The 133,936-nt window shown below is 39.7% G+C and overlaps 1 protein-coding gene across 1 annotated transcript; it reads left to right on the top strand.

Moving 5' to 3' along the window:
• The first annotated feature begins 20,579 nt into the window (after nucleotides 1-20,579).
• Nucleotides 20,580-106,847, top strand: LOC108104750 (DEAD-box helicase Dbp80). Its single transcript, XM_041817713.1, has 7 exons — nucleotides 20,580-20,698; nucleotides 20,757-20,866; nucleotides 55,447-55,578; nucleotides 55,659-55,854; nucleotides 82,427-82,541; nucleotides 82,604-82,781; nucleotides 106,656-106,847. Exons 1-7 carry the CDS (start codon nucleotides 20,651-20,653, stop codon nucleotides 106,792-106,794), a joined length of 918 nt encoding a protein of 305 aa, XP_041673647.1. The 5' UTR covers nucleotides 20,580-20,650; the 3' UTR covers nucleotides 106,795-106,847.
• Nucleotides 106,848-133,936: the final 27,089 nt, after the last annotated feature.

The following is a 133,936-nucleotide window of genomic DNA, read 5'->3' as shown; positions in this document are numbered from 1 at the left end:
TTTCCAAAACAATTTTCGTCACTGCTTGAACGTTTTCATCAGTTGTTGACGTGCTTGGGCGTCCAGAGCGAGGCTGGTCATTGGCATCTTCCCGGCCATCTTGGAAGAGTTTGTACCACTTGTACACATTTTTTTTACTCAGAACAGTTTCACCGTATGCCACTGTCAACATTTCAAGTGTTTCAGAGCACTTAATTTTATTTTTTACACAAAATTTGATGCAAATCCTTTGATCCATATTTTTCGATAGCAAAAATCGCCGAGCTCGCAAAACAACTTGTAACTTTACGCCTCTCACAACCAAACAAAAGAGGATGTTCCATTGAAACTTGGTACAGATGTTAGGGAAGAGTGTACCAATATAACAAAACAAAAAAACGATAATCGAAAATATGTTGCCCGCGAAATTTGAAAAGTCACCTTACTTTTTGAACACACCTCGTACACGTTTTTCAGGATTTTCCATAGTTTCCGATAGACTGAGTTGTTCATTAATTTAAAAAAAGTCTTTTTCAAATTTATTCTTGGTCTTTAGCCAAGGTTTTTGTAGATTTTGTTTGTTGGATCAAAATCTACAAAAATTAGATCCTGCGTTACTACCTGTTTTTATTACAAATTTATCTAGCTTAGAATCAAAGGCACACTTAATATTATATAACAGTCTTATGTCTTAGAGCAGCATCTGCAGATCCAGAGAATTCAGACAAAATGCTTCCCAATTCCTATATTTCGGGTATAGGTGATAGGAGTCCAAGACCATTACATTACGTTCGTAATTCATTCCGTTTTCCCCAAGTGCTCACTACTACCCTAATAATTTTGGTAATTCGGGCTCTCAATATAGAACCTCCCTAAATATTTAGAAACAATTTGGAAAAACACTGGTATAATTTACATAGTCTATACTCCAAGTTACATTTAGATCCCTAGCTCTATCATTTAATAATATTTTTTTCAAATATAACAATTTAATAAATCCTAAAATTCAAACTCGTCTTGAGGAGTCATAATCATAATGATTGGTTTAAAATTGTAGAAGAGAGTCTACAAAATTTGATACTGCGTGACTACTAGTTTTTATAACAATTTTATCTAGCTTAGATTCAAAGGCACACTTAATTTTATATCATAACAGTCTTATGTCTTATAGCAGCATCCGCAGATCCAGAGAATTCAGAATATTGAAAAACACTGGTATAATTTACATAGTCTATACTCCTAGTTACATTTAGAATGAGCTGCACCCCTAAATAAACCTGTTAAATGGCAATGATCCCTAAATCTATCATTTAATAATATTTTTTACAAATATGACAATTTAATGAATCCTGAAATTCAAACTCGTCTTCAGGAGTCATTATGATTGGCTTAAAATTGTACAAGAGAGTTTACAAAATGTGATCCTGCGTTACTACCTGTTTTTATTACAAATTCATCTAGCTTAGAATCAAAGGCACACTTAATATTATATAATAAGCATAAGCTATAGGTATATGAGAGTTTAAATTGAATAATTTTGGGCTTCCTTCAATATTTCTGGGCTCCAGTACACATTCAAAGTCGGCGTACACGACGAACGGAACCTCAAGCTGCTTGCGGTATTGGGTAAGCTCCAGAGTTCGCATGTGTAATTCCGGTAGCTTGGAGACTTTTCCTCTCAGATCCAGAGAATTCAGACAAAATGCTTTCCAATTTCTTTATTTCGGGTATAGGTCATAGGAGTCCAAGATCATTACATTACGTTTGGTGTGTTTGGTGTCATTGGAAAGCATTTTTCAAGCCCTTTCCAATAGTATACGATTGTAAGTTAAAAACTGCAACTTTTCATTAAAACGCTTTAAAATAAATTTCCACACCTCCGCGCACAAGCAGATATCAGCACACACTTGAGGGTTGGGGTGAGTTCGCAGCTCCGCGCACAAGCAGACCTGAGCGCATACTTGAGGGTAGGGGGTAAGTTCCCAGGTGGACTCGCCCAAGAGATAGCAAAGGGTCATGTCTTTCAGAAAACCAATGGAGGGAGGATCTTATAGAATACCTGACTCAGGCGCACACATACATACCGAGTATCCGTGCATATAAGTATTTAAAATTTTAAAATCAATTCAGCTAAACATAAAACTGATGTATTATAATCAGCCTATGTCCTATGTTCTAGCTACTATAAATATCTTAGAAACATGTTCTCAGAAAACAATTACTGCAACGTTACTTGTATCCCTTTTCTCCTTATCTAAAAAATCTGAAATTTGAATAAACAACTTGAAACATTGACTTGACTTGACTATGCACTTTACAATTTTATTATGGTGCGTCCATGAACGTATACCGGCGAGGCGACAAATTTTACGATGAACGTAAGGCAAGTTGGCAGAGGCGTGAAGAAAGCAGATGAGTGGCGAGCTACAGACGAGAGTGTATGTTGCATAGAATTGGTGACGGCAAAAAGTTTACTTTGTGCGTCACATATACATACACACGGAAATTGGCAAATTGTCGACGACGAGTTGGCAAATTGGCGGTTAAGAGTTGACAACGCCGTGGGGAAAACAAAAGTAAAGGAGAGCAGCGAAAGCAGGACAAGGTCACGGACGGTAATTCGATCAGGTGAATGCAGAAAATGTAGGGTAGAATTAAGATAGCTTTAAACTCAATATTCTACTTTGATATCATTTTGATTATTAATTTAATAATTTCACATAACTATCGATTAGGTTTTGTAAAATGGAGCGTACCGAGATGTTGCAGCTGCGTGTAGAAGAGTTAAAAGAAAAGTTGTCAGAGTTGCAGTTGAATACCCAGGGTAATATGGTTATATTACAGGTGTATCAACACCCCTGAAGTATGGCAGAATGTGATCAAGAAATTGTTGACAAATGTGAATGGATGGCTAAATAAAGAAATAATTAAACCAAAAATTTCAGAGTATGCCTCCCCCAGTTTTTTTGGTGGCAAAGAAAAATGTGAAAAAGCGCTTTTGTTGTGATTACCGCAAATTGAACGAAAAGGTGATTTGTGATAATTTCCCTATGTCACACATGAATGTCGTTTTAGAAAAATTTCAGGTTCATACTGATGCAAGTAAATTTGTATTTGGTGGTGTGCTTCTACAGAAAGACCCAAATTATTCATTATGGCATCTAGTCCAGTACATGAGTCGCAAAACAACTGAGGCAGAAGAGAAAAAAAGATTCGTATGAGTATTGGCTGTAATGGAAGCAGTCGTTAAGTGGAAAGTTTAATAGTTGGGTATTGATTTCAAGATTGTTACCGGTTGTAAAGCTTTTGAATAACAATGAAGAAAAAGGAAGTTCCAGTTCGTGTTGCTAGATTATATCATACAACATCGTTGAGGTTCGAAAAACCCACGTAAATGCCCTGACCCGAATAACTTGACTCATCGTTTCTGATAGTGTTGTATATCGGTTAATAGAGGGTCAGAAAAAAGACGACTGGTCAAAAGTCATTCGTAGCATCATTAAGGAGGTTAAGTTATGAGGATTTCTATATTAATAACTGTATTTGGTATAAAAATCCCGATCTCGAGTTGTTGTACCTTGCCACATGGAGGATGAGATTATCCAAGTCGCACACAAGCAAGGTCATTTCTCAGCAAAAAAGACGAAAGATTTGGTAAAAAAGAGTAATAGAAAGGTCGGTAAACGTGAAGGGTTCCTATCGCCAATAGATAAAAGACATCAGCCGTTGTCCACATATCACATTAATCACGTTGGGCTAATGGAAGTAACCGACAGAGGCTATAACCCAAGAGCCAAGCGATATACCGACATCTTCAGCAACTTCTCTGATAGTGATTCGACGATTTTCCAAAACAATTTTCGTCACTGCTTGAACGTTTTCATCAGTTGTTGACGTGCTTGGGCGTCCAGAGCGAGGCTGGTCATTGGCATCTTCCCGGCCATCTTGGAAGAGTTTGTACCACTTGTACACATTTTTTTTACTCAGAACAGTTTCACCGTATGCCACTGTCAACATTTCAAGTGTTTCAGAGCACTTAATTTTATTTTTTACACAAAATTTGATGCAAATCCTTTGATCCATATTTTTCGATAGCAAAAAATCGCCGAGCTCGCAAAACAACTTGTAACTTTACGCCTCTCACAACCAAACAAAAGAGGATGTTCCATTGAAACTTGGTACAGATGTTAGGGAAGAGTGTACCAATATAACAAAACAAAAAAAACGATAATCGAAAATATGTTGCCCGCGAAATTTGAAAAGTCACCTTACTTTTTGAACACACCTCGTACACGTTTTTCAGGATTTTCCATAGTTTCCGATAGACTGAGTTGTTCATTAATTTAAAAAAAGTCTTTTTCAAATTTATTCTTGGTCTTTAGCCAAGGTTTTTGTAGATTTTGTTTGTTGGATCAAAATCTACAAAATTAGATCCTGCGTTACTACCTGTTTTTATTACAAATTTATCTAGCTTAGAATCAAAGGCACACTTAATATTATATAATAACAGTCTTATGTCTTAGAGCAGCATCTGCAGATCCAGAGAATTCAGACAAAATGCTTCCCAATTCCTATATTTCGGGTATAGGTGATAGGAGTCCAAGACCATTACATTACGTTCGTAATTCATTCCGTTTTCCCCAAGTGCTCACTACTACCCTAATAATTTTGGTAATTCGGGCTCTCAATATAGAACCTCCCTAAATATTTAGAAACAATTTGGAAAAACACTGGTATAATTTACATAGTCTATACTCCAAGTTACATTTAGATCCCTAGCTCTATCATTTAATAATATTTTTTTCAAATATAACAATTTAATAAATCCTAAAATTCAAACTCGTCTTGAGGAGTCATAATCATAATGATTGGTTTAAAATTGTAGAAGAGAGTCTACAAAATTTGATACTGCGTGACTACTAGTTTTTATAACAATTTTATCTAGCTTAGATTCAAAGGCACACTTAATTTTATATCATAACAGTCTTATGTCTTATAGCAGCATCCGCAGATCCAGAGAATTCAGAATATTGAAAAACACTGGTATAATTTACATAGTCTATACTCCTAGTTACATTTAGAATGAGCTGCACCCCTAAATAAACCTGTTAAATGGCAATGATCCCTAAATCTATCATTTAATAATATTTTTTACAAATATGACAATTTAATGAATCCTGAAATTCAAACTCGTCTTCAGGAGTCATTATGATTGGCTTAAAATTGTACAAGAGAGTTTACAAAATGTGATCCTGCGTTACTACCTGTTTTTATTACAAATTCATCTAGCTTAGAATCAAAGGCACACTTAATATTATATAATAAGCATAAGCTATAGGTATATGAGAGTTTAAATTGAATAATTTTGGGCTTCCTTCAATATTTCTGGGCTCCAGTACACATTCAAAGTCGGCGTACACGACGAACGGAACCTCAAGCTGCTTGCGGTATTGGGTAAGCTCCAGAGTTCGCATGTGTAATTCCGGTAGCTTGGAGACTTTTCCTCTCAGATCCAGAGAATTCAGACAAAATGCTTTCCAATTTCTTTATTTCGGGTATAGGTCATAGGAGTCCAAGATCATTACATTACGTTTGGTGTGTTTGGTGTCATTGGAAAGCATTTTTCAAGCCCTTTCCAATAGTATACGATTGTAAGTTAAAAACTGCAACTTTTCATTAAAACGCTTTAAAATAAATTTCCACACCTCCGCGCACAAGCAGATATCAGCACACACTTGAGGGTTGGGGTGAGTTCGCAGCTCCGCGCACAAGCAGACCTGAGCGCATACTTGAGGGTAGGGGTAAGTTCCCAGGTGGACTCGCCCAAGAGATAGCAAAGGGTCATGTCTTTCAGAAAACCAATGGAGGGAGGATCTTATAGAATACCTGACTCAGGCGCACACATACATACCGAGTATCCGTGCATATAAGTATTTAAAATTTTAAAATCAATTCAGCTAAACATAAAACTGATGTATTATAATCAGCCTATGTCCTATGTTCTAGCTACTATAAATATCTTAGAAACATGTTCTCAGAAAACAATTACTGCAACGTTACTTGTATCCCTTTTCTCCTTATCTAAAAAATCTGAAATTTGAATAAACAACTTGAAACATTGACTTGACTTGACTATGCACTTTACAATTTTATTATGGTGCGTCCATGAACGTATACCGGCGAGGCGACAAATTTTACGATGAACGTAAGGCAAGTTGGCAGAGGCGTGAAGAAAGCAGATGAGTGGCGAGCTACAGACGAGAGTGTATGTTGCATAGAATTGGTGACGGCAAAAAGTTTACTTTGTGCGTCACATATACATACACACGGAAATTGGCAAATTGTCGACGACGAGTTGGCAAATTGGCGGTTAAGAGTTGACAACGCCGTGGGGAAAACAAAAGTAAAGGAGAGCAGCGAAAGCAGGACAAGGTCACGGACGGTAATTCGATCAGGTGAATGCAGAAAATGTAGGGTAGAATTAAGATAGCTTTAAACTCAATATTCTACTTTGATATCATTTTGATTATTAATTTAATAATTTCACATAACTATCGATTAGGTTTTGTAAAATGGAGCGTACCGAGATGTTGCAGCTGCGTGTAGAAGAGTTAAAAGAAAAGTTGTCAGAGTTGCAGTTGAATACCCAGGGTAATATGGTTATATTACAGGTGTATCAACACCCCTGAAGTATGGCAGAATGTGATCAAGAAATTGTTGACAAATGTGAATGGATGGCTAAATAAAGAAATAATTAAACCAAAAATTTCAGAGTATGCCTCCCCAGTTTTTTTGGTGGCAAAGAAAAATGTGAAAAAGCGCTTTTGTTGTGATTACCGCAAATTGAACGAAAAGGTGATTTGTGATAATTTCCCTATGTCACACATGAATGTCGTTTTAGAAAAATTTCAGGTTCATACTGATGCAAGTAAATTTGTATTTGGTGGTGTGCTTCTACAGAAAGACCCAAATTATTCATTATGGCATCTAGTCCAGTACATGAGTCGCAAAACAACTGAGGCAGAAGAGAAAAAAGATTCGTATGAGTATTGGCTGTAATGGAAGCAGTCGTTAAGTGGAAAGTTTAATAGTTGGGTATTGATTTCAAGATTGTTACCGGTTGTAAAGCTTTTGAATAACAATGAAGAAAAAGGAAGTTCCAGTTCGTGTTGCTAGATTATATCATACAACATCGTTGAGGTTCGAAAAACCCACGTAAATGCCCTGACCCGAATAACTTGACTCATCGTTTCTGATAGTGTTGTATATCGGTTAATAGAGGGTCAGAAAAAAGACGACTGGTCAAAAGTCATTCGTAGCATCATTAAGGAGGTTAAGTTATGAGGATTTCTATATTAATAACTGTATTTGGTATAAAAATCCCGATCTCGAGTTGTTGTACCTTGCCACATGGAGGATGAGATTATCCAAGTCGCACACAAGCAAGGTCATTTCTCAGCAAAAAAGACGAAAGATTTGGTAAAAAAGAGTAATAGAAAGGTCGGTAAACGTGAAGGGTTCCTATCGCCAATAGATAAAAGACATCAGCCGTTGTCCACATATCACATTAATCACGTTGGGCTAATGGAAGTAACCGACAGAGGCTATAACCATATCCTCGTTGTTGTTGACTCATTGGCGAAGTTTATCTGGCTTTATCCGACTCGGAGCACAGGGGTGAATGAGGTCGTAAAATGTTAGGAAAGACAGTAGGCATTGTTAGAATTCCGCTAGAATTCTGTCAGATTTAAAGAAATCTGTGAAAGGGGGAATATAACTCATCTTTTGAAACCTACAGGTGTCCCGCGTGGTAATGGCAAAGTTGAGAGGATGCATAAGATTGTGGTACCTATGTTGTCAAAGTTGAGCCCGGAAAGTCCTGGGAAGTGGTATAAACATCGTGGACGTGTCCAGCAGATGAGGGATAGCCTTGCACCACGAAGTACTAAAGCGTCTTCGTTTCAAATACTCACTGGCTTAGAAATGCAGGTTCCAGGTGACTTAAAATTGAATGAGAATCTTCAAGATTGCATTATAGAGGATATGAATATAGATCGAAATGCATGGCGTTCGAAATGGGCTCAAGCAGTATAGAAATGGGCTCAAGTTAAAGGGGAAGTTTTTTAGACCATACAAGATAGTTAATTAAAAAGTCATGGTAAATATGATGTTTGGTCGAAGGAATTTAGAGTTATCGAGTGGAAAAGAGAATAACAAGACTACTCATAGTGGCAGATTCTTTTAATTTATTGGCCATTGGTTATCGGAACGCAAGCACAGGCCGAACTTCAACGCCGGTAGTGAGAGAAAGTCAGTCGTCATATTGAGAGAGTTGTGAACGGTCGTTGGCTGCAAGATCGCGATGAACGCATTTGTGTTTGTAAATTGAGCAAATTCACTTATCTTTTATATTAGATTGTCCAAAAAGTATTGCGGTATTTTCGCTAGTTGGCGCTCTTGAGTTATAGCGTCGCAATCATAGAGCAAAATAAAGAGAAAATACGGCATATTTTACAGTACTACTACGATAAAGTCAAAAATGCATCTCAAGCCGCCAATAAAATGTGTGCAGTTTATGGACCCGATACAGTTTCCATTTTACCGCACAATGATGGTATCAACGTTTTCGTTCTGGTGTAGAGGTGGTCGAAGATGCGTCACGCTCCGAGTTTTTTGTTAGTAGGGACGCGAGTTTCTATGAGAGGGGCATTATGAAGTTGGCATCTCGTTGGGAACGCGTCATAGAACAAAACGGCGCATATTTGACTTGAATCACATGTGAGGCCTTATAACCTTAATTTCTTCATAAATAGCGAAATAATGTTCCGATATAAAAAATCTTTGGTAAATCGATAGATATTAACAGAGATAAGTTATACAAGGTCAAACAAAGGCATTTATAATACTATTATAGACGCCACAGTTTTCCACGGTTTGTGGGCGTTAGAGTCTCAACTTTGTATCTCTTATAGTTCCTGTGATTTCAGCGTTCATACGGACAGACGGACACGGCTCATTCGTCTTCGCTAATCATCCATATCAAGAATATATATATTTTACAGGGTCGGAAACGCTTCCTTCTACCTGTTACATACTTTTCAACGAATCTAGTATACCCTTTTACTCTACGAGTAACGGGTATAAAAAGCATTCATAATAAAAACAAGAGGAAACGCTATAGTCGAGTGCCGCGACTATAAGATACCCGTTACTGTTTTACACAATTTTAAAATATTAATTTTGCTGGTGGAAATTCACAAGGCGCCACCTGTTGTCAAAGGAAGCATGCTGAGTAACTGGTAGTGGCATCACTGCCCATGTGAGTCCTTAAAACTTAAATTTCTTCATAAATAGCGAAATAAAGTTCCGATTTGAAAAATAATTGCCAAATCGATTCATATTGACCGAAATACCACTAATATTATGATGTTATTTCTGTCGCTAACCGAAGCATTTGCCGGGACTATAAGATACCCGTTACTGTTTTACACAATTTTAAAATACTTATTTTGCTAGTGGAAATTCACAAGGCGCCACCTATTGTCAGAGGAAGCATGTTGAGTAATTGATAGTGACGTCACTGCCAATGTGTGGCCTTATAACATTAATTTCCTCATAAATAGCGAAATAATGTTCCGATGTAAAAAATCTTTGTCAAATCGATAGATATTGACAGGAATAAGTTATACAAGGTCAAACGAAGGGATTCATAGTAATATTATAGACGCCACAGTTTTCCGCGGTTTGTGGGCGTTAGAGTCTCAACTTTGTATCTCTTATAGTTCTTGTGATCTCAGCGTTCAAACGGACAGACGAGTTTATTGTTTCAACTTCAAAAGTCTGTAATTTATTCTGTATTCTAATGCACGCATTTCAAGGATCTTAGTCATGTTTTATAGGTTGTATTATTTACTACTATTTTGCAAAAATAAAAGCCATTTATTATCAGTTAAAGAAAATGACACGCCAAACTGTAAAAAAAAGTCAAATGTTACAGTTTTGCACTCACAATGGCAGCAGTGGTAAGCAGCTTATCTCACGAAACGCTTCTGTAAGTTGGCCACCCAGATTATTTTTTGTGTGTTTATGTAAAATTTTTAGTCGATGAAGACAAGCCGATCATGATTAAAACCTTACAGAATAACATAAAATGCGTGATACGTGGATTACAAGCAGAAATGCTTGAAAAAGTGACGCAAAATTGAAGATTCCGAATGGACCACTTGAAACGGAGCCGCGGACAACATTTACTGAAGCTATATTTAATACATATACGGCAAAGGCTAATTTAGATATTCCAATAAAAATTGTTATTCTTTGATGCAATTTCAAGTGTTTTATTCGATTTAAAAACAAAACAAAAAGAAAGGCTGAAGTCGAGTGCCGCGACTATAAGAAACCCGTTACTGTCTTATACAATTTTAAAATATTTATTTTGCTGGTGGAAATTCACTAAGCATCACCTTTTGTCAGAAGAAATATGTACAGTAACTGATGTAACATCACTGTCCATGTGGGGTCTCATAGCCGACATTTCCTAATAAATGGCGAAATAATGTAAACTGGAAATAGTTTTACGTGGTTTGTAAAAATATACATATTGCTGGAATCATTAGAAACTAGATGCTTTACCCCAACTTTCTATGACTTATAGCTACCTAGATATCACAGTTTCTACAAATAAGCGAAAACGGTCTTACCACAAGAATCTGCTTGCTTAATCTCAACAGACGGACATGGTTCAATAATACATATACTTTATAGGGTTGAAAACGCTTCCTTCTACCTGTTACATACTTTTCAACGAATTTAATATACCCTTTTACTCTACCAGTAACGGGTATAAAAACGTTCAACGCCTAAACCTATAGAGCGGTTTCTACATTGTCAGCAATTCATAAACCATTTAAGCACCTTATTACCTAAGATGTTCATTTCAGAGATTAATAAAAAAAACAAGAGAAAACGCTATAGTCGAGTACCGCGACTATAAGATACCCGTAACTGTTTTACACAATTTTAAAATATTCATTTTGCTAGTGGAAATTAACCAAGCGCCACCTATTGTCGGAGAAAGCATGTTGAGTAACTGATCGTGACGTTAGTGCCCATGTGAGGCCTTATAACCTAACTTTCTTTATAAGTAGCGAAATAATGTTCCGATTTAAAAAATCTTTAATAAATCGATAGATATTAACAGAAATAAGTGATACAAGGTTAAACGAAGGCATTCATAATATTATTATAGACGCCACAGTGTTCAACGGTTTGTGGGCGTTAGAGTGGGCGCGGCCGGATAAAAACTCGTATGAAGTTGCAGTGGCAACCCTAAAATACGTATTCTTAAGCTTTTTTTTCTAGCTCTTTTAGTTCCTGAGATTTTTGCATTTTTGGTTTTTCGGGTTTTGTGGGCGTTAGGATGGGCGTGGCTAGATGACAATTCGCATTTGGGCTATCATAAAAATCTACATGTTTAATCCGAACTTTCTATCATAAAAATGCGAAAACGGCCTTTTGAGCTTGGTGGGCGTATGTCTGGGTGTGGCCAGATAATAGTACCACTTAAAAATGCGCTGGCATCGAAACTCTATACATACTGAATTTCAACTTTCTAGCTGTAATAGTTCCCGAGATTTCAGCGATTTTAGTTTTTCGCGATTTGTGGGCGTTAGAGTGGGGTTCAGGGTGCTGAACTTGCGCTGTCCCGGGACCTCAAGAATCTTCATGTTTAATCTCAACTTTGTATCTGCTATAGTTCCTGAGATCTCAGCGTTCATACGGACGGAAGGACGGACGATCGGACGGACGGACGGACAGACGGACATGGCTCAATCGACTTCGCTACTGATCCTGATCATGAATATATATACTTTATACGGTCGGAAACGCATCCTTCTATCTGTTACATACTTTGCAACGAATCTAGTATACCCTTTTACTCTATGAGTAACAGGTATAAAAATGACTGATGTTATCGAGATTTAAGTAAGGCCCTCGTACACAAAGTTCGCAAATGACTTCCCAGTGGCACTCCAGATGTAACATTTCAGGTTTTGAATACAGTTTTTGGAAACAACCCTATGATGGTTTGAGCAGAAAATAACATAACCGATCACAAGCGACACTAGATCGAAACTGACTATACATTTTCCGTTGGTCAAATAGGTGTCGGTGGCAACAAAAGGGAATTGATACATATTTTGTCACGTGCTTTAAGACAAATTATCTTGTTCCTATGTGGTCTCGACTGACCAAATGCCGTCATACTGTTGGTTCAGGAATAGGTTTCTTCCAGTTTAATGAGGGGAGCAGGACCCAACAAAGCTTTTCGCTCAGGCGAATTAGGTCGCCGTCATCATCTTGTCTTCATCTCTGAATGTAGTTTGAATTGAATAAAGCAGTTGAAATCAAAACTCAAAACATTCATTAATTTAAGTTAATAAAACCTCTTTTTATGTTACTCATGGTAGTCCCGACGTGATTTGTAGTTTTGTTTTCGATATTAATTTCAAAAACAATTAAAAAAATTTACCCAATGTAAGCCTCCGCGTCGGTCAAAATTGCACAGCAGCCATTAGCCAGAAACTGTAAATACGTAGAGCCAAAGAGGGAACTTGCTGAGCGGACCGAAGCGGCTATACAAGTATAGAATGTTTAACGCTTAAAGTTAACCTGTGTCGTTTTTCTAAATCATTACGGCCCATCAATTTCAAGGCAGGGAAAATAATTTATTAAGTATTTTTTACCTTTCTTCAAAAAAATCACAGGACATATTTGCCCCCATTTTCTTTCCTTAATTTGGGACTTTGGATCCCTTGGGACTTTGCATCCCGCGTATATATTCGTTGCTTTTTATACCCGTTACTCGCCGAGTAAAAGGGTATACTGGATTTTTTGAATAGTATGTAACAGATAGAAAGATGCGTTTCCAACCCTAAAAAGTATATATATATTCTTGATCAGGATCAATAACGAAGTAGATAGGAACTATTAGAGCTAGAGAGTTGAAAATTAGTATGTATAATCCTTAGATGCTAGCGCATCTTATGGTGGTACTATTATTCGGCCACACCCAATTTTACGCCCACCAAGCTCAAAAGACGTTTTACGCATTTTCTAGAAAAGCTGATATCTCAGTAATTATAAGTGATAGAAAGTTCGGATTAAGCATGTAGGTTTATAATATGCTCCCAATGCAAATTGATTTTTTGAGATGAAGCCACGTCTGCTCTAACGCCCACAAAACCCGATAAACCAAAAATTCAAACATCTCGGGAGCTATAAGAGCTACAAAGTTGTGATTAAAAGTACGTATTTAAGAGATCCACTGAAACTTTTCACGAGTTTTCACTCCTGATACATGCTCTTCAACGCATTTGATATACCCTGATTGATGCACCTACGAGTATGCCGGAAACCAATCCCAAATAGTAAAGGAGAAAATTCTCCTGGAATTAATTCCGAAAACATTGACCGGGGAACGGCAGCTACAAGTGACACGCCGTATTTTTCGTTATCGGGTTGTTCGAAATATTAACCGGCTTATTCGATGCTAGCGAGAACTCGACGATTCTCTCGATGGAGATGGTTGAGAGATGGATTTCGAGTTGTAGTTGATTTGCGAAACAAGAGTTGATTTGAGAGGCCGAATCGAGTAAAGCGTTACATGGTACGAATACGCCAAAGTGTTTTTGACTTTTGCGGCGACAAGCAACACGTAATCGGTATTATTTAGCGACAGAGCTACAATTTAAGCAAAGGTGCATCCTATATGCTTTTTTGTAGCGCCAAGTTGGAGTCAATCCTAGAAGTTCTGGGCATTTCGTGAAATAATGCTCCTTGGACTCACTTAGTATACACAATGGCAATGTCGAAGGCGAAGCAAAAGTGTGGTGCTATGACTTCTGCTAGCTACATTTCCCACCTCTTTGCTAGGTGTCTACCATAGCTCATTCCAAGTTCTCCATCATGCGGCACCAAAGATCCAAAAATTTGTCCCATTTCGACAGCTTCTTAGCAGGCAACCCCACCTCCCACCTCTTCTAGTTCTGATGGTCCAGCTTAGAAGAGATGAGATGGATGAAAACACCGTAAAGAGTTTGCATCGTAGTTGCCATAGTATTGAGGGCGCGCAAGAGTGAATGTGCCTTGTCGCTCAATTGCGGCAAACTAATAGCTTGAATAATGACCGAACGTGTGCCTGAAAATGTAAGAATTTATTATCGAAGCGTAAAATCAATAGTTCAAGGCCCTGTCATAATTCCTCTCAGTAAGCTCCAGGGATCGAATTGTGTCCAACGCTGCGCCATCCAAGCAAGAATGAAGATGCTGGAATTTTTCCACATTTTATGTATGCTCCACCAAATCGCGGAAGATGAAATTCCTAGCCGTTCGCGGTTAAGTTGAGGTCAGTCAAAGTCGGAATTCATTCTCTCGACTAACTTTAACCGCACCTGCAATTCACTTTCATCGAATTTGGCCAACTGTTCGTCACTTAGGATTGTATTTAACGCCGTAAGTGGACGTGCAACGGAGCTTTACTTTGCCCGACAAACGTATTCGTTATCTGGGGCATGTTGCATAAGTTCTGTTTTATTTCATACCTACATTTCGAATTCGTTTCGGAAAGAGTATGCAACAGTCACTATGCGAACTTTCAAAGCGCTGGACTAACGGCGACAAAAGCGAGAATAGATGTAGCGGGTAGAGAGAACCGAAAAACGAAAAACCTCCGCTTAGCAACCGAAGCGAGGTCTCAGCTTGTCTTACAGATAAAAAAGATAATTCAGCTTACGTGATGCTAAGCAAATTGTAAGCCATTATAATAGTATTAGCTAAAGGACAATTGCAATGGCGATTTCCTTGCTGAAACAGTTTTAAAATTGCACATCGATTATTAGACATCTTCAAACAAATATCAAATTTATGGAAATTTAAAATAAATAAAAATTTGTTTTAGAAAAGTACAAACTATCCATAAATGCATTTCTGTAAAGGCTCCACAATAACACATTTGAAATCGACTGCTTCAAAAATGTTTGGATTATTATATATTAAAAATTAAGTTTTTTTTTTTTTATTGCTGGGTGAGGAGATCTCTTCTCCGGAGTCCGCGCAAGCCTATTTGTATATTTTATTTGGTGGTGGCATTAGTTGCTTGGCCTTAGGGTACTTAACTTAAGACTTTATCAATCCGAAGCTACCGCGGCTACAAGAACGACACCTGCAGCATCTAGCATACCGACCCCATGAGAACACAGATGGAAACACTCATGGTGATGGAACACTCATGGTGATGGAACACTCATTTAGAAGGAGCTCCTACAGGCAAGGGCAAATGAAGGACAGCCGATGGCCGCCAGGAATCCCGTTAGTATCGGGTCACACCTCTCGCACGGGTGCAATGTCAGCGTGAGGAATAGCCAATATCCCAGTGTGCATTCTTGAAGACGACGGCAGCCTATCATTGTACAGCATTGGAGAACAATCAAAGGCTAGTGAAAGCTCTGAAGGGTGAAGCGAGGACGACAGTTAAATAACTGCTCATTCATCCGAAGAACGTACAGGCCGTAATGGAACAGCTACGCTTTCGATATGGATTCAACTGGAGAGCGAGCGAAAACAACAGCAAAATCAGGAGCGCAAGGCAGGATTGTATCGTTCGCCATGAGAGTGAGCAATCCTTCAGCGTTTCTACAGTCAACCGCCAGCGGCGGCCATGTTTGTAGCAGCTTCTTCGCCATGTTCAGCGCAGTACATGAAGACCGTCAACGCGTCAAGGTTCCCGGGCGGTCCTGGCCAAAGATGAGTACCACAACGTGGACGATTACGTAGACAGCTTCTCAGACGAAAATGGAGCTATTACCGTTACAAACCGGGTAATATAAATACATGCAAGCGCCGGATTCGATCTGCGCCGGTTTTCTTCCAGCTCGGCGAGAGTGGTCAGAGCCTTAAATCCGCTAGGCATCAAGGAGAACGTCGATTGGACCGAATCCGAGCAAAAATTGTTGCGCATGTATTGGTATCCGGCCACTGATGACTTCAGATTTAGTGTTAAATACCGTCGGGTTCCCAGGAACGTAATGACCGGGGAGCGCATCCCTACCACGAGAAAGTTCCTCAGCCTAGTAATGTCCACGTTTGATCCGATCGGGTTTTGAGCAGCTACATGGTTACCGCCAAACTACTAATGCAAAAAATTTGGCGGAGAGGAGTCACCTGGGATGAGCCGTTGCCAGGCGGGCTATCCGCAGAGCTGGCGGCAATAGATGAACTATGTTAGAGAGTTCCGGTGTCCGGACAAGTACAAGCACTTCAGTTTCACGTTTTTTTGGACTCCAGCCAGTCGGCGTTCCCTGCGTCGGCGCATTGGCGGGCCACCAACGGAAACGACAATGTCCACGCGAATTTAGATTGTTCCAAAACAAAATTTGCTTCGATGAGGACGATGTCAATCTCGAGACTGGAGCTTCAAGCAAAGGGACACGGCTGATGAACACTGTGAAACAGGAACGCACTATGGAGATTAACGGATGCGTACTTTGGACAGATTCCAAGACCATGCTGCACTGGATAAGCAGCACTCACTGGCGATACAAGCAGATTGTTGGGAACCGGGTGGCAGAGATCCTGGAGTCGTCGGAGGTATCCCAATGGAGATGGGTACCCACTGTTGAAAACGTGGCAGACGACACAACCCGGCCGCAACTCCATGTCGACCTAAGTCAAGGATCACGATGGTTATGCGGACCGGCGTTCCTACGAACCCGGAGAGAATTGGCCAAAGAGTAGATGGATCAGATTAGGGTAGATCGGAACCAGGATGCCACCATAGGCGAGATACCGAAGAAGTTCTGGATAACGAACTTACGGAGGCTACTATGGAAAGTGGCGACTGACTGCTGCATTTGCAAGCCAACAGATGGCCATTCAAGTACATTGGCTTGGATTATTTTGGACCGTTCCACGTGACGATTGGACGCCGCATCGAGAACAGGTGGGTCGCATTGTTCACCTGTTTAACCACAAGGGCCATCCACTTGGAGATGGCTCATGATTTATCTACAGATTCCTGCATCATCGCTATGAGGAACTTCATGAGCCGGGGAGGACAGGTGGTCAAGATGAGGAGCAGTAATGGGAAAAACTTCGTTGGAGCCAATCGAGAGGCCCGGACATTCTTTGATGTTTTCGAGCCATAGAAGTTCCAGGGCGAGCTATAGTCGAAAGGAGTCGAATGGATCTTCAACTGTCCGACGAACCCAGCTGAGAGTGGCGCTTTGGAAAGGATGGTCCAGTGCGTCAAGAAAGTGCTAGCCCATACGATGAGGGAACTGGCCCCCAAGAAAGATGTTTGGAGAACCTGTTGATCGAGGCGGGGAACATAATATATTCCCGCCCACTAACGCACTTGCCAGTCACAGTGGATCAGGAAGTCCCACTGACTCCCAACGTCTTGTTGAAAGGAGTACCGAATCTGCCGGATCTACCCGGAGATAATGGAAAGCCTTTGGAGAGGTGCGCGACGAAAAGGCAGTGGCGACTGGCCAGAATGATGAGAGACCGCTTCTGGAAGGGATGGGAGCACGAGTATTTGCCTACTCTTGTGCGCAGGGAGAAATGGTGTGAGCAGCTCGAGCCCCTGCGTCGAGGAAACTGGGTGTTCATCTGCGATCCGGTCATACCATGAAGAAACGAGGCATCGTGGAGGTTGTGTTCACTGGAGTAGATGGAGTGCCCAGAGGAGCGGCAGTACGGACTGACGACCGAGCAAGGATGATTCGTCCCGGTTCGAAGCTAGCTGTTCTGGATGTCTTGAATGCGGCTGCTTCACGGGGGTGGGGATGTCGCGGAACGGATGAGGTAGTTTGATAAGTGCCGATAGTAAATCGGTCAGTTTGAATTGTATTCGCGGCTTACACTTTGTTTATATCTGGCCACACTGATTGTGGTCTAGAACTACGTTAAGTTTGGTGCCACAGACACTACATAGAAATAAGGAGCAGATACTGCGGTAGGTCAAATATATATTAAGTTGAGGTTATTTCTAAGTTTTATTTCCCAAACAGATTTAAACATTCATGTACACACTCTTTGTCTAGTGTAGGTTACGCTACAAGAAAAAAATTATCAAAAAAGATATTATATATTGATAGGTTCAAATAAAACATATACCTTGATATCGACTTCAGATTTTCAGGCAATACAGGAAAAGAATTTGTTGCCTCCTTCAAGAGAGGTCATTGCGATTCCAACGCAATTCAACAAGATCAAGTTTTCACAAGAGAAGGCTTTAAGGCTTTGCTTAAATGCTTTACTAAAGTGAAAATTACGGATTATTTATGATAGTTTATGGATTCCTTCCATATAGTGGGAAACATGGACATTTCAAAAGAAAAGCTAAATAATTTTAGAAGAGGTTTGCATTACCTAAGCACGCAGTCCGGTACACCGTTTGATACTGGCGAAAAATCCTGCTTCGTATTCTAAAGATCCTTTACTGCCGATGTTTTCACACGACTAAGCATGGCCACAACTAATGCTTCTGTCTTTTTTGTTCCCGACTGACTTTGTGCTATCATATTTTGTGATGGATCCACAAGAAGAGTTGGCACAGCTGTTTCTTGAATTTTCTATGGCGTATTAAATCCAATTGCATATATTCCTTTTAAAAGAAACGCCTTTCTATAACATTTTAATTAAAGAAAAATAATTATTAAATCTTTATTTCAGTGTGTATAGGCGATTATTAATTTTCATTCTTACAGGTGTAAAGCCTCAAAGGTTTTAATAGAATGTAATGGCGAATCCGGATTTTTCTGTTGAATTTCGAGAGATACCTTCGTATTTAATAGAACCTTCCCTAATATTTTAATAATGAGACTGGTTTCAGCAGGACTCAAAAATAAATAATATTAATACAAAATAGTTCTCCAAAAGAGATATTCTCTTTTTCTCTTTATTTAGGGTTAAAACGTAATGGACCTGACTTAGACAAATTTTAGGTTTGTCACTTGCCGAGAACAGGAATAGACTCGTACTTACACCCGTTATTCGTAAAGTGAAACCGTACATTATATTTGTGGATATACGTATAAGGAAGAGTTTCCATCCCTATAAAGTATATACAGTGGGGAGCAAAAGTGATTCCATGTTTAGAATATGCATGTTCAACCGCTCATAAAACGTAAACCAATGAACCAAATGAAACAAACTTTTTTTTTCTCGATTACTTATTCAATTTATAAGAAATAGACTTAAATACTACAATAATACAAGAAGAAATGTAAGAGATAGAAAACAAAAACAAAAATAAGAGGCATGTACTCAGTTTTGCACCTTCCGTTATTCGCACTTGTTTTTGCTCTCCCTATTTCTTTTTCTCACCAAAATACTTGCAGATTTACTGTTTTATGTCTTTTTCATGCATTATTCGTTGTTATAATTCAGAAAGTCGCACATTTCTTATAGTTCAAAGTAAATTTTAATGAATTAAGAAATTAGTCGCCAACTTATATTTGTAAAATGAAGAAGCTATCAGCAGATACCGAAAATAGTATTGTTTTCATGACTAAAAGTGGCTGTTCGACACGCACAATTGCTGAAAAGCTGAAAATTAGTCAGTCAGTGGTGGTCAAGGTGAAAAAAAGACAAAATTTTAATTCCGAAAGTGTGTTGAATGGTCGCCCCCGTCTTCTAACGGACTCTGACGCTCGACTTATGATGTCCAACATGAGGAAGGATAAGCATTTATCACCAAAAAATGCTTCTACGGAGTTAAATAAAACCGTAAGTCGATGGACAGCTAGAAGAGCACTAGCTAGAATTGGATATGTCGCCTCTGTTAAAAAAAATAAACCAGCTCTATCAGAGAAAAATGTTAAGGCTCGGTTGCGATTTGCAAAGAAACACAAAAACTGGACTATAGAAGACTGGAAACGTGTTATCTGGTCGGACGAATCCAAGTTTAACCGTTTCCAGTCGGATGGCAAGCAATATTATTGGCATAGGCCCGGTGACAAGCTTCAGAGACATCATGTAAAGCAAATCGTAAAGCATGGAGGAGGAAATGTAATGGCTTGGGGGTGCTTCACATGGTGGCACGTTGTGCCGTTGCACAAAATTGATGGAATAATGAGAAAAGAGGACTATTTAAACATTTTAAAGACCCATCTTCACAATTTTCTCGATAAGTGTGCCTATCCTGAAGGAGATATCACTTTCCAACAGGATGGAGATCCTAAGCACACTGCAAAAATAGTTAAAGAATGGTTGGCAAAACAAAATTTTAAGGTCATGGAGTGGCCAGCTCAAAGTCCCGACCTCAATCCAATTGAAAACTTATGTAACGCAAAAGAAATAATAATAGAATAGTAGAAGAATAAGCCTAAAAATAATATTATTTACTTTATTTTTAAATTAAGCTTAATTTAAAGAAGAGTAAATCTTATTGATGAATTTCAATCCTTAAACTAAACTCCAGAAAGAAAGTGTACTGCAGATTTCAGTTAGTTATCGCTAGTGTGTGTGCCCTATTATGGCAGTGGATGTATACATTTATTTGATTTCTCCGTTTATAGTTTGTTTCGGAATGACATTTTGGTCACACTTGGATCAGCGAGTTTTGGAAGAAGTGATTTTCATTAAGATTTCTTATTTTTAAACGGACATGTGTGATTGGGTTAAGAAAGCAGAGGACCAGGAAGTGTCTAAGCTGGTACCTATATATTTGACATGAATTTTAGTATATTATTTAAAATTTTTGAGTATTTTAGGTCGACCAACTGAACATAGAATCCGGTATTGCTCTAGATCAGAAAGAGAAACGGGGAAATAATAAAAAGGCGGGCACAATTGTTGATGAGAACGAGATCGATTTCGCTGAGTAAGTTCGTCAATACGAGTTTACAACGTATTGAACACATAAAAAATGATAACAAAAATGACTTTTTGGATATCATGGAACCTAATAATTTCTATGTATGGACGCGTTAAAATCTGCTTTGTACCAATGTAAACAAGTGTTGAATAGCTATCTTATATTAAGGGAGGCAGAAACTTTTATATACATATGTAAATAGCTAGAAACATTAACGTAGTTAATGTACAGTGGCTCCAAGCTTATTTCGTGCAAGAAAAAATCGAATTTTTAATTTGATAGTGCTACTAAACCAGCAGAGGTATCAAAAAAATTTAAACGCAGTAATGTTAAGAATGTCGCATATTATTAAAATAATAACAAAAGTTTTTACTAATTTAAAAAACAAAAGAATTTTTCATACAAAAACTAAAAAATAGGGCAGCTCCGACGCACAAGCTTATTTCGTGCAAGCACTTTAAGGGTTAATAACTCTAAACTAGGACTTTTAAATCCATTTTTTTTTCTTAATACTAGTAAAACTATATTAACAAAAGCATATTTATAAGTTTTCGAGGCTGGGGGCACCCAAAAATTACGGATTAACGAGGATTTTCAAACTATGGCGCCACGAATAATAGTCAATAGTTTGTTGAGCAAAGCGAATTAGTCCTTAAACATTTTAAGGATGGGAAAACCCAGGAAATGGTTGCCTCAAGCCCTAGTACAAACCCATACATAACCCAAACGCTTTTTTACGAAAATCGGGGGGCAGAAAGGGGCGGTAATGCACCGAACAAAATTTTTAATGACCAGGAGGAGAGACGTATTGTCCCAAAAGTGAAGGAAAACCCCAAGCTTTGTACCAAATTTTCTTTCAAAATAGTTGAATATTTATTGGCATCCATGATTCCGTCAATAAAAACCAAATTTCCGGCGCCGGACACAGTAATACATGCCCAAACTATAGCATGACCACCGCCGTGCTTAGCCGCTGATTTTTTGTTTTTTGAATGTTGCTCTGTATTGGGACGCCGCCAAACATATTTCCTCCTCTGGGACCCAAATATATTACATTAGGACATTCGTCCTCAAACATAACGTCGTTCCAGACCAAAATCGGACTAGTTTCAAGTTCCCTGGCGAATTTGACGCGCGCCAACTTATTTTTAGCACTTATAAAGGGCTTTTTTCTAGGAACTCGACCATTAAAGTTATGGTTCTGTAAAATGTTCCGAACTGTACCTGGGCAACAATTTTTGCCCATTTCGTTCTCGATCTCCTCAACTATTTTTGGAGCCGATAGCTTGGGGTTTTCCTTCACTTTTGGGACAATACGTCTCTCCTCCTGGTCATTAAAAATTTTGTTCGGTGCATTACCGCCCCTTTCTGCCCCCCGATTTTCGTAAAAAAGCGTTTGGGTTATGTATGGGTTTGTACTAGGGCTTGAGGCAACCATTTCCTGGGTTTTCCCATCCTTAAAATGTTTAAGGACTAATTCGCTTTGCTCAACAAACTATTGACTATTATTCGTGGCGCCATAGTTTGAAAATCCTCGTTAATCCGTAATTTTTGGGTGCCCCCAGCCTCGAAAACTTATAAATATGCTTTTGTTAATATAGTTTTACTAGTATTAAGAAAAAAAAATGGATTTAAAAGTCCTAGTTTAGAGTTATTAACCCTTAAAGTGCTTGCACGAAATAAGCTTGTGCGTCGGAGCTGCCCTATTTTTTAGTTTTTGTATGAAAAATTCTTTTGTTTTTTAAATTAGTAAAAACTTTTGTTATTATTTTAATAATATGCGACATTCTTAACATTACTGCGTTTAAATTTTTTTGATACCTCTGCTGGTTTAGTAGCACTATCAAATTAAAAATTCGATTTTTTCTTGCACGAAATAAGCTTGGAGCCACTGTATGTTGCGTGGCTTATTGTGTGTTCTTATACAGCGGATTGGAACACATTTCGTGCAGTTATAAAATACAATTAAAATTTAAGTGGCGTTTTGATTTAAATGATTTGAGTTTGAACAGAAATCTTAAATTTAAAGCATTATAACTTTTTTAATTATGTAAATAAAACGACTGCGGCGAAAACTTGTGCTCAAACGTTAAAAATACGTAATCTATCATTTAGAAAAATCAACATTTAGAAGTCCAGACGAGTGCAGATAATGTCTCCGGTGTTGCACTATCATAATTTTAATACATACGAGGTGTGTTCAAAAAGTAAGGTGACTCTTCAAATTTCGCGAATTTCAAATTTTTCGATTATCGAAACCTTTTAGAAGTTATACGAGGTGTGTTCAAAAAGTAAGGTGACTTTTCAAATTTCAAATTTTTCAAATTTTTCGATTATCTTCAGTTTTGGGAACAAGAAAAAGTCACATGGGGCCAAATCCGGTGAATATGGTGGCTGAGGCATTATTGTGGTGTTGTTTTTGGCCAAAAAATCCAAATCCTTTGATCCATATTTTTCGATAGCAAAAAATCGCCGAGCTCGCAAAACAACTTGTAACTTTACGCCTCTCACAACCAAACAAAAGAGGATGTTCCATTGAAACTTGGTACAGATGTTAGGGAAGAGTGTACCAATATAACAAAACAAAAAAATCGATAATCGAAAAATTTGAAATTCGCGAAATTTGAAGAGTCACCTTACTTTTTGAACACACCTCGTATACAGTCGGCACATAATTTATACGTATACCCATGAGTATCAAGTTTATTCCTTAATATCTCGAGAAATACGTAACTGAAATTAAAATGTAATATCTCAAATGAAAGATATACATTTCAAGCATATATTTTAAACATAAAATTAACAAGCTTTAACTTAAATACTTTATAATTTCCTTAATAACACGAAAACGTAATTTTTACGCACAAAAATTGTTTAATGATGCTCCCAATGCGAATGGTTTTTTGTCCCATCCAACCACGCCTACAAAACCCGGAAAACCAAAAACGATAAAATTTTGGGAACTATTAGAGCTAGAAAGTTGTGAAACTGTGGCGTCCATAATATTATAGTGTATGTTTTCTTTTGACCTTGTATAACATATTTATGTCAATATCGATTTAACAATTATTAAAAAAATCGGAACAATATTTCCAACACTCGGCAGCGTCACACTCGGCTGAGACGACACTCTCTCTTATTCTCAATCCTCGCTCTCAGCAATTATGCAAGTAAAAGGAACCACAAATAACTTGTTGCTTAGTTTCTTTATACACGATACACGCTTTACAGTTTAATTTACATTTACTCTCAACATCATTATTATCAGAACAAATAGTATTCACACACAACTTCACAAACTACGTCATCAAATGTCGATTTCGCAGGCTATCTTGCTTTCCCACATCATTCAGGAAGACAAACTTACCATACCCGTCAACCGCGCCAAACGCCATGACAGAACACTTCTGGTTCTACACTTGTGCTTACGACTTGACCTGGTATAAATCTCTCAGTAGCTCGAACTCTTCTGCGCAAACCCGCCCATTTGGCTATCTTCGTTATCAAACCACAGTTACAGGCTCTTGCCTACTTGCACCTGTTGCTATAAAATGTAATTCTATTTGGTGCATTGAACTCACGAAACTTCCGACAGGCGAAACTCCTACCTTGATCTACTATAATACGGTTAGGTACCTCAAAAAGTGATATTGTTGGTTTTACAGCCTTAATACCTTAATGCCTTAAATACATAGTATGATAAAAGTGAACAAATTTAGTAAATCCGTCTACTTGTACTATGACATATTCTTTGGTATCATTTTTACCACTCAGCTTTCCACTAATATCAATATGCACAGTATGCCAAGGTATTTCAACTTTCGGAATTGGATGCAATTCTATTTGAATTTTCCCTGTTTAAGGCTTTGCTAGTCGGCATGTTATGCAGTTCTCTACGAATTTTCGTACATACTTGGACATGTGCTCGAACCAATACTGTTCGTAAACCTGTTCTAACGTTTTCTGCCACCCCAAATGCATGATTGCTTCTTGGGCGTGATTTATTACAGACCACCTAAAGGCTCTTGGGATTACAGGTAAACAGCGTGTCTTTCCATTTCTCTGAATTTTCCGATATAGAATTCAGGCCCTTAACTCATACGTCTTCGCTAAACTCTCCTGCATCTCTCCATCATTCAACTGGGCTATAATTTCCCTTAAGCACGAATCACGCTGCTGCTCAGCTACAAGCCAGTTGTCTGTCACCTCTGTCAAATCGATGCGAACTTCGGGTATCCTATTCATTGTCTCACATTCAGTGACAATCGGATTTCTGGATAAAAAATCCACGTGCGCCATGCTGTTTCCTTTGCGCTACTCTACAGTGAAGTCAAATGATTGTAAATATGCCCAGCGTTGCAGCCTTGTATACGCTGACAAGCACTCGCCTCTAGTTCGTAAGAATGATACTTCGATTCTGAGGGCGATGTACATTTGCTAAAAAATTCAATCACTCTAGTCTTGCCGTCTATTTTGTACGACGCTAAACCTATAAATTGTCTCAATTGTGAAATATTCTTAGGTTGAGATAGTCCAGCCAGAGCTTGTATTTTTCGCGGATTTGGTTCAATACTACCGTTCTTGACCATGTAGCCAAGATATTCTATTTCGGTTTTCAGAAAAGAACATTTTTTTTATATATTAAATGAAAATCCTGCTTCCGATAGCGCCCCTAGCACGACTGTCAATCTTTCAAATGCTTCCTCTTTTGCTCTCGCTACTATTACTACATCATCAATATAAACAATTGCATAGGAATACGAATAGGAATAGGAACAAGGCACCTAGTGCTCGCGCTATAGCTCGCTAAAAAATCGAAGAGGCATTCTTCAGCCCAAATGGCATAGATAAAAACTCATACTGGCCCTCAGGGGTTACAAAAGCTCTATGGATCCTGCATCCTGAATCCACTAGCCATATCTAAGCAAGAGAAGTATTTACCCCCCACCGAGTCTGTTCACTTGATCTGATATTAGAGGCAACGGATATTTGTTTGATTTTATCTCTTACTAATTCTTTTCAATCTTACGCTTACGATATGGGCGTCTCTGCACAGTCTTGTTGGCATCCAATAAACGTATTTCTAATTCTCCAGTCGTGACACGTCTGCTCGTCATTCCAATAATAAAATGTTCAGTGTATGGACCAATAATGTTCTTCAATTTTAACTTAACTTTTAAGTGATAGTGCACTTAAATCATAATTTTTATCAAATAGCTCATTATAATATATAATAGTAGTGTTTAATGCACAAAGCGTCTTTTGTGCTGCATAAGATATCAGGTTGGGGGGTGCATAAACTAATTGCAATCTAAAAACTCAGGCGAGAAAAAGAACCGTTTTCCAAGATCTAACATCAGCAACTGCCTTTTATTAGCAGCGGCAAAATAACATAATGTTCTAACAGAGTAATTTACAGAGATTGGTTAATACATGTTAATGAGCTTTGTTTACATTTGTATAGGCAAAGAGAAACAGTATGTAAGACGAAAAATATTGTGAGTTTGACCGAACATCCCGGCCGCCTTGAAAGTATCATCTTTCAACAAGATTGAGAATCCGTGGGTAATACTGCCAGCTTATGCACTGGTCGGCAGCACACCCCAGTGCTGATTCGAATGTGGGCCACTCGAACTAGCCCATCCTTTCCGGGAACAACGGTCTCGACGCGCCCGATCTTCCATCGCTGAGGAGGCAGATTGTCGTCGTGGATGATGACCATGGTGTTAGCCCTGATGTTGGCCGATGGTGTTGTCCATTTGGTGCGCGAGCGTAGTTCCTGTAGGTACTCAAGCGACCACCTTCGCCAAAACTGTTGTTTGCTCGCGGTCACGGCGTCGAATCGTTCCAGGCTGGACGCATGTGTTGATGACACAGTCCGTTCTGGAAGGGCACGAAGAGATTTCCCCACCAGGAAGTGGCCCGGAGTAAGTGCCCCAAAGTCGTTGGGATCTGGAGACAGCGGAGACAATGGGCGCGAGTTGAGAATCGCTTCGACTTCAGTGGTTATGGTGCAGAGCTCCTCGAAGGTGAATCTTGAATTCATCAGTGTTCTGTAGAGTAGACTCTTGGCGCTTTTTACCGCCGCCTCCCAAAGGCCTCCAAAGTGAGCAGCTCTAGGAGGGATGAAATGGAAAGTTATGAAATCAGTTGACAAATAAGACGAAATGACTTCTTGTGTGGCTTTGTCTTGAAAGAACGCTCGTAGTTCTTGAAGATGGTTGGCAGCTCCGACGAAATTGGTTCCGTTGTCGCAGAAGATGTCGGTTGGAATTGACCGTCTGGCGATCATCCGTTTAAGTGCTGCAAGAAATGCCTTGGTTGACAAATCCGAGACGACTTCTATATGGACGGCCTTGGATGCCAAACAAATGAAGACGGCGAGGTAGGACTTTGTTGGACCCTTTCCTCTAATGCGAAGATATGTGTTAAACGATCCGCAGAAGTCGACGCCACACCTTTGGAACGGCTGTTGCGGTAGCACTCGTTCTAGTGGTAGCGATCCCATGAGTTGGTTCTCCAGTTTGGGTCTGAACCGAACGCAGGCGATACAGGAACGCACCACTCGACGAGCCAGGTCCCTGGCGTTGATGATCCAGTATTCCAGACGGATTAGCGCGACTAGAGCTTTCGGGCCTGCATGACAATTCCTCAGATGCAAGTGTCGTACATAAATCCACGCAAAGTGCGATTTGCTAGGCAGTAGCAGCGGATGCCTTTCAGATTCAGGGATGTCGGCGTTCTGTAATCGTCCTCCAACCCTTATAAGAGCATGTCCTGATGAGCTGTCGAGAAAAGGCGTTAAATACTTTAGGTGACTTGTAAGCGGCTTAGCTTTCTGCAGCGAGTGAAAATCTTCAAGGAACGACTGTTGCTGAATATTGTAGACGATGCTGAACAATGCGCGGCGAAGTTCTTCCGATGTAAGCGATGGATTGACAATTTTGACTCCTCTTGATAAGTTGGCGAAGCGAAAGACGTATGCGATGGTTCGAATGCAGTGAGTGTATGAGCTGATGTGAGTCAGCTGTTGGAGAACATGATTGCTGATCACAGCCGTGGTAAATGTGCTCCTTCGTTGCTCTGCTTTGACAATAGTTGGATCGATATCGATGATTTGCGGGGTGGTTGGCCACTGGGACGATGGTTGGGTCAAGAACTGTGGACCTGTGAACCACAGCGATGCTGCCAGCTCAGTTGTAGCAGCTCCGCGCGAAACTATGTCCGCCGGATTGCTCTCACCTGGTACAAATTTCCACTGGCCATCTGCGGTCCATTCTTGAATTTCGGAGATTCGGTTTCCAACGAATGCTGACAGTGTGACTGAGTGCTGTTTTAGCCAGTGAAGCACAATCTGCGAGTCCGTCCAGAAATAGACCGAGAATTTTCTGTCCGCTAATAGAGGCTTCAATTTCGCATACAGTTGGCCCAGCAAATGCGCTCCACACAATTCCAGTTTTGGAAGGGATTTTTTCTTCACAGGAGCCACTCTCGATTTGCCAGTCAATAGCTGCACTGCGACATCTCCCGTCGACGTTTCCGAGCGTAGATACACGCAGCAGCCGTAAGCCCTGATTGATGCGTCACAAAATCCATGAAGTTGAAGTGATCGCATCTTGTGTTGGAGGCAATAGCGGGGAATCGATAAAATTGAGACTGTTTGGAATGATTCTAGGCATTTGCTCCAGGCCGTGTGTATGTTTTCTGGAACGCTCTCGTCCCATTGCAGGCCAGCGAGCCAAAGTTCTTGCAGAAGTATTTTTGCGACAACAACAAGCGGTGAGAGCAAACCAAGCGGGTCGAACAAGGCGGATGCGGTGGACAAAATACTTCTTTTGGTGATACGTGTTGCGTGGTTCCTTGGTATGAACTTGAAGAACAGTGTATCCTTGTGCTGGTTCCAGTTCACTCCAAGAGCGCTGGCTAGTCCCTCGCCACAGGAACTGAGCTTCTTGGATGCATGATCTTCCATGAATCCAACGTAGTTGGAATGCCATTTGGTGAGTGGAAAATGCCCTCGACGAAGAATTTCTGTGACTTGATCCTTGATAATGCGAAGCGTCTCTAAGTCGTCTGCACCCGTGAGTAGGTCATCAACATAGAAAGACGACTTTATGATAGCGGCGCCGATTGGACAGTCAGCTTGATGAACATCAGCGAGGTGGTTGAGGCTACGTGTTGCCAAAAATGGGGCGGCTGCAGTGCCGTAGGTTACCGCATTCAATTGATACGTGCGCAGCGTGTCTTCTGGAAATGCTCTCCAAAGAATGTACTGGTATTTGCGATCAATAATGTCGAGATTTACTTGCCTATACATCTTGGTCACATCTGCAGTGATGGCGTAACGATGAAGCCTGAACTTTAGAAGCTGCAGGTACCAGTCCTCCTGGAGTGTTGGGCCAACTCATAGCAAGTCGTTGAGTGATAATTGATTTGACGTCCGGCAAGAGGCGTCAAACACCACCCTAAGCTTAGTAGACTCACTGCTGGGTTTAAGGACGCAGTGATGCGGGATGTAGTAGTGCGGCTCGTGCAGTTTAGGATGAATAACTGGGGACATGTGCCCCAATTTCTCATACTCCTCCATGAAGTCGCAGTATTGTTGACGAAGTGCTGGAGATTTCGATTGAATGACCGAATGACAGTTTGACGACAATCCTACCAGTGCTGTCGAGACAAGTGGTCTTCTCGTACTGTTCCTCGCAAATAGCATGCTCCGGCTTCTGCAGAGGTGGCGAGTCGACTGCTTCCAGTTCCCACAGACGTTTGAGGTTGACATCAATTGAACTTGCGTTTAAAGCCATGCAAGTGGAAACTTCTATTGGCGCGGTTTGCTGCAGTCGGCCGGTTACGACCCAGCCAAACTGAGTTTTCTGCAGCAGCGGGCCTTGAGGTCCCAGCCTTATTTTCCCTACAGTTAAGGCGTCGAAAAAGGCTTCGGTTCCCAGTAGCAGATCGACGTGGCGTGATTGGTAGAATCTTTCATCAGCGAGCAGCGTATTTTCTGGCAGCTTCCAAGTCGAAACGTCGATGGCCAGATCGGGCTGGTATGAGATTTGTGGAATAATACAGAGATCTGCGGAGAGTACGAAAGATGAAATGCGAGATTTGACAGATACAGTTGTGCAATATTTAATATCTGTTTGCGAATGGCCGATGCTTCGAATTTGGACTGCATGTCTTTCCCTCCGTAAGCGAAGCCGTTGTGCGAAGTCTTCCGTCACGAAGTTCACTTGAGAGCAGGAGTCGAGAAGAGCTCTTCCAGGCCAGTAGGTTCCAAACGCATCCTTGACGAGAACCATAGCAGTGGCAAGCAACACCTGAGACTTCTGGCCAGAATGCGAGTGCGAGTGTGTTGCAGCTTCCAATGGCGGGGCGGTTGGATACGGTTGGTGCGAGCGAGATGAATCTAGCGAATGGTTGTTGTGCAACAGGGTATGATGTGCCTTGTTGCAGGTGCGACAGCGATTTCTCGATGGGCAGCTCGACAGTTGGTGACCTCTACACAGACAGTTAAAACACAGACGGTGTGTTTTAACGACATCAAATCGCGCGGTTGGATTAAGGTCCTTAAACTTGTCACATCCGAGCAATTTGTGTGAGGGTGCGAGGCAGTATACACATGGTGCGTTGGTCAGCGAAAACGACGAATTGTGAGATCTTGCGGGGGGACGAGTCGGTCTTGGCCGCTCCGATCCATGGGATTGCTCGTCAGACAGAAGAAACTGGCAGTGGCGCTCAAGTATCTGCGTGCATTGGCTCCAGGATGGCAGAGTGAGATAATCCAGTGATTCGTTCCATTTTGTTTTGGTCTGCTGATCGCACTTCTCCATGACCACGTAAATGAGCATCGCCTCAGAAATTTGAGCGTCCGAGCCTAGCGATGAAAGGGCACTATATAACGCGGATGCGTTGTCGATTAGGCTGCGGAGCTGTTGAGCACTTGCCGCAGCAGCCGGCGGCAGTTTAAAAATCGAGGCTATCGTTTCGACAAAGATTAGGGCAGGCTTGTCATACCGGTCCTTCAGCCGTTCCAGCGCCTTCGCATAATTTTCTCCAGTGACCGGGAAGGCTGCGACAGCTTCCAGTGCAGGTCCCTTTAAACAATTACGGAGATGATTAAATTTGTCTATATTAGATATTTGCTCACGATTGACCAGTGGCAGAAACGACGAGATGAAGTTCTTGTAATCCTTATGATTTCCATCAAAGCTAGGTAGTGCCAATCTTGGCAGTCGAGACGGCGCGCTGTAGCTTGGTGCAGAGATGTGATCGAAAACTGTGTTGTGCAGATCCTCTCCAAGAAGTTGCTGAATTGCCAACTTCGTAGTTATTTAACTGTCCTCCAGGTCTGCACGTCCACTATCTGTGGATTCCATGGTCTCAATTTCTGATTGTACCGAAAGGGCTTGCTTAAAATATGACTCTAAGATTCCCAAACGGCACTGAAGTTCAGCCGGCGATTTCTGCTCTTCTTCTTCCTTGACATCGACCATTCCTCTTATGCGCGTAATGTTGCGCTTAATATTCGAGCGTTGCCGTTTGAGAGTCTCCAATATAGTCGTTTCCATTGCTGCGACGAAGAATGCGAATGCGAGAACGAGAGTAAAGTTGCGGCAACAACAACGCGGAGCGACGAATGTGGCAATGCCGTGAAGTTAGTTCAAAGCGAAAGCGACTAGAACTCAAAAACTGTACCAGCGACTGCAGTTGGCGATGTAAACAAAACAACAACACTTTGCTGGCGGAATAACGGAGCAAAGGAGAATGAGCGATCGACGCCGAGCTTATAGAGCGGGCGGGCACACACACACAAGCGAAGAGATGTGCGAAGAAGAGCGCGAATAGTTCCGTTATACGAACGACACGTTGCCCTTAGAATTTTCGTGAATAGTTAATAACTTTATTTGTTTATTTATTATTCACTTTCGATGAATGCACTAGGGTTGAATGTTCACCTTTGTATGCGGTTATGACAATGTTGAGTTGCGATGAGCGGGTCGAGCGAATAATTGTTGCGGGCGATACTTCGACAATTGTTTATGAATTAATAAATTGTTAATAATTTGTTTAAACACTGCCCCACGTTGGGCGCCAAAATGTTTAATGCACAAAGCGTCTTTTGTGCTGCAGGTTGGGGGGTGCATAAACTAATTGCAATCTAAAAACTCAGGCGAGAAAAAGACAACCGTTTTCCAAGATCTAACATCAGCAACTGCCTGCGACGTGTGTGCCAGCACGAATGAATCAGCTATCTCCTCGATTTCCATCGACTTCCATTTCGTCAGAAGAGACGTCACCCGCCTGTTTTCGGGCGTCCGTTGAGAATATTTAACAAGATGGCGGCCGGCGTCTCACAGTCGTCGTAGCGAATATACTTCTTAAAATTTTGACCAGGTTATGCCAGGATAGCTGATCTGAACCAGACATTGGGATGCGCTCCCTTCTAGTGCTCCGCTCAGCGACATAACTAGCGCACTGCCCTCCAGGGGAGGCACGCTGCTGCATTGTTTTTAGTATTTCGATAAATCGTAGATTTTGTGCTTCTAACAAAGATCGCCATTCACTATCACGCTGGGCTTGAGCCGATCCCACTCTTGATGTTAGGGGCTGACACATTTGCTGTTCTTCTTCTTGCATTTTAATACTGATACGCAGTGAGTCGCGGTCAACTACGAGCACTTGCCCGTCTTCGAATTCAGAGCCAACTGAACTTTGCTTCCCTTTTTCCATTACCCATGCACGCGCATGACTGGCAAACTTATTACCGTTTACTGAAGATGCTTACAAGAATAAAGGTCATAAGTCACTCGTACTGCGAGTAGCAGGTATATGGCTTGATAACGACACGGAAAATCATAAAAATATTGGAACTTTCGTAAGGGGCTATATTTATGTATGTGCTTGTTGAAGTTACAGATTGGTTTGTATCTGCGTATTTTTTTATTAGTACCTGTTCTCAATTTTAGGTAATGTTTTTTTTCTGCTGCAAAAGGCTGGTCCATATTTATACGGTGTCTAAAACGGTTATTTTTTATGATGGTACAGATCGAAAAACGTATTTTTACTGGAATTCATTTGGTTTTTGTGTCTTTTGGTTATTATAGTTTACAAGAAATATTTTATATCCCAAAGCAGTTCAATAAATGTTAAATCAAAACCTACTTCTTGCATTCGGCGTGGTTTTGTTGCTGAGTTGGTTTGGTTTTGATTTGAACTTGCCACGGTTTATTTATTCTATAGCAATTAAAAACTTTTCGTTGCTCAACATTTTGGTGACCCCGACGTAACCGTGCACTTAAACTATATAATGGAGTCTGGAGCTTAAGCTACTGGATCTGCTGCTGCAAGCAGGGAGAGGATGCTGCGGAGACGAGCAGAGGTGACCTGTAAAGAAATGGAGGCTCTGCATCAGAAAGTCAAGGCTGCGATGCGGACCGAGGACTCAACCGTTATGACCCTCGAGACAAAGGAGAACCGTCTACGTTATTGATTTGCCACGCTTCAGGAAGAGTTGGAGGAGCTTAATTATATCGAAATCGGAAGTGATTTGTATTGGAAATTCTCTCAGCTAGCCATGGACGTGCTCGTCGACATCCAGGTGGAAGTTGCCAAGCGCTCCAGTACAGTTGCTGCGCACTCTACGCTATTGGATGGTGCCAGTGGTGCTGGAATTTCACCCACTCAGTACACGCCTGCTCCCTCATTGTCCCCGTTGCCGATGCCAACATTCAGCGGTGGCTATGCGGAGTGGCCGGATTCCTTTGCCATGTCATCGGCAGTCAGCTTTGGAGACTGTGAGAGATTACTGACGCGAATTATGATGTTGCCCTCTTTTGCGCAGCCGTTTCAGTAATCGACGATTAATATTTCAGGCTCACATCAAAGAGATTCTGCAGCTTAGGGGCAGTCGAGCTGGGATCCGTTGCAACTTTTCGGGAGTTATCCGACCGACGGGACGGCAGACGAAATTCATGGATGTCTCCTCAACCAGATCATCTTTCAAAAGCTGGACCCTGCCACAAAGGCGAAGTGGAAAGACTCTCTCGAAGAAAAAACTGATGACAGCCTGCCAACTTGAGAATCTATGTGTCGGTTTTTGAATCAAAGAAGCCGTACACTTGAGACTGTGGATTTGGTCTTAGCTCCGCATCTGCCAGCGGATCAAGTGAGCCGACGTAGGCCGTTGAATAATCGTTCGTTCATGCTGTTCCTTCTTGCCCAAGTTTTCAAGCCTTGACAGTTGAGGAACGACACGATGAAGTCCAGCGTCTTGCCCTCTGCTTAATTTGCCCCAAGTCTGGACACTTAGTCCGTGGATGCTCATCCGTCCGTGCCCAACGTGTAATCGCCGACATCATGCTCTGTTACATCCTTGCATGGATCCTGCCAATGATGCTGGTGTTGCGACCTCTCGGGCTCCGCCAGCTAACGCGTTTGCGACCCAGTACAGCCACGCTGAAGCAGTGTTCTTGCCAACCGCCAACATTCTCGTTCGTGGCCGATCAAGAGACTTCCTCTTCTGTCGAGCATTTGGTCAGTTAACTTCAGTTAACTTAGTGTTTGCCTGAAGTCTCGCCGATCCACGTATACGGTATACATTGAGGCAGTTGTGCGTCTCTCATCGCAGAGCGTCAACCTGGTCAGAACATTAATATTTCCAACTGGAAGGTTCCAATGTGGTTCTGGCAGATCCCAACTTCCACAAAGCGCAGCGTGTGGTTTTGCTGATTGGAGCCAGCCTGTTTTTTTTTTCGCGACTCCCGTGGCTTGACGTGCAACCCACCTCCCGCCCAACCGACCGAAGGGCGCTGCCGTCTGACGTACGGCTCGAAACACGGGGCTAGATCTGAGTGGATTAGTAAAGATACGAGGAAAGTTAGTTTTGTGCTAAATGGATTAGTATCGAAACTTTCAAAGTGTTAGGAGAAGAGTTAGAAGTAATGTTATAAAGATCATTGTAGTTTGAACATAGTACCCGAATTGCTTCATTTTGGGCAAAGTTCGAACTACAATGCTCTAAGGATAGAGGAATATAGTTTCTATTAATCCTAAGGGGTACATGGTCATTCAAGCGGCCTAGAAGGGCCTGGCTATCAATTTCACTCTTAAGAAGATTATGGATAAAGACGACACCAAGCATCGTCCTACGATTAGCGAGGGATGGCAAATTGACTAGTAAGAGTCTACTTTTATAAGAGGGAAGGTGTATGTTTGCATCCCAGTTGAGACCGCGGTAAGCAAATATTAAAAAATTCTTTTGGATGGATTCAATAAGGCACTGGTGAACCCCATACTGGGGGTCCCAGATACATGATCCATATTCCAGAATCGGACGAACTAAAGAAATAAAAAGTGTTTTGGTAACATAGGGGTCGTTAAATTCCTTCGACCACCTTTTAATGAAACCAATAACTCCTCTAGCTTTATTAACCATAGAGGAAATATGGTCGGAAAACTTAAGTTTTGAATCGAGTAGGATGCCAAGATCTTCAACTGCATTAATTCTTTCCGGAGCTACACCATGCAGAGTATAAGTGGCCACTTTAGGTCTTAGGCGACAGAAGGTCATTGCTTTCCACATAGAACCATTAAGATTTAATAAGTTTGCAGAGCACCAGTTTTGAAAATTATATAAATTAAATTAAATTATTATATATTTAGCTTTGCTTTTATTTATTGAATCTACTCTTAATTTTGAGACTAACAATAAGTTGTCGAATCTTAACATTAAAATTTAACTAACAGTATACTAAGACTGCATTATGGTTGTGCGTCCCTCAGGTCGGTCGTTGGGTGGGTAGGTCATTGGGACGAAGGCGTGATTGGTTGCTCAACCTTGTTAGACCTCTCGCCAGGTGGTTAGGGTGCACCGATAGCTTAGTGAAGTACTTTACCTTCTGTTCTGCGATCACTTCTTTGACTGGTAGAATGTTTAAGTCGCGGTGTATGTTTTCGTTGGGAACGTTCCACGGTGCCCCGGTGATTGTTCTCAAGATCTTCGATTTAACTCACTGAACAATGTCAATGTTGCTATTGCTGGCGTTCTCCCATAACTGGGAGACGTACATCCATATAGGTTTTAGTACCGAGTTGCACAGCAGGATTTTATATTCAAGGCTAAGAGGTGACCTAGTGTTGATAAGCCAATGAAGGCTGCTGGCTTTTAGCTTTAGGTGTGTTCTTTTGGCTTCAATGTGCCGGCGCCATGTGAGTCTTCTGTCGAGATGTACTCCTAGGTAAGTTACTTCGTTTGCTTGTGGGAGTAGAGTGTTGTTTAACGTAATCGGCGGGCAGTTTTGCCTGTTCAGAGTGAACGTAACGTGTTTGCATTTTAGTTCGTTCACTTTAATTCGCCAATCTGCCATTTTTCAACATCGACCATATGACGAGCTAGCTGCGCAGTTGCTTGAATCGGGCATTTAGAACGGCTAAGAATAGCTATGTCATCGGCAAACGTAGATAATGTTAGTCATGTGCTTGTCGGGATGTCTGCTGTGTAGAGGACATATAATGTTGGCTCTAGCACGCTACCTTGAGGAACTCCAGCTCCAACAGTGTAATCATCAGAAATAGCAGCGTTGCACCTTACAAAAAATTTTCTGTCGTGAAGGTAAGACTCTAAAATCTTGTGGGTGCTGTAGGGGAGCATTGTCTTGAACTTGTACATTAGACCTTCTAGCCAGACTCTATCAAATGCTTGAGAGACATCTACAAATATGGCAGTTCAGTACCCTTGTTTTTCGAAAGCGTTCCGAAATTGTGATGTTATCCGGTTGACCTCTTCAATTGTTTCATGCTTTTCACGAAACCCGAATTGGTGTGACGGGATTCCTTCCTGGATTCTCAGGTATGTGTTTATCCGAGTCATTAGGCATTTTTCAAAGAGTTTAGATAGGCAAAAGAGTAGGCTTATAGGTCTATATGACGTGGGGATAGTGTGGTCTTTCCCCGGCTTTGCTATCATTATTATAATTGACTTTTTCCATCTCACTGGAAAGTGGCCAAGTTTTGCGATGGCATTAAAGAGCTGGGTGAGAGTGCAAACGGCGCAGTATGGGAGCTCAATGATCATTTTGGGAGTTATGAGGTCGCAACCCGGTTATTTTTTCGGATTCAGTTGTCTTTTGATGATGTTTACGATTTCGTTTGGGCGAAACTCAATTGGCTCATGTTGAGGCTGGGGCTTATATGATAGAGTCGGCAGCGTAAACGCATTAGTGGCAGGATTTGGTTGGAAGACATTTTAAAGGTGGTTGGCAAACGTGCTGGCTCTTTCTGCGTCACTGCGCGGGTGCAGTATACGGCGGCTAGAGTTAATTGCTTGCCAGTATTTAGGTGTATATTTATTTATGTATGTGGCCTGTAGGTAGTCTTTAGCAAATTTCGTATGATAATGGTACTTAATACGGCTTCTGATTAAAATTCCAGTCCCTGTGTGTTGTTGTGTGTTTCTGAAAGCAGCATTACGTCGATTTTATTGTCTAGTAGGAATTGCGCTAACTCGAGTTTATGCTGCGAAACGCCGTTTGCGTTTCACGTTTATATTCGTAGGGAAGTCATTATTTGGATTGTTGTGAAACCAGCATTTGTATTAATAAATTTTGGTTTCGCATCAGATCTTGCATAGTTGTACGCATAAGCGACATAAACTCCTTCAAAGTTACTTTTTGGCTGCTCCGGCGGTTGATGCTGCTGAGCCGTGTTCGGTTCTTGGTATGCTGAATGCGGCAATGAGCTTTTTGAGGCTGGGGTAGCCAGTCCTGATTTTAAAGCACTTGCGTATGTAACATTTTTGGCAGAGATTATGAGTCCTAGTGAGGATCTGGCTGCAGTCGAGAAGAACACTTCAGGGTTGGACCTGGAGGCTATCAACTGTTTATTTTAGGTGCAGGATTTGACTTTTCAGCTCCTTATAAACTGGGCAACCTCTATAGTTAACAGTGTGATTTCCACCGCAGTTGCCGCACTTTTTCGAGTTGTGGTCATCTTTGCTCGCTGGGCAGTGTGCGGAGTCATAAAGCTCACCACAAACTACACACACCGGGCGCAGTTTACAGTAAGACCTTGTATGGCCAAATTCTTGGCAGTTCGTACATTGCACCGGGCCATTGCGTTTGTGCGGCTCCTCAACCGTAATTCTGCGGTGCAGCAGGAGCTGCAGATTGTATATAGGGTGCGCTTCGTATTTCTTTAGGAACTTAATTTCTGGTTCGAGCTCAACCTTAAAGAGTGGCTGAGGCTTTCTATCCCTGTTAAGGATATTGAAGACTGTCTTAGCGCTAAATCCCTTCTTTTGTAGCGCCTTTGTTATCTCTGCAGGCGATACTTCGGACTCTATGCCCTTAAGTACGGCTTGCAGGCCCTTGCTGCTTTTTAGCTAATACGTGTAAAAGTTCTTTTTTGTCGGTGAGATATTTTGATAATACTCTGTAATTATCTTCAGACTTCGTTTGAACTTTTGTTTCCTGGATGTTGCCCTTTACGAGTGGTATTATGTGGAAGTTGTCCTTGCCAATAAGTTCTATAATTTTGTTGACCACACGTTGGAACTTTTTCTCGTATATAAATAGGCGGGGGCGTAGGCTTCCTTTTTTCGACTTCAGTAGATTCGGCATCATTCTCATAGTCTGCCAAGATTTTAAAACGGTTTGACTTGGTTAGCGTTTCTATTGCAGCAATGTTAGCATTGCCACGGCTTCCTTTTGATTTGGATGTAGATTTGGATCCATACTAGTCTTTCTTTTTCGGACAGCGCTGCGGCTGAAGTACCTTTTGGAAGGGTAGTATCTGGATAAGGTTGCACCCAAGCGGTCTCTAGCCCCTGAGCTTCACCTGCCAAACAAACAGTGAACTAAACGTTACAAGAGAGTTGGAGTTGAGGAATAGCAGTGTAAGCGACAGAGAAAGAAAGAGAGCGAGAATGTGTATGTTTTCGAGATCAAGCCGGTGGGACATGCACAAAAGAGACCGCAGCTGTTATGCCGAAGAGATAGGCGAGAGAGATAGCCACAAGGGCTTTACTTAAATCCGTATAACATCAGTCTACACTTTTTATTAATCTCTTAATTTGTTTTAAGGCCTTTAAATGACTTCAAAATTGCTGAAAATTATATTTTTTGGGCATCAACTTGTCACAGTTTTTTTCAATAATAACAATTTGTTATAAAAATGATCCCTAAGTTGTTATTTTACCCGCTATTCCTAGAGTGAAGGGATTAATTGAAAAGTATTTGACTGGTACAAGGAATCGTTTCCGATCCTATATAGTATAGTATAGTTCGGAATTTGCCTCCGTATATCTTGTTGGTTTCATCAGCAACCGGTTATGTCCACCAAACGCGAAAAATGACTTCGAAACTGCTGAAAATTATATTTTTTGGGCATTAAACTTATCACAGTTTTTTCAATAATAAGTTGTTATTTTACTCGCTATTCCTAGAGTGAAAGGTATTAATTGAAAAGTATTTGACTGGTACAAGGAAGTGTTTCCGATCCTATATAGTTGTTGGTTTCATCAGCAACCGGTAATGTCCAGCAAACGCGAAAAACAATAACTAAGCATATTATAGAGATGACATCACATTTCAAGGTTGTTGTAATTGCATTGGAAACATAGGTCAGAAGGCCTCACATGTTCAGTGCTTTTACCGTTGATAAATTTGCATTACATGGTTCTTGTAGTAACTAATGCCAAAATGATTATTCAAAATTGCTTACCAGAGTAACGAATATCTGTTAATCGTGGCACTTGACTATAGCGCTTCTTCTGTTTTTTATTTCAATTGTTCCTTCTATATTAGGAGTAATATTTGCATAGAGGGCGTTTTGAGATATACACCATTAATTTTTTTACACTAAGCCGACTGAAAAAAAATTTATTATGTATATTTATTTATATATATATTTAAAAAAAATTAAAACAAGAGTGAATGCTTAAATTTAGGGTTGCAAATATAAGATACTCGTTAAAGTCTTATCCAATTTAAAAATAACCATCACCACAACCATATCCACAAAAGGTGGCGCTGTACCTTTTGTCATAAAAAAATGTTTAATAACTGATGGTGACGTCCGTGTGACCAAAATTTCTTAATAAATCGAAAATAATGTTCCGATTTGAAATTTTTTGGTAAATTATAAATTTTAATATTATGGACGCTACAGATTTCGGTTTATGGGCTTTAGAGTGAGCGTTGCCCGGTCAAAAACCACCTCGGTCTGCGGTTTCTAGAAATACGTGATTAATCCTAAATTTCTACCCAATATAGTACCGAGATTTAAGTGTTTTTTGTTTTCCAGGTTTTGTGGGCGTTTGTGTGGGCGTGGTAAAAAAATAATACGCATTGAGACATAATTAGAAACTACATCCTTAATGGCGTATAGTAACCGATATGTCAGCGTTCTTACAAAGCGGGGTTGGTGGTCGTAAGAGTGGGCGTGGCTAGATAATGGTACAACGTTGAGATGCTCTTGCATTTTAAGAATATACAAGTTAATTTAGTGTAACCTTTATTGTATTATTTCTTTCTTTCACTCAAGCCCATTGGGGCAAGGATCCATTTATAAGAGATTGGGTTTATTAAGTTTCTTTTATTTATTTCACCTAAACCTGTTAAGGTAAAGGATAATATAAACAATGTGTTACAATTATTTATAACACAGCTACGGCTGCGGAGTATGATTTAAAACTGAACTAAATGTCCGATCCGGCTGCAGCTAGAAGTCTTCGTCCGGTCGAAGCGCTGTCGCCAAAGTGCCGGATCAGCAATTTTATCCAGGTGCTTACGATCACTCGCTGCGCGAGAGTTCTGGCCGGGAACCGTGGGATTGACTCCAGAGTGCGGAGTCGACGATTTCTTTAATGCGCGTGTTGCCCACTTCTGATCGGGCTCTGGGTGGTGGTTCCAAGTCATCGTTAATTCTTGGGTTGGCGTAGACTTTGTTCTTCAGGTGGTGGAACGGAAGGCTCAGCCGAGCTTGGTGGATCGTGATTGCTGAGCACAGGTGTTATTTTGGAGCTCCCTGCAGAAGGTGGCGCCAACTGTCGTCTTGCAGTACCCGATGTTGAGGTTTCGTCCCGGGCACTCAGCGACTAGGTTTCCGTTTTCGAAGTCTAGGATCTTGTTGAGGATAGACTGTTGTCTTCTTACAAACAAGCTTAGGGTTAGGAAATTTAATGAGAAAATGAATGATATCGGAATTTTGAAAAACACTTATACTAGATACTTCTAAAATTTCTATTAAGCTTATGTTAATAGGCTGTTTGTCTTTAAATTCGCCAATGTCGGAGCTATCTAGAATGTCCGGACTTACGATGTTTAATTTTGCTAGGGTTAAGCCAATTAGCCAATCTTTAATTGTCTCGAATTTTTGAATAGCACTCGAAAGTTCTTGGAATTTGATATTTAATTCTGTTTTTATTAGTTGCTCTTGTTTGAATTTTACTCCATATCATTAAAGTCTAGTATACCTGCAACAACTTTTAAGGCTTGCCCTAATTAAGTTTATATTCCTAGTGGATGGATTTTTAGGGTAGCTACCAACTTGCGAATTTGTCTGATGTCCGTCTCTATAACTGGTAGTCTGTGGTTGTCGGTAAATGTTCTCGTTAGCGTATCCGTCTGGTCAGCAAAGTCCTCGTGGGTCGTCACGTTCGTTGCACATTGTAGGTATCCGAAAGATTTCAATGTCACTGTCCTTTGTGGGGAATAGTCCGTGTTCGTATAGTCATTCAGTTTCACCGTCGCGTCCGTCTTAACAGCCATTAGTGCTCATATTATAATGTAGAAGAATATAGATGAATATAAAAAATATAAAAAAATAAAAATTATAAAAAGGTTGTCGGTAGTCTTCCGATGGATGGTTAGCGTAGGTTGTCTTTTTGGACCACCCTCCCTCTAATTAAGACTGTTGTCCCCAGGTCAGCTTCTATTGTTTCCTCTGAACATAGCGGTGAGAGCTTGTTACCTAGTCTTTTATTTGCTTTTAGAAAAACTTTTTCGCCTACCCGATAGTCCTTAAATGGTCCAGCGTCTTCTCCTGTGCCTGTTGAATTTTCTTACTAAGTTTATGTCGAATTCCATGGGCTTTGTGTGAACTATTTCTGATGGTTTTTTGTTTGTTTCTGAGTGGATTGAGTTATTGTATTTGTTGGTTGCTAAGAGGATTAGTTCTATGGTATCGTTTAGTTTGCATCCAAGTTTCAAGCATCTGGCTATTTCAGCAAGAGTGCTATGAAATCTCTCTACTTGGCCATTTGATGTGCTGTGTAGAGGTGGAGCGTTGGAAATGGTGATATTGAAATGATTTAACAAGATTGTTTTAATAGTCTCGGAGTTTAATGATCTTTCGTTATCGCAGTAGATTGTTTTGGTATTCGGAAAGGAATTTATTATTTGAAGTAAAGGTGCTTTTATATCTACTATGGCCCTAGATGCGATGGTTTGCACTATGACGAATTTTGAGAATTTGTCGACGCATGTAAGGAAAAGGGTTCCATCTGTTGAGAAAATATCTATGTGTAGAATTTCCCCAACGAATGAAGGTATAGGAGTTTCTGCGACCCTTTGTTTTGATGTGTGGTGTTTGTATTTTGCCATGGAACAGGTTTTGCAGTTTGATGTTATTTCTGTCGCTAACCGAAGCATTTTTGGGAAGAAATAGTCCCTAAGGATTTGTTTTACATTTTCCTGTGCCGCTCGGTGAGCCCTGTTGTCTTCGGTTATGACAATGTCTTTCTGTTAGGTTGAGTCCGTTATGTCCTGTACGAAGTTTTTCGTGTGCTTAAAAGTAGTGCTAGGGAAGGACTCCACTAGTCGGTGTTGGATAAACGCTAAGGTTGGTAGGGAACAATGTATCGCGTTTACTACCTCTGCGTTTTCAACATCTTGTAATGCTTCCATCAGATTTTCCCGGTTGGGGTTTTGATTATGTGTCTGACTTTGCTTTAAAAACAAGATGAATGTATCCACCGAGAAACTATTTCCGTCCTCAATTATTATTTGGTTTCGGAAGCAGTTTAATGGATTGTAGGTTGTCTCGATGGAGTATGTTAGGGACTCTTCACTATGGATAGTGACTAAGTCCGATTGTTGTCCGTCTTCTTGGGTATTAATGTTCTGCCCATGGTTTTGCACCATGGTCGTCAATAATCCCTTTCCAACGCTTCAGCTTTGCATTGGGATTTTTTTCTGAGACGGCAAAGGTGAGTGGTTGATGATCGGTAAAGATCTGCAACCCTTTTGCTCCGTATAAGTAATTCCGGAGGTTTTAAGAGCCCACACAATGGCAAGGATCTCTCGCTCATTGGTTGCGTAGTTTTTTCGTTATCACGTAGTAGCGCGTGATATCATTGTAATTGGGCGACCATCGTGAGATAGAACTGCCCCTAGTCCGAAGCCTGACGCGTCCGTAGTTAAGTCGAATGGCCTCTTAAAATCTGGATATGAGAGCAAAACGTCTTCTGATGTCTAGATTTCTCTCAGTCTGTCGAACGTTTCTTTTTGTTCTTTGGTCATGTTAATATCAATCTTTCTCGATTGATATTTACTAACCTTCCCATTTTCTCCCTTTAGGATGCTTGTTAGGGGTCTTGCGATTGTCGCGAAGTTTTCAATGAAACACCTGTAGTAGCTAGCTAGCCCCAGAAAAGATCTAAGGTCAAAAAGTGTTTTTGGTGGGGTTAATTCCTTAATAGCTTTTACCTTTTCAGGTGAAGTTTGGAGTCCCCCTTGTGTCACTATAAAACCCAGGTACTCGACGCTTTTTTTAAAGAACTTCGATTTCTCTTGGGATACTCTCATACCTCATGCTTCCAAGAGTTTGGCTAAAACCCAGTCCACGTCCCTGACGTGGTCCTCTTTTGTTTTTGAAAATATGCTCACGTCATCAACGTAATCGTAGCATATTTTTGAGATTCCCTTTAAGGACTTCATCAATATCCCTTTGGAAGATGCTTGGGGCGTTTTTAAGTGCAAATGGCATTCTGCGAAATTCGTATTTGCCATTGTTTACGGAGAAGGCTTTTTTTCCCTGTCCTTTTCCGCCAGCTCTATCTGGTGGAAGCCTGATTTGAGGTCGAGTGTAGTGAAATACTGCGACTCGCCCATATTCGACAGTATTGTCGGAATTCTGAAGTCGATAACTAATCGCTTCTTCCTAACCCCATTCTGGTCTATGCCTTTTTTATCTACAACCCACATAGGGTTGTTATATGGGGATCTGGATGGCCGTATTACGCCGTCCGCTAGAAGTTGTTTAACCTCTGCATTGACGAATTCGGTTACACCCATGGGGTGCGGTTCCCACCGGTTCCCCATCAGTTTTTATTGTTGATATAGTGTTAATGTTAAATGGAAGTGCTTCGTCTGGGTCAGCGAAGGCTTTTTGATTTTTAAGAATCATTTTATCAAAGGTGGCCTTAATATCCCTAGTAAATCGGATTTTTTCATCTCCGTTGTTTGTGTGAATAATGTTTCCAGTAAAATCGAGTTTCGCATTCGCTTGTTTAAGCAAGTCGACACCGATAATACCGTCGAATTCTTTAAGGTTATTTAGAATAAAAAAGGGGTTTTTTTATTTTAAACACCGAAACTAGGCACTTTTTATCTATTTTGGTGAAGCCATGGATTGACTTCACTGTAAAGGGTTTCTCCGCTGACACGATGCCTTTCAGCCCCGGAATTGGAGTAATGTAATTTTTGAGGTTTTATTTCTCTTTCTGCTACCGAACGTGTAATGTAGGGGAGCAGGGGATTTAAATCTAAATAAATACACGAATCTTCTTCATCAAGATCGTCTTCTATTTCAGTGGCACAGGCTTGAGCAACGGTGTCATAATCTTCGTTGTCAGATTTCTCTTCTGGAATGAAGTTTATCTTTTGTTTAGTTGACTGCCTAGCTACCTACCTTCTAGAGAACCTCCATTGTCGACCTCCATTGGCTCTGGTGCTGGTTGACCCTGATTAGTTCCCGAGTTTGTGTGGGGTCTCTGTTTAAAGGAACCACTCTGATTGTTGGCCCCTTTTTGGGTTCTAATAAGGTTAGGAGTTTTCTTAACTGCTCCCGAATTTTCATACTGCGTCTGGGGATTTTTCCAACCTCCTTGTCGCTGGTTGTTCTGCTTGTGTGTTTTCTCCTCATTATGTCCGGCGAAAGTGGCCGCAAAAGCACTTCTTTCGTTGCTCGATTCAGCTTCCTGTGCTAATGCTAAAGCTGATGGCAATTCCCGAGGTTGTGCCGGAAAAACGGCTATTTTTAGGGATTTTTTTAACCCAGATATGAACGCACGTAAAGCGTCATTTCTGTGCTGCTCATTTAAGATGGCAGCTGCGGTTGCGTCATGGGTCATTATTGTGTTGTTTGTTAGAAGCGTTAGCTTCCGTTCTATTTCATCATAGAATTTGAGCAGTGGTAGCTCTCCCTGTCTATACAGACTTAATTCTTGGTTGATAACGTGCGTCGGAGTTTTGTCCGCGTACGTGAAATCTAGCTGTGCCAGTATGGCATGAAAATTTAATACTGTATTGAAGGAGGAGAGCACTGCGGCTGCTGATCCTCTCACTTTATTTTTAGAATACCGACGGCTTGGTAGTGTCGACTACTACCGTCGCATTGTTCATATATCTTATAGGCTGCGGTGGCAGCTTGCCTCAGGAGATATAATTTTCCTGGCTACCATCAAATTCTGGAACCGACTTGACCATATCAAGGGGTTCGTTGCACTGTATCTCAGGTTTCAATTCGATTTCCTGATAAGTTTGAATTTGTGGGGTGCTATCTTTTGTTTTGAGTGATTTTAACTCCCCTATAACTGCAGCTAATTTTTTATCAAATAGTTCCTGTTGTTTTTGGAGTGCGCTAGTTATAGCGGCCTCAATGCTTGCAATCTGTTCTGGCTGCATTGTAAGCGGATGTGGGCTTGTAGTGTTAAAAATACTAGGTCGAATAAATGCCCCCTTGCTAGTGGATGGCTGGTAAGAAGTCTCAGTTTCTTGTTCTTGGTGAGTTTTCTGAAGTTGCATTTTTGTGTCCAAAAGTTTCCTATACTCTGCAATAACCTCGTCGTCTGACTCGGGTTCTTTATGGTTTCGGTACATGGGGCCGTTACTTAATTTTTTTTTTTAAAAATTAGTCCATGGGCAGTCGGAAATTTTATTTATAAATTTACTAAATAAATATATTTATGTTTAATATGTTTTCTTTGGAACTCCCAGAAAAATTCAAGTAAGAGCTTTTACTTTATTTAAATATTGTTGAAATAAAATTTAATTTTTAAAAAGTTTTTATTTTCGAGAGAAATAAAATTTTTTTAATTTAATTCGTAGGTTTTTACTTTCGAGAAAGAGAAATTTTACTCGAAATTGCAAAGAGAGGGAATTCTTATTGTTCCCACAGTTAGATGTCGCGGATTTATTTTATTTATTTGGCGATAATTCCAGACAAAAAGCCTACTCACATTTCGTATGGTTTGGTTGTTGTTGTGGCCGTCGCTGCCGCCGTCGCTGCTGCTGCCGTCGTCGTTGCCGCCGCCGTCGTCGCTGCCGCTGTTATCGCCGCCGATGCTGTCGCTGCCGCTGTTGTCACTGTCGCTGTCTTTGCTTTGTTTTTATTTTTGTAAGGTTCGCAAGTTTTTGGTTTTTTTTTTTGTTGAAGGGTGGGGAATTTTTGATGTTCCCTGTTGTTTTTTCTTTTGATGTATGTTTTCTTTGGCGTATTTTTTCTGCCACTTTGAGCACTGTACTTTCGTAAGTTCGTAACTTTTTCGTTATTTTTTTGTTGAAGGGTGGGGAATTTTTGGTGTTCCCCGATATTTTTTCTTTGGCGTATTTTTTCTGCCAATTTGAGCACTGCACTTTTGTGTGTTCTTTTTTTTATTATTACTTAATTGTTTAATTAATTATCACTACCGATTGCAATTACTTGTGTAAATGCATTAAACTTCGTATCGCGTGAGTCGGTTACGTTGGGCGCCAGTTAATTTAGTGTAACCTCTATTGTATTATTTCTTACTTTCACTCAAGCCCGTTGGGGCAAAGATTCATTTATAAGAGATTGGGTTTATTAAGTTTCTTTTATTTATTTCACCTAAACCTGTTAAGGTAAAGGATAATATAAACAATGTGTTACAATTATTTATAACACAGCTACGGCTGCGGAGTATGATTTAAAACTGAACTAAATGTCCGATCCGGCTGCAGCTAGAAGTCTTCGTCCGGTCGAAGCGCTGTCGCCAAAGTGCCGGATCAGCAATTTTATCCAGGTGCTTACGATCACTCGCTGCGCGAGAGTTCTGGCCGGGAACCGTGGGATTGACTCCAGAGTGCGGAGTCGACGATTTCTTTAATGCGCGTGTTGGCCACTTCTGATCGGGCTCTGGGTGGTGGTTCCAAGTCATCGTTAATTCTTGGGTTGGCGTAGACTTTGTTCTTCAGGTGGTGGAACGGAAGGCTCAGCCGAGCTTGGTGGATCGTGATTGCTGAGCACAGGTGTTATTTTGGAGCTCCCTGCAGAAGGTGGCGCCAACTGTCGTCTTGCAGTACCCGATGTTGAGGTTTCGTCCCGGGCACTCAGCGACTAGGTTTCCGTTTTCGAAGTCTAGGATCTTGTTGAGGATAGACTGTTGTCTTCTTACAAACAAGCTTAGGGTTAGGAAATTTAATGAGAAAATGAATGATATCGGAATTTTGAAAAACACTTATACTAGATACTTCTAAAATTTCTATTAAGCTTATGTTAATAGGCTGTTTGTCTTTAAATTCGCCAATGTCGGAGCTATCTAGAATGTCCGGACTTACGATGTTTAATTTTGCTAGGGTTAAGCCAATTAGCCAATCTTTAATTGTCTCGAATTTTTGAATAGCACTCGAAAGTTCTTGGAATTTGATATTTAATTCTGTTTTTATTAGTTGCTCTTGTTTGAATTTTACTCCATATCATTAAAGTCTAGTATACCTGCAACAACTTTTAAGGCTTGCCCTAATTAAGTTTATATTCCTAGTGGATGGATTTTTAGGGTAGCTACCAACTTGCGAATTTGTCTGATGTCCGTCTCTATAACTGGTAGTCTGTGGTTGTCGGTAAATGTTCTCGTTAGCGTATCCGTCTGGTCAGCAAAGTCCTCGTGGGTCGTCACGTTCGTTGCACATTGTAGGTATCCGAAAGATTTCAATGTCACTGTCCTTTGTGGGGAATAGTCCGTGTTCGTATAGTCATTCAGTTTCACCGTCGCGTCCGTCTTAACAGCCATTAGTGCTCATATTATAATGTAGAAGAATATAGATGAATATAAAAAATATAAAAAAATAAAAATTATAAAAAGGTTGTCGGTAGTCTTCCGATGGATGGTTAGCGTAGGTTGTCTTTTTTGGACCACCCTCCCTCTAATTAAGACTGTTGTCCCCAGGTCAGCTTCTATTGTTTCCTCTGAACATAGCGGTGAGAGCTTGTTACCTAGTCTTTTATTTGCTTTTAGAAAAACTTTTTCGCCTACCCGATAGTCCTTAAATGGTCCAGCGTCTTCTCCTGTGCCTGTTGAATTTTCTTACTAAGTTTATGTCGAATTCCATGGGCTTTGTGTGAACTATTTCTGATGGTTTTTTGTTTGTTTCTGAGTGGATTGAGTTATTGTATTTGTTGGTTGCTAAGAGGATTAGTTCTATGGTATCGTTTAGTTTGCATCCAAGTTTCAAGCATCTGGCTATTTCAGCAAGAGTGCTATGAAATCTCTCTACTTGGCCATTTGATGTGCTGTGTAGAGGTGGAGCGTTGGAAATGGTGATATTGAAATGATTTAACAAGATTGTTTTAATAGTCTCGGAGTTTAATGATCTTTCGTTATCGCAGTAGATTGTTTTGGTATTCGGAAAGGAATTTATTATTTGAAGTAAAGGTGCTTTTATATCTACTATGGCCCTAGATGCGATGGTTTGCACTATGACGAATTTTGAGAATTTGTCGACGCATGTAAGGAAAAGGGTTCCATCTGTTGAGAAAATATCTATGTGTAGAATTTCCCCAACGAATGAAGGTATAGGAGTTTCTGCGACCCTTTGTTTTGATGTGTGGTGTTTGTATTTTGCCATGGAACAGGTTTTGCAGTTTGATGTTATTTCTGTCGCTAACCGAAGCATTTTTGGGAAGAAATAGTCCCTAAGGATTTGTTTTACATTTTCCTGTGCCGCTCGGTGAGCCCTGTTGTCTTCGGTTATGACAATGTCTTTCTGTTAGGTTGAGTCCGTTATGTCCTGTACGAAGTTTTTCGTGTGCTTAAAAGTAGTGCTAGGGAAGGACTCCACTAGTCGGTGTTGGATAAACGCTAAGGTTGGTAGGGAACAATGTATCGCGTTTACTACCTCTGCGTTTTCAACATCTTGTAATGCTTCCATCAGATTTTCCCGGTTGGGGGTTTTGATTATGTGTCTGACTTTGCTTTAAAAACAAGATGAATGTATCCACCGAGAAACTATTTCCGTCCTCAATTATTATTTGGTTTCGGAAGCAGTTTAATGGATTGTAGGTTGTCTCGATGGAGTATGTTAGGGACTCTTCACTATGGATAGTGACTAAGTCCGATTGTTGTCCGTCTTCTTGGGTATTAATGTTCTGCCCATGGTTTTGCACCATGGTCGTCAATAATCCCTTTCCAACGCTTCAGCTTTGCATTGGGATTTTTTTCTGAGACGGCAAAGGTGAGTGGTTGATGATCGGTAAAGATCTGCAACCCTTTTGCTCCGTATAAGTAATTCCGGAGGTTTTTAAGAGCCCACACAATGGCAAGGATCTCTCGCTCATTGGTTGCGTAGTTTTTTTCGTTATCACGTAGTGCGCGTGATATCATTGTAATTGGGCGACCATCGTGAGATAGAACTGCCCCTAGTCCGAAGCCTGACGCGTCCGTAGTTAAGTCGAATGGCCTCTTAAAATCTGGATATGAGAGCAAAACGTCTTCTGATGTCTAGATTTCTCTCAGTCTGTCGAACGTTTCTTTTTGTTCTTTGGTCATGTTAATATCAATCTTTCTCGATTGATATTTACTAACCTTCCCATTTTCTCCCTTTAGGATGCTTGTTAGGGGTCTTGCGATTGTCGCGAAGTTTTCAATGAAACACCTGTAGTAGCTAGCTAGCCCCAGAAAAGATCTAAGGTCAAAAAGTGTTTTTGGTGGGGTTAATTCCTTAATAGCTTTTACCTTTTCAGGTGAAGTTTGGAGTCCCCCTTGTGTCACTATAAAACCCAGGTACTCGACGCTTTTTTTAAAGAACTTCGATTTCTCTTGGGATACTCTCATACCTCATGCTTCCAAGAGTTTGGCTAAAACCCAGTCCACGTCCCTGACGTGGTCCTCTTTTGTTTTTGAAAATATGCTCACGTCATCAACGTAATCGTAGCATATTTTTGAGATTCCCTCTTTAAGGACTTCATCAATATCCCTTTGGAAGATGCTTGGGGCGTTTTTAAGTGCAAATGGCATTCTGCGAAATTCGTATTTGCCATTGTTTACGGAGAAGGCTTTTTTTCCCTGTCCTTTTCCGCCAGCTCTATCTGGTGGAAGCCTGATTTGAGGTCGAGTGTAGTGAAATACTGCGACTCGCCCATATTCGACAGTATTGTCGGAATTCTGAAGTCGATAACTAATCGCTTCTTCCTAACCCCATTCTGGTCTATGCCTTTTTTATCTACAACCCACATAGGGTTGTTATATGGGGATCTGGATGGCCGTATTACGCCGTCCGCTAGAAGTTGTTTAACCTCTGCATTGACGAATTCGGTTACACCCATGGGGTGCGGTTCCCACCGGTTCCCCATCAGTTTTTATTGTTGATATAGTGTTAATGTTAAATGGAAGTGCTTCGTCTGGGTCAGCGAAGGCTTTTTGATTTTTAAGAATCATTTTATCAAAGGTGGCCTTAATATCCCTAGTAAATCGGATTTTTTCATCTCCGTTGTTTGTGTGAATAATGTTTCCAGTAAAATCGAGTTTCGCATTCGCTTGTTTAAGCAAGTCGACACCGATAATACCGTCGAATTCTTTAAGGTTATTTAGAATAAAAAAGGGGTTTTTTTATTTTAAACACCGAAACTAGGCACTTTTTATCTATTTTGGTGAAGCCATGGATTGACTTCACTGTAAAGGGTTTCTCCGCTGACACGATGCCTTTCAGCCCCGGAATTGGAGTAATGTAATTTTTGAGGTTTTATTTCTCTTTCTGCTACCGAACGTGTAATGTAGGGGAGCAGGGATTTAAATCTAAATAAATACACGAATCTTCTTCATCAAGATCGTCTTCTATTTCAGTGGCACAGGCTTGAGCAACGGTGTCATAATCTTCGTTGTCAGATTTCTCTTCTGGAATGAAGTTTATCTTTTGTTTAGTTGACTGCCTAGCTACCTACCTTCTAGAGAACCTCCATTGTCGACCTCCTTTGGCTCTGGTGCTGGTTGACCCTGATAAGTTCCCGAGTTTGTGTGGGGTCTCTGTTTAAAGGAACCACTCTGATTGTTGGCCCCTTTTTGGGTTCTAATAAAGTGAGGAGTTTTCTTAACTGCTCCCGAATTTTCATACTGCGTCTGGGGATTTTTCCAACCTGCTTGTCGTTGGTTGTTCTGCTTATGTGTTTTCTCCTCATGATGTCGGGCGAAAGTGGCCGCAAAAGCACTTCTTTCGTTGCTCGATTCAGCTTCCTGTGCTAATGCTAAAGCTGATGGCAATTCCCGAGGTTGTGCCGGAAAAACGGCTATTTTTAGGGATTTTTTTAACCCAGATATGAACGCACGTAAAGCGTCATTTCTGTGCTGCTCATTTAAGATGGCAGCTGCGGTTGCGTCATGGGTCATTATTGTGTTGTTTGTTAGAAGCGTTAGCTTCCGTTCTATTTCATCATAGAATTTGAGCAGTGGTAGCTCTCCCTGTCTTGACAGACTTAATTCTTGGTTGATAACGTGCGTCGCAGTTTTGTCCGCGTACGTGAAATCTAGCTGTGCCAGTATGGCATGAAAATTTAATACTGTATTGAAGGAGGAGAGCACTGCGGCTGCTGATCCTCTCACTTTATTTTTTAGAATACCGACGGCTTGGTAGTGTCGACTACTACCGTCGCATTGTTCATATATCTTATAGGCTGCGGTGGCAGCTTGCCTCCAGGAGATATAATTTTCCTGGCTACCATCAAATTCTGGAACCGACTTGACCATATCAAGGGGTTCGTTGCACTGTATCTCAGGTTTCAATTCGATTTCCTGATAAGTTTGAATTTGTGGGGTGCTATCTTTTGTTTTGAGTGATTTTAACTCCCCTATAACTGCAGCTAATTTTTTATCAAATAGTTCCTGTTGTTTTTGGAGTGCGCTAGTTATAGCGGCCTCAATGCTTGCAATCTGTTCTGGCTGCATTGTAAGCGGATGTGGGCTTGTAGTGTTAAAAATACTAGGTCGAATAAATGCCCCCTTGCTAGTGGATGGCTGGTAAGAAGTCTCAGTTTCTTGTTCTTGGTGAGTTTTCTGAAGTTGCATTTTTGTGTCCAAAAGTTTCCTATACTCTGCAATAACCTCGTCGTCTGACTCGGGTTCTTTATGGTTTCGGTACATGGGGCCGTTACTTAATTTTTTTTTTTAAAAATTAGTCCATGGGCAGTCGGAAATTTTATTTATAAATTTACTAAATAAATATATTTATGTTTAATATGTTTTCTTTGGAACTCCCAGAAAAATTCAAGTAAGAGCTTTTTACTTTATTTAAATATTGTTGAAATAAAATTTAATTTTTAAAAGTTTTTATTTTCGAGAGAAATAAAATTTTTTTAATTTAATTCGTAGGTTTTTACTTTCGAGAAAGAGAAATTTTACTCGAAATTGCAAAGAGAGGGAATTCTTATTGTTCCCACAGTTAGATGTCGCGGATTTATTTTATTTATTTGGCGATAATTCCAGACAAAAAGCCTACTCACATTTCGTATGGTTTGGTTGTTGTTGTGGCCGTCGCTGCCGCCGTCGCTGCTGCTGCCGTCGTCGTTGCCGCCGCCGTCGTCGCTGCCGCTGTTATCGCCGCCGATGCTGTCGCTGCCGCTGTTGTCACTGTCGCTGTCTTTGCTTTGTTTTTATTTTTGTAAGGTTCGCAAGTTTTTGGTTTTTTTTTTGTTGAAGGGTGGGGAATTTTTGATGTTCCCTGTTGTTTTTTCTTTTGATGTATGTTTTCTTTGGCGTATTTTTTCTGCCACTTTGAGCACTGTACTTTCGTAAGTTCGTAACTTTTTCGTTATTTTTTTGTTGAAGGGTGGGGAATTTTTGGTGTTCCCCGATATTTTTTCTTTGGCGTATTTTTTCTGCCAATTTGAGCACTGCACTTTTGTGTGTTCTTTTTTTTATTATTACTTAATTGTTTAATTAATTATCACTACCGATTGCAATTACTTGTGTAAATGCATTAAACTTCGTATCGCGTGAGTCGGTTACGTTGGGCGCCAGTTAATTTAGTGTAACCTCTATTGTATTATTTCTTACTTTCACTCAAGCCCGTTGGGGCAAAGATTCATTTATAAGAGATTGGGTTTATTAAGTTTCTTTCATTTATTTCACCTAAACCTGTTAAGGTAAAGGATAATATAAACAATGTGTTACAATTATTTATTACACAGCTACGGCTGCGGAGTATGATTTAAAACTGAACTAAATGTCCGATCCGGCTGCAGCTAGAAGTCTTCGTCCGGTCGAAGCGCTGTCGCCAAAGTGCCGGATCAGCAATTTTATCCAGGTGCTTACGATCACTCGCTGCGCGAGAGATCTGGCCGGGAACCGTGGGATTGCCCCCATAGTGCAGAGTCGGCGGTTTCTTCGTTACGCATGTTGACCACTTCCCGGTGATTGTCCCCGGAGTGCAGAGTCGGCAGTTTCCCTATTCCGTGTGTTGGCCACCGGATGTGGCCCGCAACTCGGCAGTTTCCCAATTTGGGAACTGGGTGTGTTAACTTACATGCTTAGTATCGATATTCAAGCTCTTCTTTTTCTTAAGATGTCAGTGGTTTTTGCCGTGTTTCAGCACCTTGAGGAAGTGCAGTCACCGTTTATTGGTATAATAATATAGACGAATAGAAGATCTAGTTTTTTGATAGCAATATGTCCAAGATGATTGTGGAGAGCCAAATATAGAGGGGGTAAAGTATGGTTGCGGTCTTGGTTGCGATTTGAGCATCTATTACGGCCTCTGATCCGTCGAGACCACACAGCAACAAGATAATTTGTCTTAAAAGCAGTTGACAAAATATGTATCATGTTTCGTTGACACCAAGGATTAATAATAGTCAGTTTCGATCTAGCGTCGCTTTTTATCGGTTATATTTATTTTCTGCTCTGTAGTAAAAGTACCAGTGTTTCTATTTTAGCAAATCTTGCCCTACTATCTTGCTTGCTTATATTCATTTATTTTTCTGAATTATGTTTTTTGTTTATATTTTTAAATAGTGTAATTCATTTTTATGTAACTCTAAATTATTGCAGTTTTCCTCTCTCCCAATATTTCTAAAGAGGATTTAACTGTTTTTATGTTCTAAAAGCAATGTTTAGTGATCTCCTGCGCTCATATATTTGCAACTGTTGAACTGGTTTATTGTCTCTGTTATACACGCCACGCTGAAACCATCATAGGAAAGAATATACCCTTTTACTCTAGAAGTAACGGGTATTCATTAAAAAGTATGTAATTTATTTTGTAAAAGTGGTAGAGGGGGTCCCTCTCTGCCGGGGTTTCTCGAACGATGTACCTTCGATTTATCTAAACCTTTAAACATATATGCATTGTCGGGAAACCGACTTCGCTTCCACGAAGAGCCTCGACAAATGCAAGTACGCACAGTTTTATCAGGTGAATCAAGAATCACCAAGGAAAATAAGATTGTTACTCCTTAACTTATATTCTCATATATATATATATATAAATAACCGAGTTGTTTTTTCCTTGTTCTATACGTATGATCTCAAACGTCCAAGAATGTCCACTATAACGGCCGCATAACAACACATAACTAAAAACCAATAACTTAGCATATAGTAAAGATGTCATCACATCTTAGGGTTGTTTTATTCCGGCATCCTAAAGCTTATTATTTTAAAATGTAATGGATACTCAGGTTATAAGGCCTTCCACAGCCAAGAATGTCACCGTTAATAAATATACGTTACATGATTCTATTAATCACAGCTCTTTTTGAAAACCATATGCTTAATCCGAAATATCAATCACTTATAGTTATCGAGATCTCAGCGTTCTGAAAGAAAAGGAAAAAGAGGAAACTGTTTTTCGAGCTTGGGAGGCGTTAGAGTGGCCTTAACCGAATAATGGTACCACCATTAGATACGCTGGCATCTAAAGATGCTTATTCCCAACGTACCAGCTCTTATTAAGCTGGGATAAAATCTTTGATTTAAGAGGTCTGTCTCCTGAGGTCTAGTCTCGGCGTCCTTGGCTCTTGATCCTTATCAAGATTATATATACTTTATATGGATTGAAACATTTCCTAACCCTAATTATATTATCTTTTGGGGACTTATTTTGTATTAATAGTTTGTTTTTAAAACTAATTTATTTTTTCAGTCCAGCCGAAACCAGTCTCCTTATTAAAATATTAGGAAAGGGTCTGGTAAATACGAAGTTATCGCTCGACATTCAACAAAAAAATCCGAATTCGCCATTACATTCTGTTAAAACCTTTGAGGCTTTACACCTGTAAGTAAGAAAATAAATAATCGCCTATACAAACTAAAATAAATTTTTAATAATTATTTATTTTAATTAAAATGTTATAGAAAATCGTCTCTTTTAAAAGGAATATACGCAATGGGATTTAATACGCCATCGAAAATTCAAGAAACAGCCTTGCCAACTCTTCTTGCGGATCCACCACAAAATATGATAGCACAAAGTCAGTCGGGAACAGGAAAAACAGCAGCATTTGTTTTGGCCATGCTTAGTCGTGTGAACGTTAGCTTAAATCATCCTCAGGTATATAGCTTTGTAAAAACATAGATATCGGTAAAACTATAGTTAAATAAATGGCACTGCAGCTTAGGTTTGTCATAATTATCTTGAGCTAAGAAGGCACCCCCAGAATCTGAATACTTCAAGTTTTTAAGATTTCGGCGTTTCTTTGTTTTCCGCGGTTTGTGGGCGTTAGATGCGCTGACATTTTAAATACAACAATACAACATTCTAGCTCTAATATTCAGCGATTTTAGTTATCCGTGATTTGTGGGCGTTTGATTGGGCGAGGCTGGATCTTGAGATAAACTTGTGCTGCTTTTAGACCTCCATACTCTCCATCGAATGTAATATACCATTTTACTCTTCGAGTAACGGGTATAAAAACGTTATTGTCGAGAGCGACTATAAGATACCCGTTACTGTTTTATAAATTTTTCCGGGTTTTCCGGAAAAAAGCGTAAGGGCGTGGCCGGATAATGGTACCACCATAATATGCGCTGGCATCTCAAGATTATACTTACCTAATCCCAACATTAAACATCTAATAGTTTCTGAGACTTCAGCGGTTTCAGATTTTAGTGATTTATGGGCGTTAGAGTAGAGAGCATGCCAATGTTCTACCATTATCTGGCAACCCTTACTAGAAAGTTGGGATTAAGCGTGTAGTTTCTAATGATGCCTCAAACGCCCCGTCTACTGTAACGCCCATAAAACCCAAAAACTCTACAATCTCGAAAATTATACGAGCAAGAAAACAGGAACTGGCATATGTTATATAATATAATCATTTCGCATTTTTCGCGATTTATTAAGGAATGTATGATACAGGGCAGTGACTTCACCATCAGGTAGTAATCATGCTTTTTCTGCTTTTTTTTTATAAAAAAAAATATTTTCAAACAAGATGTTATAGGCTGAGGTAGGAGGTGTTCACTGGATTAGATGGAGTGCCCAGAGGAGCGGCAGTGTGGACGGACGATCGAGCAAGGATGATGCGGCTGCTTCACGGGAGTGGGGATGTTGCGGGACGGATGAGGTAGTCTGATAAGTGCCGATAGTCAATCGGTCAGTTTGAATTGTATTCGCGGCTTACACTTTGTTTATATCTGGCCTCACTAATTGTGGTCTAAAACTACGTTAAGTTTGGTACCAGACACTCCATAGAAATAAGGAGCAGATACTTCGGTAGGTCAAATATATATTAAGTTGAGGGTATTTCTAAGTTATTTTTCCCAAACAGAATTAAACATTCATGTACACACGATTTGTCTAGTGTTGGTTACAAGATCTGGTATTGCTTGTTTTGGTGAAGTGCCAAGTGTTAGAGGCAACTCTTGGGATTTAAATCGGCGTCACTGACAATAGATGGCGGTTTGTAATTTCTACTAGCAAAATGAATATTTTAAAATTGTGTAAAACAGTAACGTGTATTTTATAGTTGGGGCTCTCGACTATAGCGTTTCTTCTTGCCTTAAATCGGAACATTATTTCTCTATTTATTAAGAAATGTAGCATGCAAGGATTTAAATGGGCAGTGACTTCACCCTCACGCACTAATCATGCTATTCCTGACAAAAGCTGGCGCTTTGTCATCGACTATAGCGTTTCTGCTTATTTTATAAAAAAAAATTATCAAAAAAGATATTATACATATATAATGGAACCGCAATAAGATGCACTGGTATTTTAAAAATATGCATGATTAATTCTAACTTTTAGTTTCCGAGATCTGAATGTTTTTTATTATTATACCCGTTACTCGTAGAGTAAAAGGGTATACTAGATTCGTTGAAAAGTATGTAATAGATAGAAGGAAGCTTTTGCGACCCTATAAAGTATATATATTCTTGATCAGGATCAATAGCGAAGTCGATTGAGCCATGTCCGTCTGTCCGTCCGTCCATCCGTCCGTCCGTCCGTCCGTCCGTCCATCCGTCCGTCCGTCCGTCCGTCCGTCCGTCCGTCCGTATGAACGCTGAGATCTCAGGAACTATAGCAGATACAAAGCTGAGATTAGGCATGAAGATTCTTGAGGTCCCGGGACAGCGCAAGTTTATTACAGCATCCTGCCACGCCCACTCTGACGCCCACAAATCGCAAAAAACTAAAATTGCTGAAATCTCAGGAACTATTGCAGATAGAAAGTTGAAATTCAGAAAGTATAATCTTTAGATGACAGCGCATCTTATAGTGGTACTACTATCCGGCCACACCCACCCATACGCCCACAAGGCTCAAAAGACGGTTTTCGGATTTTCTAGAAAAGCTGATATCTCGGTAACTATAAGAGATAGAAAGATAGAAAGTTGAAATTCAGAAAGTATAATCTTTAGATGACAGCGCATCTTATAGTGGTACTACTATCCGGCCACACCCACCCATACGCCCACAAGGCTCAAAAGACGGTTTTCGGATTTTCTAGAAAAGCTGATATCTCGGTAACTATAAGAGATAGAAAGTTCGGATCAAGCATGTATGTTTCTATGATGCTCCCAATGCGAATTGATTTTTTCCGATAACGCCACGCCCACTCTAACGCCCACAAAACCCGAAAAACCAAAAATGCAAAAATCTCGAAAACTATAAAAGCTACACAATTTTGCTTAGGAATACGTATTTAGGAGTTGCCTCTGCAACTTGCCACGAAGTTTCATCCGGCCACGCCCACTCTAACGCCCACAAACCGCGGAAAACTGTGGAGTCTATAATATTATTATGAATGCTTTCGTTTGACCTTGTGTAACTTATTTCTGTTAATATCTATCGATTTACAAAAGATTTTTCAAATCGGAACATTATTTCGCTATTTATGAAGAAATTAAGGTTATAAGGCTCCACATGGGCAGTGACGTCACTATAAGCATACTCAACATACTTCCTCTGACAATAGGTGGCGCCTTGTGAATTTCCACTAGCAAAATTAATATTTTAAAATTGTGTAAAACAGTAACGGGTATCTTATAGTCGCGGCACTCGACTATAGCGTTTCCTCTTGTTTGGTATTGTGGACGTTCGACTAGACGTGGCCGCCTTTCTATTCCTTTTATTTCCTGAGTTCGCCATTCACACTGGCAGATAGATAGACTTACATGGCAAAAAAAAATTTATATTTTTAAATTTGGAATATATTTAAATAAAAACGCGATTATTATTTTAATATTCAGCGGAGTTCTTTCTTCGCGCGACTCCCGTTGCTTGAACCGATCTCCCGCCGAACCGACCGAGCAGCGCAGAATTCTGACGTACAGCGCGGAACACGGGGATAGGTCCGAGTGAATAGGGAAAAAAAGTTCGTTTTGTGCTATAGATTAGTAAGGGAACTTTCAAGGTAGTGGGGGAAGAGTTCGAACTACAATGCTCTAAATACAGGGGAATATACTTTCAAGTGAGCCTAAGGGGTATGTGGATATTTAGACGACCTGAAAGTTCCTTGCTATTAACCTCACCCTTAAGAAGTCTATGGATAAAGACGACACCAAGAATCGTCCTACGATTAGTAAGGGATTACAAATTTATTAGTAAGAGTCTACTTTTATAATAGGAAAGGTGTAGTTTTGTATCCCAGTTTAGGCCACGGAGAGCAAATATTAAGAAATTCTTTTGGATAGATTCAATGAGACACTGGTGAACCCCATACTTGGGATCCCAGAGGGTCATCGAATGAATTAAAGAAACGAAAAGTGTTTTTGTGTCATTAGGGGTCATTGAATTCCTTTGACCACCTTTTAATGAAACCAAGCACACCTCCAGTTTTATTAACTATAGAGAATATGTGGTCGGAATACTTAAGTTTTGCATCGAGTAAGATGCTAAGATGATTCGACTGCCTTAATTCTTTCCAGAGCTACACCGTCCAGGGTATAAGTGTCAAGCTGAGGATTAAGGCGACAAAACGTCATAGCTTTGCACTTAGAGCCGTGAAGTATTAATAAAATTGTTCAGATCGGAGTGTAGTTTCACCTGCTAAGAGGCATCGGTATATTTGCGGACAAAGTTTAACATCATCTACCTATATAAGCACTAAAGATTCATTAATAGTCAGAGATGGTCATAAATGAATAATGTGAAAAGTTACGGAACAAAAAGCCTATACCAAAGCTGACACGGCATTTTTAAAAAGAATTTGTTTTCTCCTTCAAGAGAGGTCATTTAATCCAACGCAATTCAACAAGATCAAGTTTTCACAAGAGAAGGGAATGATTTAACACCTCCTTAATGCTTTACTAAAGTCAGTGTAATGACGTTCGTCTGAAGTTTTTATAAACCAGAGGAAACGCTATAGTCGATTATAAGATACCCTTTACTGTTTACTGCACAATTTTACAATATTCATTTTGATAGTTGAAATCCGCAAGCACCACCTATTGTCGGAGAAATCATGGTGAGTAACTGATAGTGACGTCACTGTCCATGTGAGGCCTTATAACTTAAATTTCTTCATAAATAGCGAAATAATGTTCCGATTTGAAAAATCTTTAATAAGCCGCGGAAAACTATGGCGTCTATAATATTATTATGAATGCCTTCGTTTGACCTTGTATTACTTATTTGTGTCAATATCTATCGATTTATTAGATTCTCCGTTTTCCCTGGTTTTGGTATCATCGTTATTACAGCACACTTCCATTGGGAGGGGAAGTGGTGGATACGTAACATTGAGTTGAAAAGGAGCATAGGGAACAAGACCCCCTTTATAAGCAAAGCCTTAGCACTTTCTTAAGTTCATCTTCAGCAAGTCAATAAGCTCTTTTGTCAACTGGATCCTGGGACCTCATATATCTTCGACGAAGTGATCTTTTTAGCCTCCATAACCTTAGGTTTTAAAAGAGTCTAAGGTGGATTGGAAGGGTTTAAGGCAGTGTTGCCAATTATTCTGCTCGTAAAATAGCTTAAGTAACATACATATGAAAAACGCAAGAAACCGCCAGAAAATTAGAATGATAGCCAAAATATAGGAAAACAATATTTTTATTAATTTTATTTATATCAAGCTACGTTAGGAAAACAATATTTTTATTAATTTTATTTATTTATTAAGTATTTTTGAGAAGTTCTGAAATTTGAAAAGTTATTGACGAAGTTTTGTGCCTATTTGTCTTGTCATGCGCGTGGAAATCAGACAGTTTTGCATTAATGCTGGATTTGCAATATTTGCAAAAACATTTTTGATCATCCGCTGCATCCAAAGTTAGCCAATCCTTAAAAGCGGGGTCTTGTAAAATACCCACATGGTAATGGTATAAAACTAGTAAAAATCGATAAAAATGTATCTTTTGGCGTATCGATGTTTTTTACCATTGCAATGCATAAATACTGCAAGGTTTTAAAGTGTGCCATCGTAAAAAATAAAAATACACAAAGGCACCAGATGTTTTTAAAAAACTAAAGTTTTGTCATTTTTTTTGAAAGTAGCTATGATTCCCGCTACCCGCTAGTTTCCAATTTATCCCGCATTTTGCTTTTGAAAGCCGTAAGATCTAGCGGAGAAATAGCTAAATTGGTAACGCTGGTTTGAGGCTTGATGATTTAGCAGCAATATGGATGTTCCGAATAAATGTTTCAATAGCATCGTTAATACCTTTAGGCATGTTCAACACCATATTGAGATTAATAAGTCTGTTAATTACTGCTTGATTGTTTTCTTGCGCTTAGGCAACTGATTTAAATTTGTAGGTTATTGAACTGAGTGTGCAGCGCAAAAAACTGCGTTAGCTTTACAGGCCAAACTCATTTTTAGTTTGCCGCAAGAATTTCCCTCAGGGCCTCACATCAGTCTCAGTGGCTGACTTGAACCCTGCACTGAAGTGCGCAATGTAATCAAACAGCCAACGGTGGTTAATCACTTGACTCTATTTTGTTGCATTTGTCAGCACAACACATAATATCGGACATTTTGATAAGTATAATATTTATTTGTATATAGGCTACTGTGCCAAAAGAAGATTATTGGAAGTAGGAGTTTAAAAGAAACAATAAGAGCGAGACTGAGTTTTAGTGCAAGCTAAAGTATTAATTTAATTAGTGGAAATTCACCAAGCGCCTCTTTTTGTCAGAAAAGGCATGTTTACTAAATGATGATAACGTCACTGTCCATGTGAGGCCTTAACCTACATTTCTTAATAAATATAGAAATAAATCGACAGATATAACATAAACTATAAATATTATACACAGTCAAACGAAGACATACATTTTAATATTATCAGTGCCACAGTAGGCGTGGCTGCGTGAAAATAACACTTCGAACTGCGATGTCAACGCACTCTCTACCTCTTATAGTTACCGAGATTAAATTGTTTATGGTTTTCCGAATTTTGTGGGAGTGGTCAGATGGTTAAAAAATAATATATATTGGGGGAATCATTAGAAACATACTTAATTACAACTTTCTATTACTAATAATTACCGAGATCTCAGCGTTTCTACAAAAAGCAAAAAATAAGAAAATTATACATACTTTATCCCACCTTATTAGCTTTTTGTGGGAATTAAAGTGGGCGTGGCTCAATACTGAAGTAAACGTGCTCTGCGTAAGGATCTTAAGAATCGGCCTGATTAGTCTAATCTTTGTATCTCTTATGGTTCCTAAGATCTCAGCGTGCATACGGACAGATGTCTTCAGATGTCAATCGTCTTCGCTATTCATCCTGATCAAGAATATATATACTTTATAGGGTCGGAAACGCTTCCTTCTACCTGTTACTAACTTTTTAACGAATCCAATATACCCTCTTGCTCTAGTAACGGGTATAAATATCAAATTTAGTATTCATAAAAAATACCTAGGAACTGGCAGCAATCACAGTTACGCGCATTATATGTTGGCTAGGTCTAACTCATAATACATAATACATAATAATGCATAATACTCAGTGTTATAAGAAGCGTATAAACCTCAAACCTTTCCGACTATGCTAACGTTTGAAAAATCTACAACAAATACGGATCAAGACATTGATCCTTTTGCTCAGTTTTTTCAAACCTCTTACTCACCTTTGGTAACTACTACTACGCCTCCGGTCCAATCTTATCTCCCGACCCAACTTGTCGGAATGTGGAGTTTTAAAGCTCAGGGGTGCTCAAAATCGTCTTATGGCAAAGCATTTACTAACAGAAATACGAGAAAGCGTGCACATATTTAGTGGCGCTTTTGTGTTGGTTTGCTTCTGTGCACTGAGAGAAAGAAAAACTTTTTCCAATTCCACTGCGAAATAAACTCAAAATTGCAAACAGAAGTCACAAAGAAAGAATCCCAGTGCAGGTGCTCGCAGATGTTCGCAGATGTTCTCAGAAAAATAAAGTACAAAATACATTGGAGTTAAAAAATTGTTAGTGTGAAATCGCCGCAGGCGCTCGAAGCTTATGGGCGAGCAAGTCCCTATGCTCCGAGCATTTAGAAAAACTAATGAGCACTCAGAGCATAGGCGTTGAGCACCTCTGGTTTAAAGGATGTTTAGAATGTAAAGCATGTGTTTTTGGCAGGGCCAAACGGTGTACCTGTCTGCATGCTTAGGTCCTGAAAACCTCTTCTAAAATTATTTAATATTAGGTTGTCAAAAAGTCTTGCGGTATTTTCGCTAGTTGGCGCTAAAAGCGCGTAGTTCTTGTTTTATTCGTCGCATCACGTGTTTGATTGAAGGTCTCATCTTTAAAGTCGTTCGTGAGTTATAGCGTCGCAATCATGAAGCAAAATATAGAGAAAATACGACATATTTTACAGTACTACTACGATAAAGGCAAAAATGCATCTCACGGCGCCAATAAAATTTGTGCAGTTTTTGGACCCGATATAGTTTCCATTCCCACCGCACAACGATGGTATCAAGTTTTTCGTTCTGGTGTAGAGGTGGTCGAAAATTCGCCAAGCTTCGGAAGGCCTGTCGTCGAAAATTGCGATAAAATCGCTGAATTGGTCGAAAGAGATCGGCATAGTAGCAGCCGTAGCATCGGTCAAGAGCTGGGCATGAGTCATTAAACAGTTATAAACCATTTGAAGAAGCTTGGAGTCTCTAAGAAGCTCGATGTATGGGTGCCACACGAATTGAAGCAAACAAACATCTTAGACCGTATCGACGCATGCGAATCGCTTCTAAATCGCAACAAAATCGACCCGTTTTTGAAGAGTATTGGTGACTGGCGATGAAAAGTGGGTCACTTACGATAATGTAAGGCGCAAACGGTCGTGGTCGAAAAGCGGTGAAGCGGCCCAGACGGTTGCCAAGCCTGGATTGACGGCCAGGAAGGTTCTTCTGTGTGTGTGGCGGGATTGGCAGGGAATAATCCACTATGAGCTGCTCCCCTATGGCCAAACGCTCAATTCGGACCTGCATTGCCAACAACTGGACCGCTTGAAGACAGCACTCATGCAGAAGAGGCCATCTTTGATCAGCAGAGGCCGAATCGTCTTCCTCCAGGAGAACGCCAGGCCACACACATCTTTAGTGATGCGCCAGAAGCTCCGGGAGCTCTGATGGGAGGTTCTTTTGCATTCACCGTATAGACAATTGAAAATTCAATAAAAATACCGCAAGACTTATTTGACAACCTAATATTTGCAAAATAATTAATGGATATTGGATATGAGCGAATGAAAATTGATGAATCTACGCAATCTATCACGTTGCCAACAAACTTCTGTAAGATCATAAGAAGCTTAAACGAATTGTTGCTAAAAGTTCTCCTTCGAAATATAATATAAATCCACCTCGACTTGGCAATGGAACTAGGTTTCGTTAAGGAACTGATGAAAAATTTTATCGAAACGACAATGTTGACTGGAAAATTCAAAGATAAAGACGTAATGTTGCCATGATTCCGACGGACATGCCATTCGAATTCAAAAGTTTGCAGTTCCCGGTGCGACTTTCCTTCGCAATGACTATCAACAAAGAATGAAGACAATCATTGCAAGTGTGTAGACTAAATTTGGAGAATCAATGCTTCTCACATGGGCAGCTCTATGTGGCATGCTCGCGCGTAGGAAAATCTTCTGAATTATTTGCTTACGCATGGTACATATGCCTTAGAAGACTATGTCAAGCTTGAGAAGCATAGCGCGCAGCGCGACGTCCACCTTTTTAATGATATATTAGTAGTAGTTAGTTTTCGTTGGTTCTGGCACAGATTTATGGGCTATTAAGCTGTCACATTAGTGATAAAAACCTGGTTTCCCCCAACCCGAAACCCATTATCCGTCGTCTCCTGTGATAAGGATTCCCCCTCACCCTTTTAGTCAGTATGGATTCTGGCACAAAAATCATAAACCCAAAAATTTATTTTTTAAAATCAGTGCACGTGTTCAAAAAAGTGATAAAATGTGACGATTGTGTCATGATTAGTTTTCCGACCCCCCTATCCGGTTATCCCTTATACTGGGTTTGGCCGAATGAATATGACACTTCGAACTGGCGTAATACGCTTCAGTAGCATTATTGAAAACTGCATGGTTAATCCCGACTTTCTATCACTTATATGCTGAAAATATTAAAATATTAATTTTGCTATTAGAAATGGTCAAAGCGACACCTTTCTTCGGAAAAAGCAAATATAAAAACTGATGGTGACGACACTAGCAATTTGTGGCCATAGATCAATAGATATTATCTCAAAATGTTATACATGTTCAACGGAAAATATACAATTTAATATTATGAACGACACAGTTTTCCGGGCAGGGCGGCTTAAAAAGTATCTCGGCCTGTGGTGGCATCTTTATAATACGTAAGCATACGTCCACTTTTTGTCAAAAAAAGTATATTTAATGACTGATGATTACGTCTTTGGCCATGTTATTTAAATTTTTAATATCGAAAGATAATGACAAAAAAATTTTTTCAAGGCCTAATGAAAAATGGAAACATGCATTTTAGTACTGTACAATTCAAAGTTTTTCCTGGTTTCTGGGCAAAATAACATTGAGCTGCAGTAGCATCTTATACGTATATTAATATATATATATATGCATATTAATATATGTATGTCTAGGCTACCGTTTTTCCCTGTTGAGGGCCGTAAGAGCGGGCGTTGTTAGATAACGGTACCGCCTTGAGATGGCATCAATGACACGCTTAATGCAACATTTCTAGCTCTCATAAATACTGAGATCTCGACGATTTTTTTTTTATCTTTTGTCAGCGATATAGTGAGTATTGCCTAATGAAAATGAAACTTCGTGCTGGGGTGGCAATTTGGTTTTCTTTGGTTTTCGTCGTTTTATGGGCGTAATACGCTTTAGTATCATTATTGAAAACTGCATGGTTAAACCGACATTCTATCACTTATGTATATTGAAATCTTAGTGTTTCTACAAAAAGCGCTAAAAGCTTTTCGCGCATGGTGCGCCTAACAATGGTAGTGGATAATTGTAGCCCCGTTAAGATGGGCCGCCACTTCATGATTATACTTGGCTAATCCTAACTTTCTAGCTATAATAGTTCCACAGAATTCAATTTTTTTACGATTTTAGTTCGTGATTTAAAAGCGTTTGAATGGGCAGAATACATATATTTTAATATTATGAATGCCACAGTCTTTCGGGGTTTGTGGGCGTTATAGTAGGCGTGGCTGCATGAAAATACCACTTCGAGCTGCAATGTCACCGCACTTCCTACCTCTTATAGTTACCGAGATTAAAGCGTTTTTGGTTTTCCGAATTTTGTGTTAGGGAGAGATGGTTAAAAAGATAATAGATATTGGGGGAATTATTAGAAGCTACATACTTAATCACAACTTTCTATTAATAATAATTACCGAGATCTCAGCGTTTCTACACACACTGTTAAAAGAAAATTGCGCTGCGTAGGGACCTCAAGAATCTTCATGGTTTATCTCAACCTTGTATTTCTTATAGTTCCTGATTTAACAGCGTTCATATGAACTGACGGAAAAGAATTGTTCATGCTAATTTTTGTTGAACGTATTGGCTCTAGAACTAGTACAATCATAAGGCCCATAAACAAGGTATAGACGTTTTTTTTTTTTTTTTTCGCGACTCCCGTTGCTTAACGTGCAACCCACCTCCCGCCCAACCGACCGAGGGGCGCTGCCGTCTATCGTACGGCTCGGAACACGGGGATAGTACCGAGTGGAATATTAAATAAATAAATTAATTAAATATGAGCTAAGTGGTTTAGTAAGACGATTTTTATGTTAGTAGGTGAAGTATTGGATATAATGTTGTAGAGGGTATTGTAACTCGAACATAACACCCTAAATGGTTCATGAAGGGCAAAAATCGAGCTGCAATGTCTCAAGGATAAGGGAATATAGTTTCTAGTGGGTCTAGCGGGCACATTGATGTTTAAGCGACCTATTAGGGCTTGACTATCAATGTCCCCACTAATAAGATTGTTAATAAAAACAACGCCAAGCATTGTCCTACGGTTAGCAAGGGTAGGTAAGTTTATTTGTAATATTCTGCTTTTATAGGAGGGAAGATGTAAGTTTGCATCCCAATTTTGGCCACGAAGAGCAAATAAGAGAAAGCTTTTTTGAATTGATTCTATACGGTCTTGGTGGACCGCGTACTGGGGGTTCCAGACGCAAGATCCATACTCTAAGATCGGACGAACGAGAGAGACAAATAAAGTTTTGGTTACGTAAGGGTCATTAAATTCTTTCGACCATCTTTTTATAAAACCTAACACACCTCTGGCTTTGTTAACCATGGAAAAAATGTGGTCGGAAAATGTAAGTTTGGCATCCAATAGGACACCTAAGTCGTCTACTAGCTTAATTCTATCTAGGGTTACACCACAAAGTGTATAAGTGGATATTAACGGCTTAGAGCGACTGAAGGTCATTACTTTACACTTAGAGCCGTTAAGATTTAGTAAGTTTGCAGAGCACCAAAATTGAAAGTTGTTAAGGTCAGATTGTAGTTTTCTCTGGTAGCACGCATCATTATATTGAATACAAAGTTTCACATCATCTGCGTACATTAAAATAAAAGAATTTGTTAAAGCGATTGGAAGGTCATTTATGAATAATGTGACAAATAGCGGACCTAAATGGCTTCCCTGAGGGACACCGGATGAAGCATAAATCGGACCAGACAAGACATCTTTAAATAAAACACGTTGCGTTCTACCAGTCAGATAACTTTCAACCCACTTAAGAAGATCGCAAGGGAATCCGATTAAGTCAAGTTTATGAACTAAAAGTGAGTGATTTGCAGAGTCAAATGCTTTACTAAAGTCAGTGTAGATGACATCTGTTTGAAGACTTTTTCGGAACCCAGTAATGACATAAGATGTAAATTCAAGCAAGTTTGTAGTTGTAGACCGTAGAGCCATAAAACCATGTTGATATGGAGATATTATTGATCTACTATGGTGTTGCAAATGGGGCACAATAATTTTCTCAAAGAGTTTAGGAATTGCTGATAATTTAGAGATACCTCTATAATTACCAGCATCCGAAGTTTTCCCTTTCTTGTGTAAAGGAATGATGAAAGATTCCTTCCAAATAGGGGGAAACGTAGTCGTTTCAAGCGAGAGGTTAAACAGTTTGAGAAGAGGACTGCAAATGGAAGACGCGCAGTACCTAAGCACACAGCCGGGAACGCCGTCGGGGCCCGGAGAGTAGGTCGGCTTAATACTCTGAAGATCCTTAAGAATACCACTCTTAAATAGAAAAGGTCGCGTGACGAGGTTCGATTGTGGAACACCGTAGACATAAGGCTGCCTAGCGGTTGTCGAAGGTGAATATGTGGTTTGAAAAAACTTGGCGAACATATCGGCTATTGCCTGATCAGTTCTCGCCGTTGAGTTTTCGTTAGTGCTGAAGGAAACGTTTTAGGTCTACGCTTAGTCTTAACGAAATTATAAAACTGTTTCGGATCCTGTGTAAATTGGGTCCTACAACGAGCTAAATAATTTTTATAACACTGAGCGTTAAGCACGGTAAAATTTGACCGAGCAATTAAGTATTGAGAGTAACTAAGCGGAGTTCTAGTTTTTAAGTATTTCTTCTGAAGCCTGAACTTTATATTTTTTAAGGTGCTTAAGCCCTTGGTATACCAAGGAGGGTTATCCGTTCTGGACGGGTACCTCATCGGAACACATATATCAAAAATTAGGTTTAATGCATGGTAGAATATATTTAAAGCTGAAGTAATATCATTGCATGCGTAGAGATCGGACCAGTCAAAATCAGAGATAAGAATATTAAGTTTAAGAAAGTCTGACATGCTAAAACATCGAACCTTTTTGACAGCCCTAGTAGGCTCAGTCGTTTGGAGTGGTCCAACATCGATCGCCAGCTCCAGAGTGGGATGATAAAGATCTTCAGGGCGTGTAAGTGGTGGAACCCTCGATATATATACGGAGTCCGAATCTGAGATAAAGCATAGATCGAGTAACCGACCTAAAGAGTTTTTAACATGGTTAATTTGTTCCAGGGTCATGTCTAACATACCTGCAATAAAATCATTATGTGAGGAAGGTGTTAAAGCTAAACTATTTTCATTTTTTGACCAGTTAATTTGTGGTATGTTAAAATCACCCAGAACCACTAACTGATCTACATCTGATAATAACGTAAAAACGGACTGTATGGCCGCTAGGTGCAACTCATACGTGAATGGGTCGGACTTGGGAGGGATGTAAGAACATGTAATAAATAAAAACCTACCAGGAAGCGCAAGTTTAACACAAATGAATTCGATATCGCCGAATTGAAGGTTAATCTCCTCGGATACAAGTTTAGAGTCGACAGAAATTAACACTCCACCCCCAGATCCGAGGGATCGATCAAGCCTGTATAATACATACATACTCGGAAAAATTTCAGAGCTAAGAATTTCCGAAACCAGCCATGTTTCGGTAAAAACAATTATTTGGGATGCAAAAGAAAAGCTCTCAGAAAACAAAGTAGGAAGCTTAGTACGCAACCCCCTTGTGTTCTGATAGGAAAGTATGAGAGACGATGTTAGTTTTTTGCGAGGGTTTACTCAATGGCTTTTGGTTTGAGGGAGTTTTACCGCCGCAGGTCGATTAATTTTCTTTTTTTTATGTCCCGGTCGATGTTCTTGGACGAAAATGTGTTCCGGCCAGAACTTGGTTGAGCACATTTTGTCAAATTCCACCGAGGGGACGCGAATCTTAAATGATGATACTATTCCGTTATAATGATATTTAAATTTAGTTATGTTATCCACCCTTATGTCGGCTTTCGTTCTGGCTTGTATGTATCCCAATACGTCTGACTCAGACGTATCCTCGGAAAGCCGGGAAACAAATATATGTTTCTCAGGTGGGATTACCTTTAGGAGCTTTGGTGTAGCAGGTTCTGATCCTGCACCGCCAGTGCACGGCGGTAGTCCGGGCACGAAATTCCCCTGCAGTGTGTCGGGTGGGTTGATGTTAATGGAGATTGGCTCTGTAGGAGCCAGGGGCCTTGAAGCAGACAAACTATCTAACGATTTCCTACCATCATGTCCAGAAAATTCGGATGCCGAATTTTTCGTACTCACCGGAGTGTTGGCCGAAGGCGTTCCAAACAGCTGCGGCGACACGTCAGTGTTCTGAAGGTAAGAAGTGGGAGAACTAGTGATCTGCGGCACACAAGAGTTTGATTTTTAACGCTTTGGAGACTCATTTAACAATTGGACATTATTAAATTAGGTGTCCAGCGCCGTGAGCAAATCGCTGGCTTTACGAAAAGCGCCGAGCACCTCACGAAAACCATTTTTTGTCTGCCGCATAAAAGATCTCATTTCCCTTTGAGTCCCCCGACAACTTTCACAGCAATAATGTAAGCCGGAATCGCCTCGGGCCAAAACATCCGATACGGTGGCACGGAAATTGGCACATTTGGCATGAACCATATTATCACAAAGCCAACACAAAACGCTCGGCTGGTTAGTTGTAATTATTTTGTTACAAGATTTTAAGTAGCAGACAATTTCAGACATAATGATTTATAATTATTATTTTTAAGCCCTATTTAATCGAAAAAAGCCCACTGTGCGAGAACAGAAAAAGAAGAATATAAACAAGATAAGTTTTAGATATGCACACTATGAGAAGTGTGAGGGAGCGGGGGAATAGATTGAAATCAAGATAAGGTATAGATAAACAACACGAGAGAGGCGCGAGCGGGAGAGGAACCGTTTATCGCAAAAGACGAGAAATAGGAGAATGTGAAAATAATTTAAGTAAATTGAGAGTTTAAACAAAAGAAACAAAAGCTACACAGTTTAGTTCACTGCTGAAGGTTTTATTTATAGAAAGAAATTCGTATCGGTTTAAGCGTATATTCGTAAATAGCCAACAAAGTTAACGAGAGTAGAAAATAACACGTCCGTTCGCTTCGGAAGAGAATCTCTTGTTTTGACGTTGAATCACTAATAAGATGAAAGAGGTTATTATAATTATTCCAATGGGCACAAAAGGGTTCATGCTAGCTAAAATAAGATACACATCTAGGCAAATTAATAGGTATAAAATTACGTGTATTAAGATTTAGTTAGTTAGTAAAATTTACTGAGTCCATCTCATCCCGAAAAAGATTAGACATATCAAGAAGAAACCCCATAGTCGAGTGCCGCGACTATATGATCCGGTTACTGCTTTACACAATTTTCAAATATTCATTTTGCTAGTGGAAATGGACAAAGCGCAACCTTTTGTCAAAAAAACATGTCACATGTCACGTCACTGTCCATGTAAGGCCTTACAACCTACATTTCTTCATAAGTAGCGAAATAATGTTTTGATTTGAAAAATCTTTGTTAAATCTATAGATTTATACAAGATCAAACGAAGATATACACTATAATATTATGGAGTCCACAGTTTTCCGCGGTTTGTGGGCGTTATAATGGGTGTAGCAGAGTGCTGAAATAAACTTGGGCTGCGTATGGACCTCAAGAATCTGCCTACGTAATCTCAACTGTATATCCTATAGTTCCTGAGATCTCCGCTTTTCGAACTAACAGAGTTGGTAGACTGAATAGTGTACTTCTTAGTATTTTATTTGTCGATCTTTGCTTATAGTTGGATATTCTATGCATTTTGATGATAAGGGCTTTTATAACTTTTAGGTGTTTGTGGTTTTGACTTGGTTCGTCCACTGATAAATACATAGCGCCGTATTGTATTGTACTTGGCATTGTAGATTGATGGCTTCACTGTTGTTAAATTTTTCTGAATCACTTGGTACTCGTACTGTGCCCAGTGCAGACGTCTTTTTCTCGGCGCTTCCGCTTCTACAGCTATTACTTCAGTTACAAAGGCAACACAAAAACTACGTCATCTAACCAAAACCAAAACAAAACTCAGCAAGCGGGTTCGGCCATACAGACCTGACTTGATCGGTACATTCATATCAAGCGTAAGGTCAGCCCGCAGAATAACGCCGTATGTAACAAGTCAAAAATAAACCGTGTCCAAACTGAAAATAAAATACCCGAGAATTCTAACAGCAATAGATTTACGCTCCTAGCAAAAAATGAACCAGAACGGGCTCAGGAGACCCAACCGAAACCTAAGCCCCCACCAATTTACATTAGGGAGAAAATTACGAACGCCCTGGTAAACAAAATTGTTGCGCTGTCTGGGGACGGAAACTTTCATGTTGTTCCGGTCACAAAAGGGGATATCCATGAAACCAAGCTTCAGAACAAATCTGAAGAACAGTTCCGAGCTGTTTCCAAATACCTGGAGGAAGCTAGGAAAAGCTATTACACGTACCAACTAACCGAAGAAGTCCGGTTTCTGTCGCCCCGACTCCTAACTCCAAGCAGCAATGCCGTTACTCATTTTTAGAGCTTAAAATGCGCTTCCCCCCCTCCCAGATCGATTCACTGACGGCAGCTTGGGCAATCTTATCTACGGTGTCATTGGTAACTACCGTTTCTGCAAATACAACAACAAATGCGGCTACGATGTCGTCTGCTCTTCAGCCAATTCTATTATCGCAAACTGAGCCAACAACAACCACAGCTACTGCTATTACTTCAGTTACAAATGCAACAAAAACTACGTCATCTAACCAAAACCAAAACAAAACTCAGCAAGCGGGTTCGGCCATACAGACCGGACTTGATCGGTACATTCATATCAAGCGTAAGCTCAGCCCCTAGAATAACGCCGTATGCAACAAGTCAAAAATAAACCGTGTCCAAACTGAAAATAAAATACCCGGGAATTCGAACAGCAATAGATTTACGCTCCTAGCAGAAAATGAACCAGAACGGGCTCAGGAGACCCAACCGAAACCTAAGCCCCCACCAATTTATATTAGGCAGAAAATTAAGAACGCCCTGGTAAACAAAATTGTTGCGCTGACTGGGGCCGGAAACTTTCTTGTTGTTCCGGTTACAAAAGGTGATATATGAAGAACAGTTCCGAGCTGTTTCCAAATACCTGTAGGAAGCTAGGAAAAGCTACTACACGTACCAACTTAAAAGCAGCAAGGCCTTCCAAGTGGTAATAAAAGGTAATAATCGAGACCGACGTAACCGCCACGGAAGTTGTCGATGCTCCCAAGGAAAAATGGTTCTCTGCAAAAAACGTTAGTAATATCGTGAACAGGAAAAAAGAGTCGGAACCACTCGTCAGGCTCGAGGCTGACAGCAAAGTCCTGAAGAGAAATGAAGTGCATCCCATTTGTAATCTGCAATACTTATTTTTTTTTTTTTTTTTTTTTACTTTGCTATTTATTTTATTGAATCTTCTCCCTATGGAGACTAACAATAAGTGTATCAAATCTTAAACCTAATTACTCTAACTAACTGTCATATGACAGTTAGGGGGCCAGAAAGTTATTGCTGGCTGTGCAGGTCGTTGCTTTGTAGACGGGATCGGCTGGGAACCAGGCTTCTTGCGAGGAGATTGGGGTGCATAGAGAGTTTTTCATTGTAGGACGCTTTTTGTTTGTCTATTTCATCTTTTACGGTAAGAATGCCTAGGTCCCTGTGGATGTTTAGATTGCGAATGTACCATGGTGCCCCAGTAATAATTCGGAGGGTTTTTGACTGGACGCGCTGTATAATGTCTATATTCGTTCTGCTGGCGTGCCCCCATAGCTGGGAGCCATATGTCCAGATGGGCTTGAGGGTAGAGTTGTAGAGCAAGACCTTGTATTCCAGACGCAGGGGTGAACGGGCATTAAGAATCCAGTGGAGGCTGTTGGCTTTCAGTTTTAGGTGTTCTTTTTTGCATTGGATGTGTCTTCTCCAGGTTAGTCGTCTGTCAAGGTGGACGCCGAGGTACGTTACATCGTTAACTTGGGGAATCTGCGTGTTATTTAATGATAGTGGAGGGCAAGTTTGTCTGTTGAGGGTAAACGTTATGTGTTTACATTTCTGTTCATTTATTTTAATCCGCCAATCAGATAGCCATCTCTCTACTACGAGCAGGTGATTTGCTAGCTGTGTGGTGGCTCTGCCTGGGCACCCCGAGCGACTTAGAATTGCGGTGTCGTCAGCGAACGTAGATGTTGTTAGGTGCTCATTTGTGGGTCTATCCGATGTGTATAGTAGGAACAGAGTAGGCCCTATCGCGCTTCCTTGCGGGACTCCAGCTTTGATAATGTAGTCTCCGGATGTTGCTGTGTTGCACCTTACTGCGAAGGTTCTGTTGTATAAATACGACTCAAGAAGCTTATGAGTGTATCCAGGCAAGTGTGTTTTAATTTTGTGCATGAGACCATCTAGCCATACTCTATCAAAGGCTTGACATACGTCGAGGAATATTGCGCTACAGTATTCCCGATGCTGAAAGGCTGTGCGAATTTCTGATGTTATTCTGTTTACTTGTTCGATTGTTCCATGGTTTTGACGGAAGCCAAATTGATGGGCAGGGATAACATTGTGTGCTTCTAGATATGGTATTATGCGGGTTAGAAGACATTTTTCGAACAACTTAGACAAACACGATAATAGACTGATTGGTCTGTAGGATGACGAAATTGTACGGTCTTTTCCGGGCTTCGGTATCATAATGACAATAGATTTTTTCCATTTTTTTGGGTAGTAGCCGAGTGTCATGATCCCATTGAAGAGCTTACAAATAACCTCAACGGCAGAGTTTGGAAGATCGGTTATCATTTTTGGGGTTATTTGGTCACCGCCAGGGGCCTTTTTCTGTTTCAGTTCCCCAATGACTTTCGCGATCTCCTTCGGCTGAAACAATGGTGGCAAGGAAATAGATTCAGATTCTATTTGTGGTAGTACAAATGAACCAGTGTCTGGGTTCGGCTGGAAGACGTTTCTGAGATGTAAAGCAAAAGATTCGGCTCTATCCGCGTCGCTGCGTACGCAGCTGCCAGATGAATTTCTTATCGGCGTGACTGTTTCGACAGGGGAGCTCAGATTTGGATGAGCCCTCCACAGAGGATGTTTTGTACTCGTTGGCGAAAGTTTTTTAATATACCGCAGTTGTGCCTTTTCTGCTTCTTGCTTTAGAGCTCGATTTAGTAAGCGAGTGGCTTTAATAAGATGTTGTTTTGATGATGGCGATCTGTTTGTTTGCCAGGCCCGTCGCAGGCTCCTCTTTTCTAGTACTAGCCGTTCAATTTGCAGATTAGTTTTAAGGTGATTGGTTGCATTGTGGTATTGCGATAGTGGCTGCCTTCACGAATACTTCTTCAAGAGCATCGGTAGAGCCGTCGATGTCAGCTGCGGGGTTAAATTGAGGGCTTAGTTCGATGTGTGAGCTTACATACTTTTTGTATTTTAACCAGTTAGTTCTGTGCGACGTCAACCTGTGGGGGTCATCTGTAATTTTTGTGCATTGAAGGAGAGTTATTTGCACTGGAGAATGGTCTGACGACAGGTCCGAAAGTGCTCTGGCGCTTATTAAATTTCGTGGAATATTTTTTGTCACCGCAAAGTCTATTAGGTCTGGGACTTTCCGGGGGTCTGTTGGGTAGTATGTGGGGCTGCCGGGGGAGACGTAGTCTAATTTGTTGTTTGGTTTTATGATTGCATTGTATAATTGCCTTCCTTTGGGAGTCACAAGGCGCAATCCGCAGTGCGTGTGTTTGGCATTATAGTCCCCTGCGGCTATAAAACGATCCCCAAACAGTTTGTAGAAGTCCATGAATTGTCCTTCAGAAATTGTAAAACGAGGTGGGCAGTAAACAGCGGCTATGGTGAGGTGTCCGTTGCCTGACTGCACTTGAATAGACGTGGCTTGCATATAATTAGTTGCAAAACTTCGGTGAAAGTGGTGCCTGATGCGTTCCCTGATTAAGATGCCGGCTCCGCCGTGGGCTTTACCATCCGGATGATCTGTGCGGTAGAACGCCATTGGCGTTCCACATCGTTATTCGTAGATTTGCCATCTGTTATTTGGACTGCTTAGCTACAAGTAGCTGTAGCACCATGTTCTGGTTATGAACCAGTGCTTGCATGGTCGTTTTCATGAATGACATGAATTCCATCATACTTTGTTGCATGGTGATCATCATAGATTCCAGAGTGCCTTGCGATTGAAGTTGGGTCTGTTGAGCGTGTCCTAGATTAGGCTGGGGTGGGTTTTCCGTCCCTGATCGAAGGGCATCGGCGTATGAGCAGCCCTTCTGGGTATTTAGTTGACCCAGTGAGGATCTAGCACCCGTGTCGGAGAAAACTTCCGGCGTCGTACGCGGGTAATTGTACACATTTAGGGTATTCTGATGACGCGTTGCTGTCACTTTACGCATTCGGTCCTTTATCTCCTTGTAGATCGGGCAGCCTCTGTAGTTTGCCGTGTGGTTACCTTGGCAGTTGACGCATTTTTTCTTTTTGGGGTCTTCTTTGTTGGCAGGGCAGTTGGCCGAGTTGTGGAAGTCTCCACAAGCTACACAGACTGTTCGAAGTGAACAGTAGGCCCTGGTGAGTCCATACTCCTGACAATTTGTGCATTGCACTGGGCCGTTTCTTTTATGTGGCTCTTCCACGGTAATTCTTCGGTGCAATAAGTATTTCAGATTATAGATGGGATGCACTTCATTTTTCTTCATGACTTTGCTATCTGGCTCGAGCTCGACCCTGAAGAGTGGTCGCGGCTCTTTTTTTCTGTTCACGATATTACTAACGTTTTTTGCAGAGAACCATTTTTCCTTGGGAGCATCGATAACTTCCTTGGCGGTTACGTCTGGCTCTATACCTTTTATTACCACTTGTAAGCCCTTTCTGCTTTTAAGTTGGTACGTGTAGTAGCTTTTCCTAGCTTCCTCCAGGTATTTAGAAACAGCTCGGTAATGTTCTTCAGATTTGGTCTGAAGCTTGGTTTCATGGATATCCCCTTTTGTGACCGGAACAACATGAAAGTTTCCGTCCCCAGTCAGCGCAACAATTTTGTTTACCAGGGCGGTCGTAATTTTCTCCCTAATGTAAATTGGTGGGGGCTTAGGTTTCGGTTGGGTCTCCTGAGCCCGTTCTGGTTCATTTACTGCTAGGAGCGCAAATTTATTGCTGTTCGAATTCCCAGGTATTTTATTTTCAGTTTGGACACGGTTTATTTTTGACTTGTTACATACGGCGTTATTCTGCGGGCTGAGCTTACGCTTGATATGAATGTACCGATCAAGTCCGGTCTGTTTGGCTGAACCCGCTTGCTGAGTTTTGTTTTGGTCTTGGTTAGTTGTAGTTTTTGTTGCCTTTGTAACTGAAGTAAAGGCAGTAGCTGTGGTTGTTGTTGGTTCAGCTTGCGATGAGAGAATTGGCTGGAGAGCCGACGACATCGTAGACGCAGTTGTTGTTGTATTTGCAGAAACGGTAGTTACCGATGACTCCGTAGAAGAGATTGCCCAAACTGCCGGCAGTGCATCGATCGAGGAAAGGGGGGAAGGGCATTGTGAGCTCCAAGACTGAGTAACGGCAACGCTGCTTGGGGTTAGGAGTCGGGGCGACAGAGAGCGGACGTCTTCGGTTGCGGTCAACGACATTGCACTACTTTTTGGCTCCGGAGAGACATACGAAAAGTACGCGTTGTTTTGAGCACCAGAGAGTCGGCGCTCGTCTTGTTGCTGTTGTTGTCTTTCGCGGCTTTGAGTCGTTTGTTTTCCGGGTGCGCTAGTTATTGGCTTGGTTGCTGGCATTTGTTGTTATTTCTTATTATTTGTTTTTTTTGTGGTTTAGATGTTAAGATTGCAGGGAATCAAAACCCTTGCTATTTGGCATTGCTGCCAGCGTCCTTTCGCTTTTATTTTAATATTTTTTTTCCGTTTGTTACTACGCTTACCAGCACACTGTGAGAGCGCTGAAGAAAACACGTCTGCACTGGGCAAAGTACACACTTACTTCCAATACTTATTGCAATACTTATTGCACCGAAGAATTACCGTGGAAGAGCCACATAAAAGAAACGGCCCAGTGCAATGCACAAATTGTCAGGAGTATGGACTCACCAGGGCTTACTGTTCACTTCGAACAGTCTGAGTAGCTTGTGGAGACTTCCACAATTCGGCCAACTGCCCTGCCAACAAAGAAGACCCAAAAAAAAAAAAAATGCGTCAACTGCCAAGGTAACCACACGGCAAATTACAGAGGCTGCCCAATCTACAAGGAGATAAAGGACCCAATGCCTAAAAGTGACAGCAACGCGTCATCAGAATAGCCAAAATGTGTACAATTACCCGCGTACGACGCCGGAAGTATTTTCCGACACGGCTGCAAGATCGTCACTGGGTCAACTAAATACCCAGAAGGGCTTCTCATACGCCGATGCCCTTCGATCAGGGACGGAAAACCCACCCCAGCCTAATCTAGGAAACGCTCAACAGACCCAACTTCAATCGCAAGGCACTCTGGAATCTATGATGATCACCATGCAACAAAGTATGATGGAATTCATGTCATTCATGAAAACGACCATGCAAGCACTGGTTCATAACCAGAACATGGTGCTACAGCTACAGTTAAGCAGTCCAAATAACAGATGGCAAATCTACGAATAACGATGTGGAACGCCAATGGCGTTTCACGGCACAACCATGAAGTAACACAGTTTTTGAATGATAATCGACATTATGATACTGGCAGAGGCGCACCTAACGAACAAATACAACTTGCAAGTAAGAGGATACACTCTACCGCACAGATCATCCAGATGGTAAAGCCAACGCGGAGCCGGCATCCTAATCAGGGAACGCATCAGGCATCACTTTCATCGAAGTTTTGCAACTAATTATTTGCAAGCCATGCCTATTCAAGTTCAGTCAGGAAACGGACACCTCACCATAGCCGCTGTCTACTGCGCACCTCGCTTTACAATTTCTGAAGGACAATTAATGGACTTCTACAACCTGCTTGGGGATCGTTTTATAGCCGCAGGGGACTATAATGCTAAACACACGCATTGGGGATCACGCCTTGTGACTCCCAAAGGAAGGCAATTATACAATGCAATCATAAAACCAAACAACAAATTAGACTACGTCTCCCCCGGCAGCCCCCACATACTGGCCAACAGACCCCCGGAAAGTCCCAGACCTAATAGACTTTGCGGTGACAAAAAATATTCCACGAAATTTAATAAGCGCCAGAGCACTTTCGGACCTGTCATCAGACCATTCTCCAGTGCAAATAACTCTCCTTCAAAGCACAAAAATTACAGATGACCCCCACAGGTCGACGACGTCGCACAGAACCAACTGGTTAAAATACATAAAGTATGTAAGCTCATCAAATTAAACCCTCAATTTATCCTCGCAGCGGACATCGACGGCTCTACCGATACTCTTGAAGAAGTATTCGTGCTGCTATAGTAGCACCACAAGGCAGAGAGATGCACACCAACCACCTCAAAACTAATCTGCAAATTGACGGCCAGTCTTAGAAAAGAGAAGCCTGTGACGTGCCTGGCAAACCAAAAGATCGCCGTCATCAAAACAACATCTTAATAAAGCCACTTGCACACTCAAGGCTCTAAGGCAAGAAGCGGAAAAGGCACACATGCGGTATATTAAAAAACTTTCGCCAACCAGTACAAAACATCCTCTGTGGAGGGCTCATCCAAATCTGAGCTCCCCTATCGAAACAGTCAAGCCGATAAGAGATAGAGCCGAAACTTTTGCTTTACATCTCAGAAATGTCTTGCAGCCGAACCCTGCCACTGATTCATTTGTACTACTACAAATCGAATCTGAATTTATTTCCTTGCCACCATTCTTTCAGCCGAAGGAGATCGCGAAAGTCATTGGGGAACTGAAACAGAAAAAGGCTCCTGGCGGTGACCAAATAACCCCAAAAATGATAACCGATCTTCCAAACTCTGCCATTGAGGTTATTTGTAAGCTCTTCAATGGGATCATGACACTCGGCTACTATCCAAAAAAAATGGAAAAAATCTATTGTCATTGTGATACCGAAACCCGGAAAAGACCATAAAATTTCGTCATCCTACAGACTAATCAGGCTATTATCGTGTTTGTCTAAGTTGTTCGAAAAATGTGTTCTAACCCGCATACCATACCAATACCATATATAGAAGCACACAATCTTATCCCTGCTCATCAATTTGGCTTCCGTCAAAACCATGGAACAATTGAACAAGTAAACAGAATAACATCAGAAATTCGCACAGCCTTTGAGCATCGGGAATACTGCAGCGCAAGCCTTTGATCGAGTATGGCTAGATGGTCTCAAGCACAAAATTAAAACACATTTGCCAGGATACATTCATAAGCTTCTTGAGCCGTATCTATACAAAAGAACCTTCGCAGTAAAGTGGAAGACAGCAACATCCAGGCAAACTTGCCCTACACTATCATTGAATAACACGCAGATTCCCCAAGTTAACGATGTAACGTACCTCGGCGTCCTCTATCGGCGATGACTATCCTGGAGAAGACATATCCAATGCAAAAAAGAACATCTAGAACTGAAAGCCAACAGCCTCCACTGGATTCTTAACGCCCGTTCACCCCTGCGTCTGAAATATATTGCTCTACAACTCTACCCTCAAGCCCATCTGGACATATGGCTCCCATCTGGACATATGGCTCCCTATAACGCCAGCAGAACAAAAATAGACATTATACAGTCGAGTGCCGCGACTATAAGATACCCGTTATTGTTTTACACAATTTTAAAATATTAATTTTACTAGTTGAAATTCCCCAAGTTTCACCTATTGTCGGAGAAAGCATATTGAGTAACTGATAGTGACGTCACTGCCGATGTGAGGCCTTAAAACTTAAATTTCTTTATAAATAGCGAAATAGTGTAATTTGTAATACAAGGTCAAACAAAAACATTCACTATAATGTTATGGACGCCACAGTTTTCCCCGATTTGTGACCGTTATAGTGGGCGTGAATGAAAACTAGGGGCAAGTTACAGTGGCATCTTTTAAATACGTATTCTTAAGCACAACTTTCTAGCTCTTATAGTTCCCGAGATTTTTGCATTTTTGGTTTCTCGGGTTTTGTCGACGTTAGAGTGAGCGTGGTTTAATCGGAAAAAAACAATTCGCATGCTTAATCCGAACTTTCTATCACCGAGATATCAGCTTTTCTAGAAAATGCGAAAAACTTTTTTGCGCTTGGTGGGTGTGGCCGGATATTGATACCACCATAAGATGTGCTGGCATACCAAGAATATACATACTGAATTTCAACTTTCTAGCTCTTATAGTTACTGATATTTTAGCAAATTTGCGATGTCCAGGGACCTCTAGAATCTTCATGCTTAATCTCAACTTTGTATCTGTTTTAGTTCCTGAAATCTCACGTTCGGACAGACGGATAGACGTACATGGCTCAATCGTTTTCGCTATTGATAGCATTTTTGGTTTTTCGGGTTTTGTGGGCGTTAGAGTGGGCGTGGATTGGTCGGAAAAACAATTCGCATTGGGAGCATCATAAAACCTACATGCTTAATCAGAACTTTCTATCTCTTATAGTTACCGAGATATCAGCTTTTCTAGAAAATGCGAAAACCGTCTTTGGAGCCTTGTGGGCGTATAGGTGGGTGTGGCAAGATAGTACTACTATAAGATGTGCTGGCATCTAAAGATTATACTTTTTGAATTTCAACTTTCTAGCTCCAATAGTTCCTGAGATTTCAGCAATTTTACCGAGATATCAGCTTTTCTAGAAAATCCGAAAACCGTCTTTGGAGCCTTATGGGCGTATAGGTGGGTGTGGCCGGATAGTACTACTATAAGATGTGCTGGTATCTAAAGATTATACTTTTTGAATATCAACTTTCTAGCTCCAATAGTTCCTGAGATATTAGCAATTTTAGTTTTTTGCGATTTGTGGGCGTTAGAGTGGGCGTGACAGGATGCTGTAATAAACTTGCGCTGCGTAGGGACCTCAAGAATCTTCATGGCTAATCTCAATTTTGTATCTCTTATAGTTCCTGAGATCTCAACGTTCATACGGACAGACAGACAGACAGACAGACAGACGAACATGGCTCATTCGTCTTCGCTATTCATCCTGATCAAGAATATATATACTTTATAGGGTCGGAAAAAATTCCTTCTTTCTGTTACGTACTTTTCAACGAATCTAGTATACCCTTTTAATCTACGAGTAACGGGTATAAACACACCCATTTCACACTGAAAAAATTATTAAATAAGTATATATAAAAAATTAATTTTTAATTGTCCCGCCGTTTACATATAAAAAATGTGGAATACTATTTTAGGTTCTTTGCTTATCCCCTACATACGAGTTGGCTATTCAAACTGGTGAAGTCGCAGCACGGATGGGACAATTTTGTCCGGATATTAAACTAAGATTTGCAGTCCGAGGTGAAGAAGGTATGTAAATTCTGTTTTTTGAAATTATTCTTACGAACTCATTTTTTCAATTTTATTTTAAGTTAATCGCAGTAAAAAAATTGAGGAACATATTCTTATTGGAACCCCCGGAAAACTTTTAGACTGGGGCTTAAAATTTCGTCTATTCGAGATGAAAAAAATAACCGTTTTTGTGTTAGATGAAGCAGATGTCATGATAGCCACCCAGGGTCATCATGATCAATGTATTAGAATACACAAGTACGTAAAAAATATATTTTTCACCAACGAACTAATAACCTTTGTATATATAATATATATAAATATGGTTAACCTATTTACTAGAATAAAAAAAAAAACTAAAACCACTGAGATCTTTCAAAATACTTTATAAGAGCTAGAATACCGATACAAAGCAGGTATATTCTTAAAATGCAAGAGCATCTCAAGGTTGTACCATTATCTAGCCCCGCCCACTCTTACGACCACCAACCGCAAGAATAGGTCGCAGCATTCTCAAAGAACGCTGAAATATCGGTAAATATTGTATAAGTCATAGAAAATTTATTCTTTATTTATTTATTTATTATTTTTTCCGCATCTTCCAACGCTGATGCTAACGCCCATAAAAGCCGGAAAACAAAAATGGCTAAAACTATAAAATCTAGAAAGTTAGGATCAACCATACACGGATTCTTCTTAATAAAAAGTGCAGGAGGAAACGCTATAGTCGAGGGCCGCGACTTTAAGATCCCGTTACTGTATTACACAATTTAAAAATATTCATTTTGCTAGTGGAAATTCCCCAAGTGCCACGTATTGTCAGAGAAAGCATGTTGAGTAACTGATAGTGACGTTACTACCCATGTGAGGTTTTATAACCTTAATTTTTTGATAAATATCGAAATAATATTCCGATTTGAAAAATCTTTGGTAAATCGATTGATATGGACAAAAATATGTTATACAAGGTCAAACGAAAACATACTCTAAAATATTATGGACGCCACAGCTTTCCGCGGTTTGTGGGCGTTAGAGCTCGTTTTCTAGCTCTTATAGTTTCCGAGATTTTCGAATTTTTGATTTTCGGCATCCAAAGATTATACATACTGAATTTATACTATTTAGCTCTCACAGTTTCCGAGATTTCAGCTGTTTTAGTTTTTCGTGTTTTGTGGGCGTTAGAGTGGGCGAGGCAGGATTCTGAAATAAACTTACACTGTCCAGGGACGTCAAGAATCTTTATGTTTAATCCCAACTTTGTATCTGTTACAGTTCCTGAGATCTCAGCGTTTATACGGACGGACGGATCAAGAATATATATACTTTATCCAATCCATGTTATTAAATTGTTCGGTAACCCGAAATTACTACACATATTTTTTTTTACCATTTAGCTTTTAGCATATATGTGCATCAAATGATAGCCTGTATGAGCCGTTTCGTATTATTTGTTTTAATTCATTGTCATTTTTCGTTCTCGTTCAGTTAAAATTCTTTGTTTTTTTTTCCCGAACAATGCTCAGATTACTTAATGTACTTCAAAATTTAAACTGATTCGCTTCCGCGTCATTCAAAGCATTATTGTTATTCGTTAGCATTTTGGTCTGTATTTTTCCCTATTTTATTTTGTTTGTCCCGCCTATCTCTCCGGCATAACAGCTGTGGTCTCTTTTGTGCATGTCCCACCGGCTTGTAGATCTCGAAAACATACACACTCTCGCTCTCTCTCTCTCTGTCGCTTACACTGCTATTCCTCAACTCCTACTCTCTTGTAACGTTTTGTTGCTCTCGCTAACACTCTCTCTCTCTCTCTCTCTCGCACTTGCTGTTTCTCTCAAGTCCGATGGCTTGACGTGTGAGCTGCATCTAACAGCCATTGAATCTGTATTCTCAATGCTATCTGATATGACTCAGGTGGTGGTGTTGGGTGACTTCAACGTACCCCAGGTGGCATGGGCCATTAATGATAACACTATACCTTTAACCCCTACGTCACACCATTATTTTACCGCTGGCATGTTTGACGTATCACAGGGTTAAATAAATAATATGGGTAATTCGATTGCTCGATCTGTGCTTTCTCTCAGATACGGACGCCCCATATATCTAGAGCGCCACCTCTCGCACACCTTGAAGAACCTTATCATCCTACATTAGATCTAGTGATCGAAACGTGACTATTTATTAAGCATAAGAGCAATTAAACTGATTTGAAATTTCGATTTTTTCGTAAGGCCGATTTTTTAAAAACTTTTAAATGTATTTTTCATCTTAACTCATCCGATTTTTATTCACGTACCTCAGCTATGGTGGATAAATCCCCTTGGTATACAAAGGTACCTCACTAACCTAAAGAACATCAAGTTAGCACTTTATTAAAAATACAGAACAGGTAGAAATAACAATTATAACAGTTCCGAACAAACACTTAGTGCTATAAGGATATAAAACAGATCCATAGTTTTGTTAACACTAAGCGAATCTACTGAAAGTCCGGAATAGGAAATTGTCACTATCTGAAAGAATCATTTATTGTTGCCCTTCACAAGAGGGGACAAGTCGGATCCTAAAAATTAGAGAGGTGTTTTTAAACTACGAGGTGTGTTCAAAAAGTAAGGTGACTTTTCAAATTTCGCGGGCAACATATTTTCGATTATCGTTTTTTTTGTTTTGTTATATTGGTACACTCTTCCCTAACATCTGTACCAAGTTTCAATGGAACATCCTCTTTTGTTTGGTTGTGAGAGGCGTAAAGTTACAAGTTGTTTTGCGAGCTCGGCGATTTTTTGCTATCGAAAAATATGGATCAAAGGATTTGCATCAAATTTTGTGTAAAAAATAAAATTAAGTGCTCTGAAACACTTGAAATGTTGACAGTGGCATACGGTGAAACTGTTCTGAGTAAAAAAAATGTGTACAAGTGGTACAAACTCTTCCAAGATGGCCGGGAAGATGCCAATGACCAGCGTCGCTCTGGACGCCCAAGCACGTCAACAACTGATGAAAACGTTCAAGCAGTGACGAAAATTGTTTTGGAAAATCGTCGAATCACTATCAGAGAAGTTGCTGAAGATGTCGGTATATCGCTTGGCTCGTGCCATGAAATTTTTTCAAACGTTTTGGGTATGAGTCGTGTGTCAGCGAAGTTTGTTCCGAAATTGCTGAATTTTGAGCAAAAGAACCGTCGCATGAGCATCGCTCAAGAGCTGTTGAATGACGTCAACGACGACCCAGATTTACTCAAAAGGGTCATAACTGGTGACGAATCATGGGTATATGGTTATGATATCGAAACCAAAGCCCAATCGTCCCAATGGAAGAGCCCAGACGAGCCAAGACCGAAAAAAGCAAAAAATCGCCGAGCTCGCAAAATAACTTGTAACTTTACGCCTCTCACAACCAAACAAAAGAGGATGTTCCATTGAAACTTGGTACAGATGTTAGGGAAGAGTGTACCAATATAACAAAACAAAAAAAACGATAATCGAAAATATGTTGCCCGCGAAATTTGAAAAGTCACCTTACTTTTTGAACACACCTCGTATAACCAATTCCGAAACTTTTCGAAAACATTATAGTTCTGTACTTGTAGCACCAGAGTAGATTTGTCATATCTTCATGCCAGCATGGATTTATGGAATTTATGGACGGTCTACTAACCTTCTGGAACTCACATCTTCCGTGATAACTGGTTTGCAAAAAAACTTTCGATGTCATTTATACTGACTTCAGTAAAGCATTTGACTCCGTAAATCACAGCCTCTCTATTAGTATATTATTATTTGATGCCTAACTGATCCTCTGCGTTGGATTCACAGTTGCAGAAGACTCTTACTAATTTGCCATCCATTACTAATCGAACTTCTTAAGGGTGAAGTTGATAGCCAGGCCCTTTTAGGTCATCATATTTAGGAATATCCCTATAATCGGAATTAGAGCATTGTATTTCGAACTTTGCCTTTCATGAACCCTTTGTTTGAACTATAATAATCGTTATAACATAACCTCTAACTCTTCTCCTAACACGTTAAAAGTTTCATTACTATTAAGTATAACTGATCCTCTGCGTTGGATTCACAGTTGCAGAAGACTCTTACTAATTTGCCATCCATTACTAATCGAACTTCTTAAGGGTGAAGTTGATAGCCAGGCCCTTTGAGGTCATCATATTTAGGAATATCCCTATAATCGGAATTAAAGCATTGTATTTCGAACTTTGCCTTTTATGAACCCTTTGTTTGAACTACAATAATCGTTATAACATAACCTCTAACTCTTCTCCTAATACGTTAAAAGTTTCTTTACTATTAAGTATAATATAAATAAAACTCCACAATTTGGTGCATTGTCCCGGAAAAGTTTCCGTGAAAAAATTTTATTTGAAACGTCGAAAGTAAGGCATAACATTTTCCTGTGGCATTGCATAACTTCGTTTCGTTTGGGCAGAAACAACCGAATACGACTACGCGAGCTTAGTGGATTTAAATACGACGAAGACGACGCAACGCACAGAGCCAAATGTGTATACGTAAAAGTGAACATAACCGAGCGTTATTTAATTTCAATATGTATAGTTTTGGGAATGATCGACAAAGTGGGGAACATAAGCTGCATATTTTTCGCAACTTGCGTTTTGGACAGCTTCTTACAAACGCCGAAAAGAAAGGCCAAGATAGCGAAAAATCCGATGAAGAGACGGAAGTCGAAGAAGATTCAGAAAGCTAAGAAAACCGAAGTGTCAACGAAGCTGAGAAAGAGAGAGCGAAAGACGGACGTCCACCACTCTCTATAAGCACATCCGATGATGCAGCGCAAACTCCAAAAGCTGGAGCGCGATCGCCAGAAGCTGGAACGAGAGAAAATTGAGCTAGAGCGATAACATATGGAATCTCGAGATAATTTTGGTAAGTATGGGTAAGGTATTGCACTGACGACCAATGCGGAGGCATAACCGATCTTAGGCGTCCTGCTATATGGGATGCTCCTCCACCACCAAGAATCGACTCAAATCAATTTAGCCCACGGCACACGTATGAATAATATATATACATGAATATACATGCTTAGTATCGATATTCTAGCTCTTATATTTCGTAAGATCTCAGTGGTTTTAGTTTTTTGTGTTTTGTGGGAGTTGTAGTTGGCGTATGAAAAACCCCCTTTGAGGAAGTGCAGTCACAATGTCCCCGGTGTGTACTAACATAACCGAAGCTCAACAATACGGAAAGAAATAGGAAATATATTCTTCACTCGAACTTCCTCTGAGATGATGTCGCCTTTGCAGACGAATAGAAGATCTAATTTTTTAATAGCGATATGTCCAAAATGATTGGAGGAGGGCGTAAAAAAAACCTTAACAGCTTCTGTAGAGCATGGTTGCGGTAATGTATTGGTTTGAGCTTGTGTGACGGCCTTTTATCAGTCGAGGCCAAATAGCAACAAGCCAATTTTTCTTTCTTGACAAAATATGTATCAATTCCCTTACATTAACACCGAGGACTAATATTAGGACACCACACCTATTTGACCATCAGAAAATAAAAGGTCGGCTTCGATCTAGCGTCGCTTGTGATCGGTTATGTTTATTTTCTGCTCTGTAGTAGAGGTACCAGTTTTTTTTATTTTGGCAAATCTGGTCATCATGCTTGCTTATATTAATTTGTTTTTCTTAATACGGTTTTTATTTTTAAATAGTTTAACTCATTTGTTTGTGTAACTCTAAAATATTGCAGTTTTCCTCTCTGCCAATATGTAGTTAACTGTTTATCTGTTTGGATGCTTGTGTTATACAAACAATGTTTAGTGAAATAAACAAATAAGTTTTATCACGCTCTTCTGCGCTATTTTACTTGCAACGCTCAAACCCTTATAGGGTTGTTTCCAGAAACTCTATATTCAAAACCATAAATGTTACTTCTGGAGTGTCACTGGGAAGTCATTTGCGAACTTTGTGTACAAGGCCTTGATTAAATCCCTATAACATCAGTCTGCACTTTTGTAATAAACTCTTAAATGCAGATGACAGGTAATAAGGCACTTAAATGGTTTGAGAATTGCTGACAATTTAGAAACCACTCTATAGGTTTGGACGTCGAACTTGTCACCGTTTATATAGATGTATTCTTTATGGTGGTACCATTATCCGGCCACGACCACTCTTACGCCCCCAAGCTCGAAAGATGGTTTTCGCTTTTTGTAGAAAAAAGCTGATATCTCGGTAACTATAAGTGATAGAAATGTGGGATTACGCATGTAGTTTTTTACTACATCAATGCGAATTGGCGGGCTTAGTGTAACAAGAAGTAATGGTGCATATCTCAGACAGCTCTCTATCAAATTTAAATAAAACAAGAAGAAAGACTTTAAGGAACGCATTAAAAAGTATCCCGAGATTTTTGCATTTTTGATTTTCCAGGTTTTGTGGGCGTGGCTAGATGGAAAAAAACAATTCGCAGTTGGGGCATCATAAAAATCTACATGCTTAATCCAAACTTTCTATCACTTATAGTTACTGAGATATCAAATTTTCTGGAAAATGCGAAAACCGTTTTTTGAGCTTGGTGTAATAGTGATGTAATAATAGTACCACTAAAAGATGCTCTGGCACCCAAAGTTTATACATACTGAATTTCAAATTCCTAGCTCTAATAGTTTTCAGCGATTTTAGTTTTTCGCGATTTGTGGGCGTTAGAATGGGTGTGGCAGGATGCTGCAATAAACTTGCGCTGTCCCGGGACCTCAAGAATCTTAATGCTTAATCTCAACTTTGTATCTGCTATAGTTCCTGAGATCTCAGCGTTCATACGGACGGACGTACGGACAGACGGACATGGCTCAATCGACTTCGCTATTGATCCGGATAAAGAATATATATTATAGGGTCGGAAACGCTTCCTTCTATCTGTTACATACTTTTCAACGAATCTAGTATACCCTTTTACTCTACGAGTAACGGGTATAAAAAGAATCAGTTGCCTAAGCGCTAAAAAATGAACTGTTTGCCGTCGACCAGAAATCTCATGCATTGGCATCTCCAAAATATTTATTTAGTTAGTCTAACTTTCTAGCTCATATAGTTTCTGAGATTTTCTCATTTTTGGTTTCCCGGGTGTTGTGGGCGTCAGAGTGGGCGTGGCTAGATGGAAAAAAAAACAATTCGAATTGGGAGCATCATAAAAACCAACGTGCTTAATCCTAGCTTTCTATAACTTTAAGCTTTTTATAGAATCTGTTCTACAAAATGGGAAAACTGTCTTTCGAGCTTGGTGGGCGTAAGTTGCGGCCGGATAAGCTGTCATTTCAAGATTATACATACTTAATTTCAAAATTCTAGCTCTAATAGTTCCTGCGATTTCAAAAAATTTAGTTTTTCGTGATTTGTAGGCGTTAGAGTAGGCGTGGTAGGATACGTAGGAACCTCAAGAATCTTCATACTTAATTTCAACTTTGTATCAATTTGATTGGAAGGCCCTGACTGTGCCTAAAGCGTCGCCAGACAGACACGATATTAAATTATTGAATTTTTCAATATCGTGCTGAGTGTCATCTTTGTCGACAAATGATTTGAAAAGGCTTATAACATGTTTAAATTCGGAGTGCTTTCCGCTGAAGGTTGAAAGAGCAACGTTCGGCAAACGGCATTGGGAAGTGTGCTTCACCTGCGGAGCAGCTTCATCGGCCCTCACCCGCCTCCCGTTGCTTATTAGCGAAATCAGAAATGATTTTGCCATCATGGCCAGTTCCTCGCGGAACAAATTCTCTGCGTCATTTACTTCAATATGATTCCGAATCAAAGAAGTATTTTCAATGTTCGAATTTAAAATTTATAATTGACATTCTAATTAAATTTAGAGATAGTATTCGGGATATAATCCTCATTATTCCATCTCGTTTATATTTTTACGATATGTTGATAATTAAGACCCAATTAAATTAAACACTAAATGCGGTTCACTTTGTGCTAAAATGAAAACTCGTGCCAAGTTGCAGTGGCATTTCTTAAATACGTATTCTTAAGCAGAACTTTCTAGCTCGTACAGTTACCGAGATTTTTGCATTTTTGGTTTTTGGGTTTTGTGGGCGTTAGAGTGGGCGTGGCTGGTTTGGAAAAAAACAATTCGCATTGGGAGCATCATAAAATCCGGATAATAGTACCACTATAAGATGCGCTAGCATACATACTGAATTTTAACTTTCTAGATCTAGATCTGAGATTTCACCGATCTTAGTTTTTTGCGATTTGTGGGCGTATATATATATAGTGGTATATATAAAGATTTTTTTTTGGATAGCCTCAACATTGCGGTTTATGTATGAAACACCACTTCGCTGATATGGTTGCATCGGCTGGCTTAACAGTAGCCCATTCTGTCGACCCAATTTATAAACACATATTCGATGGTATGGCCCTCAATTGCCCTGATATCGACTTCAATCTCGTGCTCCAGGTCGTCAATAGTCTCTGTGTGGTTGGCGTAACACTTATCCTTGACGGCAACTCACAAAAAATACTCCAACGGTGTCAAATCGCAGATGCGAGGCGGCCAGTTGACATCGCCGTTTCGGCAGATTATGCGATATTCAATCGTACCGCGTAAAAAATCGATGGGACGTTGGCTGTGTGGCACGAACAGCCGTTCTGCTGGAACCATATGTCGTATATGTCTTCCTCTTCCATTCGGGGCAAGTAAAAGTCTTCCAGCATGCGCCGATAGCAGTCACCACTAATGGTTAAGGCGGTTCCTTTCTCGTTTTCAAAGAAAAACGGCCCAATGATGCATTGGCTTCTCCAAGAAGACGTGTGGATTTTCAGAACCCCAAATGGGACAGCTTTGCTTATCAATATAACAGGTGGAAATTTTCCTGATCAGAAAACACGAGTTTTTGGCAAAAATGGTCATCTTCGACCAAGCGCTCCTGAGCCCATTCCGCGAACCGAAAACGTGTTGTTTTATCCATCAACGATCCAGTCTCACACACACGCTTCACAAAACTACCCATAAACTGCCAGGAAGGCCGACATTTGATCGCAATTTTCTTGCAGCTTCGCTTGAAGACTCTCCACTTTGGAAAAGAGTTTTCAATATTTCGAGCGTAAACTTAACCATTTCGTAAAAATTGACAATGACATTCGAAATGTCAAAGTCAAAATTATCGATAGTTCCAACGCTACATGGGCCATATAGTTTTTAATGATGCCCAAATGCGTATTATTTTTTCACCATCTGGCCACGCCCGTCGAACGGCCACAAAACCACAACCTGGTGTAAGTTGAAGTCACACTGAAAGACAACCTTTATGGCCGGTATATGCCGCTTCTATGTCAATGCACCGGACTTAAGCGGAATATATGAACAACTAATAAACATATTTCTACTAGGGAATGTATTTATTACGCGAATAAATTCTATGTCACCAGTTGGAAGATTAACCACCTCGTAAAGTTTAGAGGCCACAGAAATTAGGACTCCATCCCTTTTTCCGAGATAACGGTCAAGCCTATACGTTGTGCACCTACTTAGTGGAATTACAATCAGAGGCTTTGGCGGGGTGGGTGACTTTCCAACGCTACCAGTTGGTGTTGGTAATCTGGACCCTGAATTCTTCTGTTGAGTTTAAGGTCAATCATTTAAAACTAGAACATTTGAAACGGGAGGGGCCACCGCGGACTGTTCATCGCACAAATGCAGTGCAATATGTTCAGGATCTGAATTACGATATGTCACCGGCGTCGTCGCGATTGGAATACCGTACTGAGTGTGCAACGCCAAAAGCTTTGCGGACCGCATGAACGATTTCATTTCCATCAGGGCCTCACGTCAGCCTCAGTTACTGACTTGAACTCTGCACACTTGAAGTGCACAATGTAATCACACAGCCAACAGTGAATAATTGGTTGATCACTCGACACGATTTTATTGTCATTTTTAACGCAGCACACATTTTGCTAGTGGAAATTCATAAAGCGCCACTTTTTGTCAGAAAAAGCATGTTTACTAATTGATGATGACGGCACTGTCCATGTGATGTAGTAGTACCTAAAATTCTTATTATATTACATAATTTATATTATCTTAAAAACGAGCCACTTTTTATTAATTTAAATATATATATTTGTTAGTTCATAATAAACATGTGAGCTTTTTAGTGGAAGCCTCGAAGTCTCCTTTATAACGGGACTTTTTCGTGTTGCTTACATGCATCATGCATTCGCGCAAAATTGGTTGTGTGATTCGTATTGTATTTTTGCTAATTAATAAAAATGAAATATCTTCAAAATCAGCCAAATAAAAATTTTTGTTCTTGAAGGTAAGATATTATATTATCCAAATCAAGTTGTATATATGCAAATTTATAAAAAATAGTGCGTTGCAGCGGTGAAATTGTGATAAGTGCCTTGAAGCACTGTTGGGACACCACGCTACTTTAACAAACACCGCATTTCGCAGCTGCATGCAATTTTTGTGTTTGTTTCTGTTTATTAAATGGTTTCTCTTTGAAGACACACTGAATGAAGAAGATTGAAATGGCAGGTCGTTTTAAATTATCCGAGTTGACCGATGAACAGTTGCTGGATTTGTTTAATGATGTTGAAACGGACGAGGAACTCTTGGGTAGCTCTAATGATGACGGTGAAGACAGCGTGTATTTGGTAGAGGATGCCGAAACTATTTCATTTATAGACAATACCGTTGATAATTTCAAAGAAAACGTAGAACAGCTAGAAAATACCCAAAATCCTGTAAAGAGACCTTGTTCACCACTGCCGACCATTGAGTATTCAGTGTGTACATTTGAACCTTCTTCTGGTGGTTTTTCAAAAATCTAAGCTGTAGAATGGTACTTAAATAAGTAATTAATTTATGAACAGGTGTTGAATTAATAAAGAAGGTGACAACTTAGGTAACATGGCGTCAAAAAATACTTCTCACTGCGGGATGAGAGCGAATCAAGAAAGGTGAGCCAGGATACGATTCACTGTATCGCACGCGTACGTTTTTAGATCACCTTAACCAGAGGTTTGACTCCGTGCCAAAGGAAGCACGACTCTGTGTCGATGAACAAATGTGCAGCACAAAAATGAGACATCACCTTCGGTAGTATATGCTAAATAAGCCTCATAAGTGGGGTATTAAGTTGTTCGTGTTGTGCGCTTCCTGTGGTTATGCCTACCGGCTTGAAATTTTTAGTGGTGCAGGAGACAACGTTATCTTGCCTGCTCTTCCAGATCTTGGAGCTTTGTTGGAACATTGTTCCACGCCTGACAAATACGGTAGAAAGTTTTAAAAACCACTTAATTTGTTCTGACAACTTCTATACTTTTTCACCGTTGACGGTTTATAAAGGATATATAGCCTAGGAACAGTGCTTCCGAATGACATCACGATCAGGAAACAGCCGAGAGGTTTTTCGACTGACTATTCGTCATATGGCATCGATATAACAAATGCATTACGGAAAGACAATAAAGCCGTTTGCTTGCTATCTACTTATGTTGGTGCTAAGCCATTTTTGAAATTAAATGCAAATGAAGGAATAGCAAAGATAGCTCGTTATGATAAGAAGTCCCCAAATTATTCTGGAATATAATGCCCACATGGGCGGTATTGGCCCCATGGATGGACTTCTGGGTCGTTATCATATTCGAGCAAAAACACAAGATGCCATGACACGAATTTTTTACAATTTGGCTGATTAAAAAGGAAAAAAAGAGCAAATTGTTTGAACTTCCAGAGTTTCGGGAATCAATTTCTTCTGGTTTAGTGACATATCAAAACAAGCTCAAACGCGGTCGCAAATTTCGTTATTATGATCGGAGATTTCCGCCACCATCATTCCAGCAAACTACAATATCAGGTTGGACAATGCCAAAGCCATTGCTCAAAGTTGGTGATAAATCAAAACATCCAGTTTCGCATATACGGTTTGATTAAGTCAACCATTTTCCTGTTTGGATGAGTCGAGCAACTGGCAAAAGATGGTGCAAGCACTGCAAGAAATCTCAAACACAATGTATGTGCACAAAATGTAATTTGCACTTATGCTATACGGCAAAAAAATGGTTTCTTTGAGTGCCATAACAAAAAATAAGAATAAAATCATTTATGTAAAAATTGACTTAAAGCCCCAAGAGTGCCTTGAGGCACTTATTTACCTTTGTTTGATTTACAGGTAAACTAAAATTAGTACACACTTCTTGAGGTCATATTTGAAATTAAAAGCTACCACTTACCCCAAAAAATATAATTCAACAAATTTGTTTTTAATAATTCTACTCTTGGGGCTTAGAGGGTTAATAAATAGCGAATTAATGTTTTAATTTGATAATTATTTGGTAAATTCAAAGATTCTATTTTATAGAAATGTTATGCAAAGTCATCGAGGACAATTTAATATTATGGACGCGAATTGTCAATGTCTACGAAATGGTTAAGATTACACTCAAAGAAAAATGGGAAATATTGAAAACATTCTTCCAAAGTGAAGAGTCTTCAAACTGAAAGAAAATTGCGGTCAAATTTCGGAAAAATTGTTTTGTGTTTGGCCGTGAGAGGTGTAAAGTTCTAGTTGTTTCGCATTATGCTGCATACTAAACAAGACCAACCTGGGGACGAAAAATAGGTTTTTGGTAATAATATCGAAACCAAATCCCAGTCGTCTCAATGGAACAGCGCAGGTGAGCATTCAACAGTTACAACTTGTAAAAGGGGTCATTGTAAGAGGGGTTCCCAGGAAAAGCAAACACAAACTTGATAAAGTCACAAAACGTTTATTATAATTATTGTAACGCCCACAAATTGTGGCGTCCATAATAATTCCGTCCATAATATTGTAGAGTATGTCTTCGTTTGACCTTAATACTTTTTTGTCAACATCTATCGATTTACCAAAGATTATTCAAATTGGAACCATATTTCACTAATTATGAAGAAATTATTATAAAACCTCACATAGACAGTGACGTCATTATCAGTTAGTAAACATGCTTTTTCTGACAAAAATTGCCGCTTTGTGAATTTCCACTAGCAAAATGAATATTTTAAAATTATATAGGACAGTAACGGGTATCTTATAGTCCCACAGCACTCGACTATAGCCTTTCTCCTTGCTTTCCTTACTATTTGGTAGCCCCATATACTCGTATATAATTTAACAATGCAACGGCGATCTGATCTGAGAACACGACGACGGACGGCACGCGAAGTCTTACGATGGATGCTGGCCGACGGCCGTGATCTGTGCGTGTTAGGGTTACGATTGAGCTCTCTATCTCTTATGCTAATGAGTTCTGAGCTGACAGCCAAACAATAAAGGCACGTCTTCTAAATCAAGTGTTTCATTTTTGTCAATCACTGTAATAGTAATAGTTGGAGCCACGACCACCAGGTCTTCATCAGTACTCTGCAGCGCCACCCTACTGTAGAGACGCCTACCGAGTGACCAACCGTTGTGGGCAGCAACTTGCCGCAACGGTACATCAGAACCAACAGATTCATGAACAGCACGGCGTAACTACCAGTAAGACCTGTGCAGGCGGAGAATATTGTGGCCAAACAGGCCGTGTTAAATTTTTTCTACTAAAACTAAACTTTCTGAAGTGATTAATCTTCCAACTGGTGACATAGAATTTATTCGCGTAAAAATTACATTCCCTAGTAGAAATATGTTCATTACTTGTTCATATATTCCGCTTAAGTCCGGCCACTTCTGGAGTGTGGAGTCGGCAGTTTTCCTATTCCGGGTGTTGGCCACCGGATGTGGCCCGCAACTCGGCAGTCTAGCAATACCCGATGTTGAGGTTTCCCGGGCACTCAGCGAAGTTTTCGAAGTCTAGGATCTTGTTGTGGTGCTGAACCGGAAAGACTGTTATCTTCTTACAAACAAGCTTAGGATTAGGGAACTAATGAGAAAATGAATGATATCGGAATTTTAAAAAAACACTTATGCTAGATACTTCCAAAATTTCTATTAAGCTAATGTTAATAGGCTGTTTGTCTTTTCCCCGATGTCGGAGCTATCTAGAATTGCAGGACTTACAATATTTAATTTTGCTAGGGCTAAGCCCATTAGAATGTTTTCTAAATCTGTGATGACGATGACAAAATTATTTCTAAAAGATGTGTCTCTCTATTTTCGAATTTTTAATTTGATTCATTGCACTTGAAATTTTATTTAAAAGTTTGTTCAGTTTGTCCTTCATCCTTGTCCTTTTATTTATCGCTCTTGGTTGAATTTTACTTGTTCCCAATTATTAACAACCTGCAACAACTTTTAAGGTTGTTTCGATAAAGTTTATACTCCTAGCGGCTCTATGATGGATTTTTAGGGTGGCTACCAACTTGCGAATGTGTCTGATGTCCGTCGCTATAACCGGCAGTCTGGGGTCTTCGGTAAATGTTCTCGGTAGCGCTTCCGTCTGGTCTGGTATGGGGATATAGTCCGCGTTCGTGTAGTCATTCAGTTTCACCGTCGCGTCCGTCCTAAAAGTCTTTAGTGCCCATATTATAATATATATGTATTTTGTATAATGTATTTAATATAGATGAATATAAGAGAAAACTTTAAAGAAGGGTCGGGAGTCTAGCGACTCTCCCTCCCCCCTCCCCCTCTATGGCCCTTGATGCGATGGTTTGCCTTATGGCGAATTTTGAGAATTTTTCGACGCATGTAAGAAAGGGGCTCCATCTGTTAAGAAAATATCGATGTGTAGAATTTCCACACGAATGAAGGTATAGGAGTTTCTGCATTTCATTTCATTTCATTTGTTTTGATGGATGGCGGTTGTATTTTGCCACGGAACAGGTTTTGCAGTTTGATGTTATTTCTGTTGCTAACCGATGCTTTTTTGGGAAAAAATAGTCCCTAAGAATTTGGATTCTGATTATGTGCCTGACCTTGCTCTTAAACAAGATGAATGTATCCACCGAGAAACTATTTCCGACCTCGATTATTATTTGGTTTCGGAAGCAGTTTACTGGGTTTGTCGGTTTTCTCGATGGTGTATGTCAGGGACTCTTCGCTATGAATGGTGGTTACGTCCGATTCTTATACGTCTTCTAAGGTTTTAGTGTTTTGGCGATGAGCTCTCGCTCATTGGTTGCGTAACTTTTCGTTGTCACGTAGGGCACGTGATATCATTGTGATTAGGCGTCCATATTGAGATAGTACTGCCCCTAGTCCGAAGCCTGATGCGTCCGTAGTCTTCGCTATGAATGGTGGTTACGTCCGATTCTTATACGTCTTCTAAGGTTTTAGTGTTTTGGCGATGAGCTCTCGGTCATTGGTTGCGTAATTTTTCGTTGTCACGTAGGGCGCGTGATATCATTGTGATTAGGCGGCCATCTTGAGATAGTACTGCCCCTAGTTCGAAGCCTGATGTGTCCGTAGTTAAATCGAATGGCCTCTTAATGTCTGGATACGAGAGCAAAACCTCCTCGGATGCAAAGATTTTCCTTAGTCTGTCAATCGTTTCTCTCTGTTTCTTGGTCATGTTGATATCAATCTTTCTTGATTTATATTTATTAACTTTCATATTTTCTTCCTTTAGGATGCTTGTTAGGGGTCTCGCGATGGTCGCGAAGTTTTTTATGAAGCACCTTTAGTAGCTTGCTAGCCCTAGAAAAGATCTGAGGTCAAAAAGTGTTTTTGGTGGGGGAAATTCCTTAATAGACTTTACCTTTTCAGGTGAAGTTTGCAGTCCTATGACACTATGAAGCCCAAGTACTCGACGCTCTTTTTAAAGAACTTCGATTTCTCTTGGGATGCTCTTATACCTGCTTCTGGGAGCTTGGTTTAAACCCAGTCCACGTCCTTGACGTGTCCTTCTTTTGTTTTTGAGAATATAAAAACGTCGTATACATAAACGTAGCATATTTTAGAGATTCCCTCTCTTACGACGTCATCGATAGCCCTTTGGAAGATGCTTGGGGCGTTTTTAAGTCTAAGCATTCAACAAAATTCGTATTGGCCATTATTTATGGAAAAAGCGTTTTTTCCCTGTCACCTTCTGCCACCTCTATCTGGTGGAAGCCTGACTTGAGGCCGAGTGCAGTGAAATACCGCGACTTGCCCATATTCGACAGTATTTTCGAAATTGTTGGGATAGGATATCTATCATCTACTGTTATCTGATTTAATTTCCTGTAGTCGATAACTAATCGCTTCTTCTTAACCCCATTTTGGTCTATACCTTTCTTATCCACAACCCAGGTAGGGATGTTATATGAGGACCTGGATGGCCTTATCACGCCGTCCGCTAAAAGTTGTTTTACCTCTGCATTGACGAATTTGTTGATAATGAAGTTGGAAGTGTTGATAATGAAATGATTTAACAAAGTTTTTTTAATAGTCTCGGAATTTAGCGATCTTTTATTATCGCAGTAGATTGTTGTTGTTTTCGGAAAGAAATTTATTATGTGTAATAAAGGCGTTTTTATGTCTACTATGGCCCTTGAAGCGATGTTTTGCACTATGGCGAATTTCGATAATTTATCGACGCATGTAAGGAAAAGGGCTCCATTGGTTAAGAAAATATCAATGTGTAGAATTCTCCGACGAATGAGGGTATAAGAGTTTCTGCAACCATTTGCTTTGATGGGTGATGGAACAGGTTTTTCAATTTGATGTTATTTCTGTTGCTAACCGAAACATTTTTGGGAATAAATAGTCCCTAAGAATTTGTTTTACATTTTCTTGTGCTGCTTGGTGAGTCCTGTTGTGTTCTGTTATGGCAATTTCTTTCTGTTCGGTTGAGTCCGTTATGTCCTGTACGAAGTTTTTCGTCTGTTTGAAAGAAGTGCTAGGGAAGCACTCTACTAGTCGGTGCTATTGCGTGTGTATTGCTTGTTTCCATCAGATTTTCCCGGTTGGGGTTCTGTTTATGTGCCTCACCTTGCTCTTAAACAAGATGAATGTATCCACCGAGAAACTATTTCCGACCTCGATTATTATTTGGTTTCGGAAGCAGTTTACTGGGTTTGTCGGTTTTCTCGATGGTGTATGTCAGGGACTCTTCGCTATGAATAATGGCTACGTCCGATTCCTGTCCGTCCTCTAGGGTGTTAATGATTTGGCAAGATAATGCGTCTACCACGAAATTTTATTTTCCTGGTATGTAAACCAGTTTTGCACCATGATCGTCAATAATCCCTTTCCAACGCTTCAGGTTTGCCTTGGAATTTTCTGAGACGGCAAGGGTAAGTGGTTGATGAAAGATCTGCGACTCTTTTGCTCCGTATAAGTAATTCCGGAGGTTTTAAGTGCCCAAACAATGGCAAGGATCTCTCGCTCATTGGTTGCGTAATTTTTCTCGCTGTCACGTAGGGCGCGTGATATCATTGTAATTGGGCGGCCATCTTGAGATACTTCCACCCCTTCTCCGAAGCCTGATGCGTCCGTAGTTAAGTCGAATGGCCTCTTAAAGTCTGGATATGAGAGCAAATCGTCTTCTGATGCCAAGATTTCCCTTAGTCTGTCAAACGTTTCTCTCTGATCGTTGGTCACGTTGATATCAATCTTTCTCGACTTATATTTATTAACCTTCCCATTTTCTCTCTTTAGGATGCTCGCTTCTTCTCCTTCTTCCCCATTCTGGCCTGTACCCATACCCACGTAGGGTTGTTATATGGGGACCTGGTTGGCCTTATTACGCCGTCCGCTAGAAGTTGTTTAACCTCTGCATCGACGAATTCGGTTACACGCATGGGGTGAGGGTACGACTTGGTGTACACCGGTTCCCCATCAGTTTTTATTGTTGCTATAGTGTTTATATTAAATGGAAGTGCTTCGTCTGGATCAGGGAAGGCTTTATGATTTTTAACAATCATTTTATCAAAGGTGGCTTTAATTACCACGGGGACATCTTCGTCATCAATTTTAATAAAGTTGACGTTTTGTGCGCTATTGAAGCGGATTTTTTCATCTCCGTTGTTTGTGTGAAGAACATTCCCGGTAAAATCGAGTTTCGCATTCGGTTGTTTAAGCAAGTTGAGGCCAATAATACATTCGACGTCTTTAAAGTTATTTAGAATAAATGTGTGTTTTTATGTTAAAAACCGAAACTAAGCATTTTTTATTTATTTTGGTAAAGCCATAGATTGACTTCACCGTAAATGGTTTCTCCGCTGCCACGATGCCTTTCAGCCCCGGGATTGGAGTAATGTAATTTTCTGAGGTGCCTGCGTCTAAAAGTAATTTTATTTCTCTTCCTGCTACCTTTCGTGTAATGTAGGGGAGCAATGATTTTATTCTAAAAAATTACAGGAATCTTCATCATCAAGATTGTCTTCTATTTTAGTGGCACAGGCTTGAGCAACGGTGTCATAATCTTCGTCGTCAGACTTTTGTCTTGCCTAGTTGACTGCCCTTTTTACCATGCTGTGGGCCGAGTAAATAGCCTTCTAGAGGAAGGGTCGACCTCCATTGGCTCTGGTGCTGGTTGACCCTGATAAATTTCTGTGTTTGTTTGACGTTTATACACTTTCTCCTCATTGTATTGAGCGAAAGTGGCCGTAAAAACGCCCCATTACTTGATACAGCTTCTTGTGCTCAAGCTAATGCTGATGGCAAGTCCCGTGATTGTGCCGGAAAACGGCGATATTTAGAGATTTGTTTAAACCATATGTGAACGTATTGGTTACGTCATGTGTCATAATTGTCTTGTAAGCTAAAAGCGTTAGCTTCCGTTCTATTTCGTCATAGTAGTTGAGCAGTGGTAGCTCCGCCTGTCTTGACAAGCAGAACTTGCGGTGGCGGCTTGCCTCCAAGAGATATAATTTTCCTGCCTACGGTCGAATTCTGGAACCGATTTGATCATACCAAGGGGTTCGTTGCACTTTATTTCTGGTTTTAATTCAATTTCCTGAAATGTCTGAATTTGAGGGTTTTTATCACTGGTTTTCTGTCTTTCTACTTTTGTTTCTAAAAGTTTTCTATACTCTGCAATAACTTCGTCGTCTGACTCGGCTTCTTTGTTAGTTCGGTACATGGGGTCGTTACTTAATTTAATAAAATTTATTTAGAAGTCTTCTAAATAATTATTAATTATTTTTAATATTTTTTCAAAACACCAAGAAAATTTGTTGAATTTGCAAATTCAAATAAGAGCTTGTTGGCTTTCTTTAAATATCAATAATATAAAATTTATTCATAAGGTTTTTTCGAGAGAAATAAATAATGATATTTACTTAAAATTGCGTAAAAGGGAATTCGTAATGTTCCCACGGTTAAATAGCGCGGATTTATTTTCTTTATTTGGCGAGGAAGTCAGACAAATAGCCTACTCACATTTCGTATATTTAATTGTTGTTGTTGCTGCTGTTGCTGTCGCCGTCGCTGCCGCCGCTATTTTTCTTGAAGGCGTGAGGGGAATTTCTATCGTTCCCGTTGTTGGTTTTATTTGCTTGTATTTTTACTTGTGAAGCTCGTGAACTTTTCTTCTCTTCCCTTGAAGGGATGAGCGGAATTTCTACCGTTCCCGTTGTTGGTTTTATTTGGTTTTATTTTCACTTGCGAAGCTCGTGAATTTTTTTCAGCGTGTTATATCTTGCCAATCGGTGCACTGCACATTTTGTATAATTGTTTTTATATTATTTTATTGTTTACCGATTGCAATTATTTTTGTAAATGCATTAGAACTGCGTATCGCGTGAGTCGGTTCCGTTGGGCTGCAGTTATTTTGCCCAATGGCTGGTTGAATTTGCTGACTTGTAGGGCGAAGTGGCCTGGAAGAGTGGTGATGGCCTCTTTATAGCAATGCCTAGCTAACCGCTCCCATGCGCTGTGGAGATGGGGATTACGAGCAAGGGAGAGTTGGAAGTTGGAAGACTTGCAGGCTGGTGAGCGGGAAGTTGGAGAGCTGAAGTACTAAGATAGGGAAGAGGGGAAACCGTGGCCTGAATAGTAATTGTAAAGCTGTGACTCCTTGTACTCGAACTAAAAAGGGGTTCCCAAGAAAACAAACACAAACATGATAAATTCACAAAGCGTTTATTTAAGTTATCCGATAGGGGTTAATGTTTATAAAGTTAACTTAGCATGCCGCCCGCCAATTCTATAACTAGCATGAGACACCTTCGTTTTTCCGGTCCATCCTGGTTGTGAGTAGGGTGGAATATCGAGTATGGAATGTATGGAAACAAGTTTAATATCAATGAGCTGTGTAAGTGAGGGCGCTTAAGAACGGATTGACAGTCGTCTTTGTGACAGCGGAAATCGGTCGTCCCTGATGATGACGAGTTCGTTAGCTGGAGAACTTCAGCCTAACGGCAACACTTGGGCCTCTGCTGTAGATGTGCTAGCCAGTCCCGACTCCAAGCCGTCCAGAAATGGCGTACCCTTGATTGCATGATAAGAAAGTGGGTTGCAAAGGACTTGGGCTGTGGTCGTTTTTTTCTTGGCTTTGTTTTGTTGACTTTCTTTTGACTGGTTCTAATCGGTAAAAGCTATGTTGCAGAATTTTCTGTGTCGCATCTCTGCACCTCAAGAGCTCTCCCTATATTTGGGGTGCCAACGAATCGGATAAATAACCAATGAATTTCAGCCTTTCTTAAATGAGCACACTACCACGCATTCCTGGTTTAACAGTACTTTGGTCTTGATGCCCGCCTTACCGATCAGATTTGCGGAAAGTTCATAGCTTGATGCTATTGTGCACTTTCCATCTTCTTGTTACTGGAACATCTTTGGAATGGTCGATCCAATAATTAATTGCCTGGTGCTTGGTTGCGCAAGGCTAAAATATAAAGTTTAGACCCAGTCATTGGAAGTTGTTAGACACTTCCCATGTCAGAAGAATTCTGGAATATATTTGTGCTTTTTGGAGTCCCCAGCAACGGATAGAGCCAGTGCAGCAGAAATGTATTAGTTTTTCCTTACGTGGTTTGAACTGGGACTTGCCGTCTTATCATAGACTTCTATTCTATACTTAATATGCCTACCCTCTCAAATCGTAGGTCTATGCCTGATATTATATTATTCGTACAGTAAAAGGGTATATTAGATTCTTTGAAAACTATGTAACAGGTAGAAGGAAGCGTTTACTGCTCTTTAAAGTCGATTGAGCCATGTCCATCTGTACGTCCGTCTGTCCGTCCGTCCGTCCGTCTGTCCATTCGTCCGTCCGTCTGTCCGACCGTCTGTCCGACCGTCTGTCCGACCGTCTGTCCGTCCGTCTGTTTGTCTGTCCGTATAGACGCGGAGATCTCAGGAACTATAAGAGATCCATTCGCAGGGCAAGTACAATTCAGCATTCTGCCACGCCCATTACAACGACCACAAACTGTGGCTTCCATAATTTTATAGTGTATGTCTTTGTTTGATCTTGTATAAATCTATAGATTTACCAGAGATTTTTCAAATCAGAACTTTATTTCGCTTACTATGAAGAAATGTAGATTATAAGGCCTCACATGGACAGTGACGTCACCATCAGTTAGTAAACATGCTTTTTTGACAATAGGTAGTATTTGTCTATTTCCACTAGCAAAATGAATATTTTAAAATTGGGTTAATTGTGGTATCATATATATGTCTAATCTTATTCGAGGTGAGGTGGACTCAGTTAATTTTACTAACTAACTAAATTTGTATGCTCCTTTTAGGCCTAAACGTAATTTTATACCTATTAATAAGGGCCCCGCGCGTAACAAGGACGTGCTTGGTGTCGTTAAGCCATTTGATAATAAGAGTGCTATTACGTTCAGCAAAAATTAACGTGAACAATTCATGTTCGTAAGCCCGTATGAACGCTGTTATCTCAGGTACTATAAGAGATACAAAGTTGAGATTAAGCATGCAGATTCTTGAGGTCCCTACGCAGTGCACGTGTCTCTTAACATTCTGCTGCGCCTATTCGAACGACTTTGAATCACGAAAAACTAAAATTGAAGAATTCTATGGAACTATTATGGCTAGAAAGTTAGATAAGCCAAGTATAATTATGAAATGGCGGCGTATCTTAACGTATCACTACCATTGTAAGGCACACCATGCGCGAAAAACTTTCAGCATTTTTTGTAGAATCATTAAGATTTCAATAAACATTATTGATAGAAAGTCGGGATTAACCATGCAGTTTTTAATAATGCCACTGAAGCGTATTACGCCCAATAAAACGGCGAAAACCAAAGAAAACAAAACTGCCACCCCAGCTCGAGATAAATTGAAAGATCTCAGGAGCTAGAAAAGTTTTATTAAGCGTGTCATTGATGCCACCGCATCAAGGCGGTACCGTTATCTAACAACGACCGCTTACGGCCCTCAACAGTGTAATACGGTAGCCGCATTCTCTAAGAAAGCCGATATATTGCCAGTTATGCGTGCTATAAAACAGTAAGCATGTTGTTTTCATGCTAAGCATGTCGTTTTCAATGAAAACAAAGCGCGGAAAACAAAAGCGCTAAAATCTCTATTACTGCCACTGCAGTTTAAACTATCAGAGCTACAAAGTTAGGCTTAGGCGTACAACATATTAAGAGATGCCACTGAAGCTCAGCGTGTTTTTTCATATTGCCACGCCCACTTTAAAGCCACTTTAAAACCCTGGATAACTGTGGCGCTTAAATTATTAAAATGTATATTTTCCGCTGACCTTGTATATTATCTATTGATTTGCCACACATGGCCAGTGACGTCACCATCAGTGCTAAAAATGTGTAATTAGGCATGTAGGTTTTTTACCCGTTACCCGTAAAGTAAAAGTGTATATTAGATTCGATGAAAAGTATAACAGGTAGAAGGAAGTGTTTCCGACTCTACAAAGTATATATATTTTTTGTCAGTATCAATAGCGAAGTCGATTATGCGATGTCCGTCTGTCCGTCCGTTCGCCCGTATGTCCGCATGAACGCTGAGATCTCTATATAACACACAGAGTTGAGATTTAGCAGGGAAATTGCAGTGCAAGTTCAAAAAGCTGGGAAGTTGGGATTGAGTAAGTATAATCTTGAGATGCCAGCGCATCTTATGGTGGTACCATATACGGCCACGCTCTCTCTTACGCCCACCAAGCTCGAAAGGATTTCGCTATTTGTAGAAAAGCTTATATCTCTGTAACTATAAGTGATAGAGACAATCTGTCCATGCCCATTCCAAGGTTTTAATAACGCGGAACCAAAGAACTATAAAAGATAGAAAGTTAGGCTTAAGAATTTTTATTTACGAGACGCCACTACATCTCGACGTGAGTTCCATCCATAATATTATAATGTATGTCATCATTTGACCTTGTATAAGATATATTTTTCAATATGTATGGATTTACCAAAAAATTTTCAAGTTGGAAAAAAATTTCGCTATTTATGAAGAAACTTAGTTTATAAGGCCATTGACGTCACAATGATTTAGTGAACATGCTTTTTTGACAGAAGGTGGCGCTTTGTCCATTTCAATTAGCAAAATAAATATTTTACAATTGTGTAAAACAGTAACGGGTATAATATAGTCGCAGCACTCGACTATGGTGTTTCTTCTTGTTTTATATAATCCGGTGCAAAATTAAATTTTCAGTCACCTTAAGCAGTTTAAAAATAGTCTTATGCAAAACGAAAGTACTAAGCATCGTTTCATTTATAAAAACTTTAAGCGACTGTTTTTTGTTGGGGTGTATTATTTTCAATTATTGGTTTTTTGTTATATTGGTACACTTGTCACAAAAAATTGTACCATGTTTCACGTGTACAGTATTTTGTGTTTGGCGTGAGAGAGGTGTATTGGCTCTAGTTGTTTTGCATACTGGGCGATTTTTTGTTTGGCTTTTCCAGTTTTAACCAATAAAGACCAAACTGGGGACGAATAATAGGTTTTTGGTTATGATATCGAAACCAAAGCCCAGTCGTCTCAATGGAACAGCGCAGGTGAGCTAACATTCAACAGTTATGCCTCCTATAACAAAAAAAAGAAAAGAAATGAATCGTCTAAAATACACTTTCCGAGAACACTCCTATTAATTTTTATCACACCTCGTAAAGTAACTTTTTTTTAGATATGAATTTAGTTTCGATTTTCGTTTTTCTTCGGTGTATTTTACATCGATTTTCTTCTACCAGTTACACACTTTTAATCGAATGAAATGTAACCTTTTATTGAAGACATGACGGTATAATTTTTTGATTATATTTATTTTTCACATTACAGAATGCTGAATCCAAAGTGCCAAATGTTGTTTTTCTCCGCGACATATGATAAGGAAGTAATGGACTTTGCTCGTCTGATTGTTGCAGATCCTACTGTAATAAGGTATTTTTACATCGCACTATTTAGAATTATATTTTAAACGAGAAAGAAGAACCGATATTCAGTTTTGAATAAAGCCACGATTTATGTAAACTGATCGACTGTTCAACATAACATTGATATTAACATTTTTATCTAAATATTTTTAAGTACATTTTTGAAACATCTTCACGGAAAAAAAACAAAATCGATTTTTTTTTCACAAGGTGAGAACCTGCCCTAAAGAGATACAAAGTTGGAGATAGAAGTTGGGATTAAGCGTGCAGATTGATGATGATGTCAACAAGGCGTATTATTTTTTCCGTAGCATACATATTCAAGAGATGTCATCGCAGCTCAATGTGTAGATTATAAGGCCCCGCTTGGGCAGTGACGACACCTTCTGTTTTTATACCCGTTACTAGTAAAGTAAAAGGGTATATTAGATTCGTTGAAAAGTATTCAACAGGTAGAAGGAAGATTTTTCGACCCTGCATCCTGCCATGCCCATTCTAACGCCCACAAATCGCGAAAAACTAAAATAGCTAAAATCTCAGGAACTATTATAGCTGGAAAGCTTCAGTATGTATAATCTTTAGATGCCAGCGCATCTTATAGTGGTACTATGATCCGGCCACACCCACCCTTACGCCCAAAAGGCTTAAAAGACGGTTTTCGCATTTTCTAAAAATGCTGATATCTCGGTAACTATGAGAGATAGAAAGTTCGGATTAACCATGTGGGTTTTTATGATGCCCCAAATGCATTGTTTTTCCCATCTAGCGACGCCCACCCTAACGCCCACCCTAACGCCCACGAAACCCAAAAAAAACAAAAAAAATCTCGGGAACTATAAGAGCTACAAAATTTTGCTTAAGAATACGTATTTAAGAGATGCTTCTGCAACTTTCCACGAAGTTGCATCCGGCACGCCCATTCTTACGCCCACAAACCGGAACAAAAATCTCCGGACCTATAAAAGCTAGAAAGTAAGGCCTAAGAACACGTATTTTAGAGATGCCACTGCAACTTTTCACGAGTTTTCATCCGGCCACACCCACTCTAACGGCCGCGAATAACTGTGGCGTCCATAATATTAATATAAATGCCTTCGTTTGACCTTGTATGACTTTTTTCTGTCAATATCTATCGATTTACCAAAGCTTTTTCAAATTGCAACATTATTGCGCTATTTATGAAAATATTATGGCTATAAGGCCTCACTTGGCTTGTGACGTCACTATCAGTTACTCAACATGCTTACTCTGACAATAGGTGGCGCTTTGTGAATTTCCACTAGCAAAATGAATATTTTAAAATTGTATAAAGCAGTAACGGGTGTCTTATATTCGCGGCACTCGACTACAGCGTTAACTCTTGTTAAACATACTTTTTCTGACAAAAGCTGTCGCTTTATCAATATCGGCTGGCTTATAGTCGCGGCACCCGACTATAGCGTTAACTCTTGTTTTATTTTGTATACTTTAAAATCGTCATGATTAGCTTTACCTGCTATCCATTTCCATAGTTCATAATTCATTAATTCCTGTCTTGCTTGGCAATATAATCCTGATAAATCTATGGTAATCTTACATTCTACACCGGTTTTTAATGATTTATTTAAAAACTTAGTTTTTATGCTAAGCAAATTACATAAATCAGTTACGTTATTCGTAACCATTTCATCTCTCTAAAAGAGGTATTCGTAGCCTATGTTATCAATCATTTCTTATTTAGATAAAATAATACGCTGTAGTATAAACATTACTCTGCAAAAATGAATGAAAGTTATATTTATAATTATAAAATTGTTTATATATTTCTATTTTTGACTATGGTATGTTTTCCTTAACCACTTTTTGTTATATCTAGTTTTAAGAAATTTTCGTACCCGATGATTATTTTCATAGAAACTGGTTCTACATGATATTTATACCCGTTGTTAATCGTAGAGTAAAAGGGTATATTGAAATTGTAGAAGAGTATGTAACAGGTAGAATAAAGCGTTTCCTATAATGTATATATATACTTGATCATGATCAATAGCAGAGTAACTCTGAAATCTAAGGAACTATAAGAGATACAAAGTTGAGATTATTTCATCATCCTACCACGCAACACTTTAACTACCATAAATCACAAAAAACTAAAATCGCTGAAATCTCAGAAACTATTAGAGCTAGAAAGTTTATATTAAGTATGTATGCATAATCTTGAGATGCCAGTGCATCCTACGGTGAAGCCACGCGCATAAAGCTTGAAAGATGATTCTTGCTTTTTGTCTCATTTCTCATTTTGTCTGGATCTTAGTAACTATAAGTGATAGATTAAGGATGTAGTTTCTAATAGTGCCCCCAATGCGTATTATTTTTTCACCATCTGGCCATGCCCACTCTAACGCGCAAAAATGCGGAAAACCAAAAACGCTTTAATCTCTGTAACTAAGTGCTAGGGAGTTCGAACAGACATTCATATTCTTGAGATTATACCGCAGCTTCATGTGCTATTTTTATGCAGCCCATTGTAATATCCACAAACCGCCGAACACTTTGGCATCCATAATATAATATTAAAATTTATGTCTTTCTTTGACTTTGTATAATAATATTTCTATAAAATAGAATCTTCCGATTTATCAAAAAATTATGAATTCAGAACATTAATTCGCTATTTATTAAGAAATGTAGGTTATAAGGCCTCACATGGACAGTGACGTCATCATCACTTAGTAAACATGCTTTTTCTGACAAAAAGTGGCGCTTTGTGAGTTTCCACTAGCAAAATGAATTTTTTTAAATTGTATTAATCGGGTATTTAGTATACCGTTGCGTTGTGTTTTTCATTTATGTTTCATATGTATTTTTAGCCCTATTTCTTGTGTGTTTTTTTTTCAAATTTATAAACCTTACTGTGCTTAATATTATTATAAGGAATATGCGTTTTAGTTCGTTTGGAAATATTCACGGTTTTGGTGGAAATGGCTGGATGAATTTACTGACTTGTAGGGCGAAGTGGCCTGGAAGCGTGGTTGTAGATGGGCTCTTCATAGCAATGCCTAGCTAACCGCTCCGTGCGCTGTGTAGATAGGGATAACGTTCAACGGAGAGTTGGAAATTGGAAGACTTGCAGGCTGGTGGGCGGGAAGTTGGGAGCTGGAATACTAAGAGCGGGAAGAGGAGTGGACGGCCTGGAATTCGGTATTTTTTACCGTGGCCTGAACAGTAATTGTAAAGCTGTGTCCCCTTGTATTACTAGAACTAAAAAGGGGCCATTGTAAGAGGTGTTCCCAAGAAAAAAAACACAAACATGATAAATTCCCAAAGCGTATATTTAAGTAGCCCGATAGTGGTTAATGTATATAAAGTAAACTTAGCATGCCGCCCGCCAATTCTAGATCTAGTATGAGACATCTTCGGCTGTCCGGTCCATCCTGGTCGTGAGTGAGATACAATATGGAGCATGGGAAAGTGAAAGAAGACGTGTGCACCAAAAACAAGTTTTATATCGATTAGCGGTGTAAGTTAGGGCGCTTAAGAACGGATTGACAGTCACCATTGTGACGGCGGAAATCGGTCGTCCTAGATGATGCTACCCAGTCCCGACTCCAAGCCTTCCACAAATGGCGTGCCCTTGATTGCATGTTTTGTTGAGTTTCCTTAGACTGGTTCAAATCCCAAAAAGCTATGTTGCAGAAATCTCCATGTCTATCACGTGCGCAAGGCGGAAATCTTGGAATATGTAGTTTAGACCCAGTCATTGGAAGTTGGGTCGATGCCCTTGCACATCACGTAAATATTTTCTTCAAATCGAGTATTCGGAAATGGGTGCAGAGGTTTCCTGACGCGCTTCATCTTTGCTACTTCGTCCAGATAGCTTTCAACCATTGCTCGCCCGGCAGCACGATCCTGGTGTCCGGCGACATGATTGCGCCAATATATCCACTCCCAATATAAGATCGACTTGCTTCGAACGGGAGAAGTTTGGATCCGCCAGTGGGAGCCCTCTTATATGGTCCCAAAGCAGTGGCATGAAGCCCAGACTCGGAAAACATGAAGTAACCGAATTGAGAACATATGCCGAATCAACTTATTCTAAAAAACAGGACCCATCCCAAAAATAGATTCTAGGCTGCTAGACCGTTTTAGATGCAGGGACTGTACTACTCGTTCCGATGTACGTTAATACAAGCAGTGGCGAGAAGAACATTTTTCATATGGGTCTCGGAAATTGGTTATGAGCCAGCACTTGGAAAAGCAACTGATGGTGCTGTCTTCAAACTTGAAAGCCTTCATTGCTAGTGCAACGCGGAAGAGCATGCGACTTACTCAATTAATTGATATTATACATTTTTAAGCCCTGCTTACTATATCCTTCCTCTGGTGGCAGTCTGGGGCCAAAAAGGTTGTGCAACCACGCAGGATATGGTCGCCTTCACAGTAATAGCAGGCATGGGTAGATCGTCGACTTTATTTACAGATAAGGATGCATAGAGGATCTATCCGGTATTGGGTTTCTGTTTTATTATACCCGTTACTCGTATGGTAAAGGGTATACTAGATTCTTTGAAAAGTATATAACAGGTAGAAGGAAGCGTTTCCGACCCTATATAGTATATATATTCTAGATCAGGATGAATAGTGAAGCCGATTGAGCCATGCTCGTCCGTCTGTCCGTCTGTCCGTATGAATGCTGAGATCTCAGGAACTATAAGGGATATAAAATTGAGATTAGCCGTGAAGATTCTTGAGGACCCTGCGCAGCGCAAATCACAGAAAACTAAAGTCGCTAAAATCTCTGAAACTATTAGAGTTAGAAAAATGAAATTCACAATATATAATCTTTAGATGCCATCGCATCTTATAATGGCCACGATCACCCATACGCCCACAAGCCTCAAAAGACGGTTTTCGCATTTTCTAGAAAAGCTGATATTTCGTTAACCATAAGAGATAGAAAGTTCGAATTAACCATGTAGGTTTTTATGATGCTTCAAATGCAAATTAATTGTATCCAACATAGCTACGCCTACCCTAACGCCCACAAAACATGGAAAACCAAAAATTCAAAAGTCTCGGAAACTATAAGAGCTACAAAGTTTTGCTTAAGAATACGTATTTAAGAGATCCCTTCGTTTGACCTTGTATAACCTTATTCCTGTCAATATCTATCGATTTGCCAAAGATTTTTTAAATCGGAACATTATTTCGCTATTTATGAGGAAATTAATGTTATAAGGCCTCACATTGGCAGTGACGTCACTATCAATTACTCAATATGTTTCCTCTGACAATAGGTGGCGCCTTGTAAATTTCCACTAGCAAAATTAATATTTTAAAATTGCGTAAAACATTAATGGGTATCTTATAGTCGCGACACTCGACTATAGCGTTTCCTCTTGTTTTTTTAGTCTATTGCTTATCTATTTTTCTTGTCACCGTTTTAGGAACCACCAACACTGGTTAATTATAACGACTTCTTCTAGTCTTATATTTCTTTACGCATTCTATTGATTTGGTTATTATCAAAATCTGAAAATTATAGAGCGTAAGCGTATTTTCTACTATAAATTGCCATGTCATAGTATTTTTGGATGATATCTAAGATAGATTGAGTTGAATGGGAATTTGAATCATGACCTTTATAGCTTATCCAAATGCATTTGTGAGAAAATTTCCCTTCTATGTTATTACATTTTATTTTCTGTACTAATGCCTTTGAATTAGGCACTTCGATTAGAATACCAGTTATCATTATTCTTAAGGCGCTCTGTTATTAATCTGTTATTAATGTCTATCGTTAAACAAGTCAAATGTTTAGTATCCTTCTCGTTAACGAATTTTTTGTGTTCTTCCTTAAATTCTGGTTCGGATTTTATATTTTTAAAAAAATTATTCCCATTTTATAATATGAGCAACTTCCACAGTATAATTTCCACAGTGATTGGTTTAATTGCGCAAGAGATATGTAGTTTATAATTAGATGACCGGATCTGTACTTCTGTGACCAAAAAAGGGGCACGCAAAAGCCGACGGCATTTTGATCGCTCTGCTTACAAAACTAGAAGAATATAAGAGAAAAGTTAGCGGGAGCGGAAAATTTGGTGCATCTGGACCAATCGTTGCAATCGATTTAGCCGATGCTTTACGATGCCCCACGTCTGGCTGTAAAAACGAATTGAATCTAAAGTCTTCTGAAATTGGACAAAGACGAAAATCAAAAATTGCCGACATTTCGTAAACGAGATTTTGGGATTCATCAAATGGGAAACTTGCCTGACAAATAACTCTATAAAAATGAAATTTGAATGCTTTGACAGCCGCTTCCCACAATCCGCCAAAGTGTGGTAAACGGGGAAGTATTAATTTTCAATCGATGCCTTCTGAGAGGCAGGTTGATTCTATGTCCGATAAATTGGGCTCACTTCTTAGGGATGCAATAGTTGAGGATGCTTATAAGTCTTGAACGATTTTCAGATGAGTAACCTTGGACGACAAATTCGATATGCCGCATTTCTAAGCTGGCTTGTTCCGGGCATCCGCTTTGTGATAAAAGGGTCCGCAAAGTTCAACGGGCCAATCGTCCATCGTTTCCAATCCTGTGATTCACGGTCACCAATTGGCGCCCTTTTGATAAATGCCTGTTAGCGTTGAGTGCGGCGACCTCGCCAGCAAAAGGGCAAAGCGAATTACTTTTACTAACGTACAAGGGTCATCAATTAAATCCTGCACGTTGAGAGGACTAGCTCGTCGAGGTCAATCCTTATACCGAAGATAAATAAAGCAATGTATATGAGCAAAAATACGCTGAAGCTTTCCATAAAAATTTTGATTCTTGCTGTCCCGAAGAAGCTCTAGGCTAAACGGCCAAGCTGCAGAGTCCAATAGCATTAATGGGTGGTCCATTTTTCCAGAGCCTTGAGTCCAATAGCACATCGGAGAATCATCCTCGAGACACTAGATCCTCAGGGTTTAAGTCTTCTGGAACTTGGTGCCATGAAATTCCATTTTTCCATTCCTGAGTTCCTGGCGCATCCCTAATATAAGAAAACTCGAAAGTTGAATCGGAACAGCAGTTAAAATCACAGGGTAAGTCGAAAATGTGCTTTATGATGTTAGGGTATAGTTAGGAGTTATAGTTAGTATATAGTTATATCGAACTGTGGCTGCTGATTCGTTATAGTGAAGATTCCCCTATTCCAGATGTAAGACGATCGCGGTTTGAGCTGCAACTGGCCTCCAGGACGAGACGAAACGAAATTGAGCTGTGATTCTGAATCGAGTATAGCACGATATGGATTTCGGTAGTCTGCGCGATTCTTGACGAAGACAACACCCGTGGCCAGAAACACGTTTTGATTGGGATATAAAGTGATATCTGTTATTGATGAAGCGTGTGTAGATGTGGATGAGCATGCAATAAGGGTGGCTGCTCGAGCAGGTGGGGCGCTGGCGCCTGATGATTCTAATGTTAGTGGCGCTTGAGCATTCTGCATTGTTGCAAGCCATGACCTTTCCGCAGACAATTCCGACACAAATGCATCTTTTTCGACTCTTTATAGCGAAAGGTAGGAGTCAGACTTAAGAACCTTTAACATTTTTAAAGTTAAATAGCTCTCGCCAAAAATTCAAAAACGGCTATTGGCATCGGTACTGGTCAAAAGAAGGAAGCTTCGATTAACATCATGTGATTGTTTTCCCACCGGATGGCATGGTGTTTGAGTTACCAAGGCTCTATCCATATTCTCCATCAATCTGCATCGCTTTTCCAGAAACAGAGCCATAGAGTTCCACGTGGACAGGATGCTGGAAGACAACCTCCCAGCGCTCCAGACTCCTGGAATCCAACTTTGTTACCACTATGTTAATCAAAAATCCATCAAGAATTTGCTCCGACGTAGCGAGCGTCCTAATTACCCGAAGATGGTAATTTTTCTTATCGTTAAGCTCGCAAAGGCTTGCCGGTGATATCATCTCAACACCCTTTAAACCCATTTCAACTAGCAAAATTATATTTTACAACCGTAACGCGTATCTTATAGTCGCTGCACTCGACTATAGCTTTTCTTCTTAAAAGATTTATGTTTTTGAGTTTTGCGAATATAGATTGATATATGTTTTTGGAGTGAGGGTGAGAATTCTATTATGTCGTCTAGGCAGATGACTAAGACGTTCTCTAAAAAGCCTTGAAACGTGACAGGGCGTTCTTGGGACTAAGGGCCATTCTCGTGAACTCATAATTCACATTTTTAACGGCAACTGCGGTCTTTCTTTTGTCGCGTGGGTTCAGTTGAATTCAGTAAAAGCTACCTGCTAAGTCTGTGGGCGTGGGAGAGAGAGCTTCCGAGGGGGGTAGCCGGGTGTTCGATGCTCCGTCGTGGGCCGTGGGGATGCCGCGTGAGGACAGGGCCAGGCCGTCTTGGTAATCCTAAGCTAAGAAAGAGAAAGAGGAATAGAAATGATGGAGCGTGTGTCGGCCCGAGGGCCAGTCGCGCCATCGAGTGTGAATGTAAAAAGAAAAGAAAGAAAAGAACCCTGGGGCTCGGTATGATAAAGAGTGACTGGAAAACCAGTAGGTCTCGGGATGATGATGACGCGAGGCCCAACGGGTCCGACGCGTAAAAGATGTAAAGCCCCTGTGGGACTCTTACGAGAGATAACACGAGGCCCGTGGGGTCCGGCGTGTGAGTGATGCAAAGCCCCTGTGGGACTCTTGCGAGAGATAACACGAGGCCCGTGGGGTCCGACGTGTGAGTGATGCAAAGCCCCTGTGGGGCTCTTGTGAGAGATGACGCGAGGCCCGTGGGGTCCGACGCGTAAGGGATGCAAAGCCCCTGTGGGACTCTTGCGAGAGATGACGCGAGGCCCCCGGGGTCCGACGCGTAAGGTGAGGCTGTTGCGAGAGCGCCGGCAGTGATCCAAATATCGCCTTTACGTGTGCTTGAAAATATAAAAGCTTATACTCAAACCGATTAATTAGGATCTCTAAAGCCTTATCATAGTTCTCGCCGGATGGCTCTAGCAAACGTATGGTATTTAATGCTACGCCATCTAGGCTATCGCGGAGAATTTTTAGATTTTACTTAGCTAAACGTTATGCAACCAACGGCATAGAATGTTCGAGAAATAATATGCATAACCGCCAACGAAATAATTGCGCAAAATGAATGCCCAAACAGCGGCAAATTGAGAATATCTGTAATAGTTTCAATCGACTTAGAAACAATTTCTAATGTTTTCCGCTACGAATGTTTTTTAAGATTGTGCTTGACAAAACGAATGCCCAAACAGCGGCGAATTGAGAAAACCTGTTAATCTCTTCTATCGATTAAAATTGTGCTCCCAACGATTCCAACCTCCTGATCAAAAAATACGAAAATGTTATAAATATTGTTTTCCGCTTAAAACGATCACGCCGGGGTCAGCAAACGTTTTGGGAAAGACAACGAATTTGCCACCCTTAATTAAAAAATTAAATTAAACATACAAAAGGTTTCATTTTCACAAAAATAAGTTCTTTATTGTTATTAACCGGTGCTGCCTTCAGTGACCAAAAAAGGGCACGCAAAGCTCTGCTTACAAAACGAGAATCTTTTGTTTAGAAATATATTAATAAAGCAAACACTAGGCGAAAGCATTTACAATTTAACAAATTCTTCTTGCTGCTTCAAAAATATATTTTATTGATCAGTATACTCAAATCGGATGTGTTTTTCGTTTTCAAAGACTTAGTCGCAAAAAGCAAGGTTCACTTTAATTTAAAAATGGTGAATTTTTATATCGATAATGGAATGGAATATCTAGACCTTATTTTTAGACTTACTAAGGATATGCTCTAGACAGTTTTTATAAATTGTGCATTTAACCTATATGACTACATATCTACAAACTTTTCCTTCCAAAAGAACTTTATATAGCATAACCATATTTTAGAGGAGCCACTGCAGCTTGATGCGAGTTTTCAGTTAGTAAGCATGCTTTCTTGACAAAAGGTGGTAACGCATTGCCCATTTCAACTAGCAAAATTATATTTTACAACCGTAACGCGTATCTTATAGTCGCTGCACTCGACTATAGCTTTTCTTCTTAAAAGATTTATGTTTTTGAGTTTTGCGAATATAGATTGATATATGTTTTTGGAGTGAGGGTGAGAATTCTATTATGTCGTCTAGGCAGATGACTAAGACGTTCTCTAAAAAGCCTTGAAACGTGACAGGGCGTTCTTGGGACTAAGGGCCATTCTCGTGAACTCATAATTCACATTTTTAACGGCAACTGCGGTCTTTCTTTTGTCGCGTGGGTTCAGTTGAATTCAGTAAAAGCTACCTGCTAAGTCTGTGGGCGTGGGAGAGAGAGCTTCCGAGGGGGGTAGCCGGGTGTTCGATGCTCCGTCGTGGGCCGTGGGGATGCCGCGTGAGGACAGGGCCAGGCCGTCTTGGTAATCCTAAGCTAAGAAAGAGAAAGAGGAATAGAAATGATGGAGCGTGTGTCGGCCCGAGGGCCAGTCGCGCCATCGAGTGTGAATGTAAAAAGAAAAGAAAGAAAAGAACCCTGGGGCTCGGTATGATAAAGAGTGACTGGAAAACCAGTAGGTCTCGGGATGATGATGACGCGAGGCCCGACGGGTCCGACGCGTAAAAGATGTAAAGCCCCTGTGGGACTCTTACGAGAGATAACACGAGGCCCGTGGGGTCCGGCGTGTGAGTGATGCAAAGCCCCTGTGGGACTCTTGCGAGAGATAACACGAGGCCCGTGGGGTCCGATGTGTGAGTGATGCAAAGCCCCTGTGGGGCTCTTGTGAGAGATGACGCGAGGCCCGTGGGGTCCGACGCGTAAGGGATGCAAAGCCCCTGTGGGACTCTTGCGAGAGATGACGCGAGGCCCCCGGGGTCCGACGCGTAAGGTGAGGCTGTTGCGAGAGCGCCGGCAGTGATCCAGTGGATCTGCTGCGGGCAAGCATCGGCGAGTGGCCGATGGCAGTATGACCGTGCTGGTGAGGGTGCCCAACTGCGGGAGAGGATCTTACCTGGGTGAGATCCACCGCAAAAGTTATCTAAAGATTATACTTTTTGAATTTCAACTTTCTAGCTCCAATAGTTCCTGAGATTTCAGCAATTTTAGTTTTTTGCTATTTTTTGCGATTTGTGGGCGTTAGAGTGGGCGTGGCAGGATGCCGTGTTGACACACGGACAGACGGACAGACAGACGGAAATGGCTCATTCCTCTTCGCTATTCATCCTGATCAAGAATATATATACTTTATAGGGTCGGGAACGCTTCCTTCTACCTGTTACATACTTTCCAACGAATCTAGTATACCCTTTTACTCTACGAGTAACGGGTATAACGAGGGAGCCAAGGCGGCGATCTTGAGATAGTACCGCCCCTAGACCGAAGCCTGATGCGTCCGTAGTTAAGTCGAATGGCCTCTTAAAGTCTGGATAGGAGAGCAAAACGTCCTCTGATTCCAAGATTTCCCTCAGTATGTCAAACGTTTCTCTCTGTTCCTTGGTCATGTTGATATCAATCTTTCTCGATTGATATTTACTAACCTTCCCATTTTCTCCCTTTAGGATGCCTGTTAGGAGTCTTGCGATGGTCGCGAAGGTTTTAATGAAGCACCTGTAGTAGCTTGCTAACCCTAGAAAAGATCTGAGGTCAAAAAGCTTTTTTGATGGGGGAAATTCCTCAATAGCCTTTACCCTTTCAGGTTAAGTTTGGAGTCAGTCCCCCTTGTAACAATATGAGTTCAAGTACTTCATGCCCTTTTTAAAGAACTTCGATTTCTCTTGGGATACTCTCACACCTGCTTCTTAGAGCTTGGTTAAAACCCAGCCCAGTCGACAGTATTGTCGAAATTGTAGGGAGAGGATATCTGTCATCTACTGTTTTCTGGTTTAATTTTCTGAAGTCGATAACTAATCGCTTCTTCTTAACCCCATTCTGGTCTATACCTTTTTTATCTACAACCCACGTAGGGTTGTTATATGGGGACCTGGATGGCCGCTAGAAGTTGTTTAACCTCTGCATTGACGAATGCGGTTACACGCATGGGGTGAGGGTTCGACTTGGTGTACACAGGTTCCCCATCAGTTTTTATTGTTGCTATAGTGTTTATATTAAATGGAAGTGCTTCGTCTGGATCAGCGAAGGCTTTATGATTTTTAACAATCATTTTATCAAAGGATGATTAATTACCACGGGGAGACATCTTCGTCATCAATTTTAATAAAGTTGACGTTTTGTGCGCTATTGAAGCGGATTTTTTCATCTCCGTTGTTTGTGTGAAGAACATTCCCGGTAAAATCGAGTTTCGCATTCGCTTGTTTAAGCAAGTCGAAGCCAATAATACCATCGACGACTTTAAAGTTATTTAGAATAAAAAATGTGTGTTCAGACGAACACTAATAAAAATAAAATATAATACTTTATGAGCTCTGTGCATGTCATGTGACAGTTGTAAATCGATCCAGAGCCATAAACTATGATCTGTAATTGTAGACCCTACAGGGGAGCGGTGCTAGCACTTGTAATCTGTAAGTGCAGGCCACTTGAGCCAAACCGAAGATAATCACTTGAGATGCTTCTCACACTGCGCCAAAGGTTCCTGTGCGGGGGTCAAATGATAACTCTCCCGCGCAGGCAGACGCGGCCTCTGCGTAGACCACAGATAAGACCAGAATAAGAATTTCATGTTAGTTTCCTAAGCAGGGACTTAGAAAATAAAATTCAGTTTTAATACAGAACTCAACGGAAAAGGTTGTTTTATTAATTCATCCCTTTCATTTTGGTCCTTCGACAACTCTGCAGTTTTCCCCCACCAGTGGTAAGAGACTCAGAGCTTAGGCCAGCACCTAAAAAATAAAATCTGTAACACTTGCAGTTTTTGTTTAAGGTGTTAATGAATAGTTAACTCTTGTTATCCCCCACCAGTGGTAAGAAACAGAGTAAAAAATTTATAAAAATCAAAAAGATATAAAAGAATCTTTTCTGATATAATAAAAAATTAATTCAACTATAGTATTGCAACAAAAAAGTCCAAGTTTGTTGTGAAAGTGGTCGAGAAATCGACAAATTACAAAATAAAAATAATTTTGCCATCGAGCAATTATTATTTTTGGCGTTTTCGAGGCCTTCAAACATCGAAAAAGTGATTTAATAAAATCAGGCGTATTCGAGGCCGACATCGAAAAAGTGACTCCCAAATTCATTGAAAAAATAACGGGAATAATAATGAAAAAGTGACTCCCAAATTCATTGAAAAAATAACGGAAATAATAATAAAAAAGTGACTCCCAAATTTATTGGAAAAATAACGAGTATAATAATATCAAAGTGACCCCAAAGTGACCCCAAAAATAAGTGACTTCCAATATAAAAACTCAAAAAAAAAAAGAAGAAAAAAAAAAGATCGTAAATCATCTATAAAACACCTAATCTGCATACAAGGACGCCAGGACTTCAAGGACTTCAGCACGTCTACGACTACAACTACAACTACAATATCGAGGACAGCATCTACCAAAGACAACTTTAATCGACAACGGAAAAAAAAACATCGAACATCATAGAGTCAGCAGCGACGACAGCAGCGGCAACCATAAAAAATAAATAGGATCAGATAAGTCCTATTATTCATAATTAAATAATTGAAAATTGAAAATATTATATATATTATAAAATTATTAAATAAGTTGTCGGTAATTTAAGTCGGTTAATATAATTTTTTGTAGTATAAAAAGTACATAGCAAAAATGTTGTCCGAACTATCGCACTTATAAAAAGGCAGGTGGAGATTACCAACGCCCTTACGGCGCTGGAAGTTCTCCCAAGCTTATCATTTGAATATTTGAAGAAATTTGATGAGCTGAAAGCCGAGTGCATCCAAAACCATAAAGCTCTGGTACATATTGGAGTAGTCGACCATGACTACTTTGTAAAGAGTCATTATGAAGAAATGCTCTCGATTTTTAATAGAATTAAAGTAAGAATAGATAAAGTGTTAGCTGATTCTGATTAGTCCGAGGGAAAATTAATGGCAAACGAGCAGAAAATAGAATCAAATGTAAGCTGCGAAAGCCAGTTAGATATAGCGATTGAGCAGTTAGAAAGGTATTTAAAAGACACATTTGAGGACATTCAAAACGATAAAATTAAAACTTTTGAAATTAGGATTGGGAAGATAAATTTTTATTGGGATAAGCTAGTTCTTTTAAAGCAGGGAAACATTACGGACGTCACGATTAAAAGGTATGATGATATATTTGAAGAATTAGCATTCGATATTTCTATGGTGACAAAGATAAATAAAAGGAAAATTTTTTCCGATCAGATAAATCGCCTTCTTGATCTCCAAAATCTAAATGTGGAATCAGTGCGGCAATTAAGAATGTTTATTGACACAATTAATGAGTCAATTCACATGATAAAATTAAAGGCACAAATTTCTGACGAGGTTGAGATATAGTTTTTGCACACATAATAATAAGAAAATTTAACAAAGAAGCTCTACAACTATATGAGAGCCATGTTAAAAAACTAAAGAAATTCAAGCATTGTCCGATGTCATTGAATTTTTAGAGCAACGACTCAGTTTGATTAGCTCAGTTCAGGATGAAAAACCTGTTAAAAAAGTGTTCAGTAGCAATATGAAAGAGTTGTCTACTAACAGTTGTCCGATGTGCAAAAGTACGGGACATTTGATATCACAGTGTCAAAAATTTAAGGCTTTGAATCCATCTGAACGGATGGAAAAAGTAAAAAAGGCACATTTGTGTTTTAAATGCCTTAAACATTCATATAGTAAGAAATGTCAAAGTGACATTTCATGTTCGATTTGTAAGAAAAATCACCATAGTATGCTACACATTTATGTCAAGTCTAAAACAGACCAAAAAGTTGAAAAAACGAATGAAAATAAAGTAAACTCGTGTATGACATCGGAACAAGCGTTGCTAGCTACAGCACGCATTCAAATTCAAACCTCTGAGGGAGGTTTCGAAAATTTTAGAGCTTTGATCGACAGTGGTTCTCAAAGCACAATAATTTCAGAAGAATCTGCGCAGATTCTGAAATTGCCCAAAATTCGGTCTCAAACAGAGATCAGTGGAGTATCGTCCACGGGAAAGTGCATCTCGAAGCACAAGGTAAATCTTTCAATTAAACGAAATAATTCCCAAAAAACAATAAGAGTTGAAGTACAATTTGGCTGACCCAGACTTTAATAAGCCGGGTCGTGTAGATCTGATAATTGGGGCAGATCTATACACTCACATTCTGCAGAATGGAGTGGTCAAAATTAATGGCCTCCTCGGTCAAAAAACCGATTTCGGGTGGATTGTCTCTGGATGCAAAAAATTCAAAGGTAAGAAGACAATTGTAGCAACCACCATCGAATTAAAAGATATGGATCGGTATTGGGAAGTTGAGGAAGAGGACAAAAATGATATCGAATCCGAAATATGTGAGAATTATTTCATAAAAACTACAAAAAAAGGTTCAGATGGTCGATACATTGTGTCAATTCCATTTAAAGATGATGTCACCTTAGGAGATTCGAAGAAACAAGCAATGGCTCGTTTCATGAATCTTGAGAAAAAATTAAATAGAAATGAAAAACTAAGCTTAGACTATGCTTAATTCATGCATGAATATATGGATTTAGGTCACATGGTCAAAGTGCAGGGAGAAGGAAAATACTTTTTAACTCACCAGGCAGTAATTAGAGATTCAAGCCTGACGACCAAATTAAGAGTTGTTTTGGACGCTTCAGCAAAAACAACTAATAATAAAAGTTTGAACGACATAATGTGGGTTGGTCCACGAGTTCAAAAAGATATTTTTGACATTATCATTAAATGGCGAAAATGGGAATATGTAGTATCTGCGGACGTTGAAAAAATGTATCGTCAGATAAATATTAATGATAATGATCAACAGTTTCAATATATTTTATGGAGAGAAATTAAAAGTTATAAATTGACAACAGTCACATATGGTACAGCATCTGCACCATATTTAGCTACTAGAGTTCTAGTAGATATTGCTGATAAATGCAAAAAGAAAGATATAAGTGAGATAATTAGGAATGATTTTTATATGGATGACCTAATGACTGGGGCTGATTCTATAGAAAAGGCCAATAATTTAATTAAATTGATTTCTCAAGAATTACAAAATGTGGGAATGAATTTAAGAAAATGGATATCGAACAGTTCAAAAATAATGGAAACTGTAGAAGATACAGGAGATAACAAGGTTCTCACTCTTGTGGAAAATGAAAGCGCAAAAACCCTGGGGCTTCAATGGGAACCGCAGAAAGATTTATTTAAATTCAAAGCAAATTGCGGGGACTCGAAAAACATCAACAAAAGGATAGTGCTATCAACATTATCAAAAATATATGACCCTTAGGGATGGCTGGCTCCTGTAACTATTTTAGGAAAACTGTTTATTCAAAAACTATGGATAAATAAGAGTGAATGGGATCAAGAATTATCCAAGGAAGATAAAGATTATTGGGTAAATTTTAAGGAAAATTTATTGATTTTAGAAGAGATTCGAATCCCAAGATGGATTAGTTCAAAAAATAGTTCAATAATACAGCTTCATGGATTTGCTGACGCTTCCGAAAAGGCATATGCAGCAGTGGTATATGCTAAAGTAGGGAATTGTGTAAACATAGTAGCCAGCAAAAGTAGAATTAATCCAATTAAAAATAGAAAAACTATTCCCAAGCTAGAGTTATGTGCAGCTCACTTGCTTAGTGAATTGATCAAACGAATAATTGAATCCATTGATACCAAAGAAGAAATCTATGCTTGGAGTGATTCCACTATAACTTAAGCTTGGATTAAAAATGGTGATAGTAAGATCAAGTTCATTAGACGAAGAACGGATGACATTCGAAAACTAACTAATACCGAATGGAACCATGTGAAGTCTGAAGAAAATCCTGCAGATTTATCATCAAGAGGAATTATTTCTAGCCAACTGACCACCTGTGATTTATGGTGGAAAGGTCCGAAATGGCTATCTGAGCCAAAGGAGCATTGGCCTCGACAGCAATCCAAAGAAGATGTGGTTTTGGTAAATTCTATTCTAAATAACAAAACCGATGACCCCATTTACAAATTATTGGAGAAGTTTTCCAGCATTGAAAAAATTATACGAATAATAGCATATTTAAATATATTCATTCGATCAAAAATTAAGAAAGAATATTTTCCTTCTTTTCTATCGGTAAAGGAGCTGAATAGAGCTGAAAAGATCGTTATTAAAAAACAGCAAGAATATCAATTCAGTCTAGAGATAAAATGCCTGGAAACAAAAAGAGAAATTAAGACAAGTAATGAGATATTGTCGTTGAATCCATTTTTAGATAAGGATGGTATACTTCGAGTAGGAGGGAGACTACAGAACTCCAATGCAGAATTTGAAGTAAAGCATCCAATTATTTTACACAAGTGCCATTTAACAAATTTATTGATCCAAAAGGCCCATAAAGAAACTTTGCATGGAGGGATAAACTTAATGCGAAATTATATCCAAAGGAAATATTGGATTTTCGGGCTAAAGAATTCCTTAAAGAAGTATTTGAGAGAATGTGTCAAGTGTGCTAGGTACAGACAAAATACTGCTCAACAAATAATGGGCAATCTGCCTAAATACAGAGTTACAATGTCGTACCCATTCTTAAATACTGGGATAGATTACGCAGATCTTTATTTTGTTAAATGTTCCAAGAATCGTGGGCTAAAAACATATAAGGGATACATTGCCGTATTTGTGTGTATGGCTACCAAGGCCAGTCATCTAGAAATGGTAAGTGATTTAACCTCGGATGCATTTCTAGCAGCCCTAAGATTTATCGCTAGAAGAGGAAAAGTTGCCAATATCTATTCAGATAACGGAACAAGTTTCGTAGGAGCTTCAAGAAAGTTGGATCAAGAGTTCGTTAAAGCAATCAAAGAAAACACATTGATTGCCGCGCAGCTTGAAAAAGATAGAATTGATTGGCATTTTATTCCCCCGGCAGGACCTCACTTCGGAGGTATTTGGGAATCTGAAGTTAAATCCATGAAGCACCATTTGAAACGGGTAATAGGGGAAAATAGTCTGACATACGAAGAGATGTCAACACTTTTATGTCAAATAGAAGCATGCCTGAATTCAAGACCGTTGTATACTTTTGAGAATGAAATGGATCAACATGAAGTATTAACTCTAGGTCATTTCTTGATTGGTAGACCACCGTTAGAGATTGTTGAACCAATTGAAAACGAGAAAATTGGTAATTTAGATAGGTGGAAATTAATCCAAAAAATTAGAAGAGACTTCTGGGTTAAATGGAAAGAGGAGTATTTGCATACTTTACAACAGAGAAACAAATGGAAGAGGGAAAGTCCAAATATAGAGAACGGACAAATTGTTTTGTTGAAGGATGAGAGCAGCCATCCAGCCAGGTGGCCAATGGGAAAGGTAGAAAAAGTCCATAAAGGTAAAGACGAAAAGGTTAGAGTGGTAGAAGTGAAATTACAAGATGGATTTATCACTAGACCGATAAGCAAAGTTTGTCCCTTAGACGGAATAAAGTCTGTCGATAAAATGGAATCTGATCCCGAAGAGACAAAACCGAAAAGACAAACAAGAGGTACATCAAAGATTTCAAAACTTGGTTTTGTAATGGCCATGTTATTATTTATATTCTGCCAATTTGCTAATGCATCAGCTAGGGTTGATCAGCCAAGGTATGCAATAGAGAAGATAAATAAGACTTCGGCAATATATTTAGACCCAATGGGGGATGTTGAAATTGTAGCCTCCTCTTGGAATTTAATAATATTTTATAATATGGACGTTTACTTCGAAATGCTTAAAAAAGGTAAAGAATTAATACCAAAAATGAGGGTAATTTGCGAACGACTTCATAGTTTTGAGGATCAATGCCTTTTAGTTCTGAGTAACACGGAAAGGCAGATCTCAGACATAGAAGAAAATAATAAACTTTTTATGGCTCAGGGAAAATCAAGAAGTAAACGTGCTCCATTTGGTTTTATGGAATCGCTTTATCACATTCTATTTGGAATAATGGATGAAGACGACAGGATACAAATGGAGGATAATATGAAAAACTTATTAAGCAATCAGCATAGCCTTAACGAGTTAAGTAGGAAACAAACTTCCTTAGTCGATTCTACGACTAACATATTAAAGAAAACGACGGATGAAGTTAACTCAAATTTTAAAGGAATGAACGAAAGAATTAAGAATATGACGGCGGTATTGCAAGAATCATATGTGTACAAAGAGTCTATCAACTTTTTTATGGTGACCAAACAGCTAAGTAACATTATAGATGAATGCGAGAAAATTCAATATAGTATCATAAGCCTCTTAATAGACATAAATCATGGCCGACTTAATACAAACATATTAAGACCTAGTCAGCTAAAAAGTGAAATTTCCAGAATAAAAGACAGTTTGTCTGAAAATTTAGTCTTGCCAGGGAAAAGAACAGGCACAGAATTAAAGGAGATTTATACATTATTGACGGCTAGAGGTTTATTTGTGGATAAAAAATTAATAATTAATGCCAAAATACCATTGTTTGGTAGACATGGTTCAGTACTTTATAAAATTATCCCAGTTCCGGTAAAACTGGACGACCGCATGATTACAGTGCACGTAGATTCTCAGTACTTAATTTATAATTTTTAGATCGATGCATATCATCTTATGGCAGAATCTACTATTAATAAATGTCAAAGGTGGCAGTCGAATAAAAGAGTTTGCGAGGGAAGTTGGCCTTGGAGTAGTGCTAACGACAATAGTTGTGAGATTAAACCTCTCAAACCAAATAAGGCATCGAACTGCAGGTATAAATCGATTGTTGAGAGTAAGTCATAAAGTTCAAAACAATTCTAAGGCTAGAATTCAGTGTACCAATTCAAAAATAGAGATAATAGATTTACCTGAACAAGGAATAATGACTTTGAGGTCAGATTGTACTGCTCGAACTGATGATAAAATATTAGTTGCTCAACACAGTATTCAGTTAGAAGATCAGGGAACATTAGCGTTGTCTTACATTGGGGAAGTTAACGAGATACCCAAGATTATTTGGAACCCGCTCGACATGCCATTAATCAATCATACGGACGAAATCAATCGTTTGTCAAAGGAAATTCAATACTTAAAAACTCACAAGCTAGAATTGAGGGAATTAGACTTTCACCATTTAGCCATTGTAATAATAATTAAATTAATTGCATATTTTATAAGGAAAATAAAAATACGAAGGCAGTTACATGCTCTAGCATTACCCAGCGGTATGCTTGATATATAAATTTGTAGATACAATAAATCAATGATATAAAAATGTTTTATGTTAAAAAAATAAATAAATTCACTATAATGTTAAAACACAATAATTACAAGCCGTGAAGGGGTGTCAAAATTATTATGCAAAATAAAATATATCGAATTAATACAGTCCACTAATTTTGTATTGCAATATTTTTGAGAATAAATAAAACAAATTGTAATTAACACAGACACCTAACCTTGCCGGCCCTTGCCAGAATGTTCAGACGAACACTAATAAAAATAAAATATAATACTTTATGAGCTCTGTGCATGTCATGTGACAGTTGTAAATCGATCCAGAGCCATAAACTATGATCTGTAATTGTAGACCCTACAGGGGAGCGGTGCTAGCACTTATAATCTGTAAGTGCAGGCCACTTGAGCCAAACCGAAGATAATCACTTGAAATGCTTCTCACACTGCGCCAAAGGTTCCTGTGCGGGGGTCAAATGATAACTCTCCCGCGCAGGCAGACGCGGCCTCTGCGTAGGCCACAGATAAGACCAGAATAAGAATTTCATGTTAGTTTCCTAAGCAGGGACTTAGAAAATTAAATTCAGTTTTAATACAGAACTCAACGGAAAAGGTTGTTTTATTAATTCATCCCTTTCAATGTGTGTTTTTATGTTAAACACCGAAACTAAGCATTTTTTATTTATTTTGGTAAAGCCATATATTGACTTCACCGTAAATGGTTTCTCCGCTGCCACGATGTAATTTTCTGAGGTGCCTGCGTCTAAAAGTAATTTTATTTCTCTTCCTGCTACCTTTCGTGTAATGTAGGGGAGCAATGATTTTATTCTAAAAAATTACAGGAATCTTCGTCACCAAGATTGTCTTCTATTTTAGTGGCACAGGCTTGAGCAACGGTGTCATAATCTTCGTCGTCAGACTTTTGTCTTGCCTAGTTGACTGCCCTTTTTACCATGCTGTGGGCCGAGTAAATAGCCTTCTAGAGGAAGGGTCGACCTCCATTGGCTCTGGTGCTGGTTGACCCTGATAAATTCCTGTGTTTGTTTGACGTTTATGTCTAAAGGAACCATTCTGGTTGTTGGCTTCTTTTTTAGTCCTAACGAAGTGAGGGGTTTTTTTGCTCCTGAATGTTTGTAGTGGGTGTGGGGATTATTCCAACCTGCTTGTCGCTGGTTGTTCGGCTTGTACACTTTCTCCTCATTGTATTGGGCGAAAGTGGCCGTAAAAACGCCCCATTACTTGATACAGCTTCTTGTGCTCAAGCTAATGCTGATGGCAAGTCCCGTGACTGTGCCGGAAAACGGCGATATTTAGAGATTTGTTTAAACCATATGTGAACGCATTGGTTACGTCATGTGTCATAATTGTCTTGTAAGCTAAAAGCGTTAGCTTCCGTTCTATTTCGTCATAGTAGTTGAGCAGTGGTAGCTCCGCCTGTCTTGACAAGCAGAACTTGCGGTGGCGGCTTGCCTCCAAGAGATATAATTTTCCTGCCTACGGTCGAATTCTGGAACCGATTTGATCATACCAAGGGGTTCGTTGCACTTTATTTCTGGTTTTAATTCAATTTCCTGAAATGTCTGAATTTGAGGGTTTTTATCACTGGTTTTCTGTCTTTCTACTTTTGTTTCTAAAAGTTTTCTATACTCTGCAATAACTTCGTCGTCTGACTCGGCTTCTTTGTTAGTTCGGTACATGGGGTCGTTACTTAATTTAATAAAATTTATTTAGAAGTCTTCTAAATAATTATTAATTATTTTTAATATTTTTTCAAAACACCAAGAAAATTTGTTGAATTTGCAAATTCAAATAAGAGCTTGTTGGCTTTCTTTAAATATCAATAATATAAAATTTATTCTTAAGGTTTTTTTGAGAGAAATAAGTAATGATATTTACTTAAAATTGTGTAAAAGGGAATTCATAATGTTCCTACGGTTAAATAGCGCGGATTTATTTTCTTTATCTGGGAAGGAAGTCAGGCAAATAGCCTACTCACATTTCGTATATTTAATTGTTGTTGTAGCTGTTGTTGCCGTCGCCGTCGCTGCCGCCGCTATTTTTCTTGAAGGGGTGAGGGGAATTTCTATCGTTCCCGTTGTTGGTTTTTTTTGCTTGTATTTTCACTTGTGAAGCTCGTGAACTTTTCTTCTCGTCCCTTGAAGGGATGAGGGGAATTTCTACCGTTCCCGTTGTTGGTTTTATTTTCACTTGCGAAGCTCGTGAATTTTTTCTCGGCGTGTTATATCTTGCCAATCGGTGCACTGCACATTTTATATAATTGTTTTTACATTATTTTAATTGTTTACCGATTGCAATTATTTTTGTAAATGCATTAGAACTGCGTATCGCGTGAGTCATTTACGTTGGGCTTCAGTTATTTTGGACCACCTTTGTGGTATTACATAAACATTCACTCAACCCCGTTGGCACAGGGATTAATTAATAGATTTGGTTTATTATATTTTTACTCATTACTCAAACAGCGGGTAACAACAATCACCATAATGAGATTTTCTCAATAATAGAGGACCTATGAAAGGAGGGAAGTATTGTGTAATTAGAGTATATATACTAAACTCAAAAATATTTTTATTTAGAATCATCATGTCTGATGTCTGATCATGTTTGATTTTGATGGTAATCTATATAAATGCTCAAAATAAATTAGTCAAAAAGACATTAAACCCTTAAATGACGACGTCTTGACCACTTTCAAAAATTTCAAATCTTAAAAATAAAATAGAAATCTATAACAAGAGGGCAGATAGTACTGTTCAACTTTTTGGCGAAGTTCTTGAAAAGATTTAAGTTATTAATAATTACATTTTTAAGTATGTAACAAAACGGACAGCAACATAAAAAAAAACAACAATTGAAATAGAAGGGATAGCCTTTATTAACTTTTTTATTTTTAGAGTTTTTTAAGTCACCACGAATATCCTTATAAAAATCAAAAGTTTTTATAGTATCTTGTAGATGAATGAATATGTATCTATATAATTTAAAACTAAATTTGCTTGAAACTTGGGTTTCATGTATTAGTCATCCCATCCATATATATACTTCATAGGGTCGGAAACGCTTCCTTCTACCTGTTACATACTTTTCAACGAATCTAGTATACCCTTTCAGTCTAACCCTTTTAGGGTATAAAAATCTTCTTGTGACAGTGCCCAAGCATATAAATTGTTTGCATGCAAATACATTAAAAAGGATGATTTCTTTGTTGAATCATACATAATCTTAGAAGTACATGCTATTTGCTTTTGTATATCTATGGCAACATTTTACTAAACCCCCACGAATGCCGTTTTGAAAAAATCTATACATATCCATATATATACATACATATACATATACATATACATATACATATATTTACTAATAACTCTAGTTGAATATTTATGGTCTTTAACATGGCTGCCTAATATAGACCTGCTGTAGGTAAAAATGAACTGGGTCTTATAATTAAATTTGTAAAAATATTCTTCTAAAATTATCAAATATATCAGTCAAAAGGAAAATATCAATTTTTAAATATAACTCAGGATAATCCCTTAGATTTGTACAGGAAAATTGTGACCAGTCATTATGCGCGTGTTCATAATTATCTTGACAGTATTCCTTTTCCTTCAAGTTACCATAGTATGATACTTTTGATGGTAGAAAAGTTTCCTCACGTCGACTGGCTGAATCTAGATATTCATAAGGAAAGATACATTTTTTACGCATAAATCTGAATTCAACTGATCACCAATTAAACTAGAATCAAGGGTATCTCAGCTTGATGGCAGAAATCTGAATGTGTTAAGAAATAGAATTTCAAAATGGTTTCCATTTGATGGTTTTATGGTTTTGGACAACGAAATATATTTTTTTCATTTACTGGAATAGCAGTAATACTACCGGGTATTTTCGCCAAGTCTTCAATTAATAAATGACAATCATATTTACAAAAATAAAAAATAACAAGAGGAAACGCTATAGTCGAGTGCCGGGACTATAAGATACCCGTTACTGTTTTACACAATTTTAAAATATTTATTTTGCTAGTGGAAATTCACAAGGCACCACCTATTATCAGCGAAAGCATGCTGAGTAACTGATAGTGACGTCACTGGTCATGTGAGGCTTTATAACCTTAATTTATTCATATATAGCGAAATAATGTTCCGATTTGAAAAATCTTTGGTAAATCGATAGATATTAACAAGTTAAAGTTAAAGTTAAAGTTAAACAAGGTCAAACGAAGGCATTTCTAATATTATTATTGGCGCTACAGTTTTCCGTGGCTTGTGGGCGTTAGAGTGGGCGTGGTCGGATGAAAACTCGTGGGAAGTTGCAGTGGCATCTCTAAAATACATATTCCTAAGCCTAACTTTCTGTGTCCGGATAATAGTATCACTAAAAGATGCGCTGGAATCCAAAGGCGTGGGCTTTGGTCCAATTAGAGGGTGGTGGTAGCTGAGCCAAAGGGTTGAGCACAGCAGGAGGAAACCGAGTAGGGCGAGGGAGTAGATGACGAAGGAACCCAAGGAAAAATCTTCCCTAAGGGTCCCAATGTGGTGGAGGTTCCTCAGACTCAACTCGTGCAGAAACGGAAGGCTCAGCCGAGCTTGGTGGGTCGTGATGTTGACCATGGTCATGGCCGAGGTTTCGTCCCGGGCACTCAGCGACTAGGTTTCCGTTTTCGAAGTCTAGGATCTTGTTGTGGTGTTGGATCGGATAGACTGTTATCTTCTTACAAACAACCTTAGGGTTAGGAAATTTAATGAGAAAATGAATGATATCGGAATTTTAAAAAACACTTATACTAGATACTTTTAAAATTTCTATTAAGCTAATGTTAATAGGCTGTTTGTCTTTAAATTCGCCAATGTCGGAGCTATCTAGAATTGCCGGACTTACAATGTTTAATTTTGCTAGGGCTAAGCCCATTAGAATGCTTTCCAAATCAGTGATAACGATCCTATTTTTAGCTAGGATGATTTCCAAAAGGTGTGTTTCTTTATTTGTCTCGAATTTTTGAATTTGGTTCATAGCGCTCGAAAGTTCGTTCAAACGTTCTTTGAATTTGATATTTAATTCTGTTTGTCCTTCATCTGCTTTCATTAATTGGTAGTCTGTGGTCATCGGTAAATGTTCTCCGCGTTCGTGTAGTCATTCAGTTTCACCGTCGCGTCCGTCTTTACAGCCATTAATGCCCATATTATAATGTATTTTATATAATGTATTTAATATAGAAGAATATAAAAAATATGAATAAGTATAAAAAAGGGTCCGGAGTCTAGCCAAGGATGGTTAGCGTAGATTGTCTTTGTGGACCACCCTCCCTCTAATTAAAACCGTTGTTTCCTGCGAACATAGTGGTGAGAGCTTGTTACCTAGTCTTTTATTTGCTTTTTTTTTAGAAAAACTTTTTCGTCTACCTGATAGTCCTTATAGGTCCTATTCTTGTTAAACTAGTCAATCATCTTCTCCTGTACCGGTTGCATTTTCCTAATAATTTCTCTATCGAATTCCATGGGCTTTGTGTGAACTATTTCTGTGGGTTTTTTGTTAGTTACTGAGTGGATTGATTTGTTGGTTGCTAAAAATGATTATTCCTATAGTATCGTTCAATTTGCATCCAAGTTTCAGGCATCTGGCTATTTTAGCTAGAGTGTTATGAAATATCTCTACTTGGCCATTTGATGTGCTGTGTAGAGGTGGAGCGTTGGAAATGGTGATATTGAAATGATTTAACAAGATTGTTTTAATAGTCTCGGAGTTTAATGATCTTTCGTTATCGCAGTAGATTGTTTTGGTATTCGGAAAGGAATTTATTATTTGAAGTAAAGGTGCTTTTATATCTACTATTGCCCTAGATGCAATGGTTTGCACTATGACGAATTTTTTAGAATTTGTCGACGCATGTAAGGAAAAGGGTTCCATCTGTTGAGAAAATATCTATGTGTAGAATTTCCCCAACGAATGAAGGTATAGGAGTTTCTGCGACCCTTTGTTTTGATGTGTGGTGTTTGTATTTTGCCATGGAACAGGTTTTGCAGTTTGATGTTATTTCTGTCGCTAACCGAAGCATTTTTGTGAAGAAATAGTCCCTAAGGATTTGTTTTACATTTTCCTGTGCCGCTCGGTGAGCCCTGTTGTCTTCGGTTATGACAATGTCTTTCTGTTAGGTTGAGTCCGTTATGTCCTGTACGAAGTTTTTCGTGTGCTTAAAAGTAGTGCTAGGGAAGGACTCCACTAGTCGGTGTTGGATAAACGCTAAGGTTGGTAGGGAACAATGTATCGCGTTTACTACCTCTGCGTTTACAACATCTTGTAATGCTTCCATCAGATTTTCCCGGTTGGGGTTTTGATTATGTGTCTGACTTTGCTTTAAAAACAAGATGAATGTATCCACCGAGAAACTATTTCCGTCCTCAATTATTATTTGGTTTCGGAAGCAGTTTAATGGATTGTAGGTTGTCTCGATGGAGTATGTTAGGGACTCTTCACTATGGATAGTGACTAAGTCCGATTGTTGTCCGTCTTCTTGGGTATTAATGTTCTGCCCATGGTTTTGCACCATGGTCGTCAATAATCCCTTTCCAACGCTTCAGCTTTGCATTGGGATTTTTTTCTGAGACGGCAAAGGTGAGTGGTTGATGATCGGTAAAGATCTGCAACCCTTTTGCTCCGTATAAGTAATTCCGAAGGTTTTTAAGAGCTCACACAATGGCAAGGATCTCTCGCTCATTGGTTGCGTAGTTTTTTTTCGTTATCACGTAGTGCGCGTGATATCATTGTAATTGGGCGGCCATCTTGAGATAGATAGTTAAGTCGAATGGCCTCTTAAAATCTGGATATGAGAGCAAAACGTCT

The sequence above is a fragment of the Drosophila eugracilis genome, unplaced genomic scaffold (genome assembly GCF_018153835.1).
Source record: "Drosophila eugracilis isolate 14026-0451.02 unplaced genomic scaffold, ASM1815383v1 contig_1040, whole genome shotgun sequence".
Lineage (NCBI taxonomy): Eukaryota > Metazoa > Arthropoda > Insecta > Diptera > Drosophilidae > Drosophila > Drosophila eugracilis.
This window is presented reverse-complemented; position numbering and strand designations above follow the sequence as displayed.

Bases quoted from the DNA above. Each gene is read 5' to 3' on its own strand.
- LOC108104750 (XM_041817713.1), top strand. From the start codon at position 20,651: ATGTGTGATTGGGTTAAGAAAGCAGAGGACCAGGAAGTGTCTAAGCTG. The intron at 55,579-55,658 runs GTAAGTAAGAAA...AAAATGTTATAG, and splicing joins ACCTTTGAGGCTTTACACCT to AAAATCGTCTCTTTTAAAAG. The intron at 82,542-82,603 runs GTATGTAAATTC...TTTTATTTTAAG, and splicing joins TGCAGTCCGAGGTGAAGAAG to TTAATCGCAGTAAAAAAATT.